This window comes from Pinus tabuliformis, chromosome 6 (genome assembly GCF_031772625.1).
Source record: "Pinus tabuliformis cultivar Carrire ecotype Pingquan chromosome 6, CPIR1, whole genome shotgun sequence".
NCBI classification, from domain to species: Eukaryota; Viridiplantae; Streptophyta; class Pinopsida; order Pinales; family Pinaceae; genus Pinus; species Pinus tabuliformis.
Window position 1 is genome coordinate 1,442,822,768 of NC_142292.1, and position 144,179 is coordinate 1,442,966,946.

The 144,179-nt window shown below is 38.7% G+C and overlaps 1 protein-coding gene across 5 annotated transcripts; it reads right to left on the minus strand.

Annotated features, from left to right (window-relative positions):
- Nucleotides 1-5,490: 5,490 nt before the first annotated feature.
- Nucleotides 5,491-60,471, minus strand: LOC149264033 (FACT complex subunit SPT16-like). Of its 5 annotated transcripts, none has more exons than XR_016259546.1 (4): nucleotides 60,192-60,466; nucleotides 25,163-28,390; nucleotides 9,150-10,532; nucleotides 5,491-6,137 (listed from the first exon to the last, which is right to left on the minus strand). XR_016259546.1 is itself a non-coding variant. In XM_089427441.1 (3 exons), the coding sequence occupies exon 2, from the start codon at nucleotides 26,361-26,363 to the stop codon at nucleotides 25,170-25,172; it is 1,194 nt and encodes a 397-aa protein (XP_089283567.1). In that variant the 5' UTR covers nucleotides 26,364-28,390; nucleotides 60,192-60,463; the 3' UTR covers nucleotides 5,491-6,137; nucleotides 25,163-25,169. The 5 variants fall into 5 exon arrangements, 2 of the variants coding, with proteins under 2 accessions (XP_089283567.1, XP_089283576.1); XR_016259545.1 differs by lacking the exon at nucleotides 9,150-10,532 and adding an exon at nucleotides 21,938-22,042; XR_016259542.1 differs by lacking the exon at nucleotides 9,150-10,532 and adding an exon at nucleotides 21,915-22,042.
- Between the last annotated feature and the right edge of the window lie 83,708 nt (nucleotides 60,472-144,179).

Here is a 144,179-nt window from a genome sequence, read left to right on the forward strand (position 1 = left end):
TCCCCCCTCCCTAGGTGCTGGTGTTGAAAGCCATGATGGATGATAGTATTTAGGTGTCAAAACATATGCTAATGCATGTAATGGAACATTTAGCATTTCCCATCGGTTTTCCACCTCTGCGCGAATATAATTTTACAAGGTGATATCTCTCGGCTCAACAATGTCTTTAATCTGCCCCAACATGCTATCTATTTGCTCATACACCTACCCAATTATTGGGTGATATGAATCTGCAAACTTGATCATGTAATAAATTGGTTTGGTGATTTGCAAAACATATTTAACCTATGACCAAAAAAAACATGTCAAGAATAGTGTCCTCGGCTACATGAGCACCATCTTTAACAGTGTTAATTTCCTCCCATGATTCAGAGGTCACCATATTAGTTAAAGTTTGTCTCACCTTCACTAACTACCTAAAGGTGAGGTAATAACTTGCAAATCTTGTTTTTGCAAGTTTAAGCAACTGCAACTTGGAAAGTGCCATAGAAGTAGTTTACCCTTGTATGCCCTGTGATAATTGTGTAGATTTAATGAGTCACTTCCCTTTCCTGTAAAGCTCATTAATCCACCCACATTCTTTATGTTTCACAATATCATGCATCAAAAGGTTCAATGTGTGCACCAAGCACCCGGACCAAAAGATGTGTGGATGAGTACGCTCAATAACTTTTCCTACTCCCTTACAATTTGTTGCATTATCTATGATCACTTGAACCACATTATTCAAACCAACATCTTTGATTGATTGCAATAGGAGATCTGCAATGTTTTCGGAAGTTGCACTAATGGAGGAGTCATGACATGTAATAAATATTGCACCACTAGCAGAAACGCCAAGAACATTTATCAAATGTTGGTTTCTAATATTTGTCCACCCATCTAATACAATGGATTCCCCACAATCCACCCACTCATTTGTAAAACGTGTCAAATCTCTTTGAACCTTTGCTTTTTCTCTTTCTAATAACACTGTTCTAGCTTTCTCATAATTGGGGGACTTGTATCCTTTTGGGGCTTTATTGATCGCCTTTACCATTTCATGCCAATAGGGAGAGCGAAACACATTGAATGGTACACCACAAGCACAAAGAAATCGAACTATCTTTCCATCCACATCCCTCCCAGCAACATTCAAGAAATCCCCTATTGTTCTTTTACCTCCAGAGCTTGCAGAAGTACCATGAGGAGAAGAGCTACCAAATCTAGAGGTTGCACTTGATTCAAACTAAGTTTTTTGTTTCTTGCTTTTTTCTTGTGCAACCTCCTCTATTTGGATGTATTTTCTTCTTTGTTCAGCTGAAATGTTTGGGCAAATTTGTATCCCCATGGCACCATTTTTATCATCAATGTCCATCACCCCACAAAGATACCTCCTCATACAGGTATATGAAGTTATGAACCACTAAATGGTTTTCCTCCATGACAACCACGAGGGCACAAAAATTTGCAACTTCCACCACCTTTTCCCCCTTAAGTTTGGTCACATAGTTCCACAAGGGTGTCAATGCATCTTTCCCCTCTAGTGCTTTAATGTTCCCTTCAGGTTCATCCCCTTCCTCTTCAAATCCTTCCTCCTCATCATACATTGGGTCACTCATATGGGGACCACTATCCTCTTGTTCTTCTTCCCTTCTATTCCTACTCCCCTTGCCATCATTAAAATCGAAAGTGGGATGATACATAGAAGCCAAAGAATACCATCTTTGAATACTTGGACAACCTGCAATTAAATGAGCAAGAAGAAAGAATGGGAAAGAGTAGGAGAGGGAGGAGAAAAATACAAAAACAATGACAAAAAAATGAGGGAGTTTGGGGTTTGCACTTACCTATTTAGCTCTTGTAGATGGAAGCCCTTCTTTACTCCTCCAAGCTCCTCCTCCTTCTCCTAGCTCATCCTTCTTCACTCCTTCAAGCTCTCCTCAAGTCTCTCCTCTCTTTCTCCTCTCTTCTCCAAGCTCTCAAAAAATACATGTGAGAAAATGAGAGGTGAAAGGGCCTTTTAATCCCTTCATTCCTTACCTTAACCCAACTTGGACCCACCCCCAACCACTAGAAAGAAAATAAAAAAATTTAAAAAATCGTACTTGTGGGGCCACAAGGCAGAACCAGTCGGTTGCCCCCAAAAATGATCGCGATCCGTACGGATCCGGCCCCAAAACGTTATGTCTCGTATGGGTGATCCGCCGATCGAAACGCGTTTTGAAAATTCTAAAACGTGGATCGAGTAGGAAGCGTCTTTTTCGGCCCAATCCACATTTCAGCCGACGGATCACCCACAGATCCATACGGATTGCATTTTGGGGTTTTGATTCAGGGGTGGGGGGGTTCGTGTAACACTGGCTTGGACAAGTCCCTGCATAAGAGGGAGCTTGGGTACATTCCTTTTATAGGAATGGATTCATTCCTTCATTGGAATGGGTAGATCCTCCCTACTTGAGAGGGAGAGATAGACACATCATTCTTGTCTTCACTTTGGAAGAAAGAATGGAGGATTGGGTAAGCATCTGGCATCCCATACTCTTTGAAGATGAGGTAAGGAATCCAAGATAAGAGTAGTCGTAGAGGACCGATATTCTTTGAAGTCTGGGAATCCAAGATAAGAATAGTCCTGGGAGGACATACCCTGTGAACACCCAGGTGGGGTATGTACCTTGAGACACAATGATGATGGTGGTCTCACCAGCAATGTGCTCTAATCTTGTGGAGAGATAGAGTTGTTAGTCAAGGCCTTGCTATGTGACAATGTTGGTTGATCTAAACAGATAAGTTACCAATCTGACTCTTCTTATGAGAACACTGCAGATTGAGAATATCCAAGTACCTTATATGAATTATGAATACCTCCCTAGTTAAGAGGGAGTGTTGAAATATGTAACTAGGTTCGGTCTTCATAATGACATATGTAATCATGATTTTATGTATTTTATGTAATGAGAATTTACTCTTGAGGCATGGGTTTCATGCTCAAGGAAATTTATTTTATAATTCAAGCTCCCACTAGGAGCTTCTAGGGCTTGTCATTGAGTCTACAAGTTAAGAAAATCACTGTCATGTACGAAAGACCCGTCTTGGGCATGTTACATATTGTAAAGAAAATTATTTGAGTCAAAGTTAGAGTCAAAAGACCTTGTCCATGTGCTATAATCAAGTCCGTCATCCAAAGAAGCCAATCGACCTATTAAGAAGACATGCCGACCTAGGATCAATGTCAAGTCGACCTACTTGCATGAGAAGCCTATATATAGAGGACTCAGCCTCATTCAAAGGGGCATCCAAGAAGCATCAACAAGTTCGATCAAGGCAAAGAAGAAGTCAAAAGAAAGAGCAAGGAAGAGGAGGTGAATCCAGCAGAAAAAATCAAAAGTTTGGATTTGGTTTTGAGCTGAAATCTCTCACACGTGCAAGGTAAAACTAGGGCATCCATTCTGTTGCAGGAAGACCGAATTGCAGGCCTCGAGGAAGCCGAAATTTAGCATGTGAAGGATTTCTCTTGCAAGCCGAAGTTATAAGAAGTCAAGCCCAAGGCAAGCGAAGAAGAAACTCTCTCCAAATCTGCACTAGTTTGATCACACGTGCAAAAATTGCAGAAGGTCAAAAGTTGCAAGTAGAAGAGGCCGAAATTACAATCAAGGTTTCAGGTCTGAATTGTTGCTCAAAGGTGAAGTACAAGGAGCTCAAAGGCAAGTTTGACTTGGATTGAGAAAGCACTTCAAGGAAATAATTTGACTTGGTCTTAGAGGAATCTAGGTCAAAATTTTAAGTCTTGGAATTCGTCAATTGAAGTTCTATAAGAAGAGAAGAATTCTTGTGGATTTTCCTCTCAAGTGGAGAGGTTTTGGCCCTGGCTGATCGCCTATATCTTTTGTCCTTTGTCTTATTGTTCTTTATGGTTTGATAACTGTTTAATGAAGAAAAACACTAATAATAAACACTTGAAAGAAGAAGCCAATCAAGTTAAGTAAAAATATATCACAAGCAGTTATCAAAGAAAGAGAAATCATACAACATTGCTGCCCCTAGATTTCTCAACATAGGCAAATTTATATGGTTATGAACTCTCCCACGAAATCCTCCACATTAACACCTATATTGATATGAAACCCTCCCACAAAGTCCACCATTTTTCAACACCACATGATCATCTCTGCCCAATTAAAGAATTAAGTAACTAGCTATTACGAGATTCCACCCCTTGACCACAGAACTATGGACAAGAGGTGTCAAGCCTAAGAGCTGAAATCCCCCTTCCACAATAAGATCATTTATTTTGATACTTAGCTGGCAAAGCTAGACTTTTATAACATATGCCCTCCCTCAACATAGATGGAATTTCAATTCTACTAACATGTGACAAACAAAAGTAAAATGTGATGAAAATCACAACAAAAATCCTAAGCAATTGCCTAATCAGTGATCTTGGAAACCATAGACATATATAACCAAGCAAAGATGAATTTCTAATTTATAAAAGTTATTCGTCTTGTAGAACTCAAAATCCACAATGCAAAAGTAAACTGCGATGAAAATCACAACAAAAATCCTAAGCAATTTCCTAATCAATCACCTTGGAAAGCATAGACATATATATCCAGGAAAAGATGAATATCTACTATGAGGATAAAATCTGACTGCAAATAGAAAAAGCACTACACGTATGAAAAATTAGAAAAAAAACACATTTAACAACGGCTACATTATAACCATAAACAAGGACAAGATAAATAGAACAAAAAATACCTAATAAGTTACTCCAGTGTTGTAGAAAAACTCCACAATGCAAAAAGTAAAATGTGATCAAAATCACCACAAAAATCCTAAGCAATTTCCTAATCAAAGAACTTGGAAAGAATAGACATATATAACCAGGCAAAAATGAATTTCTACAACAAGGTAAGATTTTTTTTCTTTGAGCTAGAAAAGCTAGGGCCCTAAAACACATGACCCCCTCAACGTGTGACAAACAAAAGTAAAATGTGACAAAAATCATAACAAAATTCTAACCAATTTCCTAATTGATCATTCTAGAATGCATAGGCATATAAGCACATAGAGATGAATTTCTACCAAGTAAGCATCCATGTGTCCAAAGATGGATCCCATGATGATCAATAATGTCCATAATGCATTATGATTTAATACATCACCTCAAGGTACTCTTCAATATGGCGACGAGGATAAAATCCGACTACAAATAGAAAAACCACTACATGTATGAAAAAATAGAAAAAAAAAACACATCTACCGATGACTACTTCAGAACCATAAACAAGGACATGGTAAATAGAACAAAAATACCTAATAAGTTATTCCAGTGTTGTAGAACTCAAACTCCACAATGCTTTGGCCAGGTTCTGAAAATCTTGATTCAGGGAGATCTCAGCAAAAAATCAGCAAAATTCGTTAAACAATCAAAAATATTGGAATATTGATTTTTAAACTAAATTAGAATATAAATCTGAAACAGCCTTCGATAGTCACACTGCCATATAAATAATAAAAGAGGATAAATTGTTATCATATATAAGATGTCCAATCATGTGCATCATACATTCACCATCAGTAGTTGTCAGTGGGCAAAAGTCAAAATTGAATAGTCCAACAAAATGGAAATTAAACCACAAATGTAAATGTATCTACTATAAATGCCCTCTCCCCCTTAAATAGGGTCCAATAGTGGAGAGTCTTCATATTTTAGTGGAAGTCCTCACATCATAAGTCTAGTGGAACTAGAGCAAACAACTAATTGCTCCTACACTTGACTTTGTTGGCTGTTCCTGCTACGGTGCCATCTGCTCTTGGTCCTCCTCCCCATATAACCAACCAGGTGGATCCTTCAAAACACTCCTTTGAGCCTCCACCACACAATCAAAAGTGGGGTTAATCTCATCTAAGAAAATGGCCTTTCCATCAGGGGGGCCTCTCAAACTCCCCCACCCACAACCAAAGAATTTAGTAAACAAACACCATTCGTTCAAGCATTGATATACCAGCATGTTGTGCTTGTTTGAGTGTATTTTTAAAATACACTCCAATTGTGATCACCCCCTAAAGCACATGAATGGCTTAGCACACATAGAAAACTTTCGATTTTGAATATTTATTGGTATGTCCACAATAGCTGGCCCATCAACAATCTACAAAATAAAGGAAAAAAAACAATTAAAATTATATTTCCCTCCATTACCAAATAGGAAAAACATAAAACAAATTAAATTACACTGAATCTTACAATTTTGAAATTTGTGATGAAATTGCTTACCTTGCAACACATTATTCTTTTCCCTCCACTACCATTTCATTGCCAAATTAATTGAGAGAATAAAAATTAATGATAATAACAACTAGATAGGATAAGAGACAAGAATGCATGATAATCAATATCATTCATTATGAAAAAGATAATAAATACATCATTTGTGCATTACGGATTCAACTCCCTATAAGGAGAAGAGTGAGTACAGATCACTAAGCAATTACCTTTTTACATGATATTGTGCCTAAGTTACATTTTTACTTTTATTTTTGACCTAGAATTATTTTATTTCATAATATTAACAACAGTAGTTGCATTTCTGACACCCCCAAAAATGAGTACCTTGTTAACTTTTACACGCCACGCTTGCCTCTAAATATTATAATATTGTCTTTCAACAATGACTCAGTGAATATATCAACCAAATGAGAAGGACAGTACTTAAGTTCCGTCTCTTTACTCTAAATCTTCAAATGGACAAAGTGATGAATCTCCACATGTTTCATCTTTGAGTGGCACACTGGGCACAGAACAGTGTTTGGAAGTGCACTGAATAGCAAATATTGGGGTGAGGGCAGCCATGAGACAGCAGTGTTAGAACAGAGGTCAAAATGACAAACATTGTGGGTTTAATGAAAAGCAGAGGTAACTAGTTACTCAAAATTAAAAAGATGCAACTTTTAACTCAAAATTTTAAAAATGTTTGGTGGCCAATATTCCCTTTGTGAATCACAAAAGTTGAAGGGCAAAACCTATGCTTCACGAACAGTTTAACAGGAAACATTATTTTGCTTAAAAATTTAGGGGTCATAGTGAATGGTACTGAAACTAAACCCACATCAGATCAGGATGCCATCACTAAATTTGCAAGCAGAAATAACACAGCCCTACTGATATTATCATTATCAGTGATTGAATCTGTGATAAAACATTTCAAAAATGTAAAACAAGAAAAACTTGAATGGAATAAGTTGAAAATGAAATTATTGGCATGTCTCATATACTGTATTTAAGAAAAGTACTCTGCCACAAAAATGGAGGGGCGCAATAAGGTAGAGAAACTAGTGTCCAAGGACCAAAATTACATCAGTGAGTGATGAATTGGCAGTGGTTCATGTCTAAGTTGCACTGAAACAGATACGGGAACGGATACAGATACGGGGTTTGAAACGGATACAGCAAATGTTCAAAAAATCTGGATACGATACGGCAGGAAACGGCACATATTAAATAAATAATATATATATATATATATTTAAAAAATAAAAATTTCATATTACCATTCATATTTTAGAATCTAGATTAGATATAAAGACTAAAAATACATAATCAATTATCATCTATGATCTATCTGCTATTGTCATCAATTCAGATCTGCTATTGTAATTGATTGCTCAAGTTCGTCTTGCCTTTATTATTCTTCATTACAAAATGGTATTATGGTACAGTTGAAATTTTAAAATATTTAATCCTATGATTAGCCATCTATTTTTAATGGAATTGTCGAAATGCTTTTGTTGTTAAGGTTGATAGCTAAATGGTTTTATTATGTTTTTTCCTTCTTGTGGACTTTAAGTGATCTTGTCTATAGTTTAATTGCATTCTTAAGTGCATACAACTGTTCTTATGGGTACTGTCCATATGATGAGGTGGCCTTATGACTAGTGATGGAAATGCAAGCAGGTAGAAGCTATTTAGTATTAACACATTTTAAAACAGTAAACTTAAAACAATGAAGTTCATTGACCTCTCGGCATCGGGCGATGAAAACAGTTGAACCACTGTAAATTTTAAAAGTCCCAAACCCAAACCATGGTGGCGATCAACTGTCTCGGCGGCTTCCATGATAATGCTTCACGATAATGGCAGCAACAGGCAGCAACTCTCTGCGGCCACAAGTCTCAACTGGAAAATGCAACTCTTGGCGGCAAATGGCAAATGCAACTCTTCCTCTCGGCGGCTTCCAAATGCAAATGATAAATGATAAACAATAATGCTTCACTCCACTTCTAAGTTTTAGATTAACGTAAAGGGTAAATGAGCGTAGTTTTAAGCTGAAACAAACAAATTCAGCCATTCCCGGCGGGCAGATGCAGTCATTCTGCCGAAAATGCTTTTTTTCTCCAAAAATGTTTCACGATTTTTGAAAAACCTTTTAAATTTTTTAAATACTTTTCAAATTTTCCTAAAAACGTTTTCATTTTTTTTAAACTGCAAGTTTTTTCGACAAAAACGCCTCAAAAAAGGCTGTGAAAAAAAACTTCCCATTTCCAGAGAAACAAAAAAAAAACAACAAAAAACAAAAACAAAAACAAAAAACGGCAAAAAAACATTTTTCCGGCGTTTCGTTCGCGGATCCAGATCTGAAACGGGAAAACGCCGTTTTGGGGTTGGAGGTAGCCGTTTCCGGCAACTTAGGTTCATGTTGATATCAACAATAAGGAGTTTGCAATTTTAATAATAACAGCATTGCCATCTTCCTATAAACACTTCAAAACCTCTAATTTAACTCGGAAAGTTGCATAGTTGACACTTGAGCTTTTTGAATTATCAATACAAGAAGAGCCTTCTGACTGGTGCAAAGAGGAACGTGCACCTGATAAAGGCTTTGTAATGATCCCTTTAGATAAATTCAAGGGTTTTCAAGAAACTATAGCTATCCCCTTTTAAAATACTTCTGGAATATGCTAACAACCATTAAAATGCCCTTAGGGGTCTTTCATCAAACACATGGCAAACCATCATTGTTGCACTCAGCAATATTTCATCAACAATTATAGCAGAAGTAAATTTTCAAACATTTGCATAACAATCTATTACTTGTAACAAAGGAACAAATCCCAATTTATTTGGCAAAATCCAGGGTTTACATAGAAACATTGATTACATGAACCTGATACTGGATCTGAAAAGTCTGTCCTCTGTCTTGGCAGGGTCATTGCAGCAAATTTTACTCCAACTTTACTCAGCCCTTGTCGATTGCAGGCGCTCTCAACCAGCTATCAAGTAATCTCACCGCTTCATCCAGTAACAATGCTCCTCAGAACTTTTGCTGCTACAGGACTGCAGTCGTAATGCTCCAGCAGTCTACCAGCTTGGACCAGCACAGACTACTCGGCCCTCCTGAGAGAATTCATTTCTAATGTGTTGAGCCCCATCCCATGAGCTACACCAGGAAAATCGACCCTCAGACTGGCCTCTCTCAAATGACCTCTGCTACAGGCAATTATAATTCATACTCACCAAATAAATACCCTGCAATTCTGACTGGCTAATCCACTGGCTATGGAGGACGTAACATACAGCACGATCCAGGACTTCCAAGCGAACATTAAACTTGGCCTGGAGACTTCTCCTGTCCACTAGCTAGGGTGTATCTTGCAACACCAAAACTAGTTTTGATCCCAGGGAGGATAATTTCACTTCCAAAGGAGATCCACATTCAGGGTTACAAGCCGTCACACAAAGCTCAATGAGCCCACAAATCAATTTACCAAAACATCCAATCATGTCCCCGAATGAGCTCCTGCTTCTCTTTTATTATGATGGCTTATCGGAATACCATAGGTCAATACCATGGATCGTTCAAATACCGTGGGTCAGCTTTTCCTTCATTAAATAATGTGGCTTTTTAATATTCTTTTCCTTAGTCACCTTAATTAATTAATTCCTCCCCTGAGATACACCAATTTATTTCAATCTGTAGTCTATGAGAAGGGTTAGACTACTGAGATAGTCTCTGCTACCCATGTCCGGGAAAAGGGACATTGCAATCCTCCATTCCTGAAATTGCCTATCCCCAAGCAATCCAAACACCAATACCAGGATCCCAAACAAGCATGCAGAAGGCTTCAACGCATATCAACTGTATGATCTCGGTGCTGCTAAACTCCACATCCCTACCATCCCCTACCATATCACAAAGATGTAGGCCATGTTCCGTAAAAATCCTTGATAAAATTGAAGAGCATAGCTCCTCATGATTGTCTCCTCCACCATACTCCGTGCATCCTTCAAGAAGAATTAGACATGTATGCTTCATGACTTTAGTTGCAACTGGAAGACCTCCTTTGGAAAGGCAGATCATGCTACTCCATAATGAACCATTGGTAAGTGTGAAGTTTTGAGGGTACACGGCTATCACATGCTCCATTGATCCCATTTTGGAGAGAGTTTCTATAGTGGCCTTTGACCCTTATAGTGTTAACATGGCCCATAAATTCCTCCTTTTTGCCACCAGTGATGCAATCCTGTTGACTTCTCTGCTGCAAAATAACTGAACTGAGGCGGTGTTCAGGAGATAAAATCATAGGGAAAGAACTCATCCACTTGAAAAGCCTGTTGATAATAACTGAAAACTAGGCAACCAACACTGAAACCAAACTTCTTTTCACAAAGATACAGAATTTCTTAACTGATCAGCAATGGAATAAAATGCATAGATAAAAACACAACACACGGATTTACACAATTATTTTTCTCAAGAACCCAACTGGAAAAACCTGCTTCTTTGTTTGTAGTATTTTATTAACAAACTTGACCAATTGAATCTCTTACAAGGAAATCTAAGAACAAAATTGTTCCCTGTTGTAATAGCTTAAAACACCCTGCAAAACACTTGATCCCTGCTCCTTCTTCCTTGCTGCCTGCCTGGACCGATTTCGATGCGCACAGGCCTCCTATTTCCTACCACAGAGGACCTCCTATTCTTTTGGAATCGGCTCCTACTTCCTAGCGCAATTCTGCCACAGAGAAGCCTCCTCAATTCTGCGCACTAGTTCCTCTAAGGTACGCACTCATAAACAAAGTTAATCTCACACAAACTTGTGCTCTCTCTCACAAACTTGTGAGTTGTGTCTTGTCATAATCCTTTGTGCACAAAACAAAAATGAATTCCTTCTGCCACTGTCCTTGCTTTATAGATTCGATCCATGCTAATTTTGGACCTTGTTCAAATTTAGAACTCAAGTCTCTAATTGGTAAGTTAACTGAGAATTGTCTCTCTCCAATCATAACTGGAGTCACAATTCGTCCTTACTTCAATAAATGACTGAAGTTCCCAACTCACCCTTTTCTAAACTCAAACTGCCAACCAATCTTGTAGTCAAACTATTGAAGACATCCACTTAACTGAAGCTCCAACTCTACGCATGAACTCAAGATGATTATTCCCATAAAATGGAAATTAACTCATCACAACTGAGGTCTATCTCCTTAAGACAACTTGAGGTCTTTCTAGCACGCACCTGAGAACTTCTCTCGCTACACTTTTCAACATTCCCTCTTAGCGAGAAAGGTACTACTGGAGGAACCTCGTCCACCGAGATCTATCTTCAACACTACCACATTCTTTGTTGTTGCATTTGCTCCCTCTGAACTAGAAGATTTCCCTACTTCCTGCTGCAAAATCTTATCTAAAGACATGTTCTTTCCAACCATGCTCTGCGAGTCTATCACCTCAGTCATAAGTGCCATGTACACTGTGCACCTTTGTGGTTGCTTACTTTGGCTGAAGGTGGTACTGGAAGATCCAACTCTCTCCTGATCTCCCTTAAACAACTTTTCTACCCAATTGGCTCGAGGTCTCCCTTTACTAGGAGTCACTGACTGAGTGGTTGCCTCCGGTCGCCCTGAGCTCATCATCCTGTCGGTTGGCCCAGCCGCCAACTAGTCGAGACTCAAACTGAGATACTGGCTAAGGCTCCAACTTGAGTAGCTTCTTCTCAGGTACTCTAATTTTCTCTTGCTCTAAGGACTCCCTTAGAGCTCTACTCTCCTCAACCATCACTTCTCTCCTTTGAGAACCTCCTACCTTGTTGCTCAAGGTTGCTCCTGTCTCAACATGTAGAAGGTACATATTCTTCTTCCTTACACCTATATGCTTCTTACTCTATAAGCTAAGTGCTGGAGATAAGCCTTACCTCTACTAAAGATGACATCATAACCCTTGTCCTCAAGGGTAGTTATTGAAACAAGATTTTGCTTAAGGCCTAGAACATAAAGGACATCTCTGAGATGGAAGGGATTACTTGACTCCATCTAAAAACTGAAAGTACCAACTCCTCTAGCTACATATGTACCATCATCTCCTAGCTTAATCTGAAACTGCATGTTCTTCTCCTTTAGGTGGCTGAAATACTTCTTGTTCCTGGTCATGTGGAAGGATGATCCTGAATCAATATACCACAAGTTGTTGTTCGTTGAGCTTGCCATGCAAGCAATCAATGAGAAATCTTTCTCAAATTGGGCAGAAAATGCATCTACCTCTATTGATGCAACTACATGATCCTTACTGGAATTCTTCTTTCGATTAGGACACTTAGTGGCATAGTGCCCAAAATCATGGCAATGGAATCACTTGATCTTGCTTAGATCCTTCTTCTTTCGCCCTTCTGACTGGACTTGGCCTCTCTTTGCCCCTTCATGCCCTTAGCTTTACCTTTGCCTACCAGGGGAAAGTTCTCCTTGTCCTCTACTAGAGCTTCTCTAGCATCTCTCGTCCTTCTATGGATCTCTTCTTGAACACAATCATTGCATAACCTTTCCCAACTAGGAATATTCTCTCTACCACTCATTACATCTTGGAAACTATATCAAGACATATGGAGCCCCAAAAGCGCAAGACTCACAAGGTCTCGTTCTGCTACTATCACATCCACACCACCTAGCTCATCTTGAACCTGATTAAACTTCGAAAGATATGTGATGAAGGGCTCATCTTTGCTCATCTAGATCCGGATACTTCTCAGAGCTTCCCGACATCACTGGAACCCTAATACAGATCTAAGATGGCTTTAAACATCTCATATGTTGTCTTCTTCTCGTGGAGATGAGGAATAATATGGTCTTTGATCCCCTCAAGAAAGATCATCCTCGCCTTGGTGACATTCTTGTTATGTTGGGCCAATTGTTGGGGGTCTTGAGGTGGCACTTAAGCCTGCTTCACAAACTCTATCGCCCCATTATCTTCCAACACCACATATATCCACTCCTTCCATGCACAAAAATTCGAGGCTCCCTCTAAACTGTGATTTGACCTTAGCCCTAGGAACAACATATTGCTCTCCAAGGAGTTGCTGTGCTCTGCTCTTCAAACTCTAGCACTAGCTTTCTTGATTGATCTGCGCTCTAGCCTCACTAATCAACTTGGTGCTGATTTTTATATTGATCTTTGCTCTAATACCATGTTAAATTTCCACGAAATTCTGCAACTACTTAGAGAATAACTGAAAACAAGGCAACCAACACTGAAACCAAACTTCCTTTCACAAAGATACATAATTTCTTAACTAATCAATAGCAGAATAAAACGCAGAGATAAAAACACAACACACAGATTTACACAATTATTTTTCTCAAGAACCCAATTGGGAAAACCTGCTTCTTTGTTTGTAGTATTTTATTGATAAACTTGAGCAATTGAATCTCTTATAAGGCAATCTGAGAACAAACTTGTTCTCTGTTGTACTAGTTTAAAACACCCTGCAAAACATGTGATCCCTACTCCTGCTTCCTTGCGACCTACCTTGTATGATTTCCTTTTGCACAGGCCTCATATTTCCTAGCACAGAGGACCTTCTATTCTTTAGGACTCGGCTCCTACTTCCTAGCGCAATTCTGCCACAGAGAAGCCTCCTCAATACTGCGCACTAGTTCCTCTAAGGTACGCACTCACAAACAAAGATAACTTCTGCTCTCTCTCACAATCTCGTGAGTTGTGTCTTGTCACAATCCGTCGTGCACAAAACAACAATGAACTCCTTCTGCCTTCATCCTTGCTTTATAGATTCGATCCATGCTAATTTTGGGCCTTGTTCAAATTTGGAACTCAAGTCTCTAACTGGCAAGTTAACTGAGTTCAAATTGTTTCTCTCTCCAATCATAACTAGAGTCACAGTTCATCCTTACTTCAATCAATGAGTGAATTTCCCAACTCATCATTTTCTAAACTCAAAATGCCAACCAATCTTGTAGTCAAACTGTTGAATACTTCCACTTAATTGAAGCTCCAACTCTACACATTAACTCGTGAAGATTATTCCATAAATTGGGAATTAACTCACCACAAATGAAGTCTATCTCCTGAGAACAACTTGAGGTCTTTTTGGCCAAACACGGACTAGAAAATACCTTCTCTCGCTACACTTTTCAACACATTTACTAGCTTGTTCTAGAATCTCGGCTCATGTTTGCTCAATCCTTAGTGGCTTCCTTGCTCCACTTCACACAGCTTTCTTGAGCATATAACCTCTGCGAATGGTTTCTCAGCAAAGAATGAAATGAAGTCGAGTCATTGTTCTCAGGCTAGGTTGCAAGTTGTTCCCATTGTTGGGCAAAAATTGAATGCTTTTATGTTGGTTAAACTGGGATATCACCATGTTTCTCAATAGCACATATATGTGCTCATCTCTGCTCAAGCACTTCATTTGTTTGGTTGCAGCAATTTTTGGGGCACCCTCGTTCATGCCTCTCAATACTACCCTCCAACCATTCTTCAAAGAGAACTCCATCTCCATGGTCTAATAATTGTACCAATGCTTCCCTATAGTGATAAGCCATTGGACACCCAAAATCACATCGATGTCTAACAACTTCACTATGGAGAAATCGTCAATCATGGTGTGGTTGCCTAATGTGAAAAATTCTAAATAGAATTCCAACTACAATGACTGATATTATTTCTTCTCTTATTAATTCAGAAATAAGTTATTCACAGTGTTTCTACAGCAAATATCAAAATAAATTCTACTGCAGTCTTCACAATTAAAATACCGCAGAAAGTAGATGCAAGGAAAAATACTAGCACAAGTATAATCATAATGACGGTTGTTTTTTAACAATTGTCCTCGGAAGAACGCAATGTGGGAAAACCGATGCAGCAGATACAGGTTTCTTTATTGATCTTCAGCAAAAATCTTATGCACAAGATACAACCAGTAGAATAGAAGAGGAATTTCTGTGAGAAATTTTACAAACAATATTACCACGCATCTCAACAAGATTTTGACTCTGGAGAGGATCTGCTGCCCCCTCTGCATCTCACTACGTAGGGACTGCACAGTCTCAGCATCATAGCCTCTGCGCTGTCCCTCCTCTACTCTGCGTCTTCTTTCTGCTCCTGCACTCCTGACTGATGTTGATGCCCTCTCTCCTTCTCACCTGCAACTCTCCCTTTGATTCGATTTCCTCTTGCCGAACTTCGACTAGTGAGAAAATCGATCTTACTTGGGTAACTGAGTATCTGCCTGGTGTGTTTTCCAAATGTCCATCGAAGTCCTTCTTATAATCCTCCAGTTGAGTAATCAATGGCCCAAATTAGATTCTAATCAATGGCTCAGATCATATTGACTTGATCCTCGTCTTCTTCTAGAAGGTTGACCCTCAGTTTAATTAATACCCTTTAATTATTTTAATTTCCTACGTTTAGACTTAGGTACCCATTAAGAATAATTAATTATTTTAATAAAACTGTCTCCCGGTGGAATTTCCCAAAACGATTTCTGGGTATTGTGGAATACATCTGTCCTAGCCTCCCTACAAATTTTGAGGCTTAGAGCACATCTGATGCTACCATAAATCAACACCTATCTTCAGTTCGTATTTTGGAACCTTCAGGTTGAATGTCATGTTGAATCTACTAGCCATCTTCGCATTAAAACCTCCAAAGTCCCTTGTAGGGATGCCTCTCCTAGCTACAAATGATGAGTCAATCAAATTGTGGGTTAACCCACCATCAATTAGGACAGTGAACCACTGCCCCTATATTATTCTTCTGACTTTGAAAGTGTTGTAGCTTGGAACTCCCGAAAGTGTGGCTATGATGCCACCCTTAGTTTCCAACAATGGTTGCTTATCTTCGGAACTACTAAGCTCCTCGCCATGTACCGGCCTTGCCTCTTCCTCCTCATCACTCCCAAGAAGCACATCAATGTAGTGCACATTACCCTTTCCCTTACATCTGTGTGCTTGGGTTCCCTGCAACTAAAACAAATATTCTTGCTCCTTAACTCGTCTCAAATTTCTCCATCTAATCTGCCTCTCTAGAGTTCCTCTTTCAGGAAGGGACTCTTATCTTTAATTTAGTAAGGAAGTGATGATTTGGATGGTCCTTTATTTTTAGGCACTACATCCTCCATATCTCTCGTCCTAATAATGGCATTCTATAATGACCTTGGCTTGAAGGCCTTAACCTCTAATACAGGCAATTATAATTCATTCTCACCAAATAAATACCCTACAATTCTGACTAGCTAAGCCATTGGCTATGGAAGGTGTAACATACAGCACGATCCAAGACTTCCAAGCGAACACTAAACTCATCCACCTCTGTTTGCTCCTTGATTGTTAAAGAAAGAGAGAAAATTGGACTATGTTGGACATGTAAGTTGGGCCTCACAAATTAGCCCCCAGCTTAGCCCCTGCGTTGATAGTCATTCCATTGTTGCTTAATCAACCAGGTTGCAATTCTTTCACTCGGCCACATTCCTAAGTTTGTCATCATGGAGGGAAAGACACCATGATATGCCGCTACAAGTTTTAGCATCATGAAATTCTCAGCGTGCTAACTTGTCCCCATAATTTTTTTTATTAATGTTCCATTTATTCACTCAATCTCATGGGAACTCTCAACCAATAGCAAATATTTAACTCATCGCACAACAAGAACTTGACTCAGCTCTTTGGGGATCTCTTAGCCTTAAGCAAACAATAATCTCAACCATGCAAATCTCAATGGGAAACCCTCCAATAGTTAGGCTTGCAACGATGTATAGCTCTACTAGCAATTCAACCCTACAATTTAAATGATGAAACTCTTCTATTTCTCGGCCCAGGTATAATATTTAGTTCATGTTTCTAGGTTGCATCACTTGGCCTCTTCACAAACTAGAAACTGCCATGGGCACCTAAACAATTTCTTTGATTAAGCAAAGATGAGAAGCCTGGATGACTTCTCCTATCCACTAGCTAGGGTGTATCTTGCAACACCGAAACTAGTTTTGATCCTTAGGGAGGATAATTTCACCCCCAAAGGAGATCCACACTCAGGGTTACAAACCCTCACACAAAGTTCAACAAGGTCACAATTCAATTTACCAAAACATCCAATCATGTCCAAGAATGATCTCTAGCTTCTCTTTTATTATGATGGCTTACCATAATACCATGGGTCATATGAATACCATGGGTCAACTTTTCCTTCATTAAATAAAGTGACTTTTTAATATTCTTTTCCTTAGTCACCTTATTTATTTAACTTCTCCCTTGAGATTCCCCAATTTATTTCAATCTGTAATCTATAGGAATGGTTAGGCTACTTAGTCTTTGCTCCCCATGTCCATGACAAGGGACATTACATCCTTTATGGTCAAGGGCAATGAGGGGCAAAATACAAAGTGACATAAAAGTAACCCTAATTCAGGTTCCAAAGGTTGTTTGGTTTATGGGAAATTTAGGTCAAAAGTAAGGTGGTTCAAAGCATAGACCTCAAAAATCCAACCTTGTTGATGAGCAACCAAAAACTCACAATGACAAAAAACTATATATTTATTGTTCCACAAACAACCGCGCCTCATGTCAATGATGTTTAGTGGTTGAATTCATGCACAACCAAACAAATCACGAGTTGTAGAAAGTTGGTGGCCATGGAGGATGATTCTGGTGGTGGAGATTTGGATTCAATTGCCATGAATCTACTTACTAAGTTAATGGTAAAAGAAGCATTACATTGAGACCGCAGAATCACCAGATCAGGAGTGTATCAAGAATGCCCAGTATGTCTCAAGTACTCAAAAGAATTCAATTTCTGTTTCGGAGACACTAAACAAAAAAAATTAGTAACTTTTGATGATAAGGAATGTGACATCTGGGACAGAACTAATAATGAAGTTGCGGTGAGATGAGTAGCAGCTAATGGTTTGTATAAGTTGGATACAATTCCATTGGCTGCAATTGAACAAAATGAATCCAATATGCAATGGCATCAAAGGTATGGCAACATTAATTTTGCATCTCTCAAGCTTTTACATCATAAACAAATGGTCAAAGAGCTACTAAAAACTAACCAAGGCAATACAGTTTCTAAAGGATGGTTTGCAAGCAACCAGAACAAAAATCAGTTTCCAACGGGGGGAGAATGGAATCTTGAGAGCAACAGGATTGTTGGATCTCATTCACAACGACTTGTGTGGACCAATGCCAACACAAGCACTAGGTTGAGAAAGGTATTTCTTGATATCTGCTGATGATTTTAGTCAGAAAAGGGGCTTATTTCTTGAAAATCAAATAAGACGTATTTTCATGTGAGTTCAAAAGTGAAGTAGAAGTCCAATCAGGTAGAAAAATAGGGATCCTTAGAACTGACAGAAGTGGTGAATACATTTCTGATGACTTTTCCAAACTTGTGAACCCCCTGTAAAAAAACAGTGAACCACTGCACATACTCCAAAACAAAATGGAGTGGCTGAACAAAAAAATTACACCATATTCAAAATAGCATCCTGTTTGATTTTATAAATTTTCACTTACAAATCATCCTATAAAGTTCAGAACTTTAGGCATCAAAAATATAGGAAAAAAATGCTCGAAAGCACTGCATGATCTTGCATAAAGGCAGTTGACCTAGTTGAAACTTTACAGTGAGCAGGCACAAGAACAAACACAATCATGTTCTTTGACAACAAATAGGGCAGTGACCTTTTAGGATATGTCATGTGGTTTCTTATTGATTGGAGGCACAAACAATGTGTAACGATGCCCACAAGGGGGCAACATGGTGACCTTGCTCAACATTGGCAATTCAAAGGAAAATAGTGTTGAAGAATCTAGGGCAAAGTAGTGTAGTGTGATTCTTCGTTACTTGATAACAATTTGTAGAGTCTTCTTACTTTTCTTGTTAGTTTATTCTTCTTCTTATTATTATTAATTCATGTGTGAGTACTTCATCAAACTGCTACCAAAACATAAAAACAAAAACACACGATGTTGGCTCTCTACCAGGGCCAAAACCTCTCTTCTCTTGAGAGGAAAACCCTTTCGTGAATTTCTCTTATTGAAGCTTCTATTGATCACTGCCAAACCCTAGACCCCTGACAAGAGTATATCCTCCAAGTACAAATCAAGTCCTTCCTTCTTCCTGCGCCTTATTCCCTGGTACTTCTTCCGGCACTTTGTTCCCCGGCACTTCATCCTCCTTCTTTTGGCACTTCTTCTTCTTGCTATGATTCTTGTCTAGAGTTAGACCTTCCTTGAATGAGTCTTCTAGATGAAGTGTTACTCTTCTATCCCTTGCTCAAGTATATCTTTGACCAACCAAGATCCTTCTTGAGAGTATGACTGTTATGTTATTCTGCTGCCCTAGTTTCTCGCACATGTGGAGAGTACCCTTAGTGTATTAGGGTCTTTCTTCCTTCGCTAGAGAGAGAGGCTCCTTCGCTTGTCTTGAGAGACCTTGTGAGTCTAGTGTCAAACCCAAACAACACAAAACTATGGACTGTTTGTCCCTGCAGATTTCTCATCCTCTTCCTCGCACGTGCGACTGTTTCTAGCCCTAGAAACAGTCCTTTACCTTCGCTGTCCCTCCTCCTTTCTTCGCTGCACCTTGTAGACCCTTTACCTCGGCTTCCTTTGTTCCTCCTTGTCTTCTTTGCCTTGAGGATTTCAGAGCTTGAGTAGTACGTTGTATTTGGAGTGGACAGCCTCTATAAATAGAGGACTGTCCCTCCATTTAGGCCGACTTTGAGGGCTGTTTGGATGCTGATTTGTTGAGCAGACTTCGGATCGTTTTCATGGTGGTGTAGCATGCTTGAAGGAGCTTCTTGAAGGTGCCATTGCATAGGATAGGAGTAGACTTGACTTTGCTTGGAGGTTTTCCCTTTGACTTTAATATATATTTGTACACAGTGTAACATGCCCTTAAGGCCTTCAATATTTTCTCTTGACTATTTGACTCACCTATAGCACTTTGATATGTGCTAGACCTACTTCAATGAGCAAGAAACTCATTGACATATATTATAAAAATAATATTTCTTTTCTTGAATAAGTACAAATATCAAAAGTACATTTATGAAGACCGAACCTAGTTACACTTCCTTCAACAAATAGTATCGATCAGGCGCTCATTAAAAAAAAATGTGGTTGGTTTTATTATCAGAGTTGCCATTGTTGTCATGGATAACAACCAATGAATAGCAGTCATGTGGAAGAATTTCCACATTCCAGCATCATCTATATGAGTATGCTGAATTTCTCGCAGCAGTTAAAAGAATTAACAGTCTCAATCAGTGGCATTTTCCCTTGCAGGCATTTATTTTGATGTGGATCAACCCACAATTTCATGTGAGTGAACCCATCCTAAACGACAATTTTGTAGGAGGCATTGAGAGAAGTTTAGTGACATCTCCAAGCATTTAAAGGGAGACCACGTATTTGCAGAGACAATGAGATAAATTATTTGTAGTGTTTCAAAGTGTTGTGCTTACAGTGTAGCGTGATGAAAATTACTTTTCATGTATACACCTAAGTCACCTGACACGAGGATTCGGGACACGTAGGATTCGGGATTCGTGGTGTCGGATTCGGGAAACGCTGACCCCGGAACAAGACACGGTTAGGACACGTTATATATTATTTTATTAAAATATATATATATATATATTTAAAAAATATATATATATATATATCTTAAAAATTAGTTATTAGCATATTTCTTACACAAATTTTAATTAATGATACAAATTTATTGATTTCAAACATAGATCTTCATCTATAGCTATTAGCATGCATAGTACATACAAAATTCAAATAAATGTCAGTGGTACTGGTCACATAAATGAGTTACTAATGAAATTTCCCTGTGCCAAGTGTGCCAAATAATTAGAAAATTTTCAGTACTTTCTGAGCTGTACTGGAGCACTTTGAAACAAACAGTGAAAATTATAATAAGGTTATGCCACTGTCATATTAGATTTATGCACATTGCAGATGTGAGGGGTTTTTATGTTGATTTAAGTTTGATTTTCTCACTGTTATGAAACTAATAGGACAGCTGTAGCAAAATGATGAAGTAGGAAACATTAGGAGATCAAACCCTGGAGGCTCAACCACTAGAAGTCTAGAACCCACTTGCACGAGAACCTAACTTCAATGCTTCTGCAAACCCACCAGGGATCAGCTCAAGAAACAAACATTTGCTGAAGCCTGACAGTGACTGATATGAAAGAAAAGGAAGAAGATAAAGAAAAACAGTCATTGCCAGAGAGCTTTTGCACAACTCCCAGTCTCAGAGTCATTGATGTATATCAGTATTAGCTTCCAATTTGGAAACAGTGGTCTTGTTGGTCTATACAGAAGCAGTGAATGCGAATGAAAACAGCGAACTTAAACCCCTAAAAACGAATCCGAAACCAAAAATCGTTCCAAAAATCGTGACACGTTCCAAATTTTTCTGACACGCTCATGACACGACGTACCCGGATATGACACGACGAGTCATGGAAATATGACACGTGTCAGGACAGAATCGTGTCCGATTCGTCCGATTCGGGATTCGTCCAGGGGTTAGGACGAATCCGGTTTCATAGGTATACACTATAAAGTGTGTCAATATCCAAAGTGAAAATCCACGACATCAAAGTTTTAAGATGCAAGTGACTCATACATCTGTAAACAGGAGTCAAATACCACATAGAAGAAACACTTGAAGACAATCACTGTTTATCCGAGACGTCTGTTTGCAAGAACAGACACAAGCAACACAGTCCTTGTTAGGGCATGATAGACCAGTCCCTGTCAGGGCACAACAACACAATTTCAGGGGTGGAAGAGAAGACATATTTGCACAATAAGCAGTGTAAGTGATAGTAGCAAACACCAGATGTATTGCATTTATTTTTCTTCCTCAATGCTTTTTTGAAACAAAAATATTAAAATCAAGGCAGAAAGATAGACATGGCATGGAAATTGTATGGATTGATCCTGAGAAAACTTTATACAAGTTCCCATTAATGATGGGTTATTATGACATTGGACAGAGACAGTTAAATGCCAGAGGTTTTGTCTTGTGTATGAACAGGCCATTCGACATTAGACAACAGAAAATTTGATGTATGTGCAACTAGACAAGGATATTTTGTTTTTATAACCCTGAGGACAATAAAAAAGGGAGGAAAACAGAGGGTTGAACCCAAAGAGAGATATATTTGTAAAGATAAAAGTCACCAACCTTAAAGTTATGAAACAACAGCAAAGCATAACTTTGAAGCAAAATTACCAGTCTCATATTGGAGACAAGGTTAAAGACTATGAGTTGAATCAAACTTCTAAAATGCTTGCAAGTTGACTCAGGAAATTAAAATAATATTAAAACACACTAAATTTCAATGAAAAATATATTCTTCATTAATATGAAAGTCTGCAATTTCTACATGATGCAAATTTTCAATAATAACTCATTTCAAAGGACAGATGATACTACATAGAACATACAACAAGATGCCACGGAATCTGGACAGGGGACAAGTCTACTTGCTGTCTATTGTGAAATCAGATCAGAAGAACAAGCAAAACGAGTAAACTGACAACAGCCTAACTTCTATAGCAGTGGAAGCTCCCTGCACTAAAGAAATTATTTTTCAATATATGATGTCGATGCGCCCTTCAGGGTGGACTTTTAATTTTATAATGCTTATCTTCTGAGGGCCCAAGGCCAATGATGTTAGTTGTGGACAGTCAAGGTTGGGGATTTAATTTATAATGTCCCATTTTATATGTGGTTTTTAGTAGCTCAAATGAAGGTTCTATTTAATGCTACATATACATAATATAGGCAATTGTTATAACCAAATCAACATATTGTTTTAAAATACTCCCAAGCATACATCCAGAACAAAAGAGGAAAGAGCTGCCTTACTCCTATTTTGCAGAAAAAAAACATATATATTTTTAAATAAGCAATATTTGCATGCCAAGTTTGTATAATTTTGTGTTTTGAAAAACATCAACTTCAATCTTCAAACGAAGACCCCATGGTAACAGGATTCCAAAATAACTTAAGAAACAATCTGAGTTGAATTGACTTGCTATCCTAAAATGAAACTTGCCCATACTTGACGTGAATCAGTGAACAAGTGATGAAATTCAAGAGTCCCCTGAACTCAAAGTCAAAGTTAGTCAAATTTGCTCAATCTCACTAGTCAAATGAATGAAAGCTGAACGCACTTGGTCAAATTTGGTCAAACTTACCAAATAAGAAAAGATAATTATATTAATGTCCAACAAATGACCACAAAAGTAGGTCAATAGGACTTCTAAGTACAATGATGTCAATACAAACAAGAGTAGTGACAAGTTTCCTACATAAAGAACAAGTAGAAACATGAAGTCTATATGTGAGAACATGAAAACACCCTTGGTTCCAGGTGCAGGCAGCTGCAATGGGATGCAGATGTGCAGAGCGAAAGGATCTAGGTACTGGCTCATGATCCACTAGATCTACCTCTCCTGGCATCTGAGGCCAAATGAAGAAACCTCAAGATGATGATGCCCTGAAGATGAGCTAGGGTAGGATCTGGACCCTCTATAGCACTGCTGCCTAGCCACTATAACTCACTGCTGATGTCTAGCCACTAGTTTGTACTAACAAAGGACTATTACAAAATATAAGTGATATTTAAAAACTCATCACAAAGAGAGCACTCTATAAAAATATCAGCAAAGGAAAAAAATGAAGTACTTTAGAAAAAAGTATTAAACAAAAAACTGTTGTATCATGTAATTTAAATCACTATCTACCACCAGTCAAATAAACTGCCCTTGACTACTAGGCTTACAATTTCATTTGCCAATTTCGATGAGTATATATTTATTTTGATGACTAAATAGTGGATTTGTCATGCAATGAAGTTGTCTCTAGAACTTTTCATCAAATTTTGAATATTTTAGATTTTTTTAGTTATGTCATGATTTTCTTTTTTGCTGTCAACTCTTACACTTTGGCTTGCCAATTGCGAATTTGCCAAAACACTCTTTATTTTACAAGACAACAATAAATTGTCGGATGAGATACCAACAATATCACTCTAATGAGCTTAAGGAACCCAGGCCAGAACCCTGCAAAATTAGGCACTTGCAAAGGTTTACATCTCAGATTCCAGAAATGTCATCAAGCCTCACTTGAACTAGACCAATGTTTTCCAAGGTGGTGTACTTATGAATACAAGCATGATAAACACTTAATATCCTCAGACTCCAGAGTAATATTACATGCATTTTCTCCATTTCTCACTTAAAAATGCATTACCATCTCTCATCACTATGCATCACGAGATGGTACAACATCACATGTCAATTTTTGTAGTATCTATAAATCAGATTTTCTTTAGTTCCCATAACTTGAAGTACAAAGAATCATCCAAAAGATGATGCTCTTCTTACAACTAACAATCAACCCTATTAAGACCCTAGATTAATTCTATCTTACCTAAATGATAATATCAGAGGATCAGTAGTGAGAAGACTGAGTGCCTGAAAGCAGTGCATTGGCAACAGATTATGACCTAAATGACTCCTGGTACCATTTAAGATTATGACCTAAATGACTCCTGGTACCATTTAAGAATTAACAAAAATAAAACAGTAACAATAGTACAGGCTGAATCTTCCGCTTGAACCATTCAAAAACTAAAAAAAAATGTAATTCAGAACTCTGTACAACAGCTCAGACAAATATGCACAATAGAGAGCCATACCAGTGACTGCATTGGCAATTTCTTTTTTTAAATCAAGAAGCAAAAATGCACTTCTTTTAAAGTTTAACCATGTTTGAAGTAATGTTTGAATCTATAAAGAATATATTAGGAGAACATGACAGAGAAGGAATGTTCTTCTAAGATTCCACAAAATGCTCACCAAAATCTTATCTAACTTTCAATCTCTTTTCAGGCATTCCCTGTGAGCATCTGGTCTCAGGAAGTCGAGACTTTGCAGCAGATTTTACTTCACAGCATAGCCTCCTCTCTTCACTGTCTGCACCATCTGCATGTTCCCTGCCTATGTTTCTCTCATTTGCCTCTAGTTCATACGATGTTTTCCCTTCTTCCTCTTCCAAATCTCTGTCCTCATCTTTATCCTCAGACTCTACCACAGATGCATTATCCGAGTCTTCCTCATCTGTCTCTGATTCCTCCTCTATTTCTGAGGGTTGAGATGCATCAAACTCCTTTGAATAATCTGAGTCTGAGTCACTAACTTCAAGGTTCAAAAATTCCCAACCACCATCTTTTATAAACTGTTCTCGGTCAACCATAATAGTCTTTAATATTGGTTGCCAATCCAGGTTTGCTATGCTTTCATAATACTTTATGCTCAAAGAATTGAGCCATAACTTGATACCATCAAGTGCTATGAAAGGAATATTACAAATAAGAAAAACTTCCCGCCTGAAGTCTTTGAAAACAATTGCCATATCAAAAGAGTTTTCACCAAGGCGTGCTCTCTCCAGATTCACAATTTCAATCTCACTTAAAGTGATTACCAAAAAAGGTGAGTTTAGCAACTCTATCAAACAATTGCCTGTAGGAAATATAAAAGTATAGGCCTTGAAAGGAACTCCTTGGAATCCAAGCTTCCTCGAAGGTGTATCAAACATTAATTGAAGATCTTTTAAGTGGGATTGTTTCCATAGTTCTGACATTCTCAGGACAAATGTACTGAATTCTGCATTTAATTTATTTTTACTATCCCTCTCTTGCTGTTCTACTTCAACTTCATCCGGATCATACACTGATCTCTTTCCATTACCTGATGTAGCAATAACACCCCTCACCTTAGCATAAAACTGTACATCTTTTGTCTTATTGTTTCCTACCATAACGCAGTTGTGAAGGTGGAAATGTATCAAGGTAATCATTTCCTTGTCTGCTGGCTGAAAGAATGCATGCTTAATATTCTTATATGCAATATCTACTCTCTCTTCCTTCTTCATGGTTGAGTAACGAAAACCAAGCCACTGACCTTCTAATGTTCCAGTCATCTTTCTTCCTCTACCACCAAATGAAGGTCGAATCAATAAATCTGATAATCTGATAGGCTTTGTTTTTGAAAGCTGCATCTTTTCTTGAGATACCGGTATAACTCTTTCAGATTTTATAGATTCTCTTGATGAAACATGGCCCCTCAGAGCTTTAACCAACTGCACGACTTGGTTAACATGCCTTGTATCTTTTGAACGAAATAGATTCCTTTTATATAGATATCATTCAAATTGAACCCGGCCCCAGGTATATTAAAAATAACATGAATACAAGAGCTGCCACCATCTTTTTGGCTTGTGACACTTTTAATAGTGGAAATATGAAATGGGACCATTAAGCCATATATTGGTAGTAAAACTGCCTCATTCTTGTGATCAATTTGAATTATCAAGTCTCTTAAAAAAGGAATGTCTTCCACATTTTTGTAGGCAACCAAATCATAAGTAACCTTAGAAGAACCCTGTCCATCATTTGATCCAGGACCCCCACAGCAAACCTTGTTGCAGTCTCCTCATTCTTCTGCCGAGCAAGTCCAGCTTGATGCTGCCCGTGGACCTCATCTATCATGTCCTGCTTATCAGACCTCAGAATTGTCTTAGAAACACATGGCTCCATTCCATTTGCATCAACTATGGGCTTTGGCAACTCTTCTTCGTGATCATTTGAGAACAGGACATCAGGTAAAGATTTAGAGCACATTGCAGTAGCAATTTCTGGCCCTTTTTCTCTAACAATAACAGTATCAGAGAGCAAGAGAGAGAAGACCTGTGTTTTAGGATTATTGGATTGTAATCGTAAATCACGGAATCCAAGACTGACATTGAAGACCATCCCAACATCCAGAACCTTGTCATTCTTGACATTTAAATTTAAGCCAGATTCTCTGTACTCAATGCCAATCCCAGTTCCTGCAATCTTGGTCAAGTGAGGAAGAAATTCAGGACCATCTTTGTGAACAACTTCAGCAGCAGCTTTATAAGCAGTTGCTGCAGTACTTCCTGGTCGTAGGGAGGTGACTGCTGCTTGATGAGCCTTAAGTAACAACTTATAGGCTTTCTTTTGGACCTTATCAGCTCCAATAATATATGTCCTTGCAATATTGGAACAGTAACCCTTGTAACGTGAACCAATTGAACAGATAATGACTCCTGTCGCATCATAACATAGATGTTCATCATTGCTTTCTGCACCAGGCTTCAGGTCAAACACACCCCCACTTTGGAAAACAGGAGCATAGCAAACGTCCACATTCTCCACCTTCAGTTTCACCTTTGCCATGCTGGGATTCAGAATCACATTCTCTGTATCCTCCATAAGGCTAGAGTGGGTTACCTTCTTTTCCTCATCAATGATCACCTCAAGCTTAGGCCTAACATAATTATTGAGAACCGAAGCACACAAAATCGATGCCCTTTTTATATTTTTTATCTCTGTCTCATCCTTCCGAGCAAACAGCTCTGAAAAGCCACCACCAATGTCAACTAGATGAAATCCTGTATCCTTCAATGCTTCTCCCCACTTTTCCAAAAGTGGTCCTTCTGGAGCCTCTTTTGCAATCCAACCAACAACCGGAGGATCCACAATGCACTGTGTCTTAACTGTTTGGAATATTTCCTGCATCTGGGAACTTCCATCATTATTCTTTGGCTTTATATGGAAAAAGATATCAATACCAAAGGACTTTGAAGAGAGGTTTTTCAAATCTTCAAGCAAGGATGCAATCTCTTGACTACACAAGAAATGAATTCTTCCTTCCATAAACATCATAATGGTCTCTGGAAATTCGTACCCAAGCAGCCAAGTTTGCAGAGCAGATGATTTCAAATACCTGAAGTCCTCACATGTTGGAGGATTGGCCACTGCAATTGCTTCTGCACCTCCCCAAGGCTCCTGTTTGTGGTCTCTCCAATTTGCATAAAATTCTCTTAACCTTTTAATAAAAGCATCCAGATTAATTTCATATCCTTTAGAGTTTTTGCTATTAGCTGTCCTCTTTACATCACCATTCCTGGCCTCTGCCATGACTAGCGATCAGTCACTGCATCCTTAACCCAGTCTTGTGGAATAAGTATCTTTACATGTACCCCAGAAAAATATGAATCATCTGTGATAAACAATAAATCAGAAAACATGAAACCTTAATTAAAGCAAAATTTAGTCTTAAGAAGAAACAATCAGGGTATTGAGTAGCTCACGCAGAGCATTTAAACTTATTAGAAGTGTTAACTGGGGCATCATACAAGCTTTATATGTAGGAAGAAAAGTAAATGCAAAAATATAGAAAATATTCCACATTTAGGGTTAAGGGGACTGGTGCATCATGTCAGAGGTTTCAGCAACAGGTCAGATTGCAGCCCCTTCCAAGGGGGTGAAGGGGAAAAGGCTCATTCAAAAGTGCTAAGTGTTAAGAAATGTAACTAGTTTCGGTCTCCATAATTGCTGTACTCATTTCAATATGTATCCTATGTAACAAACAAGAAAAGAAGAAAGAAAAATAATTAATATTAAAGCATGGGTTTCATGCTCATTATTGATGGTCTTCTAGATAAAAGCATGTTCTTTGTGCTTCTATGGTTTGCTAGGTCTTGGGATTTATTGTCTTGAGTCAATTGAGTCAACATCGTGTTTATAAACCCTTCCGGACAATTTGTAATTGTAAAAAGAATTATTTTTTAGTCTAGAAAGTCCGGGAATCTCCAAGAGTACAAGTCGGCCCTGGGATCCTCAAGTCGGCCTAAAGGAGGGAATTTGACCCCTTGAGAAAGCTATCAAAGGAAACAGTTCGACCTCATTTGGACTCACTTACTCACAAGTTCAATCTATCAAGGAAAGAGTTTGATCTATAGCCGGGAATCTGGATAAAGAAGAGCGAAAGTCTAGGAGAAGTTGGGAGGACGAAATTTGTTGTTTCTGGGCTCTATCTCTCTCACATGTGCGAAAAAGCTAGGATTTCTGCAGCCAGAAAGAGGCCGAAGTTGTGAAGTTGTTGCTAGGGAACAGAATTGCAGGAACAAATTGCTAGATAGAGCGAAATCCTTCTCTTGGCATAGTTAACCTTGGGGAGAGCTGTTTTTCTCCAGGAAGGTCTCAAAAGGAAGATAGATTAGGGTTTCTGCAGCAGTTGCTGGGACGAAGTAGATAGGCCGAAGTTGCAGGTCGAGTAACAGTAACTGGCATGTCAAAGTTGCAAGAAAGAAGCAGTTTGGTACAGAATCAAGGAAGGTATTGAGGAAGGGCCAACTTGGTACTAGGAGAAGGACTTGGTCTAGGGATTGGGTCTTTGTATCTCATTTGAAGCAGATTTTAAGAAGAGAAGAGTTTTCGAATTTTCCCCTTGGAGGGATTTTGCCCTGGCTGAGAGCCTATCTGTGTCCTCTTTCGTTGTTGCAGTTTCTTGATACTGTTTGATGAACAGATCTAACTAAAGAACATAAAGAAGATAAATAAGATTCATAAGCAAGTATCAAGGTTAAGAAAATAAGATATAATAAGCTGCCAGTTTACATTTTCTAACACTAAGATCCCCAAACACATGATAAGAGGGCAGTCTGAGAGGCAGGATTTGCTCAAGGCAGAGCTCTCGGAAGAACCTATTAATCTTTTGCATGAAAGTACAGGAGTCTTTTGCATTTATACACCTATTAACCAACAACAAAGAAACCAAGAACCTCCTCAGAGCACAATCTCTCAGCAAATTCACTTGGAAAGATGTTCAAGATCTGCCAAGTAGGAATTTTGAGCCAACAGTTCAACAGTGATGGAAATGACAGTGAGTGAAGTTTAGGAATTGTCTGTTAACAATGAACATAGATGCAACAAACCTCATTGTAAAATTCAATGTCAAAATCTAAGGTGACAAAATAAGCCTTTTCAGGAGGACTATGGATTTTAAGAAACAGTGAACCATTGCTTCAAAGATGGCTACTGTTCTCACTTAAAAATTCAGATCCAAGGAGATGACAATCTGGATCAGATTTCCAAATCTCCTCAAAGTGTTCCAGGTTCAAAAATACTAACAAGTTACAACGATTAGATCAATCTTGGGAATAGTAACAACACCCAAAAAACAGACTAGTGGGGTAGGCTGGGTTTTCTTGGAGATAAACACACAAGAAGAGCTTGAGATCGACTAATCCAAACAGTGGGTAATTGTATGAAGAGGATATGAGTAGACTATTTGAGAGTCCACTTTCACTGCACACACAGTCATATTGTAGGACAGTTGTCCAAGCATCCAGCTCAAGGAACCTAAGGGCAGGATGCTGGGGGGCAAGGCTACTAGCATTGCTCAACCCTCCCTGGTAAGTAAAATGTTGGAATGACCTTGGAAGTGCAGTCAAGCAAACTGTACTGTCCCCAAGGGATTAATTGGCCCAAGGAACAAAGTAGCCTATCAATCCCCATAGGCTATAGTCTTTGATAAAGGGGAAAACCCCAAAATACCCAATGTTTGGGCAGCAGAGGGCAAGTTTTGGGGCAGCTGGGGCAAAAAGCCCAAAGTTGGGGTTTGCTATGAACCCCACTCAATTAATTAAGGAGGAGAAAGTTAGAAACCCTCCCAAGGAAATCTATAAATACAAGAGAGTTAGAATCATTTGTTCATCATTGGATTGGATTAATTTGTCTCTGTTTCTCATTAAGCCTGAGGCTCTGAGGGTTTTAAGACCCCTTTTCTCCTTTTGACTAGTTTCAGTGGATGTGATCCCACCCTACCTAGTCACCTATCTTTATTTTCTATTTCTGTTCTGGCAAACAGGGAAGTCATCCATCTCAAGAATAGCAAAGGATTCTGTGGGAGATCTGAAGCAAACTAATCGAAATTATCTTGAGGGATGTGAATCTGTTCTGAGGCAAAAGTGACGAATTTCCTGTGCTAAAGGCTGAGACTATGCGAAATTTTCCTGAGGTAGACACGCAATATTCATCCTGAATCAGTACATGATTTTCTGAGTGTAGACGGAGGTCAGTCAAGGAGAAAACGATGACTGCCTGAGAACAATCATAGGGATGTCTATACCCTGTAACAAACCTGAAATTTCCTGAGTTAGTTCAGTGCTCATGAGGCAAGGATTGGGAAGGATTCCTGAAACAGATAGGCCATCTCTGAGGCAGCGTAAGCACTTCTGACTCCTGAGACAGCGAGTTCATTCTGGGGGAGTTCAGTTTCGTCTGAGATAAGTCGGCCCTACCTTGAGTCACCAAAATCACCCCTAAAAGCAGCTTGGTCATATCTGAACCGAGTCGGTGGAGTGTTGGGTTCTGAAGCAGTTTGGAGGGTTTTCATTCTGAGGTGTTTGGAATATCCCTGGAGTAACTGCAGCCCTCATCAGGACAACAACCAGATTATTACATTTGTTTTCTAGTCTATGGATTAGTAAAGAAGGACCTAGAACGAAATTGCAATTGGTATTAATCAGTTGAATCTTGTGTTTAGTATTGGAACTGTAAAATCACTGGATACAGTACTGTACTTAAATTGTATCTCTTGCTGATGGATGGTCAGTTATAATTATTGTGGATTTAGAGATTGTAATGCTTGTTCATTAGTACAGTTATTGTTGATTTCATTGTTGAATAAGGGAAGAAAATTCTGCTGAAACCCTAGTTTCGTTAGAAACCCTAAGGGCAAAATTACCCCAGGGTATTACACAAACAAATTCAAAGATCAAACTTGATGGACAGATAAACAAATACAACATGTCCCCAACAGAAGAGGACAGAGAACAGGGTTGGACCATAGTCCATTTGAGAAGGTAACAAAGTCAAAGAGAGCCCTTTAAGTCAATTATGGAACAGGCCACCAGAGTGTCAGGAAGAAAACAATCCAAATTGAGACGAGAAGAAATACAAGCAGCTTCCTCAGGAGATCTATTCTACTTATAGCTTTTACTTAAAGCCATCCTCTTAACATGGCCATTCCTGGCCTCTGCCATGATAAGAAATCAGTCATGAAATCCTTCACTTAATCTTGTGGAGCATCCTACTTAATCTTGTGGAATAAGTATCTTATCTTGTACCCCAGCAACATATGAATAGCCTGTCATAAACAATAAATCAGATAACATAAGAAATATATAAGGCCTGGGTCTATGCTTGATTGGATAAGGAATCCAAGGAAGACCATAAATCATGTTTCCAAACACTGGAAGGCTCTTGTTCAAGTATTTCCAGTAATAGGCAAGAGATTGAGCTGGAAGATGGGCCGTAATGGACTGTTTAGGATATAGATTACTAGATAGGTCGATTGAAAGAGATCCAGAAGATGGCTTCTTTACCCTTAACCAAATAGTCGATCTGGAACAACTACTATTAGCATCAAGAATGGATAAGTACACAGAGGTTGGATTTGGAAAGAGACAATGCAGACTTAGGGAAATCTTACGTGAACAGTTAAACAGGAGTCAAGTTCATTTGAGGGAAGAAGAAGATGTTATTGCTTGGTCAAAAATTCCAGCACTGGGTAAGTATACAGCTAAGTTGGGCTATAGAGCAATGTTCTTTGATAAGCTACAAGCACCAGATCTGTGGTGGAAGTCACTATCGAAATTGAAGGCACCAAAAAGTACCCAGCGCCCACATATATATGTGGTTACCTATCAAAATTAAAGCCTTGTCTTGATAGGTAATGCAGAGAAGGAGTAAACAGGGGCCTGGAATTTGCATTCTCTGTAGGAAAGATGAAGAAACAATAATCACTTGCTAATCGAATGTGTTTATGAAAAAGAAATATGGACAGACGCTGAGAATTTAACTGGAGGAAAGAATGGCTAGGTAGATGACTCTGTAGAGGACTGTTTAAAATCTTGGGTAAACAGACAGAATTAAAACATTATAAAGCCTTGACAAGTATAATCCTATGATGGGGATGGTTAGCAAAATATTTGCAACTGTTGAGGAAAACTACATTGCCACATTTTAATGCTTTTCTCAAATAAGATCTATATCTTCTAAATGTAAGTTGAAAGTCAAACAAAAGAGGGTTAGACAGATTGAGGATGTAGCTATTGAAAAAACACAGTCCTAGGGTTTCTTTCATGGGGCAAAGCAGGGTCCATCAGAATTCGGCATTGCAGTGGGCATCTTGTACCTTTCTAAAACTCATAAAGTCAGATTTAAAGCAGTTCTAGGAGCAGGGACAAAAAATTATGCTGAGGCAGTGGCTCTTAGATTTTTTTAGAATGCGCCAAAGAAAACATTGTGAGTCAAATTCAGATTTATGGAAATTCGAGATTAATTATAAACTGGATGAAAGGGACATCCCAACTGAAAAACACTACTCTTAGGAGAACAACTTAAAGAAGTGTCAAACTTTTTAAGTCTATCGTTTTTACTCGTATATACAAGTAGCAGCAGTTACAGTGTTTGAAGAAGAAAGATAGTTTTATGACCATTTCCACTCACAGTTTCTAGTTTCTGTAAATTTTCTCAAGGATTTAAGTTATATGGATTCTGTTTAGTAATAATAATTTAGATCTTTACAGCCAACGGAGGGCAGCTCAATTGGCGATCACCGTGTTATGAAGTATTATTTAAATTGTGAGATTCAATGTTCAAAACTCCCCATGCATATTTACCCCACAAACAAAAATAATAATAATTTAGATCTTTATGATAAAAAAAGGGACTTAAAAAATGCTGTAGATAGGCGAAAGACAGTACTTTCTATAGCCATTTAAAAGCTTTAAAAGGCAATACTCTTGACAGTTAAATAGAAGGATAGATGTAGTTCTGTGAAGAATATGACGCGAGGTTTTTGTTGCCCCTTAGCACATGTACATGCAACAAGCATCATTCTGCTAAGAATAGAAATAACTGTATTTTCTTGAGAGGTTTAAAAAAAAAACAGGGCTTGTTCAAAAATGCTTGGGTTTATGGCGGAGAAGACAAAGCGCGGCTAGGGTTCCAACCTGCAAAACCCTAACATCTCTGCAGAAACCCTCGGCGGAGGAAATCACTACAATCGCATCACACTGATCACGCCTTCTAATCGAGGTCATGAGTCATCTGACAAGGGGGAGAGATCCCCTCCTACCGAAACGTAGCGGCAGGCGAAACGAGTTTGCATGAAGCGGCAGCAAGTAACCACAGCGGCCGTGGTAAAGGAATCCCGGTCCTGGGAGCTCAGTGGCAAGCGGGTTTGAGAGGACAGTGCCTACCACGGGCCGCTAAGAAACCAAGATTCGTCATCCCCAATAACAAGTTGGAGGAATACAGGAAGTACATGAAGGACCACGCCCTCATCTGCAAATTTATTGGAGTCTGGCTGATAAAGAAGGACCTGATCAAATGGATCCAACTCAGATGGTAACCAAAGGGCCATATCGACCTCAAACTGGGAGTGAAAGGCTTCTTTACAGTGATATTCTCCAACCTGGAGGAGAAGGAAAGAATTTTTGAGGACGGACCATATTTTTTCAACAACGCGGGAGGCTTGAGGGTCACTTAGAGAACACACCAAGAGATCAAGATTTCAACTTTCTAGGCTGGGTTTGCTGAGAAAGTTGAGAGAGTGATCAGAGTTGCAGCTGAGGGGCAGTGAATACAGAAGCAGAGAGGCAGAAATAGCACCGGGAGGATCAGCACAATAACCGAAGAGAGGGACGCAGAAGCAGCCAAGGGTTCATGCAGAGCCAGCCAGGGCTCACGCAGAGGCAACCAGGAGCTACGCAGTGCCTCAGAGGGCCAGCGTGGGTGACGCAGAGGGCCAAAGGGCTAACGCAGTGCCTCCATAGGCTGACGCAGGCCAAGCCAGAGTGATGTTGGGCTAACGTTGGGCCATAGAGAAGCTGACGTTGGGGTTTCGTGGGGCATATTGGAGCTGTGGAACTACCAGAGTGTTTATCTAGGGTTTCAGCCGAAATATTTGCTTCCGAGTAGAGAGGTACTACTGCAGAGATATTTCTCTGTTGGGTGAGCCGGATTTGGCACCTAAATTGTATTCTGAAACTGCTTAATAAATCAAACCCTCAGATAGCTGCACTGGTTTTCCCGCATTGGATTTTCCGGGGACATTAGTCCAAAAACAACGGTGTCACTTGTGTGCTTGTTTCTATTTCCTTCAGTTAATGATCTGTAATGTGTTGAACATGTACTTGTATTTATTTCCAATATTTACATGGTAAATAACTTGTTAATTAACAAAACAAGTAGGTAGGAATAAATCAGTAAAGTGCATGAAGGATTTCTAACAAGTCAGACTTAGAAATTGCAACATGGTATCAAAGCGTGGTTGCAGATCACAGGAGAACTGAGGACATTAGCCGAGCAAGAGCAGCAACAGCAGAAAACAGTTGTCTCAAGTGACAGAGGTTGTTCCTAGCAGAGTAGCAACAAGGAAGGGATGACGTAGTGCCTGCGTCATCAAGATTGAGCTAAGAAGAGGTTGCGCAGAGGCTGAGGGAGGCAAAGACAGGCTCACGCAAAGCCACATAGAGGCGAGGAGGGCTGACGCAGTTGGCTGAGGAAGCTGATTTGCTGGTGCCGGGATTGCGTAGAGCGTAGGAGCTCTAACCTTCATTTTGTTGGGGTTTAGGAGGCTGTGGGTAAGTTGCAGAGTGGAGCTAGTGGGGTACTGTAGTCAGAACAGTACATGTTAGCTCTGCTACGTTTTGTGACTTTTGATGGATAAAGCAAGTTGGGCAATGCTGATTTTGGTTGCAAAAGAGCTTGCAACTATCGTTCTCCTCCTTCTCCTTCGGTTTCTTCACACCCTCTTAACCTCCGCTGTCTCTGTTTCTCTGCAAAAATCTTCATTCCTCGCCTTTCCCTATTCCCCTGCTTAATTCCTTTTACCCCGTCATTTCTGTTTCCTTCATAAAACTCTTTCATTTCCAATTAAAACCCCGAAACCAGGCAAAGCCCCTATTTAAGCTCCAGTCCCTAAGCGCAAAGCGCAGGTATTTCATAAGACCTAACCATATAACCATGGCGCTCTCGCCCCCATCGCAGCCGTTGATCTGTCGCGATCAGATCTAACAGTCCCCGTCACCACGGCCCGCGTGTTAAACATCGTATACTTTCCTCGTCATCTGACCGTCCATCGCCAGATCAACAGTGGACGCTTCCCCCGATCGCGCGACTTGCGCGCGCGTTAACCCGCAGGGGCGGCGGTTTTAATCTACCACGCGGCGCTTTTTTATTTGATCGTAGCCCGTTATATAGAAACCGCCAAGCCTCTGAAGGCAGTGTGGGGAATACCGCCTGCCTCCCAAAACCGCTCTCCCGCGCATTAATAACCGTGCACCTTCCGCTTGTGATCACCGTCGGATCTGCCACGTCCAGATCCGACGGCCTTCATTGCTCCGTCCGCGTGTCCTCCCGATACTCCCTGTCAATTGATCTCGGCCGTCCGTGTATGTGATCTAACGGCCCACATCTGTTTGACCCTCTTCTACCAAGATTTCCCCTTCCGATAAATCCTCGCCGTTGATCCACGCGATCCAACGGCTGAGCTTTGTCCCCTGCTTGCTCATGCTTCCGCCATGATTCTTAACTCCTTTGACTGTCTAGAGCTCCCGATGGACAACAACGATCAGCCACCCTGTACCTGCACAGTTAATATCTCAGCAACTGCATTCCAAAGACAGAATGGCCAAAGGACAAAAAGTACACTCTCGAGCAATTCAAGCATTTATCAGGCATGGAATTTAATCCATAATTTACTCCAGCTGCCCGAGAAGGACATCAGAATATCAGAAAAGGCCGATTTGTTCATTAAAGCAGGCAGAGTGCAGCAGAGGCCCATTTCAGATTGTAAATGTGGTTGGTGGTCAGTTATGACCCCTCCACGCATAGCCTAGCAAAGCAATTTTTGTATTCAACCTCAATATATATCCAGAAGACAAAATGTAATAGGGTTGATGAATGTTATTTTGTTGTAAGCTTCAACTTCTGGAGACTGTAACTACTGTGATACCTGCAGCATCTGGTCTTCATTTTCAGCTAATGCAAGCTTCTTTTGTTGTTAATTGCTCACTTTCCACTTCTTCTTCTCTGTTCCAAGTTGTGCCTGTTATGCATTTATTCATGTGTTGTTGATGTTTAGCATTAGAGGGGCTGTCATCCCACCTCTGTGTTAGAATTTAGCTGTATCATTGAATTTGTATTCAGGTTTTTGTTGTTTTAATGCCAGAGATATGTCATCCTGTCTGTGTATTAGGAAACAGATTTACAGACCTTTTAACTGGTTGCAGCTGGCCATCACAAGGTCCTATGCATCTGCTGGTGTGATCAGTGTTCTCCGTTATCACATTTTCTTTAAAACTGTGAGTAATTGGTGGTCTAAAGCCTTGTAGTTTGGGGGTGTTCACCCATGTCTGGGGTCAAGCATAGTAGAAGTGGTTATTTGGCTTGAATATGCAGCATTTCATTCATCCACCATTTATCCAACTTTTTGTTGAGTTTGTAATGTTCCCGAGCATCTCTGATATACAACCTAGGAGAGTTTCTTGGGGTGATAACAGTACCTAACAGGGCAAGACCAAGATAGAGGGAGTTGTTGTCGAGGTGGATTTCTAGCCAAGGAATCCAGATCAGTGTTGCAGTTGCACAAACGATTGGAGAGGGGCATCTCAACATTGGCAGAAGGGTTTCCAGGAGGGAAATCGAGGCTCAGAGGAGTCATACCGAGATCTTCCAGGAGGGAAGTAGACGAGCAATGAAATGGCACTACGCGGAGTAAGAGACCAGGACAAACTGGACAGAGCCTCAAACGTTGTAGTCTGGAAGGCCAGAATCTTATCCATACTAGACAGGAATCGTGTCAAGCACTTCGCCTTGAGGACAATAGCTATCACAGTTGACCCAACTGATAACGACAGGTATGAGGATGCAATGGCGACGGCTAAGAGTATCATCCTTGACAGGGTCAAGGATCATATAGTACCACATATTGCCGAGAAGAACACAGCACAAGAGATATGGGAGGCCCTGACCAAGTTGTATCAGCATACTTCCGTGCAGAGGAAGATGCTACTAGAAAATCAACTGCGATCATACCAGATGCAGAAGGGAAAACAGATCAACCCATTCCTTGGTTGATTAAAGGAGATTCAGGATCTGCTGACTTCCATAGGGGCACCGTCGGATCCAGAATTGATGGTAAGAACAGCCTTGAACGCAGTGTCAGAAGACTGGGAGGTGTTGTCCAGATCACACTGGGCAGGGCGACCCTTCCAGATTGGGAGGAAATGTGGGCTGCTCTATTGAAGTTTCTAAGCCTACCAGTTAGAAACCCTCCATGCACTTTACTGATTTATTCCTACCTACTTGTTCTGTTACTTAACAAGTTATTTACAATGTAAATACTAAAAATAAACACTAGTGCATGCTCAACATATTACAGATCATCAACTGAAGGAAACAGAAACAAGCACACACAATGACACCGTTATTTTTGGACCAATGTCCCTAGAAAAACCCAATGCAGGAAAACTCATGCAATTATCTGAGGGTTTTCTTATTAAGCAATTTCAGAGTACAATCTGGGTGCCAAATACAGGTTACCCAACAGAGAATTTCCTTGGCAGTAGTACATCTCAGTCTGAGACAAATGTCCCAGCTGAAACCCCAGATAAACCCTCTGGCAGCTCCTCAACTCCAATCTGCCCCAGAAACCCCAGCGTTTGCCTCTTTGGACTGCGTCAGCCTCTCTCTGCCCAGCGCCAGCCCTGCGTCACCCTCAATGGGCCTGCGTCAACCTCAAGAGGCCCTGCGTCAGCCTTCTGGCCCTCGCATCAACAATGCTGGCCTCTCTGAAATATTGCGCAGCTCTTGGCTTCCTCTACGTGAGCCCTAACTACTACTGCATCACTCTCTCTAGCTCCTGCGCTGATCTCCCAGCACTATCTCTGGCTCTCTATCTCTCTGTACTCAATGCCCCTCGGCTGCAACTCCGATCACTGATTCTATATCTCTTAGCAAACCCCGCTCTAGAGAATAGAATGACTGATCATCTAGTGTACTCTCCAAGTGACCCTCAAGCCTCCTCTTATATTTTTCTCGTTGACATATCAACAGCCGAGATTAAGTCCCTAATCAACGGCTAAGATTAGATCTGGCTTGATCCATGTCTTTTGGACCATTCTAGCACAGTTTTATATTAATCCACATTAATATTTTAATTTCTCTAAGTTTAGACTTAGGGACTCCATTAAAAATATTAATTATTTTAATATCTCCCTAACTGTTTAGAATCTGTCCAAACCCTTTCTGGGTATTGGAGATCTCATGTGCCCTAACCTCTCCACCAAATTTTGTGGCTAGAGCACATCCGATGCTACCCCAAATCAACACTCCCTCTTAGCGAGGATTGTGCTCTAGCAATACTCCTCACTGAGCATTACTCTGATCATCCGGCATCAATCCCTGTGCTGATGTTAGGGCTGCTGCCCACCATCCTCTGCACTGCTGCATCCTGTACTGCTGCCCATGGCCTTGCCACTGCCACTGTTGCATCTGTACTGCAACTCCCTCTACATCCGTGTTACTGCTAGTCCTTTTTCCCAACACTGCATCCGCACTGCAACTCCTCTCATCATGTTGCATCGTGTTGCCCACTGTTGCACTGCAACTCAATTACTGAAAAGCAAGTAACTGATCTCCCAACTCTAACCTCTCTGTTGGGCTAGAGACCCTCCTGATGCTGAAGCTCCCTCTGCCGTTGACAAGTGCTCCCTCTCTAACCTTTGCGATGCTGCAACAACTCCCTGCATCTCGCACCGTTGCACACCTCTTTGTGCCATCCTGCACTGGTGCAACACTCTAGTGTCTCTCGCACTGTTGCAGCCTGCTAGCCTCGCGATGTCCTGGGAATCCTGCACTGTAGCTCTCTCTGTTGCTCCATCCGCATCCATCTCTACCCATACCAGCCAATCCTGCTACTCCTCTTCGGGGCTCCCGTAGCAAGGTCTAATTCAAGAGGCTGAGTACCTCAAGGATCCTGCCCCTCATCTCCTGTAGTCTACCTGACTACAACTCGATGTCTCCCCACTTCCACTCAAATGGTGCATGTGCACTCATGGCACAGTCATTGTCTGTCTCCACTTCATTCTCTGCCCTTGCTAGTGTTGTCTTCGTCTCGAAAGACTCTCCCTTACTCTTCTTCCTTGGACACTGGGTCGCATAATGACCCAGCTCCCCACAGTGGAAGCACTTGATCTTGGAGGGATCCTTCTTCCACTTTTCTTGCTTTCCCTCAAATGCAAGGGCAAAAACTTCCTCCTCTTTGACTCTGATCCCCTTACTGCTGCTTCCCGCCTTTGACTGTCGTCTGATCTCTTCTTGGCGAAGAGCCACCCACATCTCATCCCAAGGTGGAAGTGTCCCTCTGCCCAGTATACTCTGGACAAATACCTCCTAGTCTTCTGAGACTGCATTCAGGGTTGTCCTCACCATCAATTCCTGATCCGGTGTGGCTTCTATGGCAGTCAACTAATCTCGGATCTCATTCAGTCCTCCGAGGAAGGTGTCAATCGGTTCTCCCTTCTTCATCTGATATGACCTCAACTGATTTTCTAGTAACATTCTTCTCTACACATAAGTATGCTAGTACAATTTCTTTAGGGCCTCCAACATCTCGCTTGTCATTTCCTTCTCGACAATGTGTGGTACTACATGGTCCTTGACCCCGTCAAGGATGATGCTCTTGGCCCTCGCCATTGCCTCCTCGTACTTGTCGTTCTCAGCTGGGTCGACTAGGATAGCTATCGTCTTCAAGGCGAAGTGCTTGACATGATTTCTGTCAAGTACGGATAAGATTTTGGCCTTCCAGACAGCCAGGTTTGACGCTCCGTCCAGCCTGTCCTGGCCTCTTACTCCGTGTAGTGCCATGATGCTCTTCTACTTCCCTCCTGGAAGTTCTCGATGAGACTCCCTCTGAGTCTCGATTTCCCTCCTGGAAATCCTTCTGTCGATGTCGAGATGCCCCCTACTCTACTGTTTTGACTACAGTACCTCACCATTTGCACTCTACAACTTTCCCACAGCCTCCTAAACCCCAGCAACCTGAAGATGAGAGCTCCTAGGCTCTGCGCAATCCCGGCACCAGCAACCCGGCCTCCTCAGCGAACTGCGTCAACCCTCCTAGCTTCTGCGTGGCTCTGCGTGAGTCTCCCTTTGCCTCCCTTAGCCTCTACACTGCCTCTTCCTAGCTCACCCTTGATGACGCAAGCACTGCGTCACCCTTCCCTTGTTGCTGCTCTGCTAGAAACAACTTCTGTCACTCGGGACAGTTGTTTTCTGCTGCTATTGCTCCGCTCAGCTGATGTCCTCAGTTCTCCTGTGATCTGCAACCATGCTTTGATACCATGTTGAAGTTTCTAAGTCTACCAGTTAGAAACCCTCCATGCACTTTACTGATTTATTCCTACCTACTTGTTCTGTTACTTAACAAGTTATTTACAATGTAAATACTGAAAATAAACACTAGTGCATGCTCAACATATTACAAATCATCAACTGAAGGAAACAGAAACAAGCACACACAATGACATCGTTATTTTTCGACCAATGTCCTGGGAAAAACCCAATGCAAGAAAACCGGTGCAGCTATCTGAGGGTTTTCTTATTAAGCAATTTCAGAGTACAATCTAGGTGCCAAATTCGGCTTACCCAACAGAGAATTTCCTTGGCAGTAGTACCTCTTAGTCTGAGACAAATGTCCTGGTTGAAACCCCGAATAAACCCTCTGGCAGCTCCTCAACTCCAATCTGCCCCAAAAACCCCAGCGTCTGCCTCTCTGGACTGCATCAGCCTCTCTCTGCCCAGCGCTAGCCCTACGTCACCCTGAATGGGCCTGCGTCAGCCTTCTGGCCCTCGCGTCAGCAACGCTGGCCTCCCTGAAGCACTACGCAACTCTTAGCTGCCTCTGCGTGGCCTTGCGTTAGCCCTCGTTGCTACTGCGTCACTCTCTCTAGCTCCTGCGCTGATCTCCCAGCACTATCTCTGGGTCTCTGTCTCTCTGTACTCAATGCCCCTTAGCTGCAACTCCGATCATTGATTCTATCTCTCTTAGCAAACCCCACTCTAGAGAATAGAATGATTGATCATCTGGTGTACTCTCCAAGTGACCCTCAAGCCTCCTCTTATACTTTTCTCGTTGACATATCAACAGCTGAGATTAAGTCCCTAATCAACGACTAAGATTAGATCTAGCTTGATCCATGTCTTTTGGACCATTCTAGCACAGTTTTATATTAATCCACATTAATATTTTCATTTCCCTAAGTTTAGACTTAAGGACTCCATTAAAAATATTAATTATTTTAATATCTCCCTAACTGTTTAGAATCTGTCCAAACCCTTTCTGGGTATTGGAAATCTCATGTGCCCTAACCTCTCCACCAAATTTCGTGGCTAGAGCACATTTGATGCTACCCCAAATCAACATGCTCTTCGCCAAGAAGAGATCAGAAGGCTGAGCAAGGCAGGAAGCAGTGGCAAGGGGATCAGAATCAAGAAGGAGGAGGAAGATGTTGCCCTAGCATCTGAGGGGAAGTAGGAGAAACTGAAAAAGAAGGACCTCTCCAAGGTCAAATGCTTCCACTTTGGGGAGTTGGTCATTAAGCGACCCTGTGTCCAAGGAAGAAGAGTAAGGGAGAGGCCTCTAAGACCAAGGTAGCGCCAGCAAGGGCAAAGAAGGAAGTGGAGACAGACGATGATTATGCCATGAGTACTCATGTGCCACTTTAAAAGAAATGGGGAGACATCGAGCTGTAGTCAAGAGGACTACAGGCGATGAGGGAAAGGATCCTCGAGGTACCCAGCCTCTTGGATTAGACCTTGCTACGAGAGCCCCGAAGATGAGTCGCAGTACTGGCGATGTCAATAGAGACGGATGCGGATGGAGCAACAGAGGGAGCTACAGTGCAGGATTCCCAGGACAGCGCAAGACTAACAGGCTGCAACAATGTGAGACGCACGGGAGTGTTGCACCAATGCAATGGCACAGAAAGGTGTGCAACGGTGCGAGATGCATGGAGTTGTTGCAGCAACGCAGAGGTCAGAGAGGGAGCACTTGTCAGTGACAGAGGAAGCCTCAGCATCAGGAGTGTTTCTAGCCTGACGGAGATGTCAAAGTTGGGAGATCAGTTACTTACTTCTCAGTAACAGAGTTGCAGTGCAGGAGTTAGCAGTGGTAGTGCTATGGGCAGCACAATGCAACATGATGAGAGGGGTTAGATGCAGCGGTGGCAGTGGCAGGGCCATGGGCAGCAGCACGAATGTAGAGGGAGTTGCAGTACGGATGCAGCAGTGGCAATGGCAAGGCCATGGGTAGCAGTACAGGATGCAGCAGCAGTGCAGAGGATGTTGGGCCGCAGACCTAGCATCAGCACAGGCACTGATGCCAAATGATCAGAGTGATGCTCAGTGTAGCATCAGATGTGCTCTAGCCACGAAAATTGGTGGAGAGGCTAAGGCACATGAGATCTCCAATACCCAGAAAGGTTTTGGGCGGATTCTAAACAGTTTGGGAGATATTAAAATAATTAATATTTTTAATGGAGTCCCTAAGTCTAAACTTAGGGAAATTAAAATATTAATGTGAATTAATATAAAATTGTGTTAGAATGGTCGAAAAGTCATGGATCAAGCCAGATCTAATCTTAGCCATTGATTAGGGACTTAATCTCGGTCGTTGATTTGTCAACGAAAAAAGTATTAGAGGAGGCTTGAGGGTCACTTGGAGAACACACCAAGAGATCAAGATTTCAACTTTCTAGAGCTGGGTTTGCTGAGAAAGTTGAGAGAGTGATCAAAGTTGCAGCTGAGGGGCAGTGAATACAGAAGCAGAGAGGCAGAGATAGCACCGGGAAGATCAGCGCAGTAGCTGGAGAGTGGGATGCAGAAGCAGCCAAGGGTTCACGCAGAGCCAGCCAAGGCTCACGCAGAGGCATCCAAGAGCTGCGCAGTACCTCAGAGGACCAACATGGGTGCCACAGAGGGCCAGACGGGTGATGCAGTGCCTCCACAGGCTGACGCAGGCCAAGCCAAAGTGACACTTGGCTAACGTTGGGCCAAAGACAGGCTGACACAGTCCCTAGAGGCTGACGCTGGGGTTTCGTGGGGCAGATTGGAGCTGTGGATCTGCCAGAGTGTTTATCCGGGGTTTCAACCGGAATATTTGCTTCCGAGTAGAGAGGTACTACTGCCGAGATTTTTCTCTGTTGGATGAGCCAGATTTGGCACCCAGATGGTATTTTGAAACTGCTTAATAAATCAAACCCTAAGATAGCTGCACCGGTTTTCCCGCATTGGGTTTTTCTGGGGACATTAGTCCAAAAACAACGGTGTCACTTGTGTGCTTGTTTCTATTTCCTTCAGTTGATGATTTGTAATGTGTTGAGCATGTACTTGTATTTATTTCCAGTATTTACATGGTAAGTAACTTGTTAATTAACAGAACAAGTAGGTAGGAATAAATCATTAAAGTGCATGAGGGTTTCTAACAAGTCAGACTTAGAAATTGCAACACGATTCATCCCAGAGAACCAAAAGCAATTGTACAAAGAAACTTTTCAACAATATAAAACCAAGCAGGGTACAGCCATCATAGATCAACCAGAGCATTTGGGCTCCCAAGCTAGCCAAGCCCAAGACCCTGGACCCCAAGGGAAAGGAGGAAAGAAGCGAGGAAGAAGAACTCTGAACGAATCCATTCAGATGGTAGGAGAGATGCTGGTAAACTCTGGAAGGGTGGTGTCGCTATCAGAGGTATTCCACCAACTCAACAAACCGTTGAAATGATCATTACATCCTGGAATGTACGGGGCCTCAATAATAGAGGCAAACAAAGGTATCTTAAGGATAGATTAAAAAGAGACAAGCCAAGTATTATGATAATACAAGAAACAAAGATCAATGAAAGCAAATTGAAGGAGATCCTCAAAAATTTCAAACCCCAATATGAAGTAATCACTCAGGATGCCAATGGAAGTGCGAGAGGTCTTGCTATCCTTTGGAATCCTAGCGAGATAATTTTGGAGGAATGGATTAGTTTACTGAGAATACTTTCTAGCAAATTTCGACATATCGAATCCACAGAGCGGGTTCTCCCAACAAGGGTTTATGGGCCTCACATTCCAGGGGAAAAGGGGGTATTCCTCCGGAATTTAACAAAGCTGAGGAATTTGTACCTAGACGATCTATGGGTAGTAGGAGGGGACTTCAAAATGATAAACTCTCTAGCAAAAAAGAAGGGGGGGATAAGGCAAGAAGCAGATATAGAGCTTTCGGGGACCTTATAACGGAGCTGCACCTAGTGGACCTGCAGACGATTAATGGAGTTTATACTTGGAACAATAGACGGGGAGGAAGCCACCAGATCGCCTCACGCCTAGACAGATATCTGATCTCAAAGCAAACCATAAGCAGGGATATATTCATGGAGGCCTCGATCCTCCCTTGCATGGGCTCTGACCACTGGCCGATAAGACTGGAGGTAGACTTGAAGCTAGGGCCCAAGAACCGCCCATTCCGATTTGAGGCCTTTTGGTTAAGGGATCCAAAATTGCTAAAAAAATTGAAGATTGGTGGAGGAACAGTGAAGAGCAAGGGAGGAATTGCATGCACACCTTTCAACAAAAGCTGAAGGATCTTAAACATAAGATAAGGAAATGGAACAAGGAAGAGTTTGGGCATATTATGAAAGACCAAAACCAGATGACTGATAAAATCAAGGAGTTGTAGCGACAGATCATCCAGGAAGGAAGATCAGACAACCAAGTGAAAGAAGAAGGCCAACTAATTAACTAGTTGGAGGAAAGAAGAAAGCGGGAGGAGATATTATGGAAGCAAAAATCAAGGGTTAACTGGCTGCGGGACGAAGAACGAAATACGCGTTTCTTCCACAAAGCCATGATTCAACACAGGCAGCGTAATTGAATCTACTCCTTAAAATATGTTGGGGGGAATCGAATGGTACAACACGAGGATATGGAGAAGTTGTTGGTGGATCATTTCAAAGATCTCCTCACAAGCCATGAGTCAACACAGGCAGCATAATCGAATCTACTCCTTAAAAGATGTTGGGGGGAATCGAATGGTACAACACGAGGATATGGAGAAGCTGTTGGTGAATCATTTCAAAGATCTCCTCACTGAACCACCTAAGGACCACTCAGAAGCTATACAAAGGATTACAAGAAATATTCCTCAACTCATATCAAGAGATCAGAATTTAGCCCTAATGCAAGCAGTCACACTGGAGGAGGTCGAAGAGGTAGTAAAAGGAATGCAGAAAAATAAGGCCCCTGGCCCAAATGGTTTCATGACAGAATTCTTCTCGGCAGCTTGGAGCTTCATGGGACATGACATATTGGAGGTGGTGGAAGAGCCACGTCAAAATCAGAAGGTATGCCCTAGCCTAAATGCCACTTTCATTGCTCTTATTCCAAAAACCTCAAAGTTTGAAGATCTGCAAGGGTTCCGACCCATTGCCTTATGCAATGTAATATATAAAATCATAGCCACTGTGATTGTAAAGCATCTCAAACCCCTGCTACCCAACCTCATATCACCTAAGCAAACTGGATTTGTGGAAGGAAGATAGAACGTAGATGGATTTACAACTTCACAAGAAATAGTGCACTTGCTAAAGACGAGAAAACTTTCGAGCATGATGATTAAGTTGGACCTCTCTAAAGCCTATGACTGTTTAAGCTGGGTATACCTAAATAGCAGTCTCAAGGCCTTTGGGTTTGACCAGCGCTGGATAAATTGGATCTATGCTATGGTCTCCTCCCCTGTGTTTTCCATTATGCTCAAGGGCTCCCCTTCTCCTACCTTCAACCCCTCCCGTGGTCTCCGACAGGGGGGCCCTATCTCCCCTTTTCTCTTTATTCTTGCGGCGAGAGGGTTGGGGTGTCTCATTAAGAATAAAGTTTAAAACTCTCGGATCAAAGGACTGAGGCAATGGGGAAATGACCTACCCATCTCCCACCAACAGTTCGTGGATGATATCATGTTATTTTGCCATGTTTCGCTGAAAGAAGCCCGTCTAGTAAAAGAGGTCCTGCACACCTTCATGGAGGCATTTGGGACAATGATCAACAATGACAAATCTTACATCTTCTTCTTTAATACCCTGGGGAATATTCGGTCCTACCTTGCCTAGATCGTGGGGTTTGGTATTGGATCCCTTCCTTCTAAATATCTGGGAATACCCTTGTCAATGAATTTCTTGAAGACTTCTTGTTGGCAATCCATGCTTCAAAAACTCAGTGGAAAACTTAGCAGTTGGTCCTTAGGATTCCTCAACCTAGCGGGCAGGACAGTCCTCCTCAAAGCAGTACTTCAATCCATTCTGATTTATCAACTTTCAGGAATGGCAGCCCCAAAAACGGCCTGCTCCAAAATGGTGGACATCTTTAAAAAGTTTCTATGGGGAGGTGCACAGCAAGTAAAGAAGTGGGCTCTAGTGTCATGGCCTAATCTCATAAAAAAAAGAGATGGAAGGGGGCCTAGGTCTCAGGGACCCCTTTACTCTGAACCAAGTAATGGGAGCAAAATTATGGTGGAGGTGGATAGGAGGAGGGATGGACCTCTGGAAACAAATATGGACACGAAAATATAACATGTCAATGAGAACAAAAGATATTCTTAGATAGCAGGACCACAGCAAAGGATCGGCAATTTGGAACTTGGCAGCCCAAAACAAGGACCTCATTCAGCAGCATGCTTTCTGGGAAATACATAATGGAAAAACGACATTGTTCTGGCAGGACTCCTGGCAACAAAGAGAGTGACTGCTTGGAAGGCAAGACTTAAGGGACATATTTATATACACCAGTGACAGGAATCTCCATACGGTTGATCAATTCTGGAAGGAAGGACAGGCAGAGGAAGGGTGGAGGAGATGGAAGGGGCAATCAGACTGGCCACAGGCACCCGCGTCAGAACAATGGAACCGGCTGGACAAAGAACTTGAATCCAGAAAGTTAACCATCCTCAATGGCCCAGATATTCTTAGATGGGGATATACCACTAAAGGCACCTTTACTATAAAAGAGGCATATGATTTATGGATGGGGAGTGATCTGGAAGGGCAAAACTTGATTTGGAAAAAGATATGGAAGGGAGGGTGGTGGCCAAAGGTGACACACTTCTTATGGTTGGTAAGTAGAGGTCACATTTTAACATGGGACCAGCTCCAAAGAAGGGGGTTCCATGGTCCTTCGTTCTGCTTGTTGTGCAAACAACACAGCAAAGACCTTGAACACATGCTCAACTCCTGTCCATTTGCAGAACAAAAATGGCAACAGCTGCAAGAAGTATTTGGAAGAATGGACCGGGATAACCACAACATTCGCGAAACAATACTCCTCTGGAGAGCCAACATATTCTCCAGCCCTGTGGTAAATAGAGCATGGGGGTTGGCTTTGGGACTAACTCTATGGGCCATATGGAAGGAGCGGAATCGCTGAATCTTTAAGAACCAACCTTTGCCCCAAGAGAAAGTCTGGGAAGGAGTCATCCAGAACATCCGGGAAACAATCCTAGCGGAACAATGGCATCAAGAGGACTGGCAGGTACCTCCCCAGGAAGCACGAATCTTACAAACACTGAATCTATCACTGGCAATGATAGCCCCCCTCATCTTGGAAGGAAATTAGGTTGGGAATGACATCACTTGACCACTTCACAGCTCTGGTGGAGGGGTTCATAAAGTTGAGTTTCGATGACGCCTCAAAGGGCAACCCAGGGTTGGCTGGACTGGGTGGTCTCTTCAGGGATTCCTAGACCAACACCGTATTAATTTACGTCGACTGTTGTCGATACGCCAGTAATAATGAAGTTGAATTTGTTGCTATCAAACAAGGCTTGCAAATAGCTATTCGAATGGGATATAGAAATATCGTGGTGGAGGGTGATTCCAACCTGGTCATTAACACGATGACAAAATTGAACCATGGTACCAAATGGGATAAGCTCAACCACAGTTGGAGAACTGCCAGACTAATCCAAGAAATAAGAGAGTTGATTCACAATTTTGACTACATAATGGTCAATCATGTCAGACGGGAGGGCAACAAAGCAGCAGATTTCCTAGCCAACTGGTGATGCAACCACCAAAACGACCCTGTCGAGAAAATATGGCAATACAACCCTGGGACGAACATTACCGGACCCTGGAAGAAATCCTGGAGCAAGATCAAAGACAAAGCCTTTAGCATGGCCAACCAAAAGGCCAAACCCCTAATCAGGGTGCGAGCTGGCAGATCACCTCATTAAGGCCATGTTAATGGACTGTACCATGAGGTACAGAACCACTGCCCCCCACACGCTCGAGCCGATGGGTGCGGTGGCCCTTTCAATGATGATGGACAGAGTATTAAGCAGAGGTGGCAGCGAGACGAGGGTAAGAGTTTGAATCTGTAATCACCCGGGAGAGAAGTGTAGTGAGCACCAAAACGACTGAGTACAACGAGACTAGAACGGCGGGCAGGTGCAACAGCTCCACAAGCATCAAAGAACCCAACAACTGCAAGCAAAGGAAACAGGGTATGTAATTGACATCCTCTCTCATCTCATTATGTTGCCCTGTTTCTGGTTTCGTCTGTAGGAGACGAAAAGAAAATTGGGGAAGGGGTGTAGGGATTATGGGGGCTAGTAGCGATAACCTACATCTGCCTTTGTAATCCGTCGGGCATCCTAACCATCTCGCTCTATTTTGAGATTATCCTATCCCATATGGGAATTATGTTGGTATTGTGCAGGGAGCATAGTGTAGGAGAATGCAGTCGCGTTGTTGGCAAAGCTTGGGGGTTTAGGTATGGGGATATTCTCTGCCTGTACACATTTTGGGAGGAAGCATTTGTCTTTTGGCCATGCACAGCCGGAGGGGGGACTGCAGGGACCTGGGAACTGGGGAGCAGGAGGAGAAACGTCGCGAGCATGAAACCTGGCTGGAAATTGAGACTGGCTATGACAAAATGGGAAGGAGGGGGGATGAATGTTGTGTTACAGGGCTCGGGGATGGCTGGCCGCCTGTGTTGGGCACCCACTATGCTTGTCGGGTTGGCAGCAAAGGGCAACTCAAACAGGTTGGGCTGATGGTCAAAGGGCAGTTGGGCCACTGTAACTGGGACTGGAGGGATAATGCATGCATGAGCGATGCTAAAGGGGGCTTCAATTGGGACCTGGACCCTCATGTGCGGGGCATGGGCAGGGCCTCTCTGTGTATCCTGCCTGCGGCCAAGAGGGGCATGCAACTGCAAGCGTCAGGGGGGTGTTTGAAGCTGGGGGGATGGAGCAACACAATTTTACCACCTGTATACATGAATTCTGCAGTAACACAATGAAGATTAATTGGTCAATTGAATGTCTTGTATGCAAAGCAGGTCCGCTGCGTGGTAAACCCACCCCGGAACAAGGAAATTCCAGGACTGACCAGGTCACAGTTCGTAAACCGGCTTATCCGCCACGCACTACAAAGGGCTGGGTCGGTGAGATCATGGCATGACCAGCAAAGACTCGAGGCCGAGGTAAGAGGCCATGGGAGGCCAAGCATGACACAGAACCTGGCTCGTCGAGTGATCGACGAGGTTGGAAATATGTTTAGTGTTTAATCAGTGAAGCGGCAACCGCCTACCGGGAGGGAACCAATGAAGAAATTAGAAAATTGTTAGAAGAATGGGAGGAAGACATGAAGCAGGAGAGTGAGACGAATACGGAGCTAGAGGATTGGAGAGTCCTCGTCCCAGATCCTGGGAACACAAGAGGGAGAACCACCTAGTTCAAACAAACCCTCTACTTGTACTGGTTGATGAAAAGCCTATTGGGAAGGGCGATGGAGCAGATCTCGGTAGGCATGGCAGTGACGGTCCAAGGAATGCCAAACTACACGTAGGAATTTCAGATGGTGCAGTTTCAACTGCACAAACAGGACATTCGCCTTGGTCGAATTGAGCAGCACCTGCCATGCATTCTAGTTCAAAGAGAGCTACCCGGATCAAATGCCAAAGATCCAGCCCCGGTTGAATCAGCGTCAACTGAACAGCACGATTAGCATGCCTACTTACTGATAATTTTGTTTATATATGCGGATAGCTTTTAAATTTGTCTGTGCATTTACATATGTATGTAGAACCCTAGAGTATGGAAGTGGGCAGGAAACTGAAATTTATATTGCTTGGATAGAGAGACTTAAGATTTTTTGCTATTGGATGGCATATAATGCGGATAAGTGGCCAACAGACTTGGTTTCCCACTGGGCAAGTTGAGGCCACCTAGCCAGTTCTATGTGGTGTTAATTTGCTTTACCAAGCTTAAAAAAAAAAGTCAAAAAATATGAGACTTCAATAAAACCAAGATTGAATCTAATAAGAAACAATCATAGTATTAAGTATCCCATGCAGAGCGGTTAAACTTATTAGGATTGTTAAGGAAGGCATTATATAAGTTTAATATGTGGGCAAAAATGTAAATGTAAATGTAGGCAGTGAAAATAATGGTAAATATTCCACATTTGATGCTTAGGTGGATTGAGGGATGTTAAAGATTTTGGAGACAGATTAGATTGCAGCACCTTCCAAAGAGGGTCAAAGCAATCAATATGGCTAGGAGGCACAAAGATCCTAAAACACAAGATAAGAGAGCAGTCCAAGAGATAAGAATCACTCAAGGCAGAGAGATTAAGCCTCTCGAAAGAACCTGTTAATGTTCTGTGTGCAAGTCCACGAGTTTTTTGTGTTCAGACACATATTGGTCAACAATCTGAGAAACCAAGAAACCCCTCAGAGATCAGTGTCTTGGAAAATTCACTTGGACAGACTCCAAGGATCTGCCTAGGAGTTTTAAGCCAAACAGTTCAACGGTGTTGGAAGTGCCGGCGAGTGAAACTTAGTTAGTGCATTAACATACACAAAAAAACCTTCATTCTGAAACTCAATATCAGAATAGAAGGGACACAGAGCAGTGTTTTAAAAACCGGTCGGTCTGAGCCGATAACCGGTCAAACCGGCTGGTTAGCTAGCCCACCGGATCAAACCGGCAGAAAAACCCGGTTTGACCGTTCATTTCGCCCAAAAAAGGGAAAAATTGGTCCTAACCGGCTAGTTTAGGACAAAACTGGCCGATTTGTGGTCAAACCGGTTGATTTCGTCCTAAACCGGTCGGTTAGCTGCCAAGGCCACAGAGGACCCACACAGAGCGTTTTCCAAGTTTGTAGGGTGTTTTGGAGGGAAAATAAGGGTTCTTTCCCTCCAAAAACACCCTCTCCAAGCCTTTAAAAGGAGCTCAACCCCCTCATTTGGTTCACACATCTCATTTGGAATTTTTGTGAGTTTGATTGGCAGCTTGGAAAGTGTTGAGTTTTTGCTAGAGTACTAGAACAGCAAAGAGTTTGAGCTAAGTAGTAGTCATCATGCCTCCAAAAGCCAAGGATATTGCATGGGCTCATTGTGATATATTATTTAACATTCCATTTTTTTTAGTTTTGATGCACTTGTTGTTGTACGTGGTCCAAGACCACAAGGTTGGCCAAACAAATGGCCCTTAACTCAGTAGTAGGTGCTCTTAAATTAAGTTTGGAAAAATGACAATATCCAAATAACATTTCGTCCCCCCTTTATCTTGGCCTTGGGCCCTGGATGTCTTGTAACAAAGTTCCACAATAGATAATTTTTTCTCTTGAGTTTGTTGTCTTGCTAGAACAATGTTTTTTTTTTTCATTAGAACCTACAGTTGCAGCAGATGGAACACTAGTAGAGGTTGATGAAATTGAAGGCGGCGAAGGAGGTGATCAATTGGGGCATTCGTCCCTTTCCTTTAACATTTTCCAGCTGCACTTGCTAATTGAGTCATGATTTCTAGTAAAAGATGAATAAAACATACCACTGTTGGAAAGAACTTAAATTTTGGTTGACAAATCCACTTCCTTAGCACTTGGAATCCCTTCAAATTTGTAATTTAACTCTATGCTGGACACCAAGACACTTCAAAGCTCCAACCCGCAGAAGAAAATGTGAAAAAATGAGGGACGAGTAATTTCTTGAGAGGCACACGGCCCTCTTTTTGTGTGACATGTGTCCTCAAATCGAGACATAATTAGGGCACATGTTAGACATGCGTTTGGCACGTGTCTTGTGGAAATGTGAAAAAGTGAGGGACAAATAATTTTTTGAGAGGCCCGCAAGTCTAATTTTGTGTGATACAGGTCTTAAATTTGGGACATAATTAGAGCACATGTTGGATATATGCTTGGGAAATGTGTGTTTGGCATAGGTCCTATTGGGTTTATGTCCAACATGTAGGATATATACACATAGACCTATAAAGGTGTATCTTTTTACATAGGTGTCACAATATAAAAGACAAATTTAGCTTTTGGCTTTTGAATAACCACTGAACATAAAATATACATAATAAACCTCTATATTTGCTATCTGGTCATGGCACATGCAAGTCAGACTCTTATGGTTGCTTGTTGGGCTTTAAATCACATTTTTGGGCATGGAGGTCATGGATTGGACCTTAAAATTGGGATTATTGAGCATGGTATTAAACCTTACAAATCAAAATTTAGGATTTTGAGGGTATGCTCTTGAAATTTATTTGGGTACTTGAGGCCGGTTTGTGTTGTCTTGCTCCTAGGTGTGGGAAAAGCTTCCTTGAACTTCCACCTAGAGTGTTGGACACATCTCTAAGGTAAGTACACATTTCAGCGAGTGTAGCTGCTGTCCAGACCTGTAAACGTGCAATAGTTCATTGAAACAACAGCAAATTTAAGGCTGTTTGACCAGCAAGTTAGTGGCCAAACAGTTGTAGAAAAATTCATGCAACAATATTTGGAACAGTCCTTAACAAATCAGCGTGTAATATGGAAAGATAAGTAAGAAAGAAAGCATATTCAAGTGGCAAATTGCCCAAATAAATAACTAAGAACTCTTAATAATCTATGCAAGATAACAATGAATCAAAACAAACCAGGGTGAGTGGATCAAAACTGAGTTTTATTTCCTAATGGCCAAAAGGTTGGCTGGACCAAGATGACTATTACAGAACTTAAGACAATGATACCAAGACACAAAGTATCAAGAGCTAGAGAAGGGAGTGAGGTGCTTGCTCAAGACCAATTCGAGTTGGAAGGTTGACCTTCCACTTGCTTAATTAATAACTCTCTTCGCTAATTCGGCCCAAGATTATAACAGGTCGAATGGCTATTGTTGGGCCTTAGTTGACTTCAATCGAGAAAAAATTGAGTTAACTCACCCTCTCTTAGAGTGTTAACACGAGACAAACATCATTCTCTGATCTTGTTGGCAATTAAGCTTGAGTATTTTTCCCTCTATTTTCTCTCAATAAAATCAAATTTGGCTGAATTTTCTCTCAAATTGCCCTTTTCAGCACTTATTAGCTGTAATTTCCTTTAACCAATTTGAATTCCCTTTTACCTCTCTTGTATTTCCAATTTTAGAATGACAGCTTGAGTTAATTGATAATTCCCCTTTTTCACTTGAGTTAGGAAATCAAATTCTTGGAAGAAAGATAGGGAGAAATTTTAGGAAAGAAAGGAGGGAAAATAGGGAGAGTTGTCATGAGCGAAAGGAGGGAAAATGTGAGATAGTGGATGAGAAAAATTAGTGGAACGAGTGGAGGGAAATTAGGAGAGATTTTAGGAGAGAAGATAAATTTGCTCAAGTGCCATGTCACCAATGATTGATCCAATTCTATACTACATGTGCATCCACAACTGTTCCCATGTGTTCACCCCTCAGACTTCCACCTCATGTTGCTAAAAATGGACATGCCTTAAAATAGACACTGGTAAAAATAGTAATATGTCTGCATGTCCAAAATAATATACTCATTAGTCTCAAAATTTGATGGGAAACCCGGATTTGCTGTTACCATTGCCATGTGGAGACTGCTAAAAATAGAGAGTTCTCAGAATTGGAAAAAACCACCACCATCAGACTGAAAACTCAGTGGGGAGTCTGAATATGTAATCACTGGTGCCTGGCTTTGATTGCTAAAGATGAAAGTCCTCGGAATCTCATGAAAGTATACTCATTAGATTTGTTTTTTTATTAAGGAATTCAAATCCATGATCAAAATCAACATGCAAACACTGCTAAAATAAAAAATGCTTGCATGTCGCTTGTAACTAGCTCATCGGATTCAAAATCTCGCAAGGATTCTAAATATACCATCATATGATTGATGGTAAAATGATCTGCAAATATTGCCAAAAATCCATTGGAGGGGGTATTAACAGGTTCAAGCAACACTTGGCTGGGATGGGAGGCCATGTAAAGCCACGTGAAGCACGGTAGCACCAAATGACTCAATAGAGCATATTAGGGCAGAATACCTTCAGAAGTTTGGGACTCAAGTCACCGAACCAATAGAGAAGTTTGTGACTCAAGCAGTTGCAAAGTTTGTGAGTCGAGACTCAACCAACTGAGTTTGATCATGATGACTCATGAGAAGTTTGAAGTGATAATGCTGATCACTTTTATCATATATGTAGATTTGTAGTAGGCCAAGTGCCCCATAGTTTGTAGGCTGTGTTTTTGCACTCTAGAGGCCATTTAGAGCCTCATTGCTTATGTATTTCGTCGATGATATGTATTGCACTTGGTGCCATTTTGATATATTCATCTTTACATGGTATATAAATGATCAATATTTGCAGATTTTGTCTCTATTGGCTTGGAGTCATGGTTTTAAATCTTAAAAATAGTTTTTTCATTAAAAAATAATTATTTAATGTATTTTGTTAAAACCGGTTTGTTTAGACCTGACCAGTCCCGGTTTAACCAGTTCCGGTTTGAAACCCAGTTCAACCGGTTCCGGTTTGAAACCCGGTTCATTAGGTGGACCGGTCCAATCACCGGTTCCGGTTTTTAAAACATTGACACAGAGTAAGCCCTTTCAGGAAGACTATGGATTGTAAGAAATAGTGAACCATTCCTTCAAAGATGGTAGCTACAGTCCTTCCTTCACAAGCTAGGTCAATGAATGTGCTCGTTTGGATCAGACTTCCACATCTCCTCAATGTGTTCCAGGCTTAAGAACTACTAACAATGATTGGATCAATATTTGGAACAGTACCAACACTAAATAAACAGACTAGCAGAGTAGCCACAGTTTCCACAGAGATCAACATACAAGAGAAGAGCTTAAGATCAACTAATCCTAAGGTGGGTAATTGTATGAAATTTATAAGGGTGTCCTCTTTTACTTCACTCACTGTCATATTGTAGGACAGATGCCCAAGCATCAAGCTCAAGAAACCTAAGGGTAGATTGCTGTAGGAACTGGGCTACTAGCACTGCTCAACCTGCCCTTATACGTCTAAATGTTGGAATCAAACAGACAAATTCAAAGATCATAATTGACGGACAGCAAAACAAACAGAACATGGCCCCAACACAAGAGGACAGAGAACAGGGTTGGACAATAGTCCATTCTATAAGGACAGAAAGCAAAGACAGCTTTTGAGACCAATTAAGGAACAGACCAATCAGATGTTTCTGGTTAGACAGTCAAGAAGAAAACAGCCCAAATTGAAAGGAGATCAAATAATAGCAGGTTCCTCAAGATAGTTGTTCCACTTAGAGCTTTTACTAGAAGCTGTCCTCTTCACATGGCCATTATGACAAGAACTTGGTCATGGCATCCTTGACCCAATATTGTGGAATACATATCTTTACTTGTACCCCAGCAACATATGAATCATTTATGATAAACAAAATCTGAAAACATGAAAGTTGAAACTTCAACAAAAGCAAAATCGAGAATTAGGAAGAAACAATCAGGTATTAAGTTCCCCATGCAGAGCAGTTAAACTTAGTGGAAGAGTTAAGGGAGGCATCACATCAGTTTTATACATGTGAACAAAAGTAAATGTTAATGTAGGCAGTAAAAATGACGGCAAAAATTCCACATTTAGGGTTTAGGTGGACTACTACATGTCAGAAGTTATGGTGACATGTCAAATTGCAGCCCCTTCCAAAGAGGGTTAAGGGGAGTAGGCTGTTTTGGAGTCACTAAGGCCCCAAAACACATGAAGAGAGGGCAGACTAAGAAACAGGATTCACTCAAGAAACCGTGAACCCCCTTCAGAGCACAATCTCTTGGCAAATTCACTTGGAAAGAGTCCAATATCTTCAAAGTAAGATTTTGGAGTCAAACAGTTCAACAGTGTTGGAAGTGCCAGAGTGAAGTTTAGGAAATATGTTAACATACACGCATCAACCCTCATCGGAAAACTCAATCAAAATCAAAGGCGACACAGACTAAGCCTTTTCAGGAGGGCTATAGATTTTAAGAAACAGCAAACCGTTCCTTCAAAGATGGCCACTACTGTTGTCACTTAACAATTCAGGTCCATGCAATCATTGGTTTGGATCACACTTCCACATCTCTTCAATGTGTTCCAGATTCAAGAACAACTAAAAATGATTATATCAATCTCTGGAACAGTACCAACACACAAAAAATAGACTAGCAGCATAGCATAGATATTAACATAGAAGAGAAGAGCATAAGATAACTACTCCTATGGTGGGTGATTGTAAACAGTGGGTAGAGTAGACTGTTAGAGAATCCATTCTCACTGCATGCACTGCCATATTGTAGAACAGATACCAATGCATCAAGCTGAAGGAACCTAAGGGCAGGGTGTTGAAGGGGCTAACTAGTAGCATTACTCAACCCTCCCTTATAAGTCTAAATGTTGGAATGACCGCGGGAATGCAATAAGGCAGACAAATCGAAATATCAGACTCAATGGACAGCGAAACAAATAAAACATGGCCCCAACAGAAGACGACAGAGAACAGGGCTGGACAATTGTCCATTCTAGAAGGTCAGAAAGCCAGAGACAACATTTTAGAGACATAGAATAGACCAATCAGATGGTTATGGTAAAAAGGTCAGGAGGAGAACGATCCAAATTTAGAGGAAAAACAAAAGCAGCTTCCTCAGGAGAGCTATTCTACAAAAATGTTTTACTAAAAGCCATCCTTTCACATGGCCATTCCAGGTCTCTGTCAGGACAGGAATAAATTATGGCATCCTTCACCCAATATTGTGGAATACATATTTTTATTCTACCCCAGCAACATATGAATCTTCTGTGACAAGAAATAAATCAGAAACTGTGAAAAATCAATAGAAGCAAAATTGAATTCTAAGAAGAAACAATCATGGTATTAAGTGCCCCATATAGAGCGGTTAAACATATCAGAAGTATCAAGCGAGGCATCGTATAAATTTTAAATGTGGCCACAAACGTAAATGTTAAATGTCAGCAATGAAAATAATGGCAACTATTTGCTCAAGGCAGAGAGATTAGGGCTCTCAGAAGAACATGTTAATCTTCTCAATAAAATTTTAGGAGTTTTTTGTATTCAGACACCTATTGGCCAACAATCCAAGAAACCAGACTACGGGAACTGCTGGGGTTTTCACAGAGATCAACATGCAAGAGAAGAGATTGGGATTGACTAATCATAAAGGTGAAATTGTATGCAGAGGATAAGGGTAGACTATTTGAGAGCCCCCTTTCACCACACACAGTAATATTGTAGGATTGTTGCCCAAGCACTAAGTTCAAGAAACCTAAGAGCAGGATAACGAAGGGACTAGGCTACTAGCATTGATCAAGCCTCCTTTGTAAGTGTAAATGTTGGAATGACCTTGAGAGTACAATCAGGCAGACAAATTGAAAGATCAAACTTGATAAGGAGGGAAATAAATACAACATGGTCCCAACAGAAGAAGACAGAGAACAGGGTTGCACCACTGTCCATTCTAGAAAGTCAGAAAGCCAAAGACAGCCTTTTAGAACAATTATGGAACAGAGCAATCCAATGGTTCCGGTAAGAGAGTGAGGAGGAAAACAATCGAAATTGAAAGGAGAACTAATAAAATCAGGTTCCTCCAGAGAGCCATTCTACTTAGAAGCCTACATGAGACAGAAATCAAACCTAAAATTTGGAGTACCTAGACAAAGCCTGCTTCAGCAAACCTCACCTGCTATCTGTTTGGGGTCAACAGACCTGATATTCGATTATATGGATTTTCCTCTCTATCTTGACTGAGGTCACATTTCTTAAAGTGCCCCCAAGCTCTAGCAAGGATGTGGGATAAGTACATTTTAGCGCTCTTATTTATGTTCTAGAAACAAAGAAGATTAATTTGGAAGCTAATGTAACATGTGCAACTGGCAAGAAAATCATGGTGAGCCGCGCCTCAATTCATTGAGATCCCTATCTGACGCATCAAACTACAATAAACTATCGGCATTAAAAAATAAATGGACCGTAAAAATCACACCAATAGACCGGGCATGTTTGACATGAATGCGCAGAAACACCACGTACAACATTGGGCAAAATTTGGTCGGCGTCGTTTAACAGCCTTCCCTGATTGAATGAACAGGCTCCAGATCAACTATATTGAATAAGACCCCGACACTGACACTTTCAATTTGATACAGTTTCTCCATCCAATATCACCAATAGTATCTATCACATATGAAATTAGTAAAGGAAAATCTCACATGAATTGAATTCAAATATGCCCATTGAGAACAATAGCAAATAGATGATCCTGGGAAACGGAAACCCTCGTCAATAGACGACAACGCATTGACAAAATGTTAAAAAAGAGCCATCGACTGACCAGTTTTCTCCCCGAAAATTCTACAAACATAAACACTGATTGGCCACAAATCAAACTAATAAATAATTCATAGGATAAAAATTGTATTTCGGACCTAGTCAATACTTCAGACGAAAAACCCATTATTCACTCAGGGGATTAACTGTGCAACTGGGTAATCCAGGACGTAAACACAAAGAAATGTACAAGATCAAATGTAAGCCTAAACTAATCTGATAAATCTAGCCGAGCAAGAAAGGAACCCCAATCGATAAATGAGTCCAAGGTCTCACCTGTCCTCTTGCACTGATCGAAACCGCAGCATAAATATGGTGGCAAACTCTCAGAATGTGAAAACACAGCAAAATCGCCAACACCCAGTGAGTACACTCTAGATATGTCGTGCTGGGTTTCGACTGGTTTCCTCTAGTCATTACAATAATGGCGGGGAATGTCTGACTTCGTCTTTCATCCGGTTACATCTAAAATTCCGCGTTTTGCTAAAGTAGCAGCAGCGCCATCAAAATAAGGCTTTAAAAAAATTTATATTTGTAATTTTTTATATTTATGCACTGGAGGTAGGGGTTCAGTTTTTAGTTTGGTGAGGGTATGGGTAAAATAGGCCTGAATTATTATTTTCGAAGGCCATGATCAGTTGGGGGTTGAATTTTCAGCCAGCTAACGTAGTTATGAATGAAATTTGATGTTGAAGTTGTTTATTTTAAACATAAATATTGCTAAATATTTTTAATAATTTAATATTATAAATATAATTTTAATCGTATAAAAATAATAATAATAGATGGATTATATATTTTTATTAAAAATAATTTATTAATGGATTATATATTTTTATTAAGAAAAATTAAGAACCAAATTACTTTAATTTTATAGAAATAAATTTTAAAATAAAAATTAATAATTATGTGATGCATCTTTATTATTATAATAAATTAATAAAGTAAATAGTTGATAATAAAATATATTATTAAGGCATTTTTGTTTGAGGAGTGTCTATTCAAATCTCATTTATTTCAAAATAATATTAATAAAATAAAATAATTTAATAACTTAATAAAATATATTTTTAATTTAAACTTTTTAATTTATATGTGTGAATAAATATTATCAATATTATGTAGAATATAATTATTATATTGTAAATTTAATAAATATTTTATTAGTAATTTGTTTTTATTATCTATTAATATTTTATAATTTTGATTTTATTTCTTTTACCAATAAATTTTTAAATGTTTAATATTTTTAATTTATTTTGTATTTTTGTCTGAATGTTTAATATTTTTAATTTATTTTGTATTTTTGTCTATTTAATATTATATATTTAATATTTTTTATTTTTTCTATAACTATTTCTTTATAATTGGGACTTTTATTTACAATTTTCTCTTCACAATTAGTGTTATTATCTATAATTTTTACCTCACAATTGGGACTTTATTTATTGTATATTAAATAAGTGTTGGAGTAACAGTATGAAAATTTGCAAATTGGTATATGAAGTGAGACTTGCATAAATTTTGGTGTATAATAACTACTAGTAAGTGTGTGTACTTATACTTTTATGCATACTTGTTAAAGTGTTGAAAACACACATAAATATGGTAAATATGTTATGAACTATTTTCAAGGATTTTAATTTTAAGTGGCTTAATAATGAAAAATCATTGCACAAATATCTAAAAATTATGACATAAATATTGCCACTGCATCTAGAAATTATGGTTGAAATTTTTGAAAAAATTAAGGCACTTATCCACGTGACATTGTATTGTGCAAATATTGCAATAACACCTTTAAGTTATAGTCCAATCAAATATTTGAAAAAAAAAAAAAAAAAAATTGAATAATATTAAAAATAAATATTTTTTTAAATTAAATTTTATAATTTGTATGAGTCATTGTTAAACTAATTGTAGTGAAGAGTCCAATTGTACTAGAGTGCGCCTTAGCAATACTAATAAGAATTTCTTTATGATAAAAAAGCATTGAATTATAGATGTTGGCAAAACACTCTTAAATGGAAAAGCCAATGAAGTGGAAACTCTTTTTTCTTTTTTGATTACTAGATCTTATGTGGAAATTTTAAATAATGTGGATAATACTAAGTGGATAAAGGATTCAATTTTTAGTTCAACAGTTAAAATGAAGTTGAGTTATTATTTTGTAAGAAGATGAGTTGGTGGTTAGGATTGAATTTTTGGTTAGTTGAAGTTACTATTAATAAATTTTAATGTTATTTATGGGTAGAGCAGTTGTTGATAGATTTTGTAGATGCATTTTGTGGTGAAAAGGGAGTTATTTTGAGTAATTTTGATGACTTAAATGTTCAAAACTACAAGTTAATCCAATAAACAAAAAAAAAAAAAAAAAAAAAAGATATTTTTAAAGGTAAATTATAGTTAGATATTTTTATTAACTTAACTTTAGGGTGGTAGGAGTGGGAGGGGTGATATATTGCCCCAAGGAAAAAGAAGAAATCCTATATGCATGGGGATTAGGCATAGCCACAAATAATGAGGCAGAATTCCTTGCACTATGGAAGAGACTAGACATTGTTAAGAACCAGGACATTAGGAAACTCAATATTCTCGAGGATTTCATGTTAATTATTAGAATGATTTCAAAACTCCAATCAACAACTAATCCCACGTGCCCCTCAGTGGTGAAAAGGACCATTCTACAGTTCAAAAAATTAGAAGAAGCCTCCATTTATCATGTCTTGAAACACTTAAATGATGAGGTTGATTGTATGGCGAACCAAGGAGTGGAGTTAAGGCATGGAGCTCTCGAATTAAATAGAAATGACAATGGTTACGCCCCTGTGCCATAATCGGATGATCTCATCCTTGGTGCATCAAGTCAACATTGATGGCGCTAGTAGGAATTCTCATCTCTAGATAATAACTCACTACATGCAAGACAGATGGGGAGTGTGGTATATTAAGAGTCCATTTAGAAGAATTAACACGGTACATGGTACTTTGAGGACAGGGTGATAGACAGATGGTTGGCACTCACCTTTGGATCGATGGTATTACAGGTGTTTGTATTAATGGAGCAAAGTTGTATACAATATGTTGAGGGAAAGTGTAACTAGGTTCGGTATTTGTCAATGTAATTTTGATCTTTGCACTTGTTAAGAAAAAGAATTATTATTTTTATAAATAATATGAATGAGTTTCTTGCTCATTCCATAGGTCTAGGAAAGTCAAAGAGTCAAAATAGGTTGAATAGCTCTTCTTGAGCATATATGTAATGTATATGAGTCTACCTAGTGACTAGATTAGCCCTCTGAGACCAAGCACAATCCTCCAAGTCAAGCATCAAGAAGTTTGTCTGCTAAACGATGAAGAGAACTGTTAAGTCGGCCTCAAAATGAATATTAACATCAAGTAAGCTCACATATGGAGTCACAACTTTTGGTGGACATGTCGGTTCAAATGCAGGGGCAAACCACTATATATACCCAGCTAGGGTATCTACAAAAGATAGAAGAATTTTAGATTCCTCTAAAACTTCAGAGGTGCTGGGAAGTACAGAACTCACATTTCTTTCTGAGATGATGCGGTGAAGGACAAGGTATAGAGACACAGAACTCGGATCACTCTAATAGGGCACAATATCTCGGACAAGGTGCAGTATTATAGTTTTTGGTTGATCACATAAGTTCAAGTATTTCGATGGGTACAGTATCTCTATCGTTTCGGATGTTCATCATGATCACAGTCTTGTTATACTAGGATAGAATCGACCTATCTATCATGATAATGATCCTAGTGCAAGAAACTCCCAGCTATACACACTAGACATCATTCTTCAAGATAGTCACAGTCTCGGCACGAGGACCAACCTTGCCTTTCCTTTTTGCACATGATTGAATTATTTTATGCACAAAACACAGTCACAATCTAGGCACAATGACAACTATGATGAAAGATCATAATGAAGACCTTAGTAAAGTGTTCACATATATATCTCAGTATGGAAGCCTAATCAATATGATAATGATCTCAGCGAGAAGTGGAGTAATGATCAAAGAGAAGATGGAGACATGCTTCAACAGTTATGTTCTCATTATTATGATGAATATCTCAGTGAAGGTGCATGAATGGTGACCTCAGTGAAGCAGCAATGTTGATGATGATCTCAATAGTAAGAAGAGGATTGTTGAATTGGTGTTGGAGTGGCCCAGTAGGTCATGATCTTGATGTTCGTCAATTGGAATCTCTATAAGAATAATTACGTGCAGGTTTTCCTCTCCAAGAGGGAGAGGTTTTGGCCCTAACAGAATGCCAAATACTTGTGTTCTTGTCTCTTTGTTTTGGTAGTAGTTTGATGAAGTAAACACACACACTCATAATAAGAAAAAGATCAAGATAAGATAAATGGTAAAAGCATTTCACAAATTGTTATCACGTACAGAATAGTCTATCTAATGCTATCTGCCCTAGATTCTTCAACATGGTATCAGAGTTAAGGTGTTGAAGTCAAATGAAGGGCAGCAAAAGAGACATAAAATGATCTGTCTTCAAGGACATCAAAGCAGGTTGAAAGGATTAAAGGAGCAAGTATACAACAAGCAGGTCTACAACAGTCATGGAGTATCAAGTTCAATAATTACAGTCATGCACTCAACTCATGCTCAGTTTGATGGAGTGTATCAGTGATCCTCACATCTTGATCACTGAACTTTCTCCATGCCATAAAAGATAGTCTCGGGTGTGTGTGTGTGTGTGTGTATTGCAGAAGTAATCCAAGGAATACCTCTCACAATCCATGATTACATCAGTATCTCAGTATAGTCATTACATCAAAGCAGTTTCGATGATGAAACAGTCCATCTATACAATGCCACCCAAGTTTAGTTATGTTATTCCTTGATAAGTTTGGGCTCTCTATACATTACCTCTCTACACAACGCACATAGAAATCATTGTGTAATGCCATATCAATATACTTGTCACAGTCTCGAATTTTGCGTATGATTATGATCTCAATAGCATGGTGCTTGGATTAGAACATAGTATCACTAACATGTCAACAATATGTTAAAGTCAAAATTACCTTAAAATGAATTGGGAAGGTCATGAAGCAGTCTCGATGATATCAGACCACTGATGTCATGGTGCTAGAAGGCCTCCAAGGAAGTTGTGATGAAAGGATACTAATGATGGTCAACTCAAGCAAAAAAAGCATCAAGGTGAAGATCTCCTCTTCACACACCATTTAAGTATATTTCAATTTTGTAATCAGATTTATCATTTAGTTAAATGATTTCATGATTGCAAGGGGATTTATAAATCAGTTAGATAATTGAAAGTCCTTGCATAGAATAAGGAGGATTGTCATAATCCTCATAAAAAAAGAGAAATCAATGATATCTATGAAAAGGTCTATGAAGGTCAAGCATTGTTTGAATCCATCAGAGATTCACAGGATTCATACAATATCACTCAAAAGTCCTCTCATACCTAAATAGCAGAAGAGGAGACATAAAGAGAGATATATGAAATGCTAGATATACTCTCGGAAAATAAAGTAAAGAAGGTCACTTAGACCTATACAATAGTAAAGGTATCAAAGAATGAAGGAATAACTTCATGAAGATCTAAGAAAGATGATAAGAAGGTAGTCATCATTGATGAGCAAGGGAACAAATATCAAGGAACAAGAAGGTTACCTCACCCGACAAATTGTGGTCTCTATGCTAGATAGAGAAAGACAAGTTGCGGTCTATAGTATTAAAGAATAAAATAATTCAACCATGTGCAGAAAGGAAAGGGAAGGTTGGTCCTCAAGCAAAGACAAAAATAACTATAGTTAAGATTCAATGCTATAGAAAGATTTTGGAAGCTCATATCACTGAAAGATGGAGGAAGTTGAAGAAAAGGGCCAAGGAAAGAGGGAGTAACAAATCTCTCCTATGAGTAAGATAGTATCCCTCACAAAAGGGTCCTATCTTAAGCTCCTAAATCTTGTGTTATAGATATTATCATGATAATAAGATGCATCGTGGCATCATGGAAGCATTAGGAACAAGAGCTCATGACATCACCATGGGAATCATGAAGGACAAAATCCATGGCAGTCAAACTTGAAGGATATAGCTCTTGGGAACCTCATTGGACATTGCAGGAAAGGAAGAAGTCATCCAGGACAAGGCTCATCATACATCAAGAAGGAAACATTTTCCAGATAGGGATATGCAAGATCCTCAAGGTTCTCTGATGGAATCCTCATCAGAGGGTTCACTAATCTAGAGAAGAAGCAAGTGTTTCATTAGAAACTCTAATTTATTGAATTCATGGGATGATGGTGTGATGACATAAGAAACGAAGCAGATCAAGGGATTAAATATCTTTTCAATCAAGTAAGTTGTTGGAAGAATCCTAGATGACCTGAAGGTAAAATGAGGTATGCATGTTTGTGTTTAATATTATAATGTCATGTCATATGGTTTCAGGTAACATGGATCATTACTTATATCTTGAGAAGCATGATCAAGAGAAAAAAGATCTCCTTCTCTGAAATGATGCAGGAAGGCATAAAGTCACACTAAGATAAAATCAACATAATATATCCTCATATGAAGTATGAGGTGGTTGACTACAGTTAAGAAACTCTGATTGAAATCTCTTGGAATGGAATGATTAAGGAAGGAAGAGATCGTGAGATATGCAACCATGATGAAGGCAATCAACATCCAATAGACAAAGAAGATTTGACTAAGAAATCTCTCTGATGGATATGAAGATTCTAATGAAAGATTGAAGAAGAAGGAGACCCTTGACAATGGATAACTTTGGGAGATTTGTCAACATCTATGCAAGATGTTGATACCCATAGGAAGATGTCAAGATGTAGAGCCATCCCATAAGGTATTATTTGATTTGATGTTATGCTTTGATTTCTTGAATAATATATGGATGAGTTCATGCAGGGCTATTGGAACAAGAGTTGTAAGTACAGTACAATTATCATTCATGTGGTGGATGGAAATCCTTGAAAGAAACAATGATGAAGAAGTAACCACATGACGAAGGTTCCAGATATGTATCAAGAAGGCCACTTTCCATGAAGAAAGGTATGACGTGACAAACCAAGAAGGAAAGTGATGGATGGCCTATGCCTTACAAGAAAAAAGCTCAACTAAATGTTATGACATCAAGGAAAGAAGTTGATCAAGCAACTAAAGGACCCACAAAGAATAAGTTGTTGATGAAAAGGAGAATCCCTTGGTAAGAGGGAGCTCTGACAAGTACCTGATAAAGAGGGAGTTTGAATTAAGACCACCCCTGATTACAAAGGAGTGACAATTGTGTTTTTCCATGTCATGTGTCACGCACTAGACCAGGATTAACAGCCGTAAGTCTAGATGAAGGCCATGAATGGAAATGTAGACACATGGTAGACACAACATTCTTGTCTTCACTTGAGAAGAAATAATGGGAGGATTGGGTAATCATCTGGCATCTGATACTCTTTCAGGATGTGTAGGGCATCCAAGACAAGAGTAGGCAAGAGGACTGATATTCTTTAAGGGTTGGGAACCCACGATAAGAATAGTCCTAGAAGGTCATACTCAGTGACACCCAAATGGGTATGTACCTTGAGAGACAATGATGAAGGTGTCTATAAATCATTGGTCTCGCCAGCATTGTATCTCATGGTCTCATGGAGAGATGGAGCTGTTCGTCAAGGCCTTGCATCATGAAAATGTTGATTGATACGATTCTATATAGATGGGATTACCAATCTGATTCTTCTTATGTGAAGTTCTTCAGACTGAGAACGACCAAGGACCATTGTAAATACATCCCTAGTTAAGAGGGAGTGTTGTGTAACTAGGTTTGGTATTTGTCAATGTAATTTTGATCTTTGTACTTGTCAAGAAATATAATTATTATTTTTATGAATAATATGAATGAATTTCTTGCTCATTCCATAGGTCTAGGAAATTCAAAGAATCAATATATGTTGAAGAGCTCTTCTTGAGCATACATGTAATGTATATGAGTCTACCTAGTGACTATATTTGCCCTCCAAGACCAAACACAATCCTCCAAGACAAGCATCAAGAAGTTTTCCTGCTAAACGATGAAGAGAACTGTTAAGTCGGCCTCAAAATGAATATTAACATCAAGTCGGATCACATATGGAGTCACATCTTTTCAGTGGACATGTCAGCTCAAATGCAGGGGCAAACCACTATCTATACCCAGTTGGGGTATCTGCAAAAGGCAGAAGAATTTTGGATTCCTCTGAAACTTTGATGGTGCAGGAAAGTATAGAACTCGCATTTCTTTATGAGATGATAAGGTGAAGGACAAGGTACAGAGGATCAGAACTCAGATCACTCTAATAGGGCACAGTATCTCGGACAAGGTACAAGATTACACTTTTCGGTTGAACACATAAGTTCAAGTATTTTGATGGGTACAGTATCTTTGTGGTTTCAGATGTTCATCATGATCACAGTCTTGGTATACTAGGACAGTCTCGGCATATCTATCATGATAATGATCCTGGTGCAAGAAACTCTCAGCTATACACACTAGACATCATTCTCCAAGATAGTCACAATCTCGGCATGATTATGATCTCACTGTTATACACTCTCGGTATGCCAAAACACAGTCACAATCTCGGCACAGTGACAACTATGATGAAAGATCATAATGAAGACCTCAGTGAAGTGTTCACATATATATCTCAGTATGGAAGCCTAATCAATATGATAATGATCTCAGTGAGAAGTGCAGTAATGATGAAAGAGAAGATGGATACATGGTTCAGCAGTTATGTTCTCATTATTATGATGAATATCTTAGTGAAGGTGCATGAATGGTGACCTCGGTGAAGCAGCAATGTTGATGATGATCTCAACAGTAAGAAGAGGATTGTTGAGTTGGTCTTAGAGTTGCCTAGTAGGTCAAGGATCATGGTCTTGATGTTCATCAATTAGAATCTCTATAAGAATAATTATGTGTGGGTTTTACTCTCGAAGAGGGATAGGTTTTGGCCCTGGTAGAATGCCAACTACTTGTGTTTTGTCTCTTTGTTTTGGTAGCAGTTTGATGAAGTAAACACACACACTCATAATAAGAAAAAGATCAAGATAAGATAAATGGTAAAAGCATTTCATAAATTGCTATTAAGTATAAAAGAATCTATCTAATGCTATCTACCCTAGATTCTTCAACACAATCTCCCGCTCGCGTCTTTGCCAATTGTCTGCAATGAAATTTAATTTAGTATCCTGGGAAGGGCGAGATCATCGTCGACATGAAAATTAGTGAATATATGGATTTAATGGAGGTAGAGGAAATCAATTGAGGGACCCTGGCGGAAGAAGGCATGTTTAAGTCATCTATGTTGAATCTTTGTGTAACAAGCCCAATTAAATATCCATGCAATAAAGTTAATAAAGGCAAAATAAGGCCAAGGTCATGGGACATGTATTCCAACCTAAATGTTGGGTAAAGACATAGTGATGGGGATCACCTGTGATTAATTATTAGCTATGGAAATTGGAAAAGACAAAGAGGCATTAATTGGCATTTTATTTATGAAATGAAGGAAAATATGAGAAAAGGAAGGTGAAAGGTCACATAATTGCAAGTGAGGAAAATTGAAGGAAAAATAGAGGAAAATGAAGGAAATAGAGGTGTTGATGATAAAAAGGTTGAGGATCAGTTCACAGTTTTTGTCAGTTCAGTGTTTGGCACTCTCATTCTATCTCTCTCTCTCTCTCTCTCTCTCTCTCATACTCTTCTGCACTTAGAGAAATCTTGGACCATTGTTGGAGCATGCTTGGAGCACTCTAGTTTCATTGGATTTGGAAAAGAAGGAAAGTGCAAGGGGGTAGCAGTATCAGCGACTATAGCTGGATTGCTTTGTAGGTACCAAGTTGCATGTATGATTTCCTTGTTGGTTTTAGCATGCATGGTATATGCATACGTTTATTTGGTTATGATTTGTCATTGACATGAGGGATTGTCTAGATTGATAATGGTTTTGGCTAGCCTTGCCATTTCTTGGATAACCATGGTGTGGTGGGTTTTACCATTTTTTTTCTTCAGATTGTTGCTCATGTTCCTTATGTTTGTGGGTTGAGTTACTAGTTCTTAGAGCCTTGGTTGGATAAATACTCCAGAATCCCTAAAACAACTTGGGTTGAGTTACTATTCCCCGAAAGCCTTGGTTGGACAAACGAAATAGACCCCTTGGTGGGTTGAGTTACCTGTCCTGGAGCCTTGGTTGGACAAACGCTCTCGAGCCATGCGGCAACTGTGGGTGCAGTTACTAGTCTTGGAGTCGAGTTAGAACAAACGCTATGGAGCCCTGGACAACTTAGGTAGAGACCGATATGGTGATGGTTAGTGATGTCCAACCGTGAGGTGGAATCACTAGTTGAGGGTTAAGGTGGATTGGCCTTTGGAAGTCCTAGTTTGGTTTTGTTTTGGTTATTCCATGAGATCCCACATTCATGCTTGGAATATGGCACGAGGGTGATTAGCTGAAAGAGAGTTTTGGTTCAACCCAATTTAGTATCGGGTGGTACATGGAAATCCCTTACTTGGTTGGATTTGCATATGTTAATTGTTTAGTCAATTTAATGTCTTAAATTGCTCTACATAAATTATCAATCCGGGTATCGTAAACTGATGAAGTGTGGTGCACTATATGTGCTTAGTTAACCTTTCTCTTACTTCGTTGTTTTATAGTTTATGTTCAACTCTTCCTAAAACTCTGCTTCAAACACATGTGCTGTGTAAAGCACGATTAAGAAGTAGTCAGAAATAAGTCCAAAAAGTAGTCAAGCTCTAAGGTGACAAGTAAGAAAAACCACTTTAAAGACCAGTTATAATGTTCAACTCTTCCTAAAACTCTGCTTCAAACACATGTGCTGTGTAAAGCACGATTAGGAAGTAGTTAGAAATAAGTCTAGAAAGTAATCAAACTTTTAAACTTGCAAAGAAAGAGCTTGAAAGAAATAACTTGAAATGAAACTGAAAGCAAAGAACTTGAAATGACTTGAAAGTAAATGACCACTTCCAATGGCACTAGACACCATTCATGCTGCTGCAAATAAAAGAAAAGAAAGTCACTTTTAAAACCAAAGATAAAGATTATCTCTCTCTAACTCGATGCTTCTAAGCACATGTACTGTGTAAAGCACGGATAGAAAGTAGCTTAAGTTGAATTAGAAAAGTGAGAAAAATCTGCTTTAAAGACTAATGATAATATTTTGCTCTTTCTAATTCTCTACTTCAGCCATATGTACTATGCAAAGTATGATTAGAAAGTAGTGAAAGATTAGTCTAAGAAGCACTTAAAACCAAAAATCTACTTTAAAGACTAGTAATAATATTTTGCTCTTTCTAACTCTCTACTTCAGCCATATGTACTATGCAAAGTATGGTTAGAAAGTAGTGAAAGAACAGTCTGAAAAGCACTCAAAGCCAGCTGCAAGTTAGTGATATTTTGATCTTAAAATATAACAATTTATGATGAAGATCATTTATGTGTTAGCAGCTCTTTGAGAAATAAAATTAAAAATCAGCTATAAAAACAAAGGCAGCAGCTTGAACCTGTCAACTTCAAATACCATTAGTTTGTAAAGCAAATACATAAACATAAAAACAAATCCCGGGAGAAAATAAAATGCAATAATTCAAACTGTACAAGGCAGGGGCCCCCTTCTACCTATGAAATCAAAGCATACTTAAAATTGCATGAATGAAAATCTAATCTACCTTACATTCTACAAAGCAATATTTACAAAATGAAATCTAATCTACTTACATCCTAATATGCTCCATGACATCTACTTCACATCTCCTTCCATGTTGAGAACATCAAAGCTTCATTCAATTTCTTCAAAAGTGCAAAGTACAACAAAGCTCTCCAAAGAGAGACTAAAAAGACTAACTAATGAAGGAGAGAGACCTCCTATTTATACAAAAAGATGAGAGCCTTCTCATTAATGATAAACCATGAATCTCTCCCTCTACCTCTAGAGTCCTAATCAAAATAGGAACTGATAAGACACATGTCTTTTAGAGTTACAATACAATTAGGAGATGTGACACATATCCTCATGATCCCATGATTCTTTCCAACCAAATTCGAATTTGGCCTTAGAGTGCCACATAAGGGTCTTCTAGAAGTCTCCTTTCAACCTACACATGTCAACAAACTCAACCCATTTGTTAGGTATAAGCATATGCACATTATTTTCTAATGTTTAACCACAAATTCACTTAAAAGGCTTAGAAATAATAAATATTGGAAAAACATAAAGGTAGCCCAATGATAATGAAAGTGGGATGAATGTGGTGACATAGTAGTGAAATGGAGGTGAAATGGAGGTGATATAATGGACATAATAGTGAAAGTGTAATGGAAATGAATGACATTTTCAAGACTCAACATTAATAAGAGCTCTTTCCCTCTTGTATTTCCATGAGTGATTTTACTTGTTATTATGTGTCTTTGGTGGTTGTTTTATCATGGTGTATATGTTGTTCATTTGTTGGTTATATGCTAGTTATATAATGTATAGTGGATATGGCTCTTGATGTGTTTGATTTGTTGATGACTGGTTAATGAACGCATGAGATAATAGATGCTATTGCAATTATTGTGAGGGCATTAGACCTTCTTGACGATTCTCAGATAAGTATTAGACCCCTATGTTTAAATATCCATTCATGACCTATACGTTACATGTTTGCCATGTATTTGACGAAATGACTGTCATGGTTAGACTTGGTTAGGTCAATTCCTTAATCAAGTCTTGTGTTAGAGGCTTTGTATTTATGTCATTTATTGTTTTGGAATGTTTCATAAAGTTGTGGGTTGTGATCTGGAGTCTATCCCTTAAAAGGTGGCACATATTTCACGGTTGCAAGCACAAAACTAGGAAATTGGGACCGCAGTCACTCCCTTGCAGGCGTATGCATCCAACTAGAGGTCTACAGTCACATGGATGCATGCCTGTGCATGCGACTGGGAGTTCAAATTAGTGAAAAAATGATCTGACTCAGGGTTTGGGCACCTGAAGGGGTGGTTTAGCTCTCGGGGGTCCTGTAGCTCTTGCAGAACGTCATTAAAGTTTCAATTTTTCGATTCCACTTCCTTAACTGTACTTAGGAGGTTGAATCATATCATAGTAACTCTTCGTCACATATTTACCCCTATGGACTGATGAACTTGGGTAAGTGTGGGAGGAGGGTGTTACGGAGTGGTATTAGAGCTCCCAGGTTCAACACTTGGATTGGATGGGCGGAATGTGTTTGTCATGCATGCATGTAGGTTGTATATGTGATTGTTATGTATGCATGGTGATGGTCATTATTGCAGTTGTGTCGTCATGTAGAAGTGATGATGTTGATGTTGAGATGATAGATATGATGATTTCATTATATATATATACATGTATTGTGTTATTCCGAATTGATCTTGTAGACGAGATAGCCTCCCCTGAACTTCACTTAGGTACATTTGATTATGGTTATATTTCATTGATTTGACATAGTATGTTTGCAGGAAGAAGATCAAAGATGATAAGAAAAATGGTGGAATATAGTTCACGTGATTCTCCCTACAAATCAGATGAGCAGCATGGTGATGAGTACTCCCCTCACATAACAGATACATTGAAAAGTTTGAAGGCAAAGATAAGAAGTTGCAAAGCAAATAATGATAGGAAAATTCAGTCACAGGAAAGACTTGTTAGGGCACATGAGAAGCAAGCAGAGGTCAATGTAGTGATTCTTCAGAGTTTGTTAGACTTACAGAAATAGGGACCACTTAGGATCAGTCATGGACAGGAGGAAATAACCAATAGGGCATATGGAAGCAGGTCTCAATCATGATATAGTATTGATAGGGATGATACAGTTAGAGATGGTAGGTTCTTGGATACACCTGATAATGACTATGGATTTCATTCTAGTTCTGGTTCAGAGAGACCGTATGGCCATCACCATCACCACCCTTATAGGAGGAGTGAGAAGCAGTATTTTCCAGAAGAGTTCAAGAAAGCAAAGCCACCTACATTTGACGGATAAATGAAGAAGTCATAAGATGTATAAGCTTGGTTTCTTGGGATGTATAAATTCTTTAGATTACATGACTATTCAGGAAACATGAAAGCCAAGATAGCTACCTTCGGTCTTAAAGGTAAAGCAGACATTTGATGGGAAGATGTAAAGAATGTCGGAGGCATTCGAGAAGAGGAGTTGACATGGAGTGAGTTCGAGAGACTTTTCAGGAAGAAGTATCTACCTGAGAGTTACTATGATGATAGGGCGAATGAGTTTTATGAGTTGAAGATGGGATCTATGAACAATGAGGAGTATACTAGCAGATTCTTGGAGCTGTTGAGGTATGTTCCTTATCTTAAGGAGGATAAGGCAAAGATTCAGAGATTCATTAGTGGGTCATTGATATTGTTCAAGGACAAGATTGAATTTGATGAGCCTAAATCATGGGACGAAGCCATTAGAAAGATGAAGCATTGTTATGAGCAATCGAAACGCAGGTATGAGACTAAGCAGGATTGGAAAGGTAATGATAAGAATAAGGGAAATTGGATTAAGAAGAGAGGAAAACCACATGATACAAATGACAAGGAGCATGTAGCACCACACAAGAAGTTTAATGCATCTAACAGAGGACATGGATTTCAGTCTGAGGAATAGAACAAGGGTGATGGCCGGAAGCTTTTATAGTGTTGGACTTATGGCAAGGATCATTGCGAGAGAGATTGTCCACAACATTGGGGTGGCAAACCATATATTTATAGTGCTCAGGAAGTACAGATAGTTGGGGATGTTGGACAAAGTATTCCACAGATCTATGCAACATTAGATAATAGGTAGGTTGATCATCAGACATCTATTATCGAGATGGATGATAAGCTTTGTGATCAACTTGTTTCTATTTTGATTAACCTTGGATCTAATTATAGTTATGTTAATCATGACCTGGTGGATAAGTGTGGTTTGAATAAAAAAATGCATGCAAAATCTTTGTTAGTAAAATTGGTTATAGATACCGAGAAAAGAGTTCATCATTGGGTAAGAGCTTGTGCATTTGAATTGAATGGTATGCCTACATCAGTGCATCTAAATGTGCTTCTGTTGGGATCGTACGTATGTTATTGGATATGGATTGGTTGTATCTTCAAAGGACTGAGGTGGGTTGTTATGAGAATGCAATTGAGTGCTTGGATGATAATGGAGAATAAAGAATGTTGCAAGGTATGAAGAAGGCGACATCAGTTAGAATGGTTTCAGCTATACAGGTGAAGCATAGTTGCAGGAAAGGGTATGTATTGTTTGCAGTGCATATTTCCAGTGAAAAAGGTAAGGATATTGGGGATGCTGAGGTCTTTAACAGGTGCCCAGTTTTGCAATAGTTTCAGGATGTGTTTCCAGCAGAGACCTTAGAGTTACCACCTCATAGGGAAGTGGACTTTTCTATTGAGTTGGTACTAGGAGCAGTACCAACATCAAAGGAACCTTATAGTATGAGCACCTAGAGTTAGTGGAATTGAAATTGCAGTTGAAGGAAATGATTGAAAAGGGATACATTAGACCAAGTTTGTTGCCTCAGGGTGCATCAATATTTTTTGTGAAGAAGAAGGATGGTACTCTCATGTTGTGTATTGATTACAGGCAGTTGAATAAAGTGACGATTAATAACAGGTATCTATTGTTGGGTATTAATGACTTGTTTGATCAGTTGAAGGGGGCGACAGTGTTCTCGAAGATCGATTTGAGATCAAGATACCATCAGGTATGCATCAAAGAAGAGGATATCTACAAGATTGCTTTCCAAACTAGGTATGGGCATTCCGAGTTTGTTGTAGTTCCTTTTGGTTTGACTAATGCTCCAACTACTTTTATGTGCTTGATGAATAGTGTATTGCATCCTTATCTGGACAAGTTTGTTATTGTATTCATTAATGATACATTCTAAGAATAAGGAAGAGCCTGTTGAACACTTAGCACTAGTATTGAGATTGCTAATAGAGAATTAGTTGTATGCTAAGCTTAGTAAATGCAGCTTCTTTCAGATAGAGGTACATTATTTGAGGCATGTGGTTTACAAGGAAGGCATAGTAGTGGATTCGGAAAATACAAAAGCTATCATGGAATGGGAAACTCCTAGAAATGTGGATGAGGTTAGATCATTCATGAGGTTAGCAGGCCATTACAGGAGGTTCATTAGGAACTTCTCGTGCATTGCCTATCACATTACATCACTGTAGAGAAAGGGAAATAAATTTGAATGGACAAAGGAATGTGCAGCAAGTTTTGAGCAGTTGAAGCATTTGCTTACCAACACTCCAGTTTTAAATATTGCAAATTCAAATAAAAAGTTTGTGGTGTGTACAAATACTTTCAAGAGAGGACTTGGTGGAGTCCTGATGCAGGAAGGATAGGTAGTATGCTATGAGTCAAGGAAACTAAATGAGCATGAGAAAAATTATGTGACTCATGATCTTGAGTTGGCAACGATTGTTCATGCATCGAATATGTGGAGACAATATATTTTTGGCAAGACGTTTGTCTCGATGAGTGATCACAGTGGATTGAGATACTTATTTGACCAACCAAAGCTGAATTCTAGGCAAGCTAGGTGGTTGGTGATGGTTAGTGGGTTTGACTTCGAGATTAGGTACATTAAGGGAAAGGAGAACAAGGTTGCAAATGCTCTTAGTAGGAGGATACAAGTAAATCACATAACAATTCTGAGTTCTTATGGGACAAATTTATAGGATCGAATCATACAGGCAGGACAATAGGATGGCAGTTACAAGGAGCTTAGGCACAAGCTACAATAGCAGAGTACAGGTGAATATGATGTGGACTATCATCTCACAATAGATGGTTTGGTTAGATTTAGGGACAAGATATATGTGTTAGAAAATAGTGAGCTAAAGAAGCTTATCTTGTGGAAATTTCATGTTAAGACATATTTAGGTCATCTGGGATATCATAAGACATTAACGACGATGACTAAGTTCTACTACTGGTTGAATCTGAAGAAATAGGTGGTAGAGTTTGTGGTTAGATGTTTGGATTGTCAATGGGTAAAGGCAAAGTGTAAGCATCCAGGTGGTTTATGACAATCGAATTTGATTCCAGAATGGAAATGGGAGGTCATTTATATGGACTTCATTACATGTTTTCCAAGGACATCTAGACAACATGATTCCATTATGGTTGTGGTTGATAGGTTGACAAAGGTAGCTCACTTCATTCTAGTGAAGTCTACTCATTCAGCTAGTGAGGTAGCATATGTATTCACCAGAGATATAGTGAGGTTGCATTGTATTCCTAGGAAGATTGTGTCAGACAGAGATGCCAAGTTCACTTCCAAGTTCTAGAAAGAGTTATTGCAAGTATGGGTACAGAGTTAGCCTTTAGTACAACTTATCATCCATAGACAAATGGATGGACATAGAGGGTCAATAGGATTCTGGAGTACATGTTGAGAATGTATGTTATGCATCAGTAGAGGAGGTGGGAGGAGAATATTCCACTGGTTGAGTTTGCTTACAACAATGGGTATCAAGAATCTTTGAGGATGAATCCTACAGCCTTGGTTGGACAAATGCTCTGGAGCCCTACGACAGTTGTGGGTTCAGTTACTAGTGCTAGAGCCGAGTTGGGACAAACACTCTAGAGCCCCAGACAACTTAGGTAGAGACCAATCTGGTGATGGTTAGTGATATCCGACCATGAGGTGGAATCACCAGTTGAGGGTTGAGGTGGTTCGACCTCTGGAAGCCTTGATTTGTTTTTGTTTTGGTTATTCCATGAGATCTTGCATTCATGCTTGGAATATGGCACGAGCGTGATTGCCTGAAAGAGAGATTTGGTTCATCCCAATCTATGGTCGAGTGGTACGTGGAAGTCCCTGACTTGGTTGGATTTGTATATGTTATTAAGAGATCTTTCCCTCTTGTATTTCCATGAGTAATTGTACTTGTTATTATGTGGCTTTGGTGGTTGTTTTATCATGGTGTATATGTTGTTCATTTGTTGGTTATATGATGTATAGTGGTTATGGCTCTTTATACGTTTGATTTGTTGATGAATGGTTAATGAATGCATGAGTTAATAGATGTTATTACAGCTATTGTTACAAGTCATTTTGTCGCCATTATGAAAATGACCACCAATCCAAATCTTTGGCTATTTGTCGAAGTATTCCAAAGCATTCCCTTCCTAGGTCAGAAGCTAAACAATCCCAAAGAGAATGAGAATTATAGATTACATGGTCCAAGAACCTATTTTTGAGCATATGTGTGGTTCCCTAGCTAAATTCTGTACATACGCAAATATGCTTATTATAGCCAGCGCATATATGCGCTCTATCTTCCACTATTACATGTGCACATAACTTAACGTAAGTAAAAATAGAAAGTGATTTATAGAAGCTTTGTTGGGGGGGGTATTTCCCAACTGAAAGCTTCAACCTTATGCTTACTCAAGCCTAATCCCTCTGTTCATGGAGCTAATCCCCTCTCTTTGTGGAATCCTAATCCCTCCTTTTGAGGATCTCATCCCTTGAGAAGAAGATCTTAAACATCCTTCTCTTGGCCTATAAATAAAACACCAACCGGATGGCTAGCGAGGATTGCTGAATGTAAACTTATGCTATTGGAATAGGGCTAGAAGGTTTGTCACCTAAGAGAGGATTGGAGACTATTGGGAAGAGGCTTGCAACATCAAGGCTGAGGTTGTATTGCTCTTTCTTGTTCAGGTTTAATACAAAAGAGTGTTTCTTTCCCATTGTATTTGTTCAATGGAGCTGATGAATTGTGTGTTTACTTCATTTTTCCATTGATAATGATATTAGGTACTAGTTTCCTTGATCACTAGTATGGGTTTATTGAGTCATTTATCTATCATATGTCTTTGATCCTTTGTTGTTATTATGTTTGCAGGTTTGGATTTTGAGCATTGAGGAGTTGCATCAAGCTATAGCGAGGATCTTCATCATGCATTTTGTTTAAAAGGGTATGGATTTCATATTCCAATATTATTGCTTATGATTCAATAGAAATGAACTCTGGGAAAGATTTACTAGTTTGCCTATTTGTTACTAGATTCAACCACTGAATCTAGGGAGATTACTCTTATCTACAAGAGCTTTTTTCCTGCTTAACAAATTGGCGACTCCATTGGGGAACATTTTGTTCTTCATCATCTACTCTTGTGATTTTTTGAATTTGTTTCTATAGTATTTCTCTATGACCTTATCTGACTGTGTACAAAATCTCAAAAGTTTGAATTTTATGGGTTCTTGGCTTTGTTTTTATTTTTTCTTCGTTTTTCTCACCTTGCACATTTTTCTTTCAGTAACAGTGCACAAATATGCACACTTACCTTTCAACAATAGTGCATATGCCCATTGAATCAAACTATTTACCTGCGCAAATCTTGAAATTAAAAAAAAAATGAGTTTTTCATTTGCTGAGTCTGTGAACTTTTGATTGTTGTGTTTAATTAGATCTATTTACATTCTATGAAAGTCCTCTCTATTTTGATTCGATGTTTTGAGTTGCCTTCTTGAAGAATTATTTATCTTTGCAAATTAGGGTTCAAGGTTTGATATGGTGAATTGTTGATTAATCAAGAGAAGGATCAACCATTCTTGAGATAGCTTGAGTTTGTCCTTCTTCTATTAAAAGAACAGATTAATTACTTTGCTTTCGTGATTGCAAAGGATCATTAGTATTGGTAAAAAGTTAGGGTTTTTCAAGGCACCACTAGTGATTTGAAGTTTGTTGTTTTTGTCCAAGTGAATAGTAGTTATAACTTTTTATAAGACAACAAAATTCCCTGCTTATAGTGATTTGTAATTCATTACATCGAGTTAAAATTATGGCTTTTGTCTATTGAAGGAGGAATTAAATATTAGATTTTGGGCATGCCAGAAGTTATTAAGGTTTAAGTTTTGCATTTTGTAGTGAATCATGTATTTTGCATTCTTTTTTATTTACATTTTGAAAATGATCCATTGGTTCTTGTATTGTTGAAAAGTAAATGAAACCTCTTTCCTTACTTTAGTTATAATTCATCGAAGTGAAAATATTACATTATCATGCTCGATTGAATTTAACTTTGAGTTGGGTTATAACACCATCGGTTTCACATCCATCAACCTATTAAGTAAACAACAACTTGAAAACATCGCTAATAAAATAAATTATAATTTCTATATTTCTAGGGCTCATTACATCTACATTAGATTAGATAGTATGGATTTGGAATAGGGAAGTGAGTTAACTTTCCAAAGTTGCAAACAAACACTAGAATATTGTGGTAGGGAGTAAATCCATCTATTACTGTTTTTCTCTGGGAAGCTCCTCTTATAAGGGAGTTAAGCACGAGACCATACCAGACCTAGTGAAGTGATTGACCCTGGTTCATTGGTTACGGTAGCACGATTTGCACGCATTACAAACGGTGCCAAAAGGTGCTTCAGAGTCACTTGAAGGATAAACCTCAGATTAATCATGTTGAGGAGCCTTCAAGGGGATTGAGCTTTGTTACTCTTCTCTTGCATGTACGTATGCTCTGTGGTTGTACCCCCAGGTTAAATTGTTGTACGTGGTAACCTTAGAGACCATTATCTTAGGGCTTTTCCCCAAGATGACGGCGAGGGGGAATCCCTGCTGTACCTGGAGCAGACGTTGACTAGACTCACTTGGACATTTTTTTAGGGTATTCTTCACTCGAGATGGAATAAGTGAAGTTACTTGCACCAGATCGTAGTCATTAAGCAGGTTGTTAGTGTAAATGATTCCACCTACTCTATCTCTATTCACTTTTCACATTGATCTCTGCGACGTTGGGTTTCATCATTAACTAGATATTTCGCTGTGAAAAAGGTTGTTTGTGTGGTTTGATTCCTTAGATTTATTAGCGTATGTTATTTGATTGTTGTTACTTTTTACAGACTTTAGGTGTGGATTGTGAACTCGAATTGTTAATATTGTTAAAATTCTTAGTTAAATCTATTAAAATTGAATCTAATGGCAACAATTCCACACTTTACCGATAAAGAACCCCTTTTAATGAGAATCCTATTCCTTTTCCTGGCTTTGGAAATGTCGGTCCTCCTTATATGGCTACGTTGTCACTTCCCAGATTCACGATAGGTTTACCAGTGTGGTTGTTTTCAACTTATTTAGTCCCAAATACCCAAACTGTTCCTCCTCAACCAAGTTCTCCATCTCAACAACACCAACAGGTTATTGACCCTTTACCTTCTTTACCCAAAATGTCTTCCTCCCTTTCTTCTTCTTCACTTGGTAAAATTCTAGATGCTACTAACCATGTGACTAAGAATAGGAAGAAAGGGAAGAAGAAGAAGAGGAAGTAAGGTAAGAAAGAAGTCAACCAACCAGCTATTGCTTTGAGTATGGGAAATGTTGAGGAACCATCCAAAATACGTCACAAGCCCAAATTCCCTTGAAAGCTTTATAAGGGTGACCACCTTCTTATTGATTGTCCCGGTGTTCTAAAGGTATTAGAGGTGTGGTCTAAAAATTTTCATCAACTTCCAACGCCCAATGATTAGCAGATTCCTAGGAAAAAGGGTAAAGTTAGGTTTCCCTGTAGGTTATGCGAAGGAGGTGATCAAACTCACCTTTTCCCTCACATGGACGAAGCCTCAAAATTGTTGGAAAACCTTATTGTTCCTCAATAACAACTTCCAACTGGTTACCGTATACTTTCTCCTAACCTATCGTCAGTTGACAAAGTGATTGATCTAATTCCAAGTACAGTCAATCCCATTTTTCCATTGGAGAGTGACACACATATCACTAAGGTTGATGATCCATTGGTTGATCAAGTGGTTAGATCGATTCCACATTCAGTCGGTCCCATTCTCTCTTTAGAGAGTGAAATTAATAAAGCTTAGGTTCTTCTTGTTATTTAAAATTCTTCTACACATGGGGTCATTTCACTTGCTTCCATTGAACCCCATCCAAGTATTGAGGCTATTTCCTTTTATTGGAGTAGAGTGACAAAGCCTCATATTCCTTCTTCCACCCCTTTCCAAATCATTGTGAAAGCTTATGGTAAGAATATGCAGCGTCGCACAAACGTCAACGAAGGTGCTTATATTAGTATTTTATCCTCAACCGCTTAGCAAGCTTTGGGTTCCCCTTGGCTTGTGCCTGTTACACAAAATCTATTAGCTTTTAGCATAACCATTAGTGAGCCTTTAGGGATCCTTCCTAAGTTACCTATTACCCTGGAAGGAAAAATTGTCTATATCGATCTTATAGTAGTCCAATGCCCCTTGGATTTCAATTCGCTCCTAGGGCGAGACTATGTCTATGCCATGAAAGTTGTCGTCTCCACACACTTTCGAGCGATGTCTTTCCCTCACAATGAAAACATTATGACTATTGATCAACTTTCGTTTGTTGATCTTGATTTGACTACCAGTCATCTAACATCACTGAATGTTCCTTATACGAAAGTGGTACCTACCCCACCACAGGTTAACTATGTGGCAACCTATCCCATGTTTTCGGTTACCGATGAAGTGAGCCTCTCATTGTTTGCTCCAATTAGTTTGAATTAGATCCAGTGATTGACATGGTGTACCCTATGGGGGAATTTGAACTCGATTTTCTTACCCCTTTTGATTCTCTTCACATGTGCTCTTTCCAGAGAACTATTCTTCCTTCTGATGAAGACCTCTTGGAAGCCATGATCAAAGTGTGTCCCTTGACATGTGTTTCTTCCATTTGGAATCCATGATCAAGGTGTGTTCGTTGACATGTGTTTCTTCCATTTGGAAGCCATGATCAAGTTTCTGCGAGGATGGTTATTTACTGTGTCAACCTCGTTAGAGAATGAAACAAGGTATGAGCATAGTTATTTTCATTTCAAGCTCGCATAAAAATGAAACCCATTTATGAATTTCACGAGCATAGTTTTGTTTCAAGCTCGTTAAAAAATGAAACAAATCCCCCTCTCAATCAAGTCTTTCATCTGATCTTGTCAATAAACCTTCATTTCATCTACCTATTAGTAACTTGTCATTTACTTAAGCAGATTAGATGAATCTCGAGGGGCATGTGCCTCTACATGGGTATGTTGTAAATTGTTGTGTCATATTTTGTATATGTGGAAATTTTACTTCTTTTTGTAAACTCTTATTATACTTCTCCTGCTTATATTGTGTTACACTTGATTTGCAGATGTCAACGCTCCCTCAAACTTACAATGGCTACGCTGATGGTGCTATTCATAGTACTCAGAATTTGTCTTCCACAACTTGGGTTGTTTATTCACTCAATGATGAGTTAATTAGTATTCATGGAATATGCCTTGGTCGAACAACGAATAATATTGCAGAATATAGTGTAGTGATTGAGCTATTATCTGACGCCATTTCATTTGGTATTCGTTTTTAATCATTAGGTTAGATTTTCAACTCATAGTATTACATTTAAATGATGTTTATTCAGTAACAAGTTCCACAATGTTAAGGATTTTTTTGCGGGTTTGTCTCTTGGAGAGATAATTTTATTGCATTGAATATCAACACATTCCAAGACATTTAAACACATGACTAATGCATTGGCTAATTATGTGTTCAATCGACATTTGCAACATTTGTAAGAAATAAAAACAATAATTATTCATATATTGTGCAAGATAAGCTTGGATAATAATAATAGTTTCCATTAATCAAAATGTTTGTAAAAAGTTTTGCTTTAAAAAAATGTCATCCAAGACATATGAGGCCTCATGGCCTTTATTATCCAAAGATGTTTGTATATCAAAAAACAAAATCTAGCCATGTGACTAGCAGCTAAGCATGATGATCATGGTAACAGATTATAGCGTGAGCTGTTCATCGTAAGAAGCGATTGATCGGTCCTGGAACTCCCACGGTGTGCCTCTGTTAATGAAGAGGTAGTTCATCAATCCCAATATCTAGGATAGTTAGAGTTAATCTCTTTAAATTATGCTCAAGCTTAGATACAGATTTTGTTGCCTTAGGATTTTGTGCCACAAGAGCTACTAGATGCTCGCCACCTATGTCAGAGCGACGCGTCGCTGCTGGTCTGATGGGGTCAATGTCTACATGATTATTTTAGATAATTAGTTTTAGGTGTAAAAAAACAAAAAAGTCAAAGAAACACAAAACAACCAAAATGTGAAATTTTACCTATGTCACCCCACTGTATTCCTGTAGGAAGTGGGATATCTGGATCACCAATGTAATCCATGCCCGCATATGAGTAATCCTCGATCATGATGATCTGGCATTCCAGCCACCCGAAAAAGTTAGGATTATATCTCACAGTTGTACCATCACCACCTTTGTGGTGTGCCATCAACGAAACCCACTACAACATACGAGGATCACGAGGTCCTCCTACCTCTATAGATAACCATGGAGAAAGAAGAGGAATCCTCTCTAGAGAAAATGAGATAACGATGGCACCATACCCAAATTTCTTGAGTTTGCCCATTTTTCTCTAATCAGTTGCCCTTTGAGATTGGCAACAACACCCTCACACTAGTTGAAATGGCAGGTTGTAAACACTCCTGAGAAAACTGCATTTGAGCCTTAGTAACCAAATGGAGTGTTGCACTTCCACACAATCGTGCAAGAGTAAAAGAAATGGTCCTCAATGGAAGCCTCTCGATAGTTTTGATATCAATTTGTCCACCTTTGAGTCGGGACCATTGAAAACAATGTTGCAGTAAGTAAGTGGTTGTCATTTCACCACCTGATCTATGCCCATACAATGAAATATCAATCCCACGATGTGGAATCCCAGTCAATAATAGATGTCATCTGCATCTATGGTGAGTCTTTGATCTCCAATCTGGAAACATTGTTCTTGAAAATTCCAAGTTCTCACCAACCATGTCAGCAAATCTAGTTGAGATTTCATACTCGGGATCATGGATTTATTTTTTAGACCACAATCCCTCAAGGATTGTAATGTTGTTGGGTTATTTAAAGCTTTTACATCTTGATCTTCATGTTCTCTCTCCCTCTATTTCATTTTTGCAATTCAAAACCTTGGAAATAATAATGGAGGATCGTTAGAAAAGAATGTGATAAATTTTGCAAGAAATTTTGGGCGTTTTATATTTTTTTTCAAAACCCTCGGTGAAATGCATGGCTCTCTTTTAGAAATAGAGCAAATTTGTGTGGTTTCCGTTTTGAAAACCACGCAAATCACGTTTTTCAGTGGTATAAAAGAGTCGGTATGCGCGAACCCAATGGGGAGGAATTGCGCACACCGAGGGAAGAATTTAAACTAATTAAAACCCCCTAAAAACACTAAATCACTGGTGAAATGCAAAATGTAAGCTATCAAAATGAAGATAGTGGAATGATCTCTTACCTGGAGAAAACGATTCGTGAAATGGTCTACCGATTTGGTCAAAATCTGCCTCTGAAGTGTCAGGTGAAAATGTACTCTCAATAGCTCTCAAATGGTCAAATATTTTTACTTTTTGGACTTTTATAAGCATTTTAGGCCAATTAAAATATTATTTTTTGCCTTTAGCTTATGAAAATTCAAACTTTAACGTTTTTACTATGTTCCTTGAGCAGTTACAATGATTTTTGAGTTTAAATGTGCAGGACAGAGGTTTAATTATGAAAATGAATACATTTTATAACTTTTTTGGACTCGTTAATACTTACGAAAAACCAAAATACTGGAGTTACCTTTAAGCTCTTTTTTGACTCTCGAAACATGGAAAGATTGTCGAGTACGCTTGTTTGTTTTAAACTCTTTAAAGAAAACGAAAAACGTCTACTTGATATAAGTTTACCCCTTTTATGAATCATGTGGATTATTTACGAAAAAGGTATACGTTGACTAATTATAGTCAATAGAGTTCTCTCTTGCATTATTTTACCCTTTTTCGGGCTTGAGATGCTAAATTTATGAAGAAAAAAAAGTTTAGAGTCTACTTATGTTTTTCTCCTGACTCCCTAAAAATGAAAAACACCAAGCTTTACTGTCTCTGGGCTCGTTAAACTTTACTTTGAAAGAGCTAAAGAGCTTTCTTTTCGTGTCTTTAAATTTTTAAAGATGAAAACGACATCAAGTTATCTCTTCACCGGACTCATAAAACATAAACAGTGTAGGACTCGTCAATTATGACGAGACTGCACCACTCCTTCCTAAGGTTAGTTAAAAATACTCTGAAGGACTCATACGAAGGATAAGCTTACAGGACAAACATATTTTATCCTCGTCAAGTTTGCACAAAAATAAAAAGGTACTTGTCAGTAATGGTGGGGGGGAATTAGGAAGAAACATTTGTTTTCGTATTACAAAAAGCAGTATGTTGTTCTTGAACACGACACTTTGTCACCTTTATGTTTGGGTTGGGAAATCCATTTGTCTCTCAGTTTATCATACCCCATTGAAATTCTTCAGTTGATTTTGGGTACTATTTTTGAGTCAAATGCTGCCAAGTCAAAATGTCGTGTCACCGATATGTTCAAGAGAAGTCCAACCTCAGTTAAAATTACCTTGCAATTCATAGCCCTTGATCGTGTAGGCCATATCTGAGTCAGTCCTCGATCACTCCAAATTTGTTCTTCAAAACTTGAAATGAGTTTCGTGTCGCAGGCCCTCCTGCGACGGGTTGCTTCCTATCGAATTTAGCTCATTATCTAGGAAGTTGATTTAGAAACCTTCCTCAGTACCTTCGAGCCTGCATGCCTTAATGGAAGGTTTCTTGCCTTCGACGACAGGTTCTCATCCTTGAGCTTTGATCCAATGATTCTATAAGTGTTTGACTTCAATACATCTTTTCACACTTTATATATTATATTGGAAGTACCTTGAGAACCATTGTCATTATTGGTGATTTCTCTCACACTTGTTAACGATTCACATCATTAACCGGTAATCAAGTGGTTTCTACCACGTTCAACTTCAAGACATTCACTCAAATGGTTAGATTCGTACTATGGATCAATAGAGATGGAGATCAAGACCATGAATATAATTTCATCCATCCAGGCTACATGGAGTTATGTATTCATGATTGTAAAGATAGATCCATATTTGATGATTGCGTCCATACTGTGTCTACTGTTGACATGGATCTTTATGTATTTCCCTACTGATTCATTGAGATATTTCTGCTCTCATTATAGGAATTCCTACCTTAGTGATGATTATATATTGTATTGTAACCTTTGATTGATTATTTCAAGTGTCCAACGGTGGTCTCAAATCCGAACTTTGACATGATAAAGCGCTTCAATCCTCAAACATCTATTTTGACTTTGCACTTAAGGGGGTAATCTGTTACACGTCATTTTGTCACCATTAAGCAAATGATCGCCAATCCAATTCTTTCGTTATTCGTTGAAGTATTCCAAAGCATTCCCCTGCAAGGTTAGAAGCTAAACAATCCTAGAGAGAATGAGAATTGTGGATTACATGGTCCAAAAACCTATTTTTGAGCATCTGTGTGGTTCCCTAGCTAGATTATGTCCATACGCGGATATGACCATTATAGCCAGCACATATTTTCGCTCTGTCTTCCACTATTACCTACGCACATGACTTAACGTAAGTAAAAAAAAAAAAAAAAAAGGTGATTTCTAGAAGCTTTGTTGGGGAAATATTTCTCAATTGAAAGCTTCAAGCTAATGCTTACTCAAGCCCAATCCCTATGTTCATGGAGCTAATTCCCTCTCTTTGTATAACCCTAATCCCTCCTTTTGAGGATCTCATCCCTTGAGAAGACTAGTATTAAGCCATCTCAAGGTACATTAATTCCTACTAAAACTGCTCACAACGATACAAATGAGTACATGGACCAATATAATCAGCCATATTTACTAAGGGTGGATCAAACCCGAATACCCAAAGGTTACAAAAATAACACAATTGTCAAGTCCCATACAAGGGAGAAGCATGTTCATCGAGATTTGAACTTGGGCCTATATCACAACAACCACTCTAAATCACCACTAGTTCATAAAAGTCAATTGCGAGGAAAAGTTGTTACCCTCACCACCAGGTCTAAATCCCACTTTGTGACATGTTTGCTTTTCCTTATCTAAATGTTGATGAGCTATTTGTGTTCTACTCATGAATTGTTAACTTCTCTTCGTGCATTGAAGAATCTAGTGCTTACCCCAAGTACTATCCTCAAATGAGGGGAAGTGGATAAGAGGTTTCCCTTGATAGACATAACTTGGGTACTCTCTATATATTTTTATCCTAGGGAAAAAAAAACTACCTCCCTCTCAACTCGAAGGCAAGAGTGAGATCGTTAGTACTAGGCCAACCCACAATTATACTCATTCAAGAATGCTTTTCTTAGGCTCAAAACCATTACAACATAATCATCAAGCCATCAAAACTTATCATGACATTAGCGGGGATTTGAACCTAGCCAGGGAGGATAATAATCATTCCACCCAAACACCTAAGATAACCCCAACTAATGACAATACACTCTCTCTTTCTATATATATATATAATTGTTCCTCTAAATTATTTTGTAATTTGTGTGACACACACACACATATACACGTAGTAGTCTATTTGTTCGAAATTTTAGTTATTTTTGGGGCTTATATATTGGTTAATTTTGTCTAAAATCTAGCAAGGATTTTTTGGAATTACAAGTTTTATCTGTGTGGTCTACACAATCTCAGTATCCCATTTATGGAATTAAAAATGTAATTTAATCAACAAAAATTTACAAAATCGGCAAGAATTATATTGTGTGATTTTGATAAAAAAAAAACAATACTTAAAACAATTAGAATATATATATATATATAGAGAGAGAGAGAGAGAGAGAGAGTTATTTTAAAACTATTTTGTGGTTTGTTTGATACATACACCCTTGATAACCCATGGGGTTAGCTCAATTGTTTGTTTGTTTTTAATATTATTGGGTATTTGGTTTGTTTTGTGTTCATAAGTGCTCTACTCGATTTCTATTGAGTTAGATGAACTATTCTATATTGATGAGTTTATTAGAAATACCATCCACAAATGTATAAAAACATTTATTATGTTTCTCTACAAAGTTTTCCTTAAAACCAAAAAATAAAATAAAATAAAATACATGATATGAAATATATTCACTTCGTAAAACATTATGAAATTCCAAACATTGGGCCTGGAGTATGCCCTAAAACTGCTTCTGCTTGGCTAAGAGCTCGTCTTCCTCGGACGTAAGGAAACAGGTTAACGGCCCAAGACCCAGAGGCATCTGGCAGGAGTGAAAGCCTGCTCCCTTACGGACCACCAGCGGGTTATTTCAGGTGGCGTGGTTTTCCTTGATAACAGTGATGTGTCAACTGACATTCGCGGATAGCAGCCAGAGATGGTTGTCCTCACTGTTGGTTTGACAAACTGAGTTTGATAGGTTTTTCCACCTTTTGAAAAAAAAAGAAAAAAAAGAAATTCCAAACATAAAATAATATAAAAACAATTAACTTCCTTTAATTTTTTTCTGAAATAAATATAAAAACACTAATATAATTTAATATTTATTTAGAAAAATATAAATTTAACTTCTTAAAAAAATTAAAATATATATAAAAACACTAATCTAATTTAAGATTTATTTAGAAAAATATAAGTTTGAATCAAGAGAGTAATTATTCTTGAGTTTATGAAATCATTTCCCAATCACATGAGCCCCAAAAAAAACCTTAGCCTTAAAGAGAGAGCCAAAAAAAACCCAATCATGCATTGTGATGATAGACAACAACCAAACATAAAGCAATGATGCACTAGGAGTCACTGATCATCATCTTTTCCTTGTCACTTATATTTTTTTTAACTGGATCGTAAATAGGTTAAATACTTGGTCGGTAATCATGCTCAATTTCAGATTCCTTTTTATTAAGTTAATGACAGTCACAAGTGGTTCACTATTTAATATTATTGTACTGATATTATGTGTAGATGCTTAAATTTTTTTTTTTTAATTAAGCTTGTTACATAATAAACTGTTGTTTTGTTATAGTTGATATTGTGGTCGTATTAGTTTAATTAGTAAATATTGTTATTTTTAAAAATCATTACTATGTACATGGATTGATTAATGTGCAGCCTAATGTTCAAGGTGGATATTCTACTTATCTTTGGGGATTAATAAAGTAAAGTGATTAGAAAAGAGTTGAGCATATAGGATTGAAATAGATTGATTGGAAAAAAGTGGAGACTATAAGATTTTAGGATAGATGGATTAAAAATAATACTAGAATTTGAGGGTCAAATAGCCAATCAAAAAGAGTAATGGGAAAATTTATTATAATAATGAAAAACAAATAAACAATTCAAAAAATTAGAGGATTTCTAATAAATTCAATTAAATTGAAAATTATAATTTGAGTTGGCTAATAACTTATGAATTAATTTTTCAAGAAAAAATAAGTAATAATAACGAGTTTAATAATTTAAAACGAGAATTTTTTATTAAATAATTCATTGATTAAAGAAATAATGAGAAGCAAGTAAGTGAAAAAGGGAAAAATATATTAGAGGGGGAGGGGGCGAAAGATTAAACACATTAAGATAATTAAAATAATGCTATTATCTGTTATTAAAAATTGATTTGAAACAAGAAAGTTATTAAATAATTTATTGATTTCAAACCAGAAATTTATTAAATAATTCAATGATTAAAGAAATAATGGGAGGGATACAATTTTAATAAATGGAAATGGAAAGAGGGAAAAATATTAGAGGCTTTGGGGAGAGGAGCAACAAAAGATTAAAAAGATAAAGAAAGATATAAATTAATAAGATAATTAAAGAAATCATAATAATTATTTATAGATCTAGTGATAATAATTATTAAAAAGGGTGGGGTGGACAATGGAAAGGAATTGATAAAAGGAAGGAATAGGAAACTCGGTGAAAAAGGAACATAGACGAAAGGGGGAAATCAACATTCAAGGTTGTGAAATAGAGGTTTCCAAGAATGGCTTAATTTGTAGCCGATTAAAGTTACTCATATATTTATTTATTTTTATTTCGAAGGCTTCATGGATGATCTAAGTGGAATAGAGGGGGTGGGGGCGAGGATTTTAGCTTGGTCAAAGCATATGAGATGTTTAGATTTGAAGGAATGTTTGTCAAGGATAGATTTTGAAAAGCGATTTTGATATGTTCCTGTAATGTGTTCTTTTAGACGAGTTTTTATGCATCTACTAGTTTGACCAGTATAAGAATTTTTGCATGAGCGTGGATTGTTATAGACTTTAGGGCTCATTAATGGATCCGATTGATCTTTGGGAGATTTGAATAATTTTTTTAAAATCTTGAATGGTTTGAAGAGAGTTTTAATGTTTTTCTTGGCTAAAATTTTAGAGATGTGATCAGTGGTTCCTTTTATATAGGGAAGTGAGATCATGGCTCTAGGGGGAGTGTTGGAGGTTGCTTAGAGGAAGGAAGAAGAGTTTCCTGTAAAGACTTACTGATTTTGCTGGAGGAATAATCATTGTTTTTAAGGGCTCTTTTAAGATGAGTTTTTTGTTGAGAGAGGAACTGGAGATCAAATATGTGAATGGCTTTGGAAAAGAGGGTTTTTAAGACAACAAATTTATGGGTTGGATGGTGATGGGAGTGGGCATGGAGGTACTGGTTTGTATGGGTCTTTTTGCGGTACACTTGATGAGAAAGTGAACCATCATGACCACGAGAGACCAAGACATCCAGAAATGGTAAATGAGTTTTTTCTTCTAATTCCATGGTAAATTGGATATGGGGGGACAAGTTGTTGAGGTGGTTTAGGATGTCATGAAGGGAAGGAATCCAATGAGACCAAATAAAAAAGGTATCATCCACAAAATGTTGCCAACATTAAGGTGCCAATACTTTATGGTTTTAACTTCAAAATGTTCCATGAAGATATTTGTGACCACTAGAGGTAGAGAGGATCCCATTGCGATGCCTTTAGTTTGTTCGTAACATGTTCCATAGAAGGAAAAGAATGTGGAGTTGAGGCATATTTTTATGAGGTTAAGGGTTTCAGGATCAACAAGGTTGGAGATTAAATCAAGGGTTTTAGGAACAAGGATTTTTGTGAACAGGGACACCACGTCAAAGTTGACGATGATGTCATTGGAATCAAGGCAAAGCTAAGCAATATTTTGAATAAAATAGGTTGAGCCTTTAATGAATTAAGGGGAGTGCCCCACAAAGGGTTGAAGATTATCAACAAAAAACCAATAGAGATCATGAGTAGATGCTCCAATGGCACTTACTATGGGCCTAAGGGAAATTCCATTTTTATGAATTTTTGGTTGCCCGTTGATTCTAGGAGTGATAGGGAGGGACGTGATAATACACTTTTGAACTTGCGAGGGAAAAGAAGAAGATTTAATAGTTTTAGTGATAGTTCAAGTAATAGATTTGATAAGGTTTTTGGAAAGAGTTCAAAGAAAAACATTTATTAAAAAAATTTCCTTCTTATTATTTCTTTAATCATTGATTTATTGATTTATTGTTTCAAATCATTGAATTATTTAATAAATTTCTTGCTTCAAAACAATTTTTAATAACAAATATTATCATTATTTTAATTATCTTGATTTGTTTAATCTTTCATGCCCCCCAAGCCTCTAACATATTTTTTCCCTCTTTCCTTTTTCACTTACTAAAATTTTTAGCTCTCATTATTTCTGTAATCATTGAATAATTTAACAAAGAATTATTGTTTTAAATCATTAAATTAGCTATTATTGCTTAATTTTTCTTGAAATTTTAATTTATTGAACAAATTGTTATTAGTCAGCTCAAATTATAATTTTCAATGTAATCAAATTATTCAGAATCCTTTAAAATAAATATTTTTTGAATTGTTTATTCGTTTTTCATTATTATAATAATTTCTCCCCATTGGTCTTTTTGATTGACCATTTGGTCTTTGAATTATAACGTTCCTTTTGACCTAATAATCCTAACATGCTTACTATTTTCTAATCACTCTACTTCATTGGTCCTTGAGGATGGTCAGAGTGTCCACCTGAAACGTTGGACATTATCCTCAATCCACTTACACATTAATGATTTCCATAAATAACAACATTATTATCATTATGGACTGTGGAAGTATACATTCTCTTATAATATATATCTATTTAGATTGGTCGTTACTTTGTGTGATTACAAATTAATTTTAGAAACTCTTTAAAAAATTACATGTTTAAAATATAATGGACAACTATACACCCTCAATCCTTAGGAGAGTTGGAATGAAAGTGTGCATTTGTGAGTGTATGGTGATGGGCGAGGGTATACATTTATGGGAGGGTGAGAGTATCCATTTGTGCATGGTTTGTGGGTGCAGTGAGGGTGCGCATTTTTCCACTCACAAATTCACGCTCTCATCCATTTGACATCATTAAAAATACACACATGCCCCACACACAAAAATGCATCCTCTCACATGCCATATGCATGCACAACTACACACTCTCATAACCCATTATTGCCTAAACATAAATGTAACAGACCTGTCCTTTTACCACTATTTTGGTATACGTGACCATAATTGTGAAAGCCAACGTAGAAGCCACAGATGGTTGTGAAAAGTCCTATAAACAATTTAAGTATTAAATTATTTTCTTGAAAATAATAAAAAGATGGATTGTTGGCCTGGAGGGAGGGAACCATAGATCCAAATCTAAGGGGAAATGGAGAAGTGAAAGAGTGGAGATGTGGAGGACAATGCTCTCACCCTCAAAGATGGAGGAGGTAGCATAATTGACCAAACCACTGCCTAATGGATGACAATAGACATGATTGGACAAGGGGAAATGTCAATGGCCTTACTAGTTCACTAACAAAATGGAAAGGGGAGAAAAGATCTGTATCTTCACAAGAGAATGAAGAGACACAAGAAGAACAAGATAGAATAGAGGAAAATGAGAGAGCGGTAGTCAAAAAGTGGTTGCAGGGAGAACGTGTCCCAAGAGGGAGAATTCCTTGGACATTGAACATGAGTGCATGGAGCAATCTTGGAGATTTGAATGAGTCATGTGCTCTGAAATGGGAGTGTTATTCTATGTATTGATGTATTTGAGCCCATTGAATTGTTGATGTAAGTGAGTCCTTATGGTGTTTACTGCTGGAGGGTAGTTAAGAAACCACCTGGATATTGGCATCCATCTCTTGAGTGCATACAAAGATTTTGGTGTGAATTCCTCGAGAAAGCATCACCTCAAATTTGGATCTGGCTCGATGGTGGTCAACTGTCAGAAAGTTGTTGTTAAGATAGCCTATGGTTGGGTGGAGAGTCGAAGTCCCTCTTTCAGTTGCCAACCATCTTTACACACTCAGATAAGTCAAACGCATTAATATATTATGTTATGAATTGTGGTGTTCCATGAATTACATATGCTTGTATGAGTTCTTGTATATCCTTGAATGCTAATGAATGCCTAAGAGGTGAAGATAATGTTATTCTCAAGATTGACATGTTACCTTGTGTGTTATGGATTTAATGAATGTTTGGACTGTGTTTTCTAATAACTTTTTCATGGTTGATATGATAAATTTTGTATTTATGTTCATTCACTTGACTATTATGGTTGAGAAATGTAATATTCAAGTTTCTCAAAGGACTGATGTTGTTCATTAGAGGGGTTGTATATCCTCTTCTATTGATATATTGTATGTTAGCACTAGATGATTAATATATGCATGCTTTTTAATGAATTTAACCATCATGCAAGAGGTTCTAGGGTTGGAATTATTGAGGATAATCTCTTGGTGTGGTTTTGTTGAAAAACTGTGAAGTTTGGTTCTTATTCCTGGAACCAAATAATGGGTGTCATAGGCATTAGTTCCATGTATTGGATATCAACCAAAGTTTCATGTTAAGGACCTTGGCACTCACTTCTTAGAAACTACGAAATTTGGTATTTGGGTTATCGCCTCTTTACCTCGAAAAATTTCCCTTCTTCCCTTTTTCTTCGCAGGTGGTTGAAATTTTGGGTTAGCAAGGGCTAACACTTTTGTGAAGGCCCATATTTCTCTCGAGTTGATTTGTATATGGGTATATCTGGGGTTGGCAAGGGCTAACACTTTTGTGAAGACTTGGATTACTCCAGGCCAAGTTTCTCTCAAGCTAATTTGTATCTAGGGATCTAGGGGTGGAAAATAGTGCCCAACTCTAGGAGGCTTGGATGTGTCTCAAGCCCAAATAAAAACCTTTAAATCCTTTTTATGGGGTCCTCTTCGCATAACATTAATTGGGCTCACACCAATTACTTTATGTAAGGATTTGATCTAGGGTTCGGGAATTTAGGGGTAGTAAAGGGTGCACACTTTTCGACAATCTAGATACAACTAGAAATGGATATCGATCTTAGCGTTGGAAGGCTGGCCCAAAACAAAATTTTGTTGAAGTGATACCTTTCCATAGGCTATCCGGGAGTCTAAGGATCCAAGTTTGGCAAGTGATTGCACAAATATTAAGGCTAGTATCTATCTAAGGCCGAATATACTCGCGATGTAGTAGAGGGTTTTGTGGACCCCACAAAGTGTTGGCATGGAAGTTCCATGGGAGCCAGGCAGGGGACATGTTGATGTGACATGGTAGTATAACAGTGATATGGCTTGGTGACATGGAATGATGACGTTGTTGGGGTGAGCCACCAATATTTTCAAAGGAATGAATTGGAGAGTGACCTGGAGATCAAGGTTAAGATCTATTGAGGGGGCCCCTTCATGTTCAAAGTTTAATGAACAAAGGAGGGGGGCGATTGGGATTAGCTCCAAACATCCATCCTTTGACCAATGATTAAGATTCATTGAGGTCCCCCCTTCCCAAAATTCAAAACCACCTTTGGGAGGGTCTGTATTACCAACTATTTCAGTCGAGGCCTGGCTAAAGCATAACAAACATGCACAAAAAGGAGGAGAGTGGGACAGGTACAGAACCTTGGCTATGGAATTATGCCATCAAGTTGTTGGACCTCGGGGAGGTCTAAAGAAAATAGGTTGATATTTGTCGTTAGCCATTAGCCTCGAAGTGTTTGAGTGCAAGGAGGAAACCCTGATGCTGAGGTGTCGAGATGACATGGACCAACAGGCTCCTCCTCAGACACACGGTACAAAGGATGGAAGCACGGGTATCATGGCATGGTAACCTAAAACCCATCCATAGATGGTGTGGCAGTGCCATGTGAGTAGGGTAGAGTCAACGTAGCGTCCTTGTGATGACATGGCCTTTGTTAATAGGCCAAAACTTCTACCGGGCATAAATTTTGATCATGAATTCATATTGAGAAAAAATTTATATCATCAAAAAGCTCTCAACGAGTTCGTCATAATGGTAATGTCAGAATGAATTTATGCAAACTTGCAAAAATGAAGTCTTGTTAACCCCTTCTCCATAATAGACCTTGGGGGTTGATTCAAATAGGTAATTAGTTCCTTAATCCGAGAATCTTTAAGGGGGTGGAAGGGAAGTGGTTACATAGTGGTATCAAAGCGAAGGCTCCGCACTAGACCTGAAGAGGCTCGCACAAAAACGACAAAATTTAATATGTTAGTTTAATTATTGTATATGTTGAATTTCAATTAGTTGATATGGTTGCTAACCTTGATAGAATGTTGATATGTATTTTTTTTCTATAGCATGTATAACTGACGTGGGTTTTGATTTTGTGAACAAATTCATATCAATATGCATAACATTGATAGACTAAGGTGATAAATTACTATAATCTTTCCAAATTTAACCAATAAGCATAAGACGACACATAAGAAGACACAAATTCCAACAAGAATTAGAAGAATGAGCAGCAGAATGGTGCAATATAAATTAGGCAGATCTTATCATAATCAAGAAGAGGACATAGCTGAGAAGAGGTCAGTGGAAAGTTCCCTTGATTTGATGGATAATCTCAGGATCTCAAGTGTTGAATTAAGAAGTTGCAAGGCAGATAATGAAAAGATTGTCCAAGCACAAGAAATGAAAGCAAAGGCGAATGTAATGATTTTGTAGAGCTTATCAAATTTGCAAAGGCAAAGGAAACACGAGCTTGGTGCAAACTATCTAGGTAGGCATAAGTCTAAGCAAAACCCATCAGACATCTGGAAACAAGGATTGGAAACTAATAGAGCAAAAGGAAGCAAGCCAAGGAAAAGGCATAGGAAAGAAAGTGAAGACATAGTGAGAGGAGAATTCCGACTCAACATTTTGGAAAGAAAGTGGAGTAGGCAGGATCAATTATCTAGTGTTACAACTAGAGGCCACCACCAACAGAGGAGAAGTGAGAAGAGAACAACGCTAGAAGAGTTTAAGAAAGCAAAGACCCCTGCCTTTCATGGAGAATTAAAGAAGGTTGAAGAGGCAGAATCCTAGCTGTTGGGCTGAAGAAATACTTCAGAGTCCATGACTACTCTAAAAACATGAAGGCCATAATAAACATTTTCACGTTGAAGTCCAAAGCTAATATATTGTGGGAAGATCTGAGAAATGTCAAGGGCATTAGAGAAAATGAACTATCATGGAGAAAATTTGAAAAATATTTTCGTGAGAAGTACATGTCGGAGAGGTGCTATGACAACAAAATTAAGGAGTTCCACGAACATAAGCCAGGGAAGCTTACCTTGGATGCTTATAACAAAAGATTTTTGGAGCCATTATGGTATGTTTTGTATATCAAGGACGATAAGGTAAATATTGAGAGATACCTTAGTTGGTTACTGTAGTCTTATCAAGATAGGATTGATTTTAATGAGCCAAGGACATTAGTGGACACCATCTGAAAGGCTAAGTATTTTTATGATCAATTTAAATATATCGTTGAATTCTGATTATAATGGAAGAAGAAGGACATAGGAAATTTCAAAGGAACATGACCAAAATCCTCAAGACACAAGCAAAGAGAGAAAAAATGTTAAGTTTTTCACTCCTGCCAAGGGTGAATTTTAGTGGAATTCCACTACTGCTAGTAGAGAATGGCCTACCAAATAAATAAGAGAAGAGGATAATGAGCCCAAGAGAAGGTCATTACAGTGTTGGGAATGTCAATAGAACCACAAGAAAAAGGATTCTCATCTCTTGCAATGAAAGAACAAGAAGTTATAAAATGTCTAAAGGCAGCAATGGTGAACGATGTAGCTCATAGTGTACCTCTGATTTATGACGCATTGGAAAACGGGCAGGAAGAACATGAAACCTTGGTGATTGAGATGGAAGGTATGGTTTTCAACCATCTTGTTTTAATTTTAATTGATTTGGGTTCTAATTATAGTTATATTATCCCAAGGGTTGCAAAGATGTGCAACTTGCAAATAAATCCCCATGCAAAGTTGTGGTTGGTCCAAATAGCAATGGGATTGAGCAGTGTTGTCGCAGCGACAATGACCCTCCAATTTTTTTTCCTAAGTCAATTTTGGAGCCTACATGAATTGTTGTTTCAAGGCCCTTAGTGTTGTCATTTGTTTTATTTTTTATTTGTGTGTTTTATCCTAGTGTCGCATCCTCCAAAGTCAATGTTTCATAAGTGTTGTCAGCTAACCCCTAGAAGCTCTCATGTTATCTAGCCCATGTTTAGGTGGACTCAGGACTTCTCTTGACTTAGAAACTATCCTTTTTTCCATTCACACACTCGAAAAGCACTCAAAAGAAAACAAAAGCAAGAAAAGTGCCCTTTAAAGGCAAAAGCACAATTTAAGATCATCAATACATGCTCTTGTGTTGAGCGCACTCTTTTGGGCTGAATAAGTGTGTCCGCCTTCAACGCATTCCTTCAAGCTGAACAAGTGTGCCCTCCTTGAGTGCATGCATGAGGTTCTTATTACATGTGGGTGCACTCCTATAAAATAGGAGCCCACTTAACTTCCTTAAACTAACTCATCCACTTGTCGACAAATGGTGATCATGCATGAAATAACTTTGCCTATAATCTCTTTTAAATTAACCTAGCTAATCATTCATTTTCATACTCATTCTCATCTAGGTTGGGCGCACAACTGTAGATCAAGAAACTCTTCGTCGATATGTGTTACAGGTAAGTTTTAGATGTTGAATCTATTGATTTCATTTCATGATTTCAGTTTCGATCTTCCTTTTCTTATTGGCATTTCTTTTTTTTCAATTTATTTACTAACGTTTCTGTTCAATCTTGTTTCTACAAGTGTTAATTTGTTGTCGCATGTTGAAACTATTCACATTCCTCAACCTTTCACTTTCGGGCCATGATTGCAACAACATCTATAAAAGCTTGTTGACCCTTCTTCTTATCATTTCTATCATGAAATCTTTTTGTTAGATTTTTCCTTCTGTTTTCCTCTGGTAGAGCACACTTCTGGAACTCGGATCCCAATCAGCTCAGAAAATGGATCCCAGAATAGATTAGTTTTCCTCGTGAGCGCACTCCTTCATCATGAAGAATTATGTTATCCTTGAATGCATGATCACACCCTGAAGGCTTGGATGATTTCCCTTTGTCCCTTCGACAAGAGCTAGTGTGCCCTACTTTCCCTTGAGCACACCCCGAAGGTTTGTCCATTCACCCCTTCAGAGTGCGCCAACGTTCCCTCTTTATCTCTTTGAGTGCATGAACGCACCATGAAGGCATGAAAGCCCAAAGACTCATAATTTGTCTCTTAAGAGTGCTCCCTTGCACCCTTGAGGTTTTCTCTTTCTTTCTTGAGTGCATGAGTGCACTACAAAGCCTCGAATGACCCTTGACTCCCCTTCATGCTTCGAAAGTGTGCCTTCCTTTTTTGCATGCCTATTTTTCTTACGCATGCAAGTGATTATGTGATGTTGTGGAAAGATTTACATTCTAAGTTACATTTAATAGCTCTTTGAATATGATTTGTTGAGATATTGGTACAAAGTTAAGATTTCATAAAGCTAATCTTGTCATCATGAGTGTGCTTCCACAAAAAGGTGTTTGAGCTAAAAGTATTGTCACTCTTTCATCATTTGTTGGAGCCATGCCTCCCGCTTCATGTAAAGTGGCCTCGAAATAAGCTTTAGATGCAAGCAATGAGGAAGTAGTTGACGTGACAAAGCCAACCATTCTCGTATACATAGACACACAATGCTTCATAGATAAGTCAACCAAGGTCACATGGGTTGGCATAAAAGATACATTCATGCAAAAAAGTTTGCTGAGAGCTTGGAAGAATTGCAAGCATACGTCAATATCAAGTGGTCCAGGATACATAAGAGCGCATGCAGATTCCCAGTCATCCCCTGTGTGGAAGTGATTGAGTGGATTATTACACACATGGATGACTCTCATTTTGTGCTTCGTAGTGAAAGTGGCGATAAACTCACCACCTATTATGGAGAAGACATGCAGACCTACTATAAGATTCTTAGGCCCACTAAATATGCAAAGAATGACTTCTATAATGGATTTGTAGATCTCAACACAAGTGACACCATCAAATCTTGGTGTCAAGAGCCTGCTAAGTTTCGTCACCACCCATTCGTAGTTTATCCAACAAAGATTCTCAAAGATGTATATTAGTATGTTATTGTCATGTGCTGTTAGTTGCATAGGCACAAGAACGTCGAGGTAAAAACATCAGTGTCATGTGGGGCAGGCAAAAACATCTTTGAGGGAGAACCATGCACCACAATTCTATATGTATGCATTTCTTTTAGATGGAATCTGTGCCCAATATGCTTTTCTAGCAATGTATTGGAACTGGACCCCCCAAGACAAGTTTTTAGTTTACTTCCACTGTAGATTGTTGTCAGAATCAAGCTTTAGAGGTGCATATGATAGATTGGCTGAGCAGTTCTTTGTAGTTATATTCCATATGATATTCGAGATCAATCCTCCTTGCATGACCGATCAAGTGAAGGAGTCACTAGAGGATATCACAGATTGGTTTGTAGCGCCTGAGGGAACATACATTTGGTGTTTTGGATGTCAAATATCCCCTCACTTCATGTCACGATATGTGACCAATAAGGTGGAAGTAGCAAATTAGCTGGACAATGGATTGTCCAGAGTTCTTCAAAGGAGAAAGAAATCCCCTTGACCCACCTTTCCTTTGAGGATCATATTATATGAGTTGAAGAGCCACAAGACGAAAACGACAAAAATATAAGAGTTGGATCATTTTCACTTTGAAACTAAGGACTTTCATGCATATGATCCCAAGAGCGTGTGCAAGCAACATTGTGAAAGGATCGGTTTCAATTGGGGATATTTATTTATGTCTACAGTAAAAGATGAGAAGATGAAGAATGGTACAATGCAGTTAGAAAGCCACATCCATAGATGGATATCAATTCACCCCAAGATCCACTAGTTGAAGACATACAAGTGTAGGAGGTAGAATAGATAACCCCTTAAGAAAAGAGTGTATCTCTTAGGAAGGGGATCGGGTATGAATCAATAGGAGAAAGTAGTAGGAAATGGAAATTTGATCCTTTGAACACAAGAGTTATTTAAGTGGAACATGAGAGGAGAGAAGTAGAAGAAGTGGAGAAGAGGAAGCAAGATGAGTTGCTCAAGAATAAATGGTCAAAAGAAGAAGAAAGGAGAAGAATAGAAGAGGAACAACAAAGGTAGTCCCAAGAGGAAGAAGCAGTGCAGAGACTAGAAGAAAAGTAGTTGACTCAGGAGAACGAGGAAGAGTTGGAGGAAGAGGATACCGTCCAACCCATGGATGATGAACCAAGTTCTTGAGAAGAACCTTCTCTCGTAGGTGGTCATCTTCCATTTGGATAAATGTGAATCACACCTCCACCCTTAGACCGAGTCATGGACATGTGTAATGTCATGTTTGATCAGCTTAAGCAGAGGATTGTGCAGCAAAGGCATATATACTTCGTGAATGATCCTCAAAACCCAGTATCAATATCTACATAGAAGGTGATAACTGCCATTACCAGAAGGAATCCTAGGGAAATCATGGCAGCAAATGTGCTATAACAACGCAGGACAACTTAGAATATATACTAAGTGAGAATGCTAGATTAAGGAAAGAACTTGTTGAAGCAATAGGCAGAAGATCTTACGGAAGTGAATCAAAGGTTATCTTCACATAGTTACAACATTGTAGAATGGTAGTTAGCCATGCAGGAGGAAATAACGTCGATGGAGGACACCACAGTTATATGATGAGATGATACTTCTAAAACAAGTGGTGGATCCTCTCGTTGGCATTAAGAAGAAAGCACAAGAAGTGGTGAATTTCATGAGAGTGGAAAACAGAGCGGCTGAACATCTTAGGAGTGGGCTACCAAGTATCTCGATACTCCACAACATTTCAAAAGAAAAGATAGGATTGTCATTGAGATAGACAGAGTTCATTTGAGACTCCATCATCAGAACTACATGCGCCTTGTAGAACAGTCGATTAGTACTATTGCTTCTTATAATTGGATGCACAATGGTTTTGAGTCTCTTACACATAAACATGGGATGCCCACAATAGGATCACTTTAACAAATCTTAGGCAGAGAAATCATCTTCCTGGAGATTAGGCAATACATTGAACAAATCAAGCAAGAAATAGAACATGAAGGCTTGGAGATCACGAAAGACATTATTCTATAATATGCCATTGCACAAGTCAAATAGCATATGAAACTCTCATGGCTATGGAATTATGTATAGTGAATCTCCAAGGACATATTAACAAAGGCACTAGAGGTGAAGATGTGTTATGTATGGGACCAACCAGTTCGGTTCAAAGTCATCTCAACGAAGTTTAAAACATGGCACACATACATCACAAATGAGTTCCATGAGGAAGCAAATGACATCAATTTGATAAGATTTTTTCCTATTATCAGTTTTGTCTTATATAGCCACCATCTCATATGTAATTTGTCTTTTATAAGAAATGGTATCTAATGAAGCCTAAGAGGCACACCTGGAATGTGAATAGCCACATACAGAATGTAAAGAGTCATGTATAGAATATAAACAATCATAGAAGTTGAAGAGTCATGAGGAAGCTCAAAGGTCATGATCATTGGTTATAAATAACTCCTGATAATGTAAGCTAGAGGCTTGGATTCTTGGAGCCTTTCCTTGGCTTCTCTTTACATAAGAGATAGATCATTTTTGGGGGAAGCGAGTTGTGGCTTCATGTTCCACTACTAGATATAGTGTTTCATATATGTAACAATGTACTTGGGTTCTTTCATTCATAATCAGAAGCTCTATGAGCTAACACTTCTTCATACATGTATCATATATATCGTAAGACTATGCTTGTTATGTTTGTGGTATATAATGCTTTAATCACATACTAAGTTTAATGAACTAATTCGTTTCTTAGCTATGGTTATCATTGAATAAGTGTTGTTATGTTTTCATGATTGTTGTTTATTATGTAGACTGATATGCAGGTAATCAACAAGGCTTTCTCTTCCTTCCAAGGTCACCCTTTAGGATAGGACTATTAATTTTCTAACCGGAGGCTCGTTTTCCTTTACTAGCCTTGGAAGTCCCCCCTCGTACACTTTACATTGGGTGTCTAACAAAGCTTACATACTTAATACCAAAAGAGGTGTTGTGATCTCTTCAATGTGTGTAACCAAGGCATATCTTTGAAACCTTTCCAACGGTGGTTAGATCGTATGTTAGAAATTAATTAACAAAGCAATGAAATACATAAAATATCGCGAAAACACAAATACATGAGCACGTAAACAAGAGATAAACAAGTATATGTGGTTCACCCAATTTGGGATATGTCCACGGAGAAACAACCAGTTCTTCCTTTTATATTATCCAGCAAAATGAAGAGATACAACCTACAACAGATCTGTTGTAATTTCCTCTTCACTCTCACACGACCTCCTCTTTTTCTCTCTCTAAATAATCATGCACAACCACAATACAATTCCCTCATATAAACCGAGGGTTTCCTTCTAGGGAAAAACCCTAAATTAACATAACTTCTACCGTAAGATCATTCGCATAATGAACGACCTAGATTGACTACAAAATTACAATATTTTACAAGGTAATTTTTCATCTATATTTAGTTTCGGGGGGTGGGGGGGCTCTTCAAAAGTCGTCATCGTCCCCCACCCACCCCCCTTGGCAGCTATATTACGGGCATCATTTCCGCCCCGTTTGGGAACTGGGGTCCAACGTGGTTGAGACCTCTGAATCAAGAAGATAATCAGGCTTCACACCCAACAATTTATAGTTGGAGTCGGATGGGACTCCTACACCAAACTATGTGAGGTCTAATTGAGACTTCACATCCGGGAGATCCCCTTACATGTTGGAGACATATAGCACTGTTAACATTTTTGGCGCTAAAAGGAGGGACAAATGACAAGCTGAGCCTTTGAAGTTTGTTTGAATCTCTTACCCTTTAATGGCTTCATGCTAGATCATAATCCCGAGGTGTTTTTATGAAGCTTTTGATCTTTTGATCCCCGCATAATTTTTACATGACTTGTCAAATTTGAAATTCGATGGCAAGGGTACAACAATTGTCCTTGATCACGTAAATGAATTTGTTCAATTCTATTTTTCAAGTGGTGTTTATTCTGAAGAAATCCTCACGCAATTATTTACTATTAGATTAAATGGTCATGCGAAGCAATGGTGTTATTCTTTACCCACTACTTCTATTTCATATTTCAAGCAATTGGTTAACGAGCTTCATCCTTTTTATGATAAATATGAATATCAAGATGTTCTTAATGAAATTTATTAGCTTAGAATGGGATTGAATGAATCTCTTGAACATTTTGTTGAACAATTGCTTCATCTTTGTTATGAATTTCTCGATGAGGATGTGGACTAGCAGTTCTTGGATGAAAAGTTTTGTTTCTTAGTCTAGATGTCAATAAAATATTTTGAATTTGATCCATTATGTCCTGCCGATCAAAAGGAATTTCACCATCCTGAGGAAGAATCAGATATGCTTTTAATTCCATGTCCCCAATCTTTTGATGTTCCATGTTTTCGACCTAAACCGATCACTAGATAGAAAAATCAACTTTTTGATGAAGAATTGATTTTTATTTCACATCTCTCCCCTGATGATGATTCGTCTGATATTATCAATCAACCATATTTCAATCTTGATATCTCACCAGTCAATCCTCAACGCGTTAATCAAATTTAACCCTTAGACAATGATGACCCTATTGATTTCCTTTTCTCTGAATTGTGTGGTAATGTGTTGACGGTGCTGGACTTGCCAACATGTCAAGGGGATCTCCCCGGTAAGAAGTCCCGATTAGACCTTAGACCGTTTGGTGTAGGAGTCCCAGCAGTGGGTCGTAAGGTAATGCCTTGACCGTGGTGTTGCACAGAGGGAAGGAAGATAACTCTGTCAGTAGCAAGGGTGTGACTAATGCAGTGAGTCAAGGAATGAGTATGAGAGGTTCCAACACTTTAAAGGGGAGGAAGGTGAAGGTGAGTTCCAGGTTGAAAGGGATTAGTCCCAACTCGTCTAGGAACACACAACACAAAGGACATGCACAACTTCTGGTAGAGCAGTCGACACGGATGCGATAGTCACAACATACAAGGTAAGATAACACGAACAACACTCACGGATCAGTCTGAGACGAGTGTGATGGTTGATATAACAAGGTTCAGAGAAAGGTATGTCTGATGTCTGGCAGAGCATTCGACACGGACGGTGACAACATTAACAACATATGCAACACATTAACAACAAGACTCATATAATTGCATACAAATCAATTCGTATACAAGTACGTAAGTTAAAAAACATATATCATTAAGGCAACTGGAGCAATCCAACTACAATAACAACATATACATGAAAATGTGTTGGCTTTTATTATATAAAGAAGTGTAAGTCACAATCATACAATACACCATGTGAACCTGCTAGCCCCATTAGTGGAACGTTACAGCCACATTCGCCTGCTCCTCCAAAGAGATGTACTAGCTCTGTGCAACGGAGAAGCCAAGGCGCATTACAATATTGTCCAAGCCTTCTTCAGGAGAGTCTTAATAGAAGCTTGGCTGACCAAAAAACCTCTACAATGAGTTATGCGAGACTATTTATAGCAAAGGGTGGGGTGACCCTTTACATTCCCCTTTGTGACAGTTCAACTACCCTCACGACTCTTCACCTACTCTATGACTATTACATCCAACAGTGGACACTTGAATTACACTTGACATGACTCAACATTACAATGCACATGCACTCATGTGAGACAACATGGCTTGAGCAAGCCTTGCAAGACATCACAGACACTCGGTCCGCTGTGGTGAGACCAACTCTTTCACATGCTCGTGATGGTGAAGTTGGTGAGTTGATGCCAAGCTTGGTCATCCATGATGGTGTGCATGCACCTCATGGTGACATCTTGCTGAAGCGAACTCTTGCTTCCGTTGCAACTGGTGCATTGGTTCGACCCCTTCATCCAACTCATCTGCTAACATGTGCATGTTCTTCTTGGGTGCATTGAACCGACTGCACATTGATGCATAGTGTCCGTGCTGATCTTCAAGTGTGTGCTGGTGGTCATGCACATCAACTTACCGAAGTACCCGTTCAACTCTAGTTGGACTTACTTCTTATCTTCGCCTTGGTGAGAGTTGTGTTGAATGGGTTGGATTGCATGCACATGCACAATGACATGCATGTTGTTGAATCCCTTGCATGCGATCAACCACACTGCTCACTATGTCTGCTCTGTTTTAGCTGTTGGGATGGATATTTAACTTGTACAGGCACAATTTCATCCATGAGTGCACGTTGCGCCCACTGTTGTTCCTGATCCTACTACAACTCATTCGCCTGTCTGTGCAGCTTCATGTTCTTCCTTGAGTTGCTACTTCGGCACATGCAACTCCTTCTTCATTCCATTTTTTTATTTGCGCAACCTTCATGTCGCACTGTCACCTCATAGCCTGAGTCTCCAAAGTTGCCTTCATTATGAGTGGATCTGCTTGATCTTGCAACTTTGTTCTGCCTCTGTGTTGTCGACAACCTTCCTCTTGTATTCGTTGCGTTTGTTGCATTCGGTATGCTGCCTTCAGCTGCTGTTCATGATGCTATTGCTTGATGTATTTTTCTATGAACAACTTGATGTCTTCATGAGTAGGCAAGCTCATAGACACTTGATCGACTGCATCCCCAAGCGTGCACTGAATGGTGTCTACACCTCTGCTCTCCTGGAAACCATTGTACATGTACTGCTGAAAGGCAGATGAACACTTGTGATACCTGGAGACATGGAAACAGTGATAGCAAGCAATTTTTCAATCGAAAACCAAAATGAACATGAGAACTGACTTGCAACATACATGGATAAATGATCATGAAGGTTGCATAATTTCGGCCGAGGGGTTGGGAGATCGACTGCCAACACTGCTAAAGGCACAGTCTAGGCAGCTGGGAGACTGGCTGACTGTTGGAACTACACAATGTACAGTCCAGTCTGGCTGTTGTCTGTTGGGATTGCGCAATGCGTAATTCCAGCTGGGAAGGACTGCTGGCCTAGTGACAGATTTGCGCAATTTCTTGGGTCAAGCAGCCACTGTCCTTCAGAAATGCGCAAAATAGTCATGGAGGCCAGTTCTGGGCAAGAATGCATAATTATGGAGAGGAAGGTGAGCCTTGGTGAATGCAGAGTTTGGGCCAAGGTTAGCCTGACTCGTCGACGTGCAACTGAAAGCAATTAAGACAATAAATGCATGGCGACACTAAGTGATGGCAGAAGTGATTGATAGTTGTTACACAAAATTTTGTCACTATCCCTGTACTCCCTGTTCCTTGATCTTGGAGGACCTCTACAATGAACCCTGCATACTTTGCCTTCATGAAGAAACTCCCATTGTGTCCATCTTCATGAGCAGATCAATTCCCTTTTGCACCATTTCCCCTGAAACTTCTATTTTTCCCAGTTTACAAGACTAGTGCTAATGACCTTTGTCTCCCCCGCGTCAATGTGCAGAGATTAGAACTATCCCTAGCGCCGACCGGAGTGACTGGGTTGTGTTCCAATCGCGCCGGTCTTGTTATGGAAAGTTTTTAAATTAGGAGCCGAAGCTTCCAGCTCTAGAAGTTTTGTATTGGAAGTCTTGTAAATGGTTTGGACAGATGGGGTCGAGGATGTCAGTTTGGGCTCCTTTCCCCTATAATGATGGAACTACCTCAAGGGATAAGTCCTTCTCCCATGAGAAGAGGATCCTTCTCCCATCCATTCATCCTATATAAACCTCCCTTCTTCCCAAGCACAAGCTAGTGTTAATATTGGTGTGCTAGTGCTATTTTGGTTTGGAGTAGGCAACAAACTATTACTAGTTGTAGCTATTTAGTTATGTGAGGGAGAAGTGTGATTTGGTTCGGAGTGAACCCTAAAGGGAAGAGCCTTAAAACTATTGTGGATTGATTCCATCATGGGATGCTAGCAGAAGTGTGTGGGAACCTAGTCTTGTCAAAGGAGGACTGCAATGTCAAGACAAATGGTTGTAATCTCTCTTTGATATTAATATATGCAACTATCAATTGATTTCCTACATGATTTTTCATCTTACATATTCATGGCTTAATGTTTCTTAACTTGTTAAGTAGGTTGAATTACAATTTGTCTATTATCATGGTTGTTGTTTGTTGTTGTTTACTTGTTTCAGGTGCTTGAATAAGGAAGCGAGATATCTAGAGCGAGCAAGCAAGGACATCATCAAACGGGATAAGCGGACTAAGAGGTAGGCCCTATTAATTAGTTCTAACCTAAGGAAATATTCCATAGAATGTATCTATTGTGGCTAGACCCATTATCAGGCTAGAGGAATTCGTTTGTGTCCGCACTTATAATTTTACTTCACCACAAATTGGCGACTCCACTAGGGAGTTTATCCTTTTGTTTGTCTTCGATTTCATGATTTCGCGAGAACTTTTCTAGTTCCACTTTTTCCCTTTGGTTATGTTTCTTTTCTCCTGCTTATTGGCCTGAGATTGAAATTCATAGTAGCAGATTTAGTCTTTGTTTCAATTTTATTTGTTTTTTTCTTGGCTCCCTCAATTAACGTGCTTAATGCGCTGATAGTTGTGTTGATCAATGCAATTCGCTGAGGAACAGTTGTGTCGACCAGCCTCTGGCGCTTGTTGTTAGTTAGGCAATCACATCGATGCCTGTAAGTGAAGATTAGGGCCTGACCCCAATCTTGGCCAGTGTGTTCTGCTCTTGTGATTTTGACCCCGTAAGCCTTTTGGACCGTTTTCTCCCTGACTATAAAGCTTGATTTAGCTTGATTTGTGTGCTTGTTTGGTTTAGCCCACCCTCTGATGTGTTAATTCTGGCCCTGTGTGAAGTTCTTTTTTTATTTTTTCTTTGAATCCCTCGATCGGCACTATTTTTGGCGAAAAATTCGTGCCGATCAGGCCATGAGCGCTAGTTGTAGTACTGGTCAATCGTGCCAATCGGCGCTACTTTTGGCCCAAAAGTCACTCCGGTCTCCGAGTTAAGAAAAAATCGAAATTTCTCCCATTCCAGTGCCAGCGTGTCTTGATCGTCAGACTCTCTTCTTCCTCCAGAAGTGACTAGGATGCTTTTTTTTCAATTGAATGAGTGGAAGAGTCTCATTTGTTCTCTTATTTCGAGTGTCTCTTTTCTCTTTCCAAGTGTAGATTACCTTGCTTGGTTTGTCAATTGAAGCATTTATGTGTTTGGATTGTATGATTCAGGGAAGAAGTTTCTTTTAGTTTCATTCATCATGCTTTGGATTTGATTGATGCTTGTTTGTTCAGAATTGTGAAAATTTTCATTCAAAGTGCTTTATGTGAAAGATTCATTTTGCTTTCTGTGAAAAGAAGAACATCATTCTAGTTTACTTAAGCGAAAATATTACATTAGTAGCGTTATTGAGAAGCTAGAATTGCATCATCATAAGCATTGGAAATGAAATGAAACTTCTTATGTTGTTATAGGAAGATTAAGTGCATTTAGGACATGTATTAGAGAAAGATTTCATTCTTTGATTGTTGCATTGATTTTGTGTTCCCTATCTCTCAATTAGTGTTAACTTTTGTCGAAGACAAAGATATATTTTCTCGTATAGATGCATGTAGGAGTTTTGTCAGATGACAGTGGTAGGGCCTTGTAATTGAAACCTAATTCAATATCAACCGTTAAAATCAACTGAATTAACCTAAGGAAGCATTGGAACTTAACGCTTATATTTAGAGGTCTAGGTTAGAGACGTGTTCCAGCGTCTTTAAACCTAGCAGTTGTCATTCGCTTCGGCACTAGACAATGCTAGTACATATTTGTGCTCCCCGTATCATCAAGTATATAATGGGAGACCCCTCTAGGCTGCAATCCTTTATCCATAGGAAGTCGAGTCAGCCACCTTGCAAACGTGATACACCGAACACAACATTCGGGGAGATTTCCTGCCCGTACTTCTTGGTTCGCCGGGAGGTATTCTGCAGTTCACGGTTTCCTGGTAATCCTTTTTACCTAGATCATCCATAGTAGTCATTTGATCTTTTCGACTCATTAAAATTAAAAGGTCATTCGAGCGCTTGTCGTTTCGAGCTCGTTTCCAATCGAAAATGATAGAGTCAACTTTCATCCTTTTCTCGACTCTTAAACTATGAAATGGCAAAGTTTTGTTTCAGTGTTCTAAAATTAACTTCCCATGAAATATTCTTGGTAAAAGTTATCTTCCTTAGTAATTCTTTAGGGTCGATTCCAATGACAACATTTCCAGAGTCCACTAGTCAATGATTCCCCTCTGATGGGAATCCTGGTCCTTTTCCTTCTTTTGGAAATGTTGGTGCTCCTTGTATGGCAACATTGTCCCTCCCTGGGTTAACCATTGGTTTACCTATCTAGTTATTTTCGACCTCAGTGGTCCCAAGTGTCCCAACTCCTGCCCCGCCATCTCCTTCATTCGAATCATGTCACGATGATTCTAAGGTTGATCCCTCTCCTTCTTCCCCTATTTCTTCACCTTCCTCTTCTACTTCGCCTGGTGAAAGTTTGAAATCCAGTAACAAAGAGGCTAAGAAGAAGAAGAAGACGAAGACGAAGAAGAAGAATTCAAATAAGCGAGAGGCCAACCGTGCAACTATTACTCCAAATGCACCCCCCATCGACAAACCTTTTGATCCTTTGCAGAAGGTAAAATTCCCTTGCAGGCTGTGTAAGGGTGACCATCTCTTTTGAGACTGTCCCGACATTCCCAGAGTCTTAGAGGTATGGTCCCAAAATCTGGATCGACCATCCCCATCGACCTCTAGAGATCATGTTGATGATGCATCCTCAGTTAGCAATGGTAAGAAGAAAGGGAAGATTAGATTCCCCTGTAGGTTATGTGAAGGAGAGCATCTTCTTCACCTTTTTCCTCTTATGGATAAAGCTTCCAAAGTTTTGGAAAACCTTGTAGTTCCTCAACCCCAACTTCCTGTTGGTTATTAGAGGCTCTCTTCTAACCCTCTCCTGGTTGGTAAAGCGATTGACTTGGACTCATCTCTTGGCCATCCTACTCTTCCTGAGCGAAATTCTCTTGTGTCTGTTCTTAACCAATCAATGGTCGAAAAGAGTGTCGATTTGGTTCTGCCACCAGTTTCTCACTCTGTTCTGGAGGAGAGTGGTGAGCATACTGCTCATGTTCTTCTTGTCTCCTCAGATTCTCATGAATCGAAGAGTGACCCTCCCATCCTAGTTGTTCAGAGAGTCTCTCTCATATTCCTGTACAACATGGGGGCAATCATATGATGCCCCCACCAAGTAGTTCTGTCGTTTCTTTTGATTGGAGTCACTTGACTGCTTTCTGCCTCCCATCTTATGTGCATTTCCAGATCACAGTACAAGCCTATACTATGGTAGTACATGGAACTATATTAGATGAAGCCACGTCTGTTAGCGTCATGTCTTCTACTACTTGGCAAGCTTTGGGCTCCCCATAGCTCATGCCTATCACTCATAATCTGTTGGCTTTCAACAGAGGAACTAGTCAACCCTTGGGGGTCCTTCCGAAGTTCCCTATTGCTTTGGGAGGAAAGAATGTCTATATAAACATGATGGTATTCCAAGGCCCCTTAGATTTCAATCTTCTCCTTGGACGTGACTATGTTTATGTCATGGGAGCTCTTGTTTCTTCGCTTTTCCGTGTGGTTTGTTTTCCGCACAAAGGGAGAATTGTGATTATTGATCAACTGTCGTTCATTGGTCACCAGGTGCCTCCTTCGCAACCATCGTCCCCTATCGGCTCTTGTTTGCAAGCAATACCATCCTCGCCACAGATCAATTATGTGACTACCCGTTCCATCTCCACATCCATTAATGATCACACAGATGGTATAGTCATTATGTACTGGGGACATTGGAACCCGATCTGTCCATGGTACCAATTGACATGTATTCCTCCCAGAGTGTGGTCCTTTCGTCTAGTGAAGACCTCTTGGGAGCCATGTTCTCTTATGGATCATGGACAAACGTCGTGAGGATAGTTCTTGGTCTTGTGTCAACCTCGTTAAAAAATGAAACGAGTCATGAGGAGAGTTCTTGGTTTTGTGTCAACCTCGTTAAAAAATGAGACAAGGAGTCATAAGGAGAGTTCCTGGTCATATTTCAACCTCGTTAAAAAATGAAACAAAGGGTGTTAGCATAGTTCCTTGCCTTGTGTCAAGCTCATTAAAAAATGAAACAAGGGTCTCGAGGATAGTTCTTTTACTGTGTCAACCTCGTTAAAAAATGAAACACCTCCATTTTCCAAATCGAGTCTTTGATTAAGATCTCGTAAAATCCCAATCAAGTCTTTCTAAGATCTCGAAAGTGAACCTTCATTCCATCCATCTAGTTGATTGAAATGAAGCTTGGGGGGCATGTACCTTGATTGAGTCATTATGCTAGGGGCATGTGAACTTATTCAAGCATAGTTTTTCATTTCAAGCTTGTGTAAACATGAAACCGGATCCAAGCAGAGTTCTCCATGGTCCAAGCTTGTGTAAAAATGAACCCATGCCCGATTTACATCACATGATTTCCCTTTTTATCAGCTAATTTCTGATGAGCCTTGGTTGTTTCATTCCATCGCCACCATCTCTTTGGTCGATCATATGCTTTCACTTGGTTGTTTTTCCTTTCCTGAGGGACCACAATGATGAGTGGTTTTATTAGCCAACCTCTTGACCATTACATGTTTTGAGCAGTTTCACCATTGCCGGAACCGGTTTCTACCCTTTATACCACTCGTTCCTCCTGGACGAGTCACCTTTAAGCTTTTTCCTCGACTCGTAAAAATTAAACGAAAAGATTGCCCAGTATTTTTCCCTTTTGACTCGTAAAAGAGAATAAAATGGGGGGTCCACTTTCAGCTCTTTTTCCGACCCTTTAAAACCAAAAGATGGTCAAGCCCTTGTCGTTTCGAACTCGTTAACAAATGCGAAACATCATGTGCCCAGTATAAGTTTACCCCTTTTTCGGGCTGGGAGGCACTATTTACGAAAAAGATACTCCTTGATTGAAATGGTCAAGCGGTTCTTGTCTAGTCAATTTAACGTCTTAAATTGCTCTACATAAATTATCAATCCGGGTATCATAAACTGATGAAGTGTGGTGCACTATATGTGCTTAGTTAACCTTTCTCTTACTTCGTTGTTTTATAGTTTATGTTGTTTTTGGGGTTTTGTTCTTGTTGCTTTTCTAAAGTGTTTAATGCGACTAGTTCAATCGAAATAAAATGCAATAATCAAATAATGAAAGAATGACTATGAGACCCAGTATCCTTGCTGCTTCAGCAAAAGGATAAGATGATTCTATCACGTCATTAGTTCATTAAAAGGCTATGTGCATCACTAATCTACAATCAACTTGAAAACAATTTATGTACAATAATATACATTGTTAAAAAGAAAATAAAATGCAGTAATTCAAACTGTACATTAATATACATGTTAAAAAGAAAATAAAATGCAGTAATTCAAACTGTACATTAATATACATGAAAATCAGAAAAAGAAATACAAGAAAATAAAGTAAAGACATCTGTACAAGGCAGGGGCCCCCTACCACCTATGAAATCAAAGCAAAATTAAACACACTTGCATAAATTAAAATTGCATGAATGAAAATCTAATCTACCTTACATTCTACAAAGCAATATTTACAAAATGAAATCTACTCTACTTACATCCTAATATGCTCCATGACATCTACTTCACATCTCCTTCCATGTTGAGAACATCAAAGCTTTATTCAACTTCTTCAAAAGTACAAAGTACAAAAGCTTTCAAAAGCCATGAGAATAACAAGCTAAAAGGATTAAGAAAAGACTAAAAGGAAAGACTAGCAAATGAAGGAGAGAGATCTCCTATTTATACAAAAAGATGAGAGCCATCTCATTAATGAAAGTCCATGAATCTCTCCCTCTACCTCTAGAGTCATAATCAAAATAGGAACTTATAAGACACATGTCTTCTTAGAGTTACAATACAATTAGGAGATGTGACACATATCCTCATGATCCCATGATTCTTTCCAACCAAATTCGGATTTGGCTTTAGAGTGCCACATAAGGGTCTTCTAGAAGTCTCCTTTCAACCTATACATGTCAACAAACTCAACCCATTTGTTAGGTATAGGCATATGCACATTATTTTCTAATGTTTAACCACAAATTCACTTAAAAGGCTTAGAAATAATAAAGATTGGAAAAACATAAAGGTGGCCCAATGATAATGAAAGTGGGATGAATGTGGTGACATAGTAGTGAAATGGAGATGAAATGGAGGTGATATAATGGACATAATAGTGAAAGTATAATGCAAATGAATGACATTTTCAAGACTCAACATACCCCCCAACTTAAGCTATTGCATGTCCTCATGCAATATATATTACATTAACTCTTTTGATCCTTGAACTTTGGCTTAACTTTGCATGATATCATTTGATAACTTCATATTTTTGCAAAGTGTTTCACTTGAATTACAACATGGTTGGTTCTTGTGTTACAACCATTTTTTTGTTGCCTTCTATTTTGATCTTTGAACTTTGCATAATGATATTTTGATTATTGTTGCAAAGTATATCTTTATTGGATTGCATGATGGTTGGTTCTTGTGTGACAACCATGATTTTGTTTGTATCCAATTTATCCTTTAAGCACTTTTTCAAAAGCCATTGTATGCTCATAATAGCAATGTAATATTTAATATATGTTGGAAGTATGTGAGCTCCTGAATATGATATGGGCATGGCAAGATATGAATATGAATGTATTCCCCCCCCCCAACTGATGGTATTGGCAATTTTATGAAATGAGGAAGAGAAATGTTTTTCCAACAATTATCATTCTAGCTTGTTATGGAATTCTATGGTTAAAAGTTAGAAAATTCCGTACCTTCACTTACCCTTTGGAATGGATGAGTTGTATGTGTGGTGGCTGAAAACTTCTGATCATTTTCTTCTTCAAGTGGCTGATCAAGAGGAGTCATGGATAGAAAGATAAGATGACTTTTTATTGCTTCTACTAAAACTTGTTGAATCTGCTCCAAAATGCTGAAAATAATAGTCTTCATGTCTTCAAAACTCATTGGCACAATTCCTACTATGTGAAAAGATGTTCTGATGTCGAACATAGTAGGAAATTGTTGGCTTAGTGGCCATTAATGGATGCCACTAGTCAGCACGAGAACTCTCACCATTGATGACAATGAGAGTCAAGATGCCCAAACACATCTTGCTAGGTACGAATGAATTTGCTCATGTCGAGTCACCTAGAAGATCTAACGAACAAGGGACATTAATGTATTCCCATTGTTTGTCAGCATGAGGACTTGCCATTAAGGCATGCAAGCCTCAAGGTGTTTTTACAAAGAACTTAGACTCAAAGGACTATGGACTCAATAATTTGCATTGAAGCAGGGCTTATTTGTGGAATGAAAATGACAAGGAATGAAAATAAAAATGGAAAATGGTAATGGAGAACAGAAATGGCAATGGTAATAAGCATGTGAATGAGCCTCTTGCTTTTATTTGTGGGTTATGAATGGACAAAAAGAGATGGAAAGTGTATGTGAATGTAAACGGAAAATATGGAGGAAAATGGGATGAATGGTTTATTATGAAGTATGGATGTGATGGAGACAATAGTATCTGAAAGTTTTTCAAGTGTTTGGATCTGATTTTACATCAGCATATTTCCTCTTTGTTGCTGATCATCCTCTTATGAAACAAATTGGTCTCTTAGAGAGACACCATTCTCTTGTAGTCATTTGTCCTTCCTCCTGAAACCTGCAAAAAAACTAATACTTCTTCTGCAATGGAATGTAAGATTATCAAAGGAGAGAGGTGATCAATCTCTCTAGTTATGATATTTACACACAAAACTAAGAATTTGTATTAATGAAACAAGTTCTCAAAGGAAAAATCAAAAGAATTTATACCTGCTTTGGAATTAGTGCCTCAAGTTGATGTTGCTTCTTTTCAGCAATTTATTTCATTATTTGCCATTTCAAACTCTAATGATATATTTCTCATTGTATAGATCTTGTTGAGATCTTTCCAATGGTACTTAAATCATCAAAATCTGATTTTGTATGAGAAAGATAGGCTGATTTGAACAATGAGGTTTTTCTGGCTGCGGAATTGGGGAACAACTCTGTAGCTAAAAATCTTGAATAAAAAGTTAGTCATTCATCTTTCATTATCAGTCCAAAATTAATCAATACCTTCAGAAAAGTGAGAAAATAACTTGTTCATTTCATTGATTCAAAATTATTATTTTTTCTTGACATGCAGCGACTTAGTGTGGCGACTCAGTGTGGCGACTTTGTGATAACACACAATTTGACTTCCCTTTGACCGGGGCCTTTTTCATCAAATTTGATCGAATGAATAGGACACCATCCATGTACTGACATTTCCCTAGCTACCCATGTGACTTGTTTTGCCTGATGACACCTGCAACCTAGAGTTTAACAAAACAGCTGTGGAATCTGGGATTGGCTGCGGAAACGCTGTATTGGCTGCGGAAAGTGCAGAGTGTAGAAAGTGCTGTGAAATGGAGTGGCTGTGTGCGTGGAAGAGAAAAAAAAAGTGCAGGAGTGAAGAAATCCCTTTATTTCTAAATGGTTATGAATAAATGCGAGCCCCTGATCCAAAAGACTATCTCTCATCCACGAAAGATTAACCGCAACAAAATCCATACCATAATGTCATATCCATAAAAAAAATAAATGATAAAAGAATGGCCGCATCTCTCTGATCATTTAAAAAAAAGGACCAAACAATAGACACCCTAAATCTCAGTAAAATCAAGAGGTAATTGGCTCACCGACAACAACCCATGACTACCACATTCAGCAGGGAAGACACACTATTTTCTTCTTCTTTCTTTCGTAACTGGAAACGTCTATGGCATGTGTCTGGACTGGCCCTCAAGTAAATAAATCCATCGGGAACAAGCCCAGGTAAAACAGAAACAACTGGATGAAACCATGAATCATAGATGCTAAGCTCCATCCCATTTATCCACTTTGCCTCATGAACAGCTCGCACAAACACCATCCGATCACTGAAAACACTTCTTTCCATGAATCGTAACGGCTTTAAGCTACCTGCAGACTCTCGCTCTTGCATCAACATAATTTTACATAATCTACAACTCCCGTGCATTTAAATTCTTGAAATCATTTACAGTGCCGTGTTCAATTCAAACTGTTTGTTAAACAGGTGTTGGATGAATGTTTTAAAACAAGAGATGTGTAATTTGATTGATGTCCAGCACATATTTGACTCCTAATTTGATTTATCTTCTTCAGGCACGCTGCATTAAATTACTGCTGTTCATTTAATTAAAACTCTGTTTTTTTCTCACGCGACACTCAAAAATACACTCCGAAGAACCGCAGATTTCTCCCATACCGCTACAAATTTCCTCAAACGGTTTCTGGGTTATCTAATTGACCCACCTGGCAAAAACACCCATGTTTTATTTTCTTCAAATTCGCTACCATTTGGGCAAATCGAGCATGTAAAGTTTGACATTTTTCTGCTGTTTACGTTTTTTCTCTAAGTTAATTTCTTTTCTGTTCTGCACTTTATGAATTTGTTGTATTTGGCTGTAAAATTTTTTGAATCAGAGGTAGAACAATTTGCCAGCGGTAGTATGCACCATGTTAAAACACATAATTTGGTTTTAGCCTCAGGTATTCAAATGAAATCCGTGAAGTGAAATACTCTGTAAAATAGATTTCAAAGAAAGATTGTTTTCAGGTACAGTCAACAGCAAATATGGGGAATGAGCGAATCAAGAATCCAAAGAAGTTTGTGAAGCTTACAATGGAGATCATGAGCTCAGCATTTTCTCTAAGTGTTGGTGACTGCAGCATGCCTTAAGCTTCTATTTTCAATCTATTTGCACAGTTTATGTAGGCCTCCATAGGTTTCAGATTTTGCTATGATTGAGAAATTTCCTATGTTGACTTTCCAAAAACGTTCCAAAACCAAAGGCTTCCTATATAAATAAGATGCACAGTTCAAATGGATGCAAATCAATTGCTTACAAAGGGATGAGAATGCACTAAAACGAAATCATGAAGAGGCCAAAACATCAAATCAATATGCAGATTTTTCTTGTTGAAGCCACAATGAAAAGCTAGGAATGGAGATAGCCATAGATTGTTTTTTCTCTGAAATTGTGAATTTTTGTATTGCTTAGTCATTCCTGCATTTTCATTTTATTGCACTAACATCTTGACTGTAATTTTGAAAAACAGAGTGGTAGCAGCTGCGGAAACCGGTATCACAGCAACCACTTAGCTAAATAGAGATAGTTAGGCAATCTTAATGGAAATGATCATGGGGAAATAACTTTTATTGATGAAATGGATGGCATGGAGTGAAAATGGAAATGAAATGAAGTTTATTTTTTCTCTTCTCCTTTTTTTTATTGAATCAATTGAAGTGATGAAGTTTATTTTGTCTCCTATTTTTTTTTCTTTTTCATAATAATTCTTTTTCTGATCCTCCAGATCATACAAAGTGCAAGAGGAGAGCATACTCAAGAATCATTAACTTTTTTCTTTACATAACAATCATTTTTCTGATCCTCCAGATCACACAAAGTGTAGGAGGAGAGCATACTCAATAATTGTTAATTTTTTTTTCAGATGTAAGAAATAAGGTCTCCTAATTACACTTCCCCGGCAACGGCGCCAAAATGTCTAGTCAATTTAACGTCTTAAATTGCTCTACATAAATTATCAATCCGGGTATCGTAAACTGATGAAGTGTGGTGCACTATATGTGCTTAGTTAACCTTTCTCTTACTTCGTTGTTTTATAGTTTATGTTGTTTTTGGGGTTTTGTTCTTGTTGCTTTTCTAAAGTGTTTAATGCGACTAGTTCAATCGAAATAAAATGCAATAATCAAATAATGAAAGAATGACTATGAGACCCAGTATCCTTGCTGCTTCAGCAAAATGACAAGATGATTCTATCACGTCATTAGTTCATTAAAAGGCTATGTGCATCACTAATCTACAATCAACTTGAAAGCAATTTATGTACAATAATATACATTGTTAAAAAGAAAATAAAATGCAGTAATTCAAACTGTATATTAATATACATGTTAAAAAGAAAATAAAATGCAGTAATTCAAACTGTACATTAATATACATGAAAATCAGAAAAAGAAATACAAGAAATTACAAGGCAGGGGCCCCCTACCACCTATGAAATCAAATGCTTAAAGGAAAATAAAGACATCAAATAAAGGACTAATGACATCGGCCCAGTATCTCTGTTGCTGATTTAAAATGAAAATGAAATGTGAAATCTAGGTGACACTACATAAAGGAGACAAATCACACTATTTTAGTTGTTTCAAGGTTTAGCAGGTTACAGGCATCCAATAAAAAAACCGACCACATGGGCATCTCCAGAATTGTCCCGACATGGATCCTATCCTAGTCACCCAGCTCAGATCGATGAAAAACCAGCCTAGGACCTCAGTCAAAGTCTTGTTTTTAACATGTTTTTCTTGAAGTATTTGCTGCCTGAAATTGAAAATCATTAATCCTTTTTATAAAATTTTACAATTTCAGAGAAGAAAAAAAGAGAAAAACAATCTATGGCTATCTCCATTCCTAGTTTTCGCTGTGGCTTCAATAAAAAATCTGCCTCCCTGATCAAGCTTTGGCCTTAAAACGAACCTGCAAAAGCATTACGTCCCCTTTAGTTTTTTTCATGTCTCTTGCAAACAGCAGCATCAAATCAATTTCATCTCTGTGTGGGCTCTAAAATTAGAGAGAGAGCAGCGGTATGCAACAACATTGCATACTGTTTATCCCTATACATGTGTTTTTTGGTTTGTTTGTTGTGTAGACAAAAAAAATTAGCAGAAAATGATCATTACAAAAGAAAAAAAATTCTTCTTGAATTCGTGCTACAACAGCCATTCGTTTCAAGTGAGATGCAAAATGATGCCTTTGCAATATCTGCACAGGTTGTCCATTACCCTTCCGAGGCATTGCTTTTTCATCAGAAGAATATATCCAATCAATTCCTTTGAGTACTGCCTTTTCTAGAGGGTCACCAACCAGTTTGTTATTCACAAACACCAGAGCATGGCACACAGACAAAACTTCCAAAGTACGCTCTGGCACATTATTCATGTCTGTTTCTAAATTCAAACTGCCATCAAGACCAACAATTCCTCGAAATTCCATGTCATCTGTTGTAAGAATGCCAGTTTTGTCAAAGCAACATATATCCACCTTCCCAGCAAATGGAATTCGGAATGGTTCTGTACAGAATATTCCACGTAATTCAAATAATGAAGCCTGTGAGATATCCTTGAAGGCGTGATTGTGGATGCTCTGAATGTTTGGACTTTTGATATCGATAGTGCTGCATGGCGTGAGGTTCAACAAATAAAACCACCATTTCAAAGGCCGAATGCAACAATTCAGAACAGTAAAAATTGATAACTCAGAAAAACGTAAACAGCTAAAAAACGTCATATTTTAAACATTCGATTTGCCCAAACAGAGATGAATTTCAAAAAACTAAAACATGGGTTTTTTTTCCAGGTGGGTTAGTTAGATAACCCAGAAACCGTTTGAGGAAATTCATGGCGGTCTGGGAGAAATCTTCGGTTCTTTGGAGCCTCTTTCTTGCTGCCGCGTGAAAAAAAAACTGGAGTTGAGTTATTAACTGATAGTTTGATTAATTAATTAACTCCGCGTGTCTGAGGAGGAGAAATCCAAATAGGAGTCATCCATGTGCTGTTGTTCAAACCTAATTATTCGTTGTACTCTTGAGACGTAACCATAATATCCGCAACCGTTTTGCAGCTCAAACATGTAAATTGCATAACAACATTGTTTTGCTAAGTAAGCGAAGAATACAGAACGTCTTGTTTCAATTTTCTTGTGTATTTGTGTGGTTTGTTTTGATTTTGCTGTGATTTGAAGTTCTGACGATGGCTAGTAGCGAAAGGAAGGCGATTGGAATCGATCTGGGAACAACCTACAGTTGCGTGGGTGTTTGGCACCACGACCGTGTGGAAATAATTCCCAATGATCAAGGCGCTTCAGCGATGCCCCTGTGCAAAACGACATTAAGCTCTGGCCTTTTAAGGTATTATCCGGCCCTGGGGATAAGCCTACAATTGAGGTCAGCTACAAGGGCGAGAAGAAGCAATTCTCTCCTGAAGAAATTTCGTCTATGGTCCTTTCCAAGATGAGGGAGATTGCAGAGGCTTTTCTTGGTCAGGCTGTAAAGAATGCTGTGGCTACTGTTCCTTCCTATTTCAATGACTTGTAGAGGCAGGCGACCAAGGATGCTGGTCTCATTGCTGGCTTAAATATGTTGAGGATCATATGCAAAGATATCCAGGGAGGGGCTAGAGCCTATAGCCAGAAGACAATGTTTATACGCATGTTGAAACCAGATCTTGTAAACAGAGTCATCACAAGTTTTGGAATGATTGCAAGATCTTGTTGGATATGAAGTATCTATTGAGGTTGGACAGCAATTTGTTACAGCCTTCACTCCTCCACATATTTTTTTTTCTCTTCCACGCACACAGCCACTCCATTTCACAGTACTTTCTACACTCTGCACTTTCCGCAGCCAATACAGCGTTTCCGCAGCCAATCCCAGATTCCGTAGCTGTTTTGTTAAACTCTAGGTTGCAGGTGTCATCAGGCAAAACAAGTCACATGGGTAGCTAGAGAAATGTCAGTACATGGATGGTGTCCTATTCATTCGATCAAATTTGATGAAAAAGACCCCGGTCAAAGGGAAGTCAAATTGTGTGTTATCACAAGGTCGCCACACTGAGTCGCCACACTAAGTCGCTGCATGTCAAGAAAAAATAATAATTTTGAATCAATGAAATGAACAAGTTATTTTCTCACTTTTCTGAAGGTATTGATTAATTTTGGACTGATAATGAAAGATGAATGGCTAACTTTTTATTCAAGATTTTTAGCTACAGAGCTGTTCCCCAATTCCGCAGCCAGAAAAACCTCATTGTTCAAATCAGCCTATCTTTCTCATACAAAATCAGATTTTGATGATTTAAGTACCATTGGAAAGATCTCAACAAGATCTATACAATGAGAAATATATCATTAGAGTTTGAAATGGCAAATAATGAAATAAATTGCTGAAAAGAAGCAACATCAACTTGAGGCACTAATTCCAAAGCAGGTATAAATTCTTTTGATTTTTCCTTTGAGAATTTGTTTCATTAATACAAATTCTTTGTTTTGTGTGTAAATATCATAACTAGAGAGATTGATCACCTCTCTCCTTTGATAATCTTACATTCCATTGCAGAAGAAGTATTAGTTTTTTAGCAGGTTCCAGGAGGAAGGACAAATGACTACAAGAGAATGGTGTCTCTCTAAGAGACCAATTTGTTTCATAAGAAGATGATCAGCAACAAAGAGGAAATATGCTGACGTAAAATCAGATCCAAACACTTGAAAAACTTTCAGATACTATTGTCTCCATCATATCCATCCATCACATCCATACCTCATAATAAACCATTCATCCCATTTTACTCCATACTTTTCATTTACATTCACATACACTTTCCATCTCTTTTTGTCCATTCATAACCCACAAATAAAAGCAAGAGGCTCATTCACATGCTTATTACCATTGCCATTTCTGTTCTCCATTACCATTTTCCATTTTCATCTTCCATTCCTTGTCATTTTCATTCCGCAAATAAGCCCTGCTTCAATGCAAATTATTGAGTCCATAGTCCTTTGAGTCTAAGTTCTTTGTAAAAACACCTTGAGGCTTGCATGCCTTAATGGCAAGTCCTCATGCTGACAAACAATGGGAATACATTAATGTCCCTTGTTCGTTAGATCTTCTAGGTGACTCGACATCAGCAAATTCATTCGTACCTAGCAAGATGTGTTTGGGAATCTTGACTCTCATTGTCATCAATGGTGAGAGTTTTCGTGTTGCTTAGTCAATTTAGTGTTGTCTAAATTGCTATCATAAATTGTCAACCCGGGGCTCGTAAGCTGATGAAGTGAAGTGTACAGTATGTACTTAAGCAACCTTTCCTAGTTCTTTTTGTCGTTTTTAGATGATGTTTGTGGTTGATTTAACTTCCTAAGATGGAGTGATGGATTTATAAACAAATGAGTGCGAGTGTGTGCATATGGTGGTTTCTAAATGCTTCTAGAACTTTTTAAAGAGAAAACTTGAAAAGTGACTTGCAATGGAATTGAAACTTCAAATGAAAGCAAAGCATTAAACAAAGTGACTAATGGCACTAGTCCACTATCTATGCTGCTGATAAGAACCAAAAATAGCATCTATGTTAACTCAATGGAAAGTGAAAGAAACTACTTTAACTGCAAAACTTAAATGACAAATCATAACACTTCATTCTTGCTTAACACTCTGCCTCTAGCTGTAATTGTTCATGTGAAAAACAGTTAAGAAGAAATCAGTAATATGAGTCAAAAAGCTAATCAAACCAAGCTGCCACTCAATGATATTTTGGTCCAATAAAGGTTAGTCGATTATGATGAGAAGACCATCAAAAGGTTAGTAAGCAACTTGTCAAAAACTTGATAAAGTAAACTAGCAATGAAACTGCGTAAGCAAGGTAAAAACCAGCAGCTAAGACAAGACAACTTCAAATACCATCAGTAATAAAAAGAAATAAAAACACACTATCCCGGGCTCCTAACACACCTGCATAAACAAACTGATCAGTTCTGAAAAGTGCTGGAAATGTAAAGGCATGAAATCAAACTGTACATTATTATACATGTTCAAAGAAACGAAAACTGCAGAAATCAAACTATACATTATTGTACATGTGAAAATGAAAACAAAGAAAGGCAGGAAAATAAAGTTAAATGCTACTGTACATAGGTTGTGATAGATGGGGGCCCTCCATCCACTCAACCAGCTAAAGATCAGCTACGCAGAGATGAGCAGAAACAGTCTTCTTATATTAAACCAGCATGTCAAAATACAGTCAAAAAGTGCTGTAGATACAGACTTTAAAACAGAGTTTGATAACCAAAACAATTACAGCAATATTACAATATTGAAAAGCTAATCTCTAAGCGTTGGCAAGCGCTTTATTTATAGGCACAGGGACAAACTGTCCTCTGCGTAAACTAAGCAACTAGAATCTTAACTAATTAACTACGCAGCAACACGCAGGCAACTCCTTGCACGATTGGAGGAAACGGTCATCATGGGGAGTAAATCTATGGTTAGATCCTGTCCCTTGCTGTCTTCGTGGCGTGGAGGAAGTGTCAGCTGTGGTTCCGTGTCTCAGTTGCTCACGCAGAGCCGTGTCACCGTCTGGAACTTAACTGTTTGACCATGGGTACTCCTGCGTTGACCGGGGGCATACGTGACTGATTTGGCCCAACCAATAGCATACGAACCATGTAGACATCCATACCAACGTGCCCATGTGGCCTGTTCCTGGAGAAGACACGTGGAGTATAGCAAACAACAAAAAGGCTGCGGAATCTCTGAACAGCTGCGGAATTGCTGAGTAGCTGCGGAATTGCAGAACAACTGCGGAATTGCTGAACATGTACCAAAATTCTAAACAAACAGTCAATCATTAGCACAGTCAACAAATCATGTTAAAAAGACATATAATGCAATGAATTGAACAAGTTGATGGAGGAAATGATGTCAGAAGAGAGAAGTGAATAGGGAAAAGCTTTTGGGAGGACAGGTAAATGGGTGCAAGGTTGAGGCTCAACATACCCCCACTGCGAGGGTGTTGCATGTCCTCATGCAACCAAAATTTTGTAATAATCCTTTAGTTCATATGTTCAGATGCCTCTGCCAAGACATCCAACCTTCTCCTTTTCCTTCTTGTTGCCAAATTTGTTCTTGGTTTCCTAACCAAGCACCTGAATTTCAAGTTGACCAAGGCTCTGCTCAGTTTCCTGCATTTCTTCTTCAATTTCCTGTTCTTTCTTTGCCAAAGACCCAAATGAAGCATTGTGTTATCGTGGATCATCTTGTCCACGTTTCTCTGTTCTTTTAGTGCTTCGTTTTCCTGTTTGATGTGGCGGTTTAGGACCTCTAGCTCAAATACTTCTTGCTTCAAAGATTGAACCTGCTGTTCAAGGGGCAAGACAGTACTAGGGCCAGCAACAGATTGCTCTAATGTTTCCAAATAATCATATGCTTCCTGCTGGACAGGGTCAATGTCAGGTGTTTGTCTTGGCCTAAATTCAAATCCTTGAAAACTGCTTTCTCTCTCTTGCTGGAAAGGACTTTCCTCTCTTGGAGGACTTAGCTCAATAGCTAGCCGAATTGGAGTCTTCTCAGGTGTGCCCAAATCAATGAAATGGGACTGTTTCTTTTTAGTCACACTCTTCTTCTGTATAAGTCTACTGCTTCTCCTTACTTGCAGGCTAGTACTTTTTGGTTCTTGCTGTTTTTGCTTTTGTTTCTTTTTGGAGCTGGCAGTTTCATGAAGCTGAGCAAGCCTATGAGCTAATGTTTGGGTATCTTCTTCACTTGAAGGTTCAGGTGAAGGGTATGACTCTTGCAAAATAACTTTCCCTTTATCCCCCTTTTGTCTTTTTGTTCTGCTTCCCTTTTTCTTTTCCTTTTGAACAGTTTCTTGGGCAATTTCTTGAAGAGTTTTTGTAACAATTTCTTGGGCAGTTTCTTCAACTTCTATAGCAGTGTCTTGGGCAGCAGTATCTTCTTGGGTAACTATTTATTTCCCTTTTCTTCTACTTCTTTTTGGCACCCTAGGAGAGCTACTAGAGGCTTCTGCTGCCTCTTGAAAATGGTTTCTAACAAGGAATTTCTCCCATGTATCCTTTCTGATTTTTAACTGCTCCTCAATCAAGATTTTAATGAGTCCATGGTGATATAGGCGGGGCTCAATGTTTCCCACGTTTTTCTGAGCAGTGGCACTCATTTTTTTCAGACTAGCTAGCAAGAAATAAGGAAGATTGATGGTATGTTCACCCATAAAATGCATCATTATCTTTGTATGATAAACATACATTATACCAAATCTGCCTTCACATGTTAAAAATTTCTGAACTAGCAAAAGTAAGGCAGTCCATTCCTTTTTAATGACACTTACAGGTATTCCTTTGGTGAAGATAGTGGTATCCATGCCTGGATTTTTCAGCATGTTCTTCCACTCTTGGCCTTCAACAGTTCGATTTTTGAACCAACGTTCTCCAGTACGAGGCAAAGCAGTTGCTTGAGCCAAGCTGCTCTCTGTGACAGTGAATTGTAGGTCTCCAATCTCCACAGTATTTGTTTTTCCATCAAACGACCGAGCAAAGGCCTTGGTAACTTCCTTGTGATATCCTTTGAACTTCTGAATAAATTTTAACCACTTGGCCGTCTGCAGGGCATTCTTCGTTTGTGGGTAACCGTCTAAAAATTTAGAACCTTCCGGCTCTGCTCTTAATAACTTGCCCATTTCGGTTACCAGCTCTCTTGCTGCTCTGACAGCGTTGTTTGACTATTGGAGAGAGAGCTATACGGAAAAAAACAGTGCTCAGCAGTGGGTATTACGGCCACAGCAGAATGGCCGTAATACCCACTGCTGAGCACTGTTTTTTTCCGTATAGCTCTCTCTCCAATAGTCAAACAACGATGTCAGAGCAGCAAGAGAGCTGGTAACCGAAATGGGCAAGTTATTAAGAGCAAGCCGGAAGGTTCTGCATTTTTAGACGGTTACCCACAAACGAAGAATGCCCTGCAGACGTCAAGTGGTTACAATTTATTCAGAATGATCAAAGGATATCACAAGGAAGTTACAAGGCCTTTGCTCGGTCATTTGATGGAAAAACAAATACTGTGGAGATTGGAGACCTACAATTCACTGTCACAGAGAGCAGCTTGGCTCAAGCAACTGCTTTGCCTCGTACTGGAGAACGTTGGTTCAAAAATCGAACTGTTGAAGGCCAAGAGTGGAAGAACATGCTGAAAAATACAGGCATGGATACCACTATCTTCCAAAGGAATACCTGTAAGTGTCATTAAAAAGGAATGGACTGCCTTACTTTTGCTAGTTCAGAAATTTTTAACATGTGAGGCAGATTTGGTATAATGTATGTTTATCATACAAAGATAATGATGCATTTTATGGGTGAAATACCATCAATCTTCCTTATTTCTTGCTAGCTAGTTTGAAAAAAATGAGTGCCACTGCTCAGAAAAACGTGGGAAACATTGAGAATGGCCTATATCACCATGGACTCATTAAAATCTTGATTGAGGAGCAGGAAAAATCAGAAAGGATACATGGGAGAAATTCCTTGTTAGAAACCATTTTCAAGAGGCAGCAGAAGCCTCTAGTAGTCTCCTAGGGTGCCAAAAAGAAGTAGAAGAAAAGGGAAATAAATAGTTACCCAAGAAGATACTGCTGCCCAAGACACTGCTATAGAAGTTGAAGAAACTGCCCAAGAAATTGTTACAAAAACTCTTCAAGAAATTGCCCAAGAAACTGTCCAAGAAATTGTTCAAAAGGAAAAGAAAAAGGGAAACAGAACAAAAAGACAAAGGGGGATAAAGGAAAGTTATTTTGCAAGAGTCATACCCTTCACCTGAACCTTCAAGTGAAGAAGATACCCAAACATTAGCTCTTTGCTTGCTCAGCTTCATGAAACTGCCAGCTCCAAAAAGAAACAAAAGCAAAAACAGCAAGAACCAAAAAGTACTAGCCTGCAAGTAAGGAGAAGCAATTGACTTATACAGAAGAAGAGTGTGACTCAAAAGCAAACTTTCCCATTTCATTGATAGGGCACACCTGAGAAGACTCCAATTCGGTAGTTCTATAGAGCTAAGTCCTCCAAGAGAGGAAAGTCATTTCCAGCAAGAGAGAGAAAGCAGTTTTCAAGGATTTGAATTTAGGCCAAGACAAACACCTGACATTGACCCTGTCCAACAGGAAGCATATGATTATTTGGAAACATTAGAGCAATCTGTTGCTGGCCCTAGTACTGTCTTGCCCCTTGAACAGCAGGTTCAATCTTTGAAGCAAGAAGTATTTGAGCTAGAGGTCCTAAACCGCCACATCAAACAGGAAAACGAAGCACTAAAAGAACAGAGAAACGTGGACAAGATGATCCACGATAACACAATGCTTCATTTGGGTCTTTGGCAAAGAAAGAACAGGAAATTGAAGAAGAAATGCAGGAAACTGAGCAGAGCCTTGGTCAACTTGAAATTCAGGTGCTTGGTTAGGAAACCAAGAACAAATTTGGCAACAGGAAGGAAAAGGAGAAGGTTGGATGTCTTGGCAGAGGCATCTGAACATATGAACTGAAGGATTATTACAAAATTTTGGTTGCATGAGGACATGCAACACCCTCGCAGTGGGGGTATGTTGAGCCTCAACCTTGCACCCATTTACCTGTCCTCCCAACAGCTTTTCCCTATTCACTTCTCTCTTCTGACATCATTTCCTCCATCAACTTGTTCAATTCATTGCATTATATGTCTTTTTAACATGATTTGTTGACTGTGCTAATGATTGACTGTTTGTTTAGAATTTTGGTACATGTTCAGCAATTCCGCAGCTACTCAGCAATTCCGCAGCTATTCAGAGATTCCGCAGCCTTTTTGTTGTTTGCTATACTCCACATGTCTTCTCCAGGAACGGGTCACATGGGCACGTTGGTATGGATGTCTACATAATTCGTATGCTATTGGTTGGGCCAAATCAGTCACGTATGCCCCCGGTCAACGCAGGAGTACCCACGGTCAAACAGTTAAGTTCCAGACGGTGGCACGGCTCTACGTGAGCAATTGAGACACGGAACCACAGCTGGCACTTCCTCCACGCCACGAAGACAGCAAGGGACAGGATCTAACCATAGATTTACTCCCCATGATGACCGTTTCCTCCAATCGTGCAAGGAGTTGCCTGCGTGTTGCTGCGTAGTTAATTAGTTAAGACTGTAGTTGCTTAGTTTACGCAGAGGACAGTTTGTCCCTGTGCCTATAAATAAAGCGTTTGCCAACGCTTAGAGATTAGCTTTTCAATATTGTAATTGCTGTAATTGTTTTGGTTATCAAACTCTGTTTTAAAGTCTGTTTCTACAGCACTTTTTGACTGTATTTTGACATGCTGGTTTAATATAAGAAGACTGTTTCTGCTCATCTCTGCGTAGCTGATCTTTAGCTGGTTGAGTGGATGGAGGGCCCCCATCTATCACAACCTATGTACAGTAGCATTTAACTTTATTTTCCTGCCTTTCTTTGTTTTCATTTTCACATGTACAATAATGTATAGTTTGATTTGAGTCTTGAAAATGTCATTCATTTTGCATTATACTTTCACTACTATGTCCATTATATCACCTCCATTTCACTACTATGTCACCACATTCATCCCACTTTCATTATCATTGGGCCACCTTTATGTTTTTCCAATATTTATTATTTCTAAGCTTTTTAAGTGAATTTGTGGTTAAACATTAGAAAATAATGTGCATATGCTTATACCTAACAAATGGGTTGAGATTGTTGACATGTGTAGGTTGAAAGGAGGCTTTTAGAAGACCCTTATGTGGCACTCTAAGGCCAAATTCGAATTTGGTTGGAAAGAATCATGGGATCATGAGGATATGTGTCACATCTCCTAATTGTATTGTAACTCTAAGAAGACATGTGTCTTATCAGTTCCTATTTTGATTAGGACTCTAGAGGTAGAGGGAGAGATTCATGGATTCTCATTAATGAGATGGCTCTCATCTTTTTGTATAAATAGGAGATCTCTCTCCTTCATTTGTTGGTCTTCCTTTTTAGTCTTTTCTTAGTCCTTTTAGCTTGTTAGTCCCATGGCTTTTGAAAGCTTTGGAGAGCTTTGTTGTACTTTGCACTTTTGAAGAAATTGAATAAAGCTTTGATGTTCTCAACATGGAAGGAGATGTGAAGTAGATGTCATGGAGCACATTAGGATGTAAGGTAGAGTAGATTTCATTTTGTAAATATTGTTTTGTAGAATGTAAGGTAGATTAGATTTTTCATTCATGCAATTTCAATTCATGCAAGTGTGTTTCATTTTACTTTGATTTCATGACTAGTGGCATGTGTGATTATCTTGTCTATGTTGCTGACCTTTATTTTTCTGTAGTTTGATTTTCATTAGTATCATTTCTTTAACTTGCACTTCACTTTTTGCTCTTAGATATCAAGTTGTTCATCTATTGATGGTTTTTTTCCATAATCAAATAACTTTATTGGAGCCAAAATATCACTTAGTACAGCTTGGTTTAGTTTGCTTTAAGACTCACATTGCTGATTTGTTCATAACTAGCTGAAAGGCAAAAAGGTTAAGAAAATGTTAAAGTAGTGTGATTTGTCTCCTTTATGTAGTGTCACTTAGATTTCACATTTCATTTTCATTTTAAATCAGCAACATAGATACTGGGCCGATGTCATTAGTCTTTTATTTGATGTCTTTATTTTCCTTTAAGCATTTGATTTCATAGGTGGTAGGGGGCCTCTGCCTTGTAATTTCTTGTATTTCTTTTTCTGATTTTCATGTATATTAATGTACAGTTTGAATTACTGCATTTTATTTTCTTTTTAACATGTATATTATTGTACATAAATTGCTTTCAAGTTGATTGTAGATTAGTGATGCACATAGCCTTTTAATGAACTAATGACGTGATAGAATCATCTTGTCCTTTTGCTGAAGCAGCAAGGATACTGGGTCTCATAGTCATTCTTTCATTATTTGATTATTGCATTTTATTTCGATTGAACTAGTTGCATTAAACACTTTAGAAAAGCAACAAGAACAAAACCCCAAAAACAACATAAACTATAAAACAACGAAGTAAGATAAAGGTTAACTAAGCACATATAGTGCACCACACTTCATCAGTTTACGATCCCCGGATTGATAATTTATGTAGAGCAATTTAAGACGTTAAATTGATTAGACATTTTGGCGCCGTTGCCGGGGAAGTGTAATTAGGAGACCTTATTTCTTACATCTAAAAAAAAATTAACAATTATTGAGTATGCTCTCCTCCCGCACTTTGTGTGATCTAGAGGATCAAAAAAATGATTGTTAAGTAAAAAAACACAAAATAATAATTCTTGAGTATGCTCTCCTCCTGCACTCTGTGTGATCTGGAGGATCAGAAAAAGAATTGTTAAGAAAAATAGGAGACAAAATAAACTTCAACATTTCAATTGATTCAATAAAAAAAAAAAATGATGATGAAAAAATGAAACTCAAGTGCTTTGATAGGTTCAAATTGTCCAAAATTGTCTGGTTATGCTTTGTAGTGGTCTTCAAAACACTGTATCCTGTTTTAATAAGGTTTTGCAACTTAGCTGCGGAAACTGCCTGATTCCGCAGCTAGCTGACAATTCCGCAGCTGTTTCAAGGTTTAGCAGGTTACAGGCATCTAATGAAAAAACCGACCACATGGGCATCTCCAGAATTGTCCCGACATGGATCCTATCCTAGTCACCCAGCTCAGATCGATGAAAAACTAGCCTAGGACCTCAGTCAAAGTCTTGTTTTTAGCATGTTTTTCTTGAAGTATTTGCTACCTGAAATTGAAAATCATTAATCCTTTTCATAAAATTTTACAATTTCAGAGAAGAAAAAAGAGAAAAACAATCTATGGCTATCTCCATTCCTAGTTTTCATTGTGGCTTCAATAAAAAAATCTGCCTCCTTGATCAAGCTTTGGCCTGAAATAAACATGCAACATAAAAAATTCACTGTATATATGAGAAAAAAGAGGACCGAATTGTGCATTTTTGTAGGTTGGTTCCTGTAGGAGGCATTCATCATTTAGTGGCATATTTTTGAGTTGATTTCACCCTTGGATAGCTACATTATCAGTCAGAAACAGAGAGTTGCTTACATCCCTGCGCTTGTCCTTCAGCCATGGCCAGTTTTCTAGCTCGGAGTAGCTTTTCCTGAAACCACAACCATCTGAACCTCTGCATTGACATTGTGTCTCCGCTTCCTTCAATTATCGGTTGCAGTTGTGTTGGCTGCAGAGCAGATTTACGTGAAATCCACCTAGCCACCCAATTCAAATGATTTTTAATCTTCTGAGTGTTTTCTGTTGCGAGCAATTCAATTTGATATACCCGATCACTATGTTGAATACTGCAACCAATTTGGTAGAGTCAGAGGCTTATGAAGACCAATCAGATTCACTTTTAAGAAAGTATGTAATGGAACAGCCAATTTTGTGGTTCACATCTGTGATTGCTGACATCGCTTTGTGTAAGATTTTTTACGATACAACCAAGGTGATCACTCCGCTATACTTCAAAGGCTACTGCAAGCTTGCGAAATTCGAGCAAATTGAATGGAACAATAGGAGTTTCTCTACTGCACATGCAATTCTTGTTTCAGTTGTCATGAAAACAGAATTTCAATAATGAAAAAAGCTCATCAAAATTCATATGCTGTGAGTACGTCTCAAAACAATTTTTTTCGGAAATCAATTTCACAGTCGAAAAGCAGCAACTCAGGAAAAACGTAAAACTCAGGAAAAATGTCAAACTTCACACCTTCGATTCTCCCAAACAGAGACGAATTTAGAAAAAATAAAACATGGGTTTTTTTTCTAGGTGGGTTAATTAGATAACCCAGAAACCGTTTGAAGAAATTTGTGGCGGTCTGGGAGAAATCTTCGGTTCTTTGGAGCCTCTTTTTTGCCGTCGCGTGAAAAAATTGAGTTATTAACTGATAGTTTGATTAATTGATTAACTCCGCGTGTCTGAGTCATCTATGTGCTGCTATTCAAGCCTAATTATAGTACCTCAGATCCTCATAACGGTCTCATAATCACCCTTAGTTTAAACTCAAATCGAGACTGCGCTTTCATTAATTAGCCGTACGAGGAAGAAGAGACCTATCGTACTACGTCTCTTCTCCACCATTATCTCCGCAGCCAAAAACTGAAACATGTATTTCATTCCCTTATCACTCCATTTTCGCACGCATTCGAACTCACTCCCGTGCTTGTCTTCCACTCTTTCACCTTCATACCATTTCAGCTCTCGTTTTTGCTTTAAACCCCGCAGCTCTGTTTCAAACTCCACGGTTCCATTTTCTACCTGTAATGCCATTTCCTCACAGATTGGATATGGAGGAAAAGAAACTGTAGGGGATCATGAGCAGCAAATTGATGAGCTTAACAAGGGTGAATCTGACGCTTATCCAGTGAGTTAACTTGATGTACTGCAATTTTTATGTTTTCGGTTCTGTTGATGTGTTTATTTACATTTCAAAAAAACGAGTCCAGATCTGGCCGAAATGAACAAATAATCCTGCTACTAATAATGTCAGAACCATAGAAAAAATGGCAGATTTATGACAGTTCTTTTCTATGCCAGATTTATGACAGTCATAGATGTAAGCAGTGTTGTTATTACCTCGCATAACACTGTGGCTATTCCACTTACAGCCGTAGTCCATCCATCTTTCCCGTGAGCATCCTCCTTGAGCATCCATACACAGTCAAAGCTTCAGCCGAAGTTTGAGATGGAGAAACTGCTTATTTTGTTCTTCCCTTGAACACGCACACAACCACTCCATTTCACAGCACTTTCTACACTCTACACTTTCCACAGCCAATACAGCGTTTCCGCAGCCAATCCCAGATTCTGCAGCTGTTTTGTTAAACTCTAGGTTACAGGTGTCATCAGGCAAAACAAGTCACATGGGTAGCTAGGGAAATGTCAGTACATGGATGGTGTCCTATTCATTCGATCAAATTTGATGAAAAAGACCCCGGTCAAAAGGAAGTCAAATTGTGTGTTATCACAAAGTCGCCACACTAAGTCGCTGCATGTCAAGAAAAAATAAAAAATTTTGAATCAATGAAATGAACAAGTTATTTTCTCACTTTTCTTAAGGTATTGATTAATTTTGGACTGATAATGAAAGATGAATGGCTAACTTTTTATTCAAGATTTTTAGCTACAGAGCTGTTCCCCAATTCCGTAGCCAGAAAAACCTCATTGTTCAAATCAGCGTATCTTTCTCATACAAAATCAGATTTTGATGATTTAAGTACCATTGGAAAGATCTCAACAAGATCTATACAATGAGAAATATATCATTAGAGTTTGAAATGGCAAATAATGAAATAAATTGCTGAAAAGAAGCAACATCAACTTGAGGCACTAATTCCAAAGCAGGTATAAATTCTTTTGATTTTTCCTTTGAGAACTTGTTTCATTAATACAAATTCCTTGTGTTGTGTGTGAATATCATAACTAAAGAGATTGATCACCTCTCTCCTTTGATAATCTTACATTCCATTGCAGAAGAAGTATTAGTTTTTTTTGCAGGTTTCAGGAGGAATGACAAATGACTACAAGAGAATGGTGTCTCTATAAGAGACCAATTTGTTTCATAAGAGGATGATCAGCAACAAAGAGGAAATATGCTGATGTAAAATCAGATCCAAACACTTGAAAAACTTTCAGATACTATTGTCTCCATCACATCCATACTTCATAATAAACCATTCACCTCATTCCACTCCATACTTTTCACTTACATTCACATACACTTTCCATCTGTTTTTGTCCATTCATAACCCACAAATAAAAGCAAGAGGCTCATTCACATGCTTATTGCCATTGCCATTTTTGTTCTCCATTACCATTTTCCATTTTCATTTTCCATTCCTTGTCATTTTCATTCCGCAAATAAGCCCTGCTTCAATGAGTCCATAGTTCTTTGAGTCTAAGTTCTTTGTAAAAACACCTTGAGGCTTGCATGCCTTAATGGCAAGTCCTCATGCTGACAAACAATGGGAATACATTAATGTCCCTTGTTCGTTAGATCTTCTAGGTGACTCGACATCAGCAAATTCATTCGTACCTAGCAAGATGTGTTTGGGCATCTTGACTCTCATTGTCATCAATGGTGAGAATTCTCGTGTTGACTAGTGGCATCCATTAATGGCCACTAAGCCAACAATTTCCTACTATGTTCGACATCAGAACATCTTTTCACATAGTAGGAATTGTGCCAATGAGTTTTGAAGACATGAAGACTATTATTTTCAGCATTTTGGAGCAGATTCAGCAAGTTTTAGTAGAAGCAATAAAAAGTCATATTATCTCTCTATCCATGACTCCTCTTGATCAGCCACTTGAAGAAGAAAATGATCAGAAGTTTTCAGCCACCACATATACAACTCATCCATTCCAAAGGGTAAGTGAAGGTACGGAATTTTCTAACTTTTAACCATAGAATTCCATAAAAAGCTAGAATGATAATTGTTGGAAAAACATTTCTCTTCCTCATTTCATAAAATTGCCAATACCATCAGTTGGGGGGGAGATACATTCATATTCATATCTTGCCATGTCCATATCATATTCAAGAGCTCACATACTTCCAACATATATTAATTATTACATTGCTATTATGAGCATACAATGGCTTTTGAAAAAGTGCTTAAAGGATAAATTGGATACAAACAAAATCATGGTTGTCACACAAGAACCAACCATCATGCAATCCAATAAAGATATACTTTGCAACAATAATCAAAATATCATTATGCAAAGTTCAAAGATCAAAATAGAAGGCAACAAAAAAATGGTTGTAACACAAGAACCAACCAATGTTGCAATTCAAGTGAAACACTTTGTAGAAATATGAAGTTATCAAATGATATCATGCAAAGTTAAGCCAAAGCTCAAGGATCAAAAGAGTTAATGTAATATATATTGCATGAGAACATGCAATAGCTTCAGTTGTGGGGGTCTGTTGAGTCTTGAAAATGTCATTCATTTTGCATTATACTTTCACTATTATGTCCATTATATCACCTTCATTTCACCTCCATTTCACTACTATGTCACCACATTCATCCCACTTTAATTATCATTGGGCCACCTTTATGTTTTTCCAATATTTATTATTTCTAAGCCTTTTAAGTGAATTTGTGGTTAAACATTAGAAAATAATGTGCATATGCTTATACCTAACAAATGGGTTGAGATTGTTGACATGTGTAGGTTGAAAGGAGGCTTCTAGAAGACCCTTATGTGGCACTCTAAGGCCAAATTCGAATTTGGTTGGAAAGAATCATGGGATCATGAGGATATGTGTCACATCTCCTAATTGTATTGTAACTCTAAGAAGACATGTGTCTTATCAGTTCCTATTTTGATTAGGACTCTAGAGGTAGAGGGAGAGATTCATGGATTCTCATTAATGAGATGGCTCTCATCTTTTTGTATAAATAGGAGATCTCTCTCCTTCATTTGTTGGTCTTCCTTTTTAGTCTTTTCTTAGTCCTTTTAGCTTGTTAGTCCCATGGCTTTTGAAAGCTTTGGAGAGCTTTGTTGTACTTTGCACTTTTGAAGAAATTGAATAAAGCTTTGATGTTCTCAACATGGAAGGAGATGTGAAGTAGATGTCATGGAGCACATTAGGATGTAAGGTAGAGTAGATTTCATTTTGTAAATATTGTTTTGTAGAATGTAAGGTAGATTAGATTTTTCATTCATGCAATTTCAATTCATGCAAGTGTGTTTCATTTTACTTTGATTTCATGACTAGTGGCATGTGTGATCATCTTGTCTATGTTGCTGACCTTTATTTTTCTGTAGTTTGATTTTCATTAGTATCATTTCTTTAACTTGCACTTCACTTTTTGCTCTTAGATATCAAGTTGTTCATCTATTGATGGTTTTTTTCCATAATCAAATAACTTTATTGGAGCCAAAATATCACTTAGTACAGCTTGGTTTAGTTTGCTTTAAGACTCACATTGCTGACTTGTTCATAACTAGCTGAAAGGCAAAAAGGTTAAGAAAAGGTTAAAGTAGTGTGATTTGTCTCCTTTATGTAGTGTCACTTAGATTTCACATTTCATTTTCATTTTAAATCAGCAACAGAGATACTGGGCCGATGTCATTAGTCCTTTATTTGATGTCTTTATTTTCCTTTAAGCATTTGATTTCATAGGTGGTAGGGGGCCCCTGCCTTGTAATTTCTTGTATTTCTTTTTCTGATTTTCATGTATATTAATGTACAGTTTGAATTACTGCATTTTATTTTCATTTTAACATGTATATTATTGTACATAAATTGCTTTCAAGTTGATTGTAGATTAGTGATGCACATAGCCTTTTAATGAACTAATGACGTGATAGAATCATCTTGTCCTTTTGCTGAAGCAACAAGGATACTGGGTCTCATAGTCATTCTTTCATTATTTGATTATTGCATTTTATTTCGATTGAACTAGTTGCATTAAACACTTTAGAAAAGCAACAAGAACAAAACCCCAAAAACAACATAAACTATAAAACAACGAAGTAAGAGAAAGTTTAACTAAGCACATATAGTGCACCACACTTCATAAGTTTACGATCCCCGTATTGATAATTTATGTAGAGCAATTTAAGACGTTAAATTGACTAGACATTTTGGCGCCGTTGCCGGGGAAGTGTAATTAGGAGACCTTATTTCTTAACATGGAAGGAGATGTGAAGTAGATGTCATGGAGCATATTAGGATGTAAGTAGAGTAGATTTCATTTTGTAAATATTGCTTTGTAGAATGTAAGGTAGATTAGATTTTCATTCATGCAATTTTAATTTATGCAAGTGTGTTTAATTTTGCTTTGATTTCATAGGTGGTAGGGGGCCCCTGCCTTGTACAGATGTCTTTACTTTATTTTCTTGTATTTCTTTTTCTGATTTTCATGTATATTAATGTACAGTTTGAATTACTGCATTTTATTTTCTTTTTAACATGTATATTATTGTACATAAATTGCTTTCAAGTGATTGTAGATTAGTGATGCACATAGCCTTTTAATGAACTAATGACGTGATAGAATCATCTTGTCCTTTTGCTGAAGTAGCAAGGATACTGGGTCTCATAGTCATTCTCTCATTATTCGATTATTGCAAAACCCCAAAAACAACATAAACTATAAAACAACGAAGTAAGAGAAAGGTTAACTAAGCACATATAGTGCACCACACTTCATCAGTTTACGATACCCGGATTGATAATTTATGTAGAGCAATTTAAGACGTTAAATTGACTAGACAATTTTGGTGCCGTTGCCGGGGAAGTGTAATTAGGAGACCTTATTTCTTACATCTGAAAAAAAATTAACAATTCTTGAGTATCCTCTCCTCCTGCACTTTGTGTGATCTAGAGGATCAGAAAAATGATTGTTAAGTAAAAAATAATAATAATTCTTGAGTATGCTCTCCTCCTGCACTTTGTGTGATTTGGAGGATCAGAAAAAGAATTGTTAAGAAAAAATAGGAGACAAAATAAACTTCAACATTTCAATTAATAAAAAAAAAAAAAAAAAAAAAAAAAATGAAACTCAACTGCTTTGATAGGTTTAAATTGTTCAAAATTGTCTGGTTATGCTTTGTAGTGGTCTTCAAAACACTGTATCCTGTTTTAATAAGGTTTTGCAACTTAGCTGCGGAAACTGCCCTGATTCCGCAGCTGTTTCAAGGTTTAGCAGGTTACAGGCATTCAATAAAAAAACCGACCACATGGGCATCTCCAGAATTGTCCTAACATAGATCCTATCCTAGTCACTCAGCTCAGATCGATGAAAAACCAGCCTAGGACCTCAGTCAAAGTCTTGTTTTTAGCATGTTTTTCTTGAAGTATTTGCTGCCTGAAATTGAAAATCATTAATCCTTTTTATAAAATTTTACAATTTCAGAGAAAAAAACAATCTATGGCTATCTCCATTCCTAGTTTTCGTTGTGGCTTCAATAAAAAAATCTGCCTCCCTGATCAAGCTTTGGCCTTAAAACGAACCTGCACAAGCATTACGTCCCCTTTAGTTTTTTTCATGTCTCTTGCAAACAACATCAAATCAATTCTTTCATCTCTGTGTAGGTTCTAAAATTAGAGAGAGAGCAGCGGTATGCAACAACATTGCATACTGTTTATCCCTATACATGTGTTTTTTTTGGTTTGTTTGTTGAGTAGACAAAAATTGGCAGAATTGTCAATTGTCGTTGGTAGTGGGAATGTTTGGACTTTTGATGTTATGCACCTCCGCCTCTTATCTCCATCGCTGACCCAACTATTGAATCGAATTCTGGATCTGCTTTATATTAGCAGCGGCCTCTTTGAATATCTTGGCGGTCTTTTTGACTCTCTCTATGCTCGATGCTACTATCAACTTATGAAACATGGCTATAGCTGCTTCCTTTGCTGGCTACTGGTCTTTGCTCCCACCCGCACTTGACTGGCGATGCTTAGGCTGCTAGAGATATAACTGGAGCTTGCTTTAGACCGGGAAAGTGGAAGTTGCACGATATCTAATCGTAGCTGGCATGTTAACTGGCAATGCTTAAGCTGTAATAAAGTAACCTGGTGTTTGTGTCCTGGCTAAGCTGCTGATGCGGTTGGAGAGAGACCTGTTGATGTCGATAATGCTGCATGGTGTGAGGTTCTAATAAAACCACCATTTCAAAGGCCGAATGCAACAATTCAGAACAGTAAAAATTGATAACTCAGAAAACGTAAACAACAGAAAAACGTCAAATTTAAAACGCTCGATTTGCCCAAATGGAGGCGAATTTCAAAAAATTAAACATGGGTTTTTTTGCCAGGTGGGTTAATTAGATAACCCAGAAACCGTTTGAGAAAATTCGTGGCGGTCTGGGAGAAATCCTCGGTTCTTCGGAGCCTCTTTTTGCCTTCCGCGTGTGAAAAAAACAGTGTTTTTTTTAAACAGTTGAGGCCACATTCCAATTTCTTCAGAAATCCACTCAGATCCGATTATCTTGACTGCCAGGTCACCCACCGTGTCATTGAATGCATGAGAGGAAAAGATTTTTAGGTCTCTTCTCCACCACGATCTCCGCAGCAAAAATCTGAAACGTGTATGAAAGCCGTCCGACTCCAAGGGATTTGGCCGTTATTTCATTTCCTTATCACTCCATTCTCACACGCATTTGAACTCATTCTCATGCTTGTCTTCCACTCCTTCACACTTTCACCATTTCCGCTCTCGTTTTGCTGTAAACTTCACGTCTCTGTTTTAAACCCCGCAGCTCTGTTTCAAACTCCACGGTTCCATTTTCCACCTGTATTACCTCGTATTACAGTGCGGCTATTCCACTGACAGCCTGAACCGTGAATTGCACTAGTTAAGTTAGTTGTCTTGAAGGGGCACATTTTTTTTCTCTTCCACGCACACAGCCACTCCATTTCACAGTACTTTCTACACTCTGCACTTTCCGCAGCCAATACAGCGTTTCCGCAGCCAATCCCAGATTCCGCAGCTGTTTTGTTAAACTCTAGGTTGCAGGTGTCATCAAGCAAAACAAGTCACATGGGTAGCTAGGGAAATGTCAGTACATGGATGGTGTCCTATTCATTCGATCAAATTTGATGAAAAAGACCCCGGTCAAAGGGAAGTCAAATTGTGTATTATCACAAAGTCGCCACACTAAGTCGCTGCATGTCAAGAAAAAATAATAATTTTGAATCAATGAAATGAACAAGTTATTTTCTCACTTTTCTGAAGGTATTGATTAATTTTGGACTGATAATGAAAGATGAATGGCTAACTTTTTATTCAAGATTTTTAGCTACAGAGCTGTTCCCCAATTCCGCAGCCAGAAAAACCTCATTGTTCAAATCAGCCTATCTTTCTCATACAAAATCAGATTTTGATGATTTAAGTACCATTGGAAAGATCTCAACAAGATCTATACAATGAGAAATATATCATTAGAGTTTGAAATGGCAAATAATGAAATAAATTGCTGAAAAGAAGCAACATCAACTTGAGGCACTAATTCCAAAGCAGGTATAAATTCTTTTGATTTTTCCTTTGAGAACTTGTTTCATTAATACAAATTCTTAGTTTTGTGTGTAAATATCATAACTAGAGAGATTGATCACCTCTCTCCTTTGATAATCTTACATTCCATTGCAGAAGAAGTATTAGTTTTTTTTGCAGGTTCCAGGAGGAAGGACAAATGACTACAAGAGAATGGTGTCTCTCTAAGAGACCAATTTGTTTCATAAGAGGATGATCAGCAACAAAGAGGAAATATGTTGATGCAAAATCAGATCCAAACACTTGAAAAACTTTCAGATATTATTGTCTCCATCACATCCATCCATCACAGCCATACTTCACAATAAACCATTCACCTCATTTTCCTCCATATTTTCCATTTTCATTCACATACACTTTCCATATCTTTTTGTCCATTCATAACCCACAAATAAAAGCAAGAGGCTCATTCACATGCTTATTGCCATTGCCATTTCTGTTCTCCATTGCCATTTTCCATTTCATTTTCCATTTCTTGTCATTTTCATTCCGCAAATAAGCCCTGCTTCAATGCAAATTATTGAGTCCATAGTCCTTTGAGTCTAAGTTCTTTGTAAAAACACCTTGAGGCTTGCATGCCTTAATGGCAAGTCCTCACGCTGACAAACAATGGGAATACATTAATGTCCCTTGTTCGTTAGATCTTCTAGGTGACTCGACATCAGCAAATTTATTCGTACCTAGCAAGATGTGTTTGGGCATCTTGACTCTCATTGTCATCAATGGTGAGAGTTCTCGTGTTGACTAGTGGCATCCATTAATGGCCACTAAGCCAACAATTTCCTACTATGTTCGACTTCAGAACATCTTTTCACATAGTAGGAATTGTGCCAATGAGTTTTGAAGACATGAAAACTATTATTTTCAGCATTTTAGAGCAGATTCAGCAAGTTTTAGTAGTAGTAATAAAAAGTCAGCTTATCTCTCTATCCATGACTCCTCTTGTTCAACGACTTGAAGAAGAATACGATCAGAAGTTTTCAGCCACCACACATACAACTCATCCATTCCAAAGGGTAAGTGAAGGTACGTCATTTTCTAACTTTTGACCATAGAATTCCATAAAAAGCTAGAATGATAATTATTGGAAAAACATTTCTCTTCCTCATTTCATAAAATTGCCAATACCATCAGTTGGGGGGGGATACATTCATATTCATATCTTGCCATGTCCATATCATATTCAAGAGCTCACATACTTCCAACATATATTAATTATTACATTGCTATTATGAGCATACAATGGCTTTTGAAAAAGTGCTTAAAGGATAAATTGGATACAAACAAAATCATGGTTGTCACACAAGAACCAACCATCATGCAATCCAATAAAGATATACTTTGCAACAATAATCAAAATATCATTATGCAAAGTTCAAAGATCAAAATAGAAGGCAAAAAAAAGTAAATGGTTGTAACACAAGAACCAACCATGTTGCAACTCAAGTGAAACACTTTGCAGAAATATGAAGTTATCAAATAATATCATGCAAAGTTAAGCCAAAGCTCAAGGATCAAAAGAGTTAATGTAATATATATTGCATGAGGACATGCAATAGCTTTAGTTGGGGGGTATGTTGAGCCTTGAAAATGTCATTCATTTCCATTACACTTTCACTATTATGTCCATTATATCACCTCCATTTCACTACTATGTCACCACATTCATCCCACTTTCATTATCATTGGGCCACCTTTATGTTTTTCCAATATTTATTATTTCTAAGCCTTTTAAGTGAATTTGTGGTTAAACATTAGAAAATAATGTGCATATGCTTATACCTAACAAATGGGTTGAGGTTGTTGACATGTGTAGGTTGAAAGGAGGCTTCTAGAAGACCCTTATGTGGCACTCTAAGGCCAAATTCGAATTTGGTTGGAAAGAATCATGGGATCATGAGGATATGTGTCACATCTCCTAATTGTATTGTAACTCTAAGAAGACATGTGTCTTATCAGTTCCTATTCTGATTAGGACTCTAGAGGTAGAGGGAGAGATTCATGGATTCTCATTAATGAGATGGCTCTCATCTTTTTGTATAAATAGGAGATCTCTCTCCTTCATTTGTTAGTCTTTCCTTTTAGTCTTTTGTTAGTCCTTTTAGCTTGTTAGTCCCATGGCTTTTGAAAGCTTTTGTACTTTGTACTTTTGAAGAAGTTGAATAAAGCTTTGATGTTCTCAACATGGAAGGAGATGTGAAGTAGATGTCATGGAGCATATTAGGATGTAAGTAGAGTAGATTTCATTTTGTAAATATTGCTTTGTAGAATGTAAGGTAGATTAGATTTTTCATTCATGCAATTTTAATTCATGCAAGTGTGTTTAATTTTGCTTTGATTTAATGACTAATGGCATATGTGATCATCTTGTCTATGTTGCTGACCTTTATTTTTCTAGTTTGATTTTCATTAGTATCATTTCTTTAACTTGCACTTTACTTTCTGCTCTTAGATATCAAGTTGTTCATCTATTGATGGTTCTTTTTCCATAATCAAATAACTTTATTGGAGCCAAAATATCACTTAGTACAGCTTGGTTTAGTTTGCTTTAAGACTCACATTGCTGACTTGTTCATAACTGTTATCACATGATAAATCTAGCTGAAAGGCAAAAAGGTTAAGAAAAGGTTAAAGTAGTGTGATTTGTCTCCTTTATGTAGTGTCACTTAGATTTCACATTTCATTTTCATTTTAAATCAGCAACAGAGATACTGGGCCGATGTCATTTAGTCCTTTATTTGATGTTTTTATTTTCCTTTAAGCATTTGATTTCATAGGTGGAAGGGGGCCCCTGCCTTGTATAGTTGTCACTTTAATTTCTTGTATTTCTTTTTTTGATTGTCATGTATATTAATGTACAGTTTGAATTACTGCATTTTATTTTCTTTTTAACATGTATATTATTGTACATAAATTGCTTTCAAGTTGATTGTAGATTAGTGATG

What these genes read in the sequence shown, in the direction of transcription:
- LOC149264033 (XM_089427450.1), bottom strand. Translation starts at nt 28,308, where the DNA reads ATGGCAGAGGCCAGGAATGGTGATGTAAAGAGGACAGCTAATAGCAAA.